Source organism: Macrosteles quadrilineatus, unplaced genomic scaffold (genome assembly GCF_028750875.1).
Source record: "Macrosteles quadrilineatus isolate MER2022 unplaced genomic scaffold, UCM_ALF_1.0 Scaffold_5__1_contigs__length_97177068, whole genome shotgun sequence".
NCBI lineage: Eukaryota > Metazoa > Arthropoda > Insecta > Hemiptera > Cicadellidae > Macrosteles > Macrosteles quadrilineatus.
The window spans coordinates 59,470,793-59,614,971 of record NW_026542598.1 but is presented as its reverse complement, the minus strand read 5'-3'; the positions used below and the strand labels follow the sequence as shown (position 1 = coordinate 59,614,971).

Here is a 144,179-nt window from a genome sequence, read left to right as displayed (position 1 = left end):
ACGTAACTTCTCATAGGTTTTTAAATTTTTATTTTCAGATAAGTCTTAATTTTTTTATGAATAAAAGTGTATAAAACCAAACAGACAAATAAAATAAATAAAAAATATTCTATAAAATTGTAATATTTTATTAGCAATAATATTTTTATATCGTTTTCTATTCCTTGTCTTGTTTGTTTAGAAAACAAGTTTACAATAATTAATTGCAATGCTAAAATACAAATTGTGTAATCTTAAAACCAACCTTTCCGATTTTAAAAATAAAAACGAAGTTATAGTAACCAACTACACCATAACAACATCAATCTACCCTTCAGCAAAATAACCTTTTATTTATACCTTCGTTACTTATTTTAAAATAGAAAATTTTAAACCTACTTTAAAATTTATAAGATATAAAATTACATTTTGAAAACAGTTTAAACATTGCTGGTTTCAAGGGTGTTTGTTAAAACAAACTTTCATATCCGAAATGTCGCCAGCAGATATTCTATAAGACACCTGCGTTTTGCATGAATGTCGTTCTTAAGAACAAAGACCCCCCGGAGAAGGACCCAATTTCCTCTACAAAATGGAACTGTAATACTTTACTGTTGGAGGAGAATACGGTATGGCTTAGCTTGATAAAACTGGAAATTTATTATGAGATTTAAACCAGCATCATTCTAAATTAATCAACGCACAGATTATAATGTCACGCAGGAAATCACGAATTTGTAGAAAAACTAATAGTTGGCTATAACTCTAACCCACGAATCAACAAATATACATCCAATCGTCTTTGATATTGTCAATTTGTAATTTTGTTAATGTGACAATTTATCAATTAAAAGGTTTCGTTACAGTCAAGCATTTACTAAGATTTCGGTTTATCTCAATGATAAATCCATCGACAAAAGAGACTTGTACACAATAAATAATCTTTTTAGTGAAGTTTTGACTATTATCATGGTACGAATCTTGCTTGGATTAAAAAGAAAATTGTTGTTATCTGGTACATGCGGGATTCATTCTGGACTCTAGTCATTGGCCTATCGATTAATGAAGGTATCCAACAAAAGATTAACTAGCATATTATGTTGTGTTCCCTTACAACGATACACAAAAATACCCAATGTTGAAAAATCGCACTAAATAAATGAAAATATTATATACTGTATATAACTTAATAAAGTGTTATAAACTCATTTCTAACAAAATATCAAAAACACATTCTTTTTTCGTTAAAAATGTCACAATCGTGTGTTACTTTTACCTTAGTTTGTTACAGCAAATTTAATTTTATCTGTAAAATTCTTCATACAGATGTGTTCCTCTCCCCTTCCTATCACCCCTTCCTAACTTACCTCGTCGTCCCTCGCAGTTAGGGAGCAACGCGGACGTGACCAAACTTGAAAGAGAAGAACAGCCACAAGTTGAATTGAGGTGACATTTCTATAAGAGACATGTTTCCCAAAGGTCCTGGGGTATACTGTAATACGAATTACAACATTTTTATGTAAAAGTTCTTTATTACGATTTTCAGGTAATGAGACTTAATTTGCTTGTAAATTTGTATTGATCATGTTCGACTCTCTGTATGTGTATCGCAAAACACATTGAGCTTATATTTAGCTACACTTTTTCTTGGTACATATTTGATAGAGGGTGGAATACACTTGTACATAAAACGTACACAAAAATGTAATAAATTTTATGCTTTATATATATATTCCAGCAGCGTATTCATAGGATACAATTTTCGGACCAGATAAAAGACACATTTTCGCTACGAACTATGTCACTCCAAGTTGACGTAACAATTTCACTAAACAAATAGTAATCGCAAAAAATATCCTTCTTTCCTTAAGGTTGTCAAGAATTATTTTCTTCCATATAATGATACACGTCTCTCATTAAATACAACCAATTAATTGTTAGCCCAAGTACATGGTATGTAATATGAGGAGTACAGTATCTAAAACCCAATCCAATAACATATTTCGAGTTCATAAACTTAAAAGTAGGCTTCTACGGTCAAAGTAAACTTTTAATGACCAAGTCAATTAACTGATAAAAAAATAACCGATTTTTCGGGTGCGTTGTAGCAATTCATCTTTGGGTCAAACTACAATCCAAACAACATTAACTAACATAACCATTTGGACGTTATCTAGAGTTCAGCTATCTTCCAGTTAACTATTCCGCTGCCCAGTTTCAAGCTTTCTTTTGTTGTTTCAGCCCGAGGACTGCCTGTCCAACTACACCTCACCTCACGCCTACTGCGTCGTCTACTCCACAGCTGACCGAGGCAGCTTCCAACAGGCAGAACAGATGCTGCAGACCCTGTGGAAGAACGACGCCATCAGGACCAAGGCTGTGATTTTGGTCGCCAACAAGACGGATCTTGTACGAAGCCGAGTCGTCTCCACGCAAGGTGAATTATAAAGAATATTGTTAAATTCTAAGTTCAGTACATGTATTAAGTTTCACTGTAGAAACTTACTGAACCTTATGTACAAACAGTTGAGTTGATCAGTTGACTTATCAGACCTAGAAGACTATCAAGGCGTAAAAATGAAATTTACTTACTAAACCTGAAATTATCGTACCTATCATTCATCAACCATATGAGGCCTGCAATTTAACCAATACGTTTGGTTGGTATAAGCATGGCTTTTGCACATGAACATGACTTGTTTAGGCTAAATTCTGAGGTTTTAAAGAACGAATTAGTTTTCCAGAACCTTGTAAGAAGTTTGCCCCTTTTTTAAGAATACGAATTGTAATAGATGCTTTATTTGGTAAACTGGTTAGTAAACGAGCTGGCAAGATGGTTCAATATTGCTGGGTTTTTCTCTAGCAGCCCGGGATCAAATCTCGACAATCATCTATGTATGACTTTAAGTTTTGATAATTGTGTGGCCTTGGGTTTTGGAAACTAGAAACTTCATATTAATACATAAACTTCACAACACAAGGCTTTTGGGCAAGGAGAACTGTCTCGAAATTTGAAATCTTCCTCCCCAAAAAGGCCATATGATAATCATTAACTTTTATCGAAAGTGCAGGGTACCTTTATTAAAGTATTACTATACTCTTATATGGAGTTTTCCTTTTCTTTCAAGCTGATAACAAATATTTGGTTTAACTTTGGTATTTACAGAAAAATACTCCGGACATATGTAGATGCTATAGCCTAATTAAATTGAATTCGCACTTAATGAAACTGGTTTGTAACAAGTGTGATATGTTCACTGGAGCTTGAGGCTCTGTAGCAGAATGTTTCCCCGAGTAAGTCTCATAAGTAAAGTCTCAACTCCTCTACTAATTACATGATTAACGATCCCTCTCTTCCCTCTTACGACATGCTCTTTACACATCGGATTCAGACGATGCTTCAGTATTATTTCGAGTCGTGTAAATAATGTGAATTATTTAGTCCACTTGAATACTAATTATTATCATTGATCTATTTATATAGGTTGGTGACCAATCTCGGAATGATAAAAATATTCCCTAATCAATAAATAATTTTAAAGAAAAATTTAACTTATTTTCAATTTCGTAAGCAGATTCTGCTACCAAGGCTACATGCCGTTTTATTAGTATGTGTACAAATTGCTTTGAAAGAGTATTAAATGCTACTTTTCATAATCTAATTGCTCATTGAAAATGTGTGATAAATTATGTGTCATTCTAAATTTATTTGTGATAAAATTGATCCCAAATGGGGTATTTCCTGAAGAAATGTTCCAGGATTTGAAAACGGAAATCACCTGTTACATGCGTCGTAGTTTGATTGAATGGCAAACTACAAACTACTTAAACGTTTTAGGTACCTGGAAGGAATGAAAATTCTGTTTTTAAAGAGCTAGAACTTAAGAGGTGGTTTATCATAAAAACCCTTTTTTCCTGATAACTAGACCATTGCATCAGTTAATTTTCCAGATGGGAAGCTGATGGCGACAGCTTACGACTGTAAGTTTATCGAGACCTCGGTCGGCATCAACCACAACGTCGACGAACTCCTGGTCGGGATTCTAACACAGATCCGTCTCAAGCTGGACAACCCTCCGGAGACTCACTACGCGAGGCGAAGGAGTCGCTCCCCCATGAGCGGCGGCCCTGGGTTCAGGAAGTACCGGGGTCAACGAACCTCAGCCTCGCTCAAGGTCAAGGGGTTGCTCAGCAAAGTGTGGGCGAGGGACTCGAAGAGCAAGAGCTGCGAAAACCTACACGTTTTGTAGGGGTTGAGGCTAAAGCCAGAAAATACCTTGGTAGTAGGACTTTCAAAACGTCATCAAACAAATAGAGTGATGCTGTTGAAGGTCCCACAACAAAACCATAGTTGAGCGAATATTGTATTTGATCGTTTATATTTCTCAAATGGGCTACTCAAAAGTTGCATCAAAGAGTTAAAGGTATACAAATACTAGAGGTTGTATTTTTGTTGTCCACATCCTCCACTTTAGAACTTTCTATCGATATTCTACTGTATAAGTTACAATAACTACCTAAAACCATTATTTTGCCCCGATCAGACATTCAAGTTCTGTTACCTAATAAGTTAAGACATAAATACTGCTCTTTTACTAAGTTACATGTACTAACCTTTAAAAAATATGTCTATTATGAATATTTTACAAAGTATATCTTTAAATAAATTTTAGTTATGAGTTTTGAGAAGTAGGGATGTTTGTGCATTTAACAACAATTGGAGTATTTAAATTTCTTTTATTAAATATAATCCACAAAAACATCATAATATCAAATTTGCATCCTTTATATTGCAGCTCAGTATTTCCAACAATGCAAAGTTAGGCATTCGCACGTATGAACATTGAGAACATCAATAACCGACTCAACGTAGCAGGTACCGAAGCAATACACTATTAATTATTTGCACTCACTCTCAGCTGACACGGACCATTATTTTAACTCAAAGCGGGTTATTAACACGTTCACTGCTAATGACGCACTTGTGCGTCATAAGTATATTAGCAGATATATAATACATGATGTATATAATTACATAATATATTTTAATCCACAATTTATATTATAAAATTTATTTAATTAAAGATATATTGTCACTCAATTAACATGATCATGTTAATGTTTATGTTTTTTAGCCATTTATAAAAGTATTACATATCATTAGCAGTGAATGTGTTAATCAGCTGTTTACAATAGCGGCGACGTTCGCAGGTGGGAGATTTTCACTTTAACATCCATTACACACTCACACTGTGTAGCCTGCGTCGTATTTTTCAAGTTTCACTAAATGACTTTGCAATAACCTGGTGCTATTACGACACAACATTTTGTATCGTAAAAGTTAATATCAAGTCACAATGTGTATAGTTAACTGAATTACAAGTCACATATTGTATAGTAAACTGAATGAGTCGCATTTTGTACAGTAAACTGAATATCGAGTCACATTTCGCATAGTACTGAATATCGGGTCGAAAGATCCACGGATAGGGTGTAAATATTAGATCAGTGGTGCAAGCTTTATCTAGCATTGAGCCCCTTTAGGACGATTCAGAACATATTTGACACATTTTACCAATGAGGCACGAAGTCGTAGCCAATCATCGTGTTTTAGGAACATGCACTGATTAAACAGTACAAAACAGCATGTGTGCGGTTTTGGAGAATCGAAGTCAGTTCCTAACCGTCAGCTACTGTTGATTTTTCATACATTAATTCCAGATTAAGTGTCAATTTGACAACAGCTTCGGTTTTTTTTATCCATCGGCCAGTAAGCTGGCCTGCAATAATTTAAGTAGAAAGTTTTTGATTTTCAGTGATCTTTTTCTGGTGCCATTTTCTGTATTTATTTCTTGCATCCAGGAATTTTTATCTTACATCATAAAAAACGGGTGGAAAGTTACCTCTTTGTGTATGTGGATTTACTTCACCAGTGATCCAAAGAGAGACACAAGTTCACTGTGACGGTCGATTAAAACAGTGCATGTTCCTAGAACTCGTCCAAAGTAAATCTCCTAGAGAGTTTATTAAAATTGAATGATGAGGGAGTAGTGTTAAATAGTTTTATTGTCTTGTTTGTTATGACTGCAGTTAATTATAGATTATATTAGTTTAGATAAGATTATTTTATAACTCAATTCTGTACCAAAATAGCTTAACTTTCTCTTTTATTGGTAGACTAAAAGAATATAACTTGAAATATTAACTGCAGAATCAGTTAGCTTAGTAATGTGACCACTTGTAAAAACTATATTTCTGGTTCAATTACAGTAGTATAGTGAAATAAAATACTAAAAGTGTTTATGTACGCAAAGAGAGTAGAACGTTAGATCAATTCTTTTTCCAATTATTAAATGTGTGGTATATGATATATGAGTGTTTCATTTTAGAAAGATTTTCTGTTTAGAAATCGGAAGAAGTATACACGATACTAGCTGAGTTCATCCGCTTTCAATTTGATCTTATAGCATCAAAAATAAGAACTAATACTACAAACCATATTCATTTGAAATGCTATCCTCAGCGCATATATTATTCCATATTAAAAATTACATTACTAAAATAACTGGTACATTACTAAGGGGTGAACATATATACTTTCCATCAAAATCCACAAGGAAAATATAGCAGTATCATAAATTAATATCATTATAATAATATTTTTGCTGTTTCAATATTTGAACACATTTTACTTAGATCTATGCATGATACAAATAAATTCACTTATGAAAAAATTTTTGTATCCTAGAAAGAGGTGGACTTCAATCCAAGGCTGACTGTTTGATAGCTTCCTGCTATTGGACTGTTTTCGACCAGATGGCTCAGAATCTTCCTCAATCGATCAAAACTATGCCAGGACGCTAGACAAAAACAATAAGATTTTGAACGATGGATGCTATATAACTATACATATATACTATATATATATACTATATATATTATATATAAACTATATATATATACTATATATACTATGTATATACTAAATATCACTCTGCAAAAATGGTTGTTTTTTGATGGATAACCAAGCAATTCGTGTAAACTTCTTCCCCTTGGTTCGCACATAGAGGTAATCGCAACAGTAACTCCAATTTACGCTAAATCCACCGTGCCTTTAGAATGTCGCTTTTAGATTAATTAGTGATCGTATGTACGTTTGAATCGTTCTATAGGGAGAGTTAACCTCAATGTACACTCATTGTAATATTGTGTGTACAGATTATGTGTTTAAGCGTTTTGTGAAGTGTGCAAGATGTATGTGTTTTTTATGTTCTCGGGCTGCTGTTGGGAACACAATCCTTACTTATTGGTTACAAGAGAAGGATGGTATCACTTATTTGTGGAAATAATAAAATGCAATTGATTTCTCTAAACTCAATTTGCCAATTAATTCTTACAGATTGAACTAACAAAAGAATTACAGTTTTAGGATTTTTGTTCCCATAAATTATTGTATCGCATGAATTACGATAACATTTACAATAACAATGTCACACTAACAAATAATGTTTACAAGGAGTATATTTCATATAAGGTATTGAAGGGGTTTATTTTGAATAGAAAAATTTTTCACTCTCGAATTTTTTATTGGTACAGAATCGACTAAAATATAAAACTCGTACAAAAACTATAAATCATAAAAGAGATTTTTGAGGACGTGTGAATTGCAGTAGTATTGATTTTAATACTCTTTGTGTTAATTTATATGAACGTTTTGATGTTTACAACTAGTAACCAATGATTGTATTATACAACTGAGTGAAGGCATGTTTACGTACACTAAGCTACTGACCGATAGAGCAAAAGTAATCGAGAAATTGAAATTACTGGACATGTCTTCATTCAATAGTGTACTATAGTAATCGTTCAGTGTATAACGTAAGAACCGCTGAAGTACTGAATGTAATAAATACTAGATGGTTTTCATTAGATTCGTAGCCGATTCTATTGCTGCACATATAGAATTGATGCTCTGAAATATCGACCTGGACGCATGCTCTCATGTACCTTAGATATACAAAGCACTAGATGGGATTTGTTTAATGTGCCTTTTGTAATCCAAACCTTGAGTTCGACCAACGTTCAAGGGCGTCAACCATCCAATGTAAATTTGTATCGATGTAAATTACACCCATCAAATTCAACGGTGCAAAGTAGCTCTTTTAGTGCAATATGCTATGTTTTATACACTGTAAGAAAACAATGTGAATGGGGTTTAGTTTTGGAACAGAACATAAATACAAATAAAATTCAGATTTTTTAATGTGAAAGTAGTATATAGTTTGCCTTTTCGTACCCAGTAGTTTTGTTGGGGTCCTTTGCACCTAAATAATTAGTAGTTGGAGATAAATATAACGATTATGACCAATTTTGTAATCAATGTAGTTTACTATGTTTGGTGTCATATCAGTATTTATAAAATATATTTGTGGAAATTTTGATAAATTTACCTACTCCAAATATTGATTGTTGGGACAATCATTGTCTATCTTAAATGTAATAATTTGTGTAGATATTTACAAAGTTGTCTAGACACACGATGTTTTAAATAATTGAGTAAATTAATAATTCTGCTAATATGTAGCCCGAAAAAAAAATTTACACGCTAAAGCATTCTTTAGAACTTATACTCTAAATTTAGTAAAACAAGAAATTGAAATCCTTACACATGTATTACTGTCATAATAAAGCAGATAACACGTGTGTCTAGATTATTAGTTAAATTTAGTGAAGAAAATATCTAATTATGAAAAGTATATCATACAAGAGCACATACAATAATAATACAAAAGTTTCGGGAATGACAAAATAATACAATAGTACATTTATTGCTTTATGAATTTCTGAATTCTAACGTTCGGCATTAACATGAATATAGCCTGGTAAACAAATGCATTTTTATCGAGATATTTTCTTAACTGCTAAAGCCAGAGTTTGAAGGATCATAGAAGAAAAGTAGCGTCAGGAAACGTTTAGGTACAAGAATAGTATATTTCATTACCAGAATATTATGTTCATTGTGCAGTAAACCCGCACTACAGGCTACACACGCAGTAAAAACTAGCTTATGCATATTTCTGTACTGTTAAGCAGTAAAGCCTATTGATTTAAATAATACAATCAACTGATTTCAATAATTGAAATATATTGCAAACAAACGCTAGCATACAGTGGACAAATGAACTAATTGAGAGCCATGGAAAGTAAATTAAGATCAAGGTTTAATCAGGTAATCTTTTTTGTTAAAGCTTGAGAAACAATTATTTTTTCTTTGATAGCAGCGGTTTTAAAATAGCCACTTTCCTTACGAAGTGATGTTATTTTATTTTTTAGTTTATTCTCATTTGATGCGTATTTGATCTAAGGAAGCGTAAATTCCGGTTTCTCTTCTGTCATATTGTTTTACATTTTTCTTCTTTGATCCGTTCGTACAATGTACATAATCTGTGATGTACATAGCTCCGCAGCTTACACGCTGCAGACTAGAGAGGAGTGCTTGGAAAGGGAGCTTTAATTTTCACGATCGTTTCGGCCATATTTGAATTTCCCTTTGAACTCTCAGTTGACCCTCACTTTATTTAGCATAAATCTTTCAAATTAATTAGCAAACAAATTAGATATTTTTTGGGGTTTCTTGAGGTTCTTGAAAATTTGTTGGGATAAGCATTTTTATTCAATTTACATAAATTTGAAGTGAATCCCACCTAATAGCCTCATCTAATACATGGCCGTGGCGTTGATGTATGGCAACGTCGCACCAACCAGCCTATAATGTGGTAATACCAGTCCCAACAAACGAGTAAAGATAACCACTCCGCAAACGCTCTATTGTGTGCAACAGCTGTCTTAGTAGGCCTATACTGCGGCGTTGCCACTTTTATCTCGCCGTGTATCGTATTAGTTGAGGCTTATATCAAACCCGATTTAATACAAGCAAACAATATTAAAGTCTTCTAATTGTCACTTTCCCAATCCTGACAGTTCTGAGGTGAATTCAAAGGCCAAACTTGAACAACCCTCATTGGCGCACAAGTGTCAGTAAAGTGTGTGAAGTGTAGAAGTGTAGTGTGACTACATTTAGCAATAGTGTAGAGTAGCAATAGTCATAGTGACTAAGGACATAGCTAGTTCTGGACCAAACTAGTCAAGTAGTTGTAATATAAAGTATATACTTCCAGGTCTCGGCTGTTGGCACATCACTGTATGACTGTCATAGTTTAAGACGTAAACTTTCGTTTTGAAATTTGCACTTTTCTCCATAATTAAATATTGTATAGGTTGATTAGAACATTTAATAATTTTTGTGCTGAATTATCTACTTTATGATCGTCTCCCACACTTTAACTCCGATGAAACATATCCGTGTATATGTAAATTTAAATTTTACGACTAGTTAGATGTATTATAAGCTTCACTCAAGTTCCATTCATCCTTTTATTCATACATATTTCATGACTGGCAAAATAGTGTTTTAAACACAGTTACTCAATGAATTTATACTTCTGCAATAGTTAAATTATATTGTTTATTTAATTTTAATAACATGTTATATATTTCCTTTTTTACCAGTACCCCAGACTTTTTTTAGAAGTGGTACCAGATGTTTTGATTTTACTTCTTGTAAAATTATATCCTTTTGACATCGATCTCTATTATTACTATAGAGATCGATGCCTTTCGATTATACAACGTATACGTTATAAAACTTCTTTCGGTTATAAGTAATTTGTTCATCTCTTGCTGAGCTCATCCAAGTACACAAACATACAGTTTAATAAATGACAAACAACATTCTATGCGTATAAAAACACATTTAACAATGATTGGTAGATTTGATGCGCACACAATTTTCAACCACTTACAAGACATTTAATAGGGAACCATGAAGCAAGAAGTTTTTTTTATCTATCTAAAGTCGAACGTTGGTACCAATTCTGTACTCAAACTTCCTGTCCAATAAACTGATGTCTATTAGGTTGTCTAGTACATGTACCATGTTAGATTAGCACCAATTGTTCGGGTTATCGGGTACGCATTATGTTTTTTACCATGAGTATTATATGTTTATATGTTGATGTCTGCCCACCCTAATACTGCACTTTGTAAACTCTGTGTATATAAATGTATCCTTTTGTATTTTTGAATGTTTGTATAAATGTATGATTAAATATGTTTACGTATCAAAAAGTGTTTTATTGATAATCAAATTCCTTTATAAAGGTTTTTTATCCTTACATCGAATATCTAGAATGTATTTTTTTAAGATACACTCTGCTTTAGTTTATCAAATGATTTATGGTATTGACAAGTTCTATAGACTAATTGGTGTTGAGTCGGTGGCTCAGTTTGTAGCGTCGCGGACTTCGGGCCCAAGGCAGTGATGTCGTGGGTTCGGATCCTGGTCACTACCACTAAAATTTATCGGTACAGTTCACCTTCGGACTGTACCGGCTCACCCCTTGCTTTGCTGAATACGTTCCACGCACAGATCTGTAGTCTATGTGGACGGGCAAATGCAAGGTTAAAAGAGGCCGCCGACCTGTATTATAAAAGAAAATACTCAAAACAAATTCAATAACTTTTACTTTGCTTCAGAAAACTTACCTGCAGTGTGATGCTACCTACTACTTAAGTAGTAGTGGTAAGCGGCTTGGACGTCACGTCACTGCAAGAAGAACAGTTCGATCCCGGCATATCGACAAAGATTTCAATGCTTATTCTCTTAAAAGCATTTGTGATTTTTTTATGTCACTGTTAGCTGTAAAAGTCCAGTTTTCTATATAGGGTAAACGTACGGTATCCACAAATTCAGGTATACTGTATTTAAAAACTACGATTCTTTGTTGAGAGTTAAATCATTGGTCAAATATGAAAATATAAAGAAAAATATGTATTCGCATTGAAAAAATCGTTGCACGAGATAAAAGCTAAAACATAAGCATCAGGATATTAGCATTAGGATAGTACTGTAGTCTGTAGAGGCGTAAATGTGTGTATTCGTGGTAAAGAGAGCGAAATGACACCCAATGCCTGAGTGACTCCAACTGCAGGGATGTTTCGTTTGGAAGTGAAACGAAGCTGAACAAAAGGAAATGGCTGACTACTCTGATATTAATACAGGGTGTTTCGTAACTCTCTAAGAACTTTTTAATTACAGATCCGCCATTTTGTATTATTCATACATTGCCTTTTATTCTCAATCACAAAGATATTAATTTTGCATGAATACTAGTGTCATTTATATATAATCATTTGAAAAAATATATATAAATTTTCGAAAAACATCCAAAAAAGGTAATTTAATTGTTTTACAAGAATAGCTATAAGACCAAAGAATCTATTAAAACCCCTAATAATATTGTTTTTCTTGGAACTTTGAAAAGCTGAATGACACCTCAACAAGCCTATGTTTCCATCATATCGGTTTTTGTTGCAGACGATACAGACAGCGTACTCGGAGCGCACCATAAAAAATGTCATATCTCGGTCATTATTAATTGGATTTTCAATGTTGAGGCTTTGTTACGTTTATCTTAAAATTCCAAATGAAACTGTATTTTTGTGTTCAATTACCAAATCAGTATAAACTAGCTGTTTAAAAATGTTGATTTGGGATTCTATTTACATTAAAGTATAGAAATGTGTGTGCTATTTAATATGAGTTGTGTGTTATTGATCGTGTTTCAACGAAAGCTAGGCTAGTAAAAGTTTTGTAGAAGTTCACTTGTTGTTCTCTGTTTAATTTGAATAATTACCTCGATTAGAATCTAAGAATTTAAGTACCGTATGAAATCTTAATGTTATGTAACATCAATATTAAATTATATTTTTCATGACAAATAAATTAACTATTTGACACACTTTTAAACATATAAATTCTATATTTCGGCTAAAGCCTACTTCAGGAACAATAACAAAAACAAATATTTAAAAAAATAAAAATTAATTTTGTTGCCTTACTCATTTTGCTAGATTCTTTTGATTCTATAATTGACTTCAACTAAATACTGTTAAAGTAAGTATACTTTTAAAAGTCTATTTTAAATGAATTAGGTATATTAAACATAAGATTTTTAATATATTGTAAGTATTACAGTTTTTTAAACACACATTAGCTTCACTAATGAAACTAGGTAGTTCTGGAAATATGAGCCCCTTGTCTGAATATAAATCAAATAATAATAAAAATAAGTTGAAATTGAAGTTAAAGAACCAGATTATTCTCTTCCATGTCTTCTTCCTGTTGCCAAGCAAGGAGGCTAGTAGGCCCATAAAGCAAAGGGTGGAATGACTATCGCATTTTATACAGGGTGAATAAAAAGTCAAGACCCCCCCTCTAATATTTTTCCAAGTAAATATACAGAGATATCCTTTTAATGGTCGAGCAATCTTAGCAGGAAGTTTCATTTTATCATTTTGAAATTTTTGAGTGTCCCCCCAAAAGGGGGGATTTGGGGGGCAACTCATTTTTTTAAAATGTAAACCCCCTTCAAGTGACACCTCATTTTGAAGTGTTTACAAAAACTTAAAGAATGGTGAAAACTAGAGGTCGCTATCTCTTCTCTATCCAAAATGGTAGCCCGTCAAATGTTGTGGAAAATCAATGGTAAAATTGTTAATATTGGCTGCCATTTTGGATAGAGAAGAGATAGCGAGCTCTGGTTTTCACCATTCTTTAAGTTTTTGTAAACACTTCAAAATGAGGTGTCACTTGATAGGGGTTTCTATTGAAACATTTTTAGTTGTCCCCCGAATCCCCCCTTTTGGGGGACACTCAAACATTTTAAATGTAAACCCCCTTCAATTGACGCCTCATTTTGAAGTGTTTACAAAAACTTAAAGAATGGTGAAAACCAGAGCTCGCTATCTCTTCTCTATCCAAAATGGCAGCCAATATTAACAATTTTACCATTGATTTTCCACAACATTTGACGGGCTACCATTTTGTATAGAGAAGAGATAGCGACCTCTAGTTTTCACCATTCTTTAAGTTTTTGTAAACACTTCAAAATGAGGTGTCACTTGAAGGGGGTTTACATTTTAAAAAAATGAGTTGCCCCCCAAATCCCCCCTTTTGGGGGGACACTCAAAAATTTCAAAATGATAAAATGAAACTTCCTGCTAAGAATTGCTCGACCACCAAAAGGATATCTCTGTATATTTACTTGGAAAAATATTAGAGGGGGGGGTCTTGACTTTTTATTCACCCTGTATTGATAAAAACCTATTAGAGCATTATTAAAGATCAAACTTTGCCTGGGTTGTAATTAATTTGGGCTCAGTATGTTGACTTACCCAGTTAATTCTCATCAAACGATGATTAACACTATTATATACAAGTGCAATTACCGTAATGCTGTATGCAATAAAGTGATAACCATTTTTTTAGTTGGAACTGTAGTGCCTGTGGAACCGTTGAATTTTTGAAAGACTGTAAACCTGAATATTGTTGTCAATTCATATACTAACAAATTTGGTTTTACCATTGACTATATATACTTTACATAATATTCTAAACACATTTACAAATTAACACTAACCGTTAGCTTTTGCGGTAACTTAAAGCTAAAAATTGCATTGGATATTTTTTTATACATTTGTATCTCATAAGAGGACGTATATACTATTGTGTTTCCTGTCAAAGTAACACCTCTATCAATTACAAAAAACGTCAGATGGACGCAAAATGCAACTTTTACTTTATAATGAAATTGACTCTCATCTACATAGAAAACAACAGAACAAAACAAACAAACCAAATCAACTACAAAGTTTACAAAACTCGTTGACGTACGGTGAAACACGAAAGCTTAGAGAACAGAAAAAGTTTAAATTGTTTGGCAAACTAACTTTTGTCCGCATGTTTAGAAAATGACGGAAAGGAAAACAACTATTTTTAAACATAATGAGTTACAGCTACATAATGGTTTGCTTGTTTAGAGCATATTTTCATGTCTCTTTACTGTTTTGATTAAGGTTTGTATCCATAAAATAATTTTTGTGTAGTAAAATTACTTTTTTACTCCTGATAAAGAGATGAGTTTTAAAGAAAATACATCGACATGGAATCTAGATTATTGGACGTTTGTAAGGTATTTGACATCACTTGTGTCTATATAAAAAAAGTCTATTTTACTTGCGTAGGAGCAAAAGTCCTAATTTTCGAAAATAGAAGATCAGTTACTCAATTGAAAATATTAGTATCTTTGAAAAGCAGACAAAAGAAACAAGGTTATAAGCCAACTTTTTTAATGTAATGTTTCAACCAAATGGTTATGAGTTTCTATGGTACGTGCACGATCCATGTACTCGTCTCTCGGTCTAAAGTTTCTTAACTTCGTATTGCAATTCTACCTCACAAGAATAGTATCGTGAAGATTCGAGAGAAGGATATATGTCTTACACAAAACACAATTGCGGCCCGCTCAAGGAGAAAGAAGGGGTTTATTTCTGTTCAGTGACGTCTTTTCTGAGATATTCTACATTCAGTTGTTCCTTTTGAGACATAAATTTGAGACGACGTTTGTTAGTTTGTACGCAGCTAGAAACGCAAGCAATAAGCTTTTTTAATTCCCCAGAGTATTAATTAATTTTAATAAATAAATTATACAACTTTATGTTCGGTTTATTTTAAGTCTATCGATACAATCCTTTTCTGTATTTCTTTTGTGTAAAAAAAATTAAAACTGTGTATTCAAACAAAACCGAAAATCTGTATGTTTTCCAGCTAAAATATTTCAATGTCATTCATTTTTAGGTATGATCATAATTCAGTCCGAAATTGGTCATTAGGCCTACATAGCTTATCTAATTTGTATATTCACAGTGTTGTCTGTAACACTATAGATGTAAACATATAACATTAAAATGATTTTAACACATTTTCATTTACATTCCGTAAATTTAAAAACGTCAATATAAGTTATTTAATTAAAATACATATTAACAAATTTGTACCGGTATACGGAGTTGCAGCTTGTAAAGTTATATTTTTATAAAAAACAATAAACTTCTCATTTATGGTCATGGTTTTACTAGTAATACATTTCTTCTAAAAAAAATATAAGTTTTTGACCTAGACATTAGTTTAGAAAATTATTATTTTTTTCATTTCATCTTTCAAACTAAATATAGGGTGCCCAAATAATTAAAAAACTATATAACAACTAGTAATAATATAATAAACGCGACCACTATTTACAACGAGCTGCAAAACCATGTTGCTCTAACTTTGCCTGAAAAAATAAATAACTTAATTTCATTTCAAATTCCGACATGTCTGGTGTTATTTCTGCGAAACCCAAAAGCGTTTTCAATTACTTGTTGGTTTCACAAGGAATGCAGACTCAGCTCAAAAAACAAATACAACTCTTTCAAACCCTCATTCTATGTTTTTTTAGAAAATATTTTGACTTGGTGGTTTTATTTTTTTAGGTATTTTTACAAAATCTAATATTTAATTGCATTATTCACATGTTGTGTTGATTGCCGTTTCATGTAAGCTCAATATTGTAAGCTCATCCAGGTATGGTTTAAGAAATAAGTGTCATCAACACTTTTTTATATATGTCCATTACAAACAATAAATTTTAACTTGTAGTATTCTTGTACAATATATCCTTTGAACAAGCAACTAAGGTAAATTTCTACTAATAATCTTATGGTTGTTGCTTGGTTAGCTTCTAAGCGAAGTATGATCCTTATCTGCACTTTACAAACTACATTTTATATTAATGTAGTATGGAGATATTACATTAATGATTATAATTAAAAGTCTGTCCCAATAGACTATCGCTGGTTTTCCAAAATAAATATTTACACTGAAATATAGTTACTAATGTTTTATTGAAAGTAAATTAATTATGTTTAAATGCAATATTGTATCGCTTAGCTGGGAATTTTCACAATATTTCCCAAAGGTCATTTCCCTGTTATTGTTACTAAACAATTTATTACGATTGTTAGTGTAGGATACGAAATCAATAATACTTAAGGTTTTATTAGTTTGTTACATAAATAATCTTTAGTATACATATTTTTAGTAATTTATTTTGTTTTCTATTTCAAAACTAAAAGAGTACGTAACTCCCACCCAGTAACCAATCCTTTTTGTTATCTAAGTAACAGCAGCAAATTAAGTTTCACTTGAATCAACCAAGCGTTGTCTTCAAACAACCCTGAAACTCCTCGACTTCGTTGAAATACGATAGCAAAACTTCAACTCAGTTAAAAAACGTTATCTTCTGGTTTAAACTAATTCGAATCAACGTGAATTCAGTTTGTAACTGATTTGAATAGCCTAATTATTAAAAAAAAGATATAAATTGTGTATGTGATGAATGTATAGTATAATTCGTTACGTTTTAATATAGCGATTCATATAACTTACCTATCAATTTAGGCTTCAACCTTTTCCCTGGTATTTTATTTACTTTTCCCACCGAAATAATTAATATTACTTTCAACGCGAGCAAACAACTATTTTGTATGTTAATGAGTATCACATGATTAGAAAGTATAACTTATAATTTTGGTATTGCACGTGTAAAGATTTATTAAAATTCTATGTTTTTAGATCAACAAATAAATTTTAAAGAATATATTAAATACAAGTTTAGATGAGTTGTACAAATACACCCGCCACGCAAACCTACAGCCTTTTTAAGCTGGGTTTTCCTAGGCGCGGAGTCGGCGAGCGGAGAGAGGAACGCGGAGAGCGGAATTGAAATTAACATGGCATTCCTCTCCGCTTCTAGGAAAACAGTAACATTAAATTGCCTAAAGCCGGGTTTTCCTAGGCGCGGAGTCGGCGAGCGGAGAGAGGAACGCGGAGAGCGGACTCCACTTGTCTTAGGCAATTTAATGTTACTGTTTTCCTAGAAGCGGAGCGGAATGCCATGTTAATTTCAATTCCGCTCTCCGCGTTCCTCTCTCCGCTCTCCGCTTCCGCGCCTAGGAAAACCCAGCTTTAGACAAGTGGAGTCCGCTCTCCGCGTTCCTCTCTCCGCTCGCCGATTCCGCGCCTAGGAAAACCCGGCTTAAGCCAATTTCCATTTGCCTGGTTGGATTTTCACTAAAATACATGATTAAAAATGTCAGGTTTCTCCATATTAAATAACAGTACCTGAGGACCAAGCCTTGTTCGGAGACAAAATATTAGTATCTAACTCACGGAAAATGCATCAGCCTGGATAAAAATCGTTGTGATGGAACACTTTTTTCCTAAGAAGGGTGGTGAGTTCCACATTAAATTATATAAATGCTACCCTTCATTGTGATCTATTTGTAATGGACGGACCAATAGTTTGTAAAGTTTAAAACTAATAAGTCTTTGATAACAATACGTAAGCAAAACAATAGTACAATACAGTGAACGTACAAGATCATCCTAAATCTTTGTTGTTGTTGTAGGCTTGTCCTAAATTTTTAACGTTCTCGTTCCCACCAAGATAAAATTGATTACAACTGGATAAAAATTTTTCACGAATTATTCTTAGAAATGCAATATTCGGTATTTCAATGCTCAGCCCTAATTATGTTCTCATATAAGCATAATAGTAGAACCAAAAACAATATCTTGCTAAAATTAATTGTTGATCAAGTGCGTGTTAACGCATAACCTTGATACCATTTTACACTTTCTTTGTGTACAAATTCAATTAAAAGCCTAAAAACTTTAAAAAAAAAATTTAATTTATTTTACTGTATTTTGAATCTTTTTGCTTTTTCCCGATCTAGGTCAATACAGAACAGTTGTTGAGTAATTGTATGCAAACTTACTGAGTCAATACTATAGTCAGTAGTTGGTGGCGACTGTCAATAGTTGACAATGGCTCAACATTGTGTAGTTCTGCTGATTGATGATGTCCACGTGGTTTATATAGCTCATAGCCCTGCTTTGTACTTTAGTCCAATACACTGTCTGATTGGCTGACTTTTAATTATGTTTATCGTTCGACTCTATATTAGTTACTATTTATATTGGTTTTGCTTGGAATTGATTTGGATATGCAGTTTCGGCCAGTTTTTAGAACTATTTCTACCAGTAAATGCTTCATGTTTTATACAACCAAATCAAAAATAAATAATTATAGGGAGACTCCAATTCTGTAGCTTGCGACGAATTAGTTGTAAAATCTTACTTAGTGTTTGGTGCAGTCTTAGAGGTCTTCTGGCTGGGACTGCTGGAATCAAAACCTGCTAATGAAATAGTAATTTTCCACGTGGTAACACACCATGGCCTGGATGTTCTGTGTCTCCTTAAAATGTTGGTAATTTTGCCAAAAAAAAGGTAGGTCTATTGTGAGAGTAGAACTTTCTATAAATGTAAAAACCCTAGTCCGTTAAAAGAAATTGTTGAAAATGAGGATTTTGTGTAGTCAAAAACATTAACAGTAAAAAGAATCATTTTGCATTTTGTCTAAGTTATTGACAATTTTTTTAACAAACCAATGCGCAGTTTTAACACTAAAGAACATTTCATAACGTTTCTTTGTTTTGTGGTATACTAGTTTACACGTAGCTCAGACCCACGTAACGTCCATTATTGCACATAGTTTTCAGGTAAAAGTTTTATCAAAACCAAAATTTTACATACTTTTTTAATATAATTATTGTTCCTACAGTTACGAATTTGACTTCTGCAAGTTTAACTTATTAATAATAGTTAATTTTTTTTCTCCACCCACTGCAAGCTATGATATGTCAAAAGCACAACAAGCACAAAATCATTGGAAACAAATTAAGTTTTAGAATGTTGAGAGCTTGTACCGTAGAGGCATGTTCAGGAACATTAGCATTATTAGTTGCCATCTTGAATTGACCAGGTAGAACCCTCTTAACCTGTTGTTTCGTGTTAACATTCTATCTTTCTTCAACACTTGGATTTAACCTAACCTAAAAGGTGTTGTTTAGTGTTCGAAAGACTAATTATTTATTATTTATATGCTTTGTAGTAACTCTAGGATAAATATAATGTATAACGCAAGCGCAAAGTGCCAATTCGCGCACTAGTTACACAAATAACTAGTGCAAGTTAGGATTTATTTTCTTAGCTATATGAAATACAGAACTAGAGATTCGTATGAAACTGTTCAAACCTATTTTCGGTCAACATAAAACCTAATTGTGAAAGCAATATCCTGCTTACGAGGGCTGCTTTTGAATCGGATCCTTTATCCGGGAAAGGTCAAAGCTGTTCGAATCGGTAATGATTCCTTACAGAACAGACTTGGTCTGATTTTAAAAGCTATTCACAAATATATTATACTGCTGTAGATCATCAGTAAACTATATAACCTAAATGTTTTAAAATCTGTTTAATTTTTTAAGAAGCATATCATAGGTCATAAGTAAATATTATAATATTATGTATGTGGGGTAAGAAATTAAGGGTTACCCTTGGGTGTCTCTCCGCACCAAAGTATTTTTAAAAGTTATGTGTCCTTTATTTCCGAATCTGAGGAGCTCGAGGATAAATGATTTAGTTCATCTAGCAAATACAAGTTATAAATATCGTTAGAAAATACTCGTTTCACTTAGTCACTTTTACCGCCAAAACTCGCTCGGCTGATGCATAAAACATCAGCTGTCACAACCACTTAAGCGGCTGCTCCCGCCATCACTCATCTTTTGTTTCCAAGATGCTTGTACCGCTCGCAGTAGTTGATGCACAGTCAGCGACTTTTCTTGCAAATCCACACCCTCTGTCTTTGTTAAGGATGATTTCATAAATTTCCTGCCTTCTACGAAACACCATTTATCATGAGAAAAGTTGATGTAAAACATTCAACATGATTGCGTAAGATGGAGTGTGGTGCTATGTTTACCAAAAGGTAACAATCACAACAATGTCATAGTAGAAAAGCGCCAGGGTTCTTCGAGGACTTTTATCATTATTCTTCAAACTCTTTTTTTATCACATACTTTGTGTTATATTTTGTTGTTTGTGTTATATTATTTTGCTAATCATTATACTACAAATTTTCTTTATAAAGAGTTTACCTATTTCAAAATGCCGAATATTCTTAAGAATTTCTCAGCAATAAGTAGAATTTGTTTACTAAACCAAGACAATAAAGGTAAGTGCTATCTCCTGATACAATGGTTTTAAAATTACTAAGAAGACAGTACAAAGTCCAGACAGTACATAGTCAGATAATTATTAGATTTCTAGGCTCAACATTTGCTCACCAAGTATATTCATTGTAAATTTGAAAAAAAAATTATAAGAGTAAAAAAAATACATTTCTTATTTAACTGTGTTATAGAAGCTCAATTTGTGTTATTTGTTTTCCAAATCAAACTTTGGATTAGTATGTTTTGTTCTGCTCGATATAACCTTTGGTATCAATTGAGAATTTATATAACATAAAAACATTCACACACACAAATTAAAAAATCATAGATGGACGAAAACGGTGTAGTAAACTAAACCCTTTTAAATTTGTCAATATTACTAGCAAAACTAAACCGCTACATCAGATAACACTGCGTCACCGGGTTTTGCCACAATTGACAGCAGCTTGCAATTGAAACTGACCAGTTGACCGCTGCTGCATTGTTTGTTGATATTAAAAACTTTCAATCAAACCATGATGGTTGGGTAGCTCTGTATTCTACCTTAAAACAAATAACATCGAGAAAAATAACGCAAGGTATAAATTTTATGGGACTTAAGCGAATAAACTGATTTACAACTTCAAACATAATACGGTGTGATTGGAAAGTCCCGGAACGGTGTAATATATTTTATACTAGTATAGACAAAGGAATGAAACTTGGTAAATCATCTATAGCCATAAATGTTTACCGGTAGTCTTTTGAGATATTATTACTTTTTTATCCCTCAAGGGAGACGAAATTCTTAAATGGCAGCATAGGTCGAGCTTGGTATTAAATCGAAGGTTTTCGTTAGACACACACAATGCCACAAACCCGAACTCAAACGGACAATGGAGTAAAAAATGACAGATGTTCAAAGATTCCTTGCATTTGCAATGGTTATTATATTCTGTGGGGCGCCCGCTAGAAATCGGAAGAAAATCATAAACCTAAGCATAGGTCGATATGCACATCACAGTGGTCTTTATTAGTATATAATAAAATGCCGCAAATTTGAGCTCAACATAACAGCTGGGTAAAAAATGGTAGCTGTCCAAAGATTCAAAATGGCAGATTAAAGAAATACTAGTGTCCCTGTTGCTCGAATTCGAGCAATTGCTAAGTATTATATGCGTTATTTTAAAACTAATAACAGCCATAATTTCTGGGGACTTAAAAAGGTATGACTCAAAGATTATGGAAATACTCAAGATGCACATAACAATTATATCATTTTACCGAGGCTCTCCGCTTTTTTCCATTGTAATATTTACGCCAACACAAATTCAAATAGTAAATAGGTATTTCATTTCAACCAAGTCAGTAAATGTTTGTAGTAAACTTATTGACTGTTTACAATTAACATGTGTTCTTCTCACTTTTAATTTCTGTCAACAGCTGGAGTTTCATAACAATTTTTGTTTTCCATGTTAATCTTATGGAGAAATACAAAACTTTAAAGGGCTCCAGGGTCTCACTCTCTAATTATTTCCATAAAAAGAAAGTTTCCTGCATAACTTCACGTTACGCTCTTTACAATGACACCAAAATTATGTCAATCGGTTGAGTAGTTTCGGAGGAGTAATTGTCACAAAAAACCTGCTTGCGTATTAAATAAGTACTAGTGTCCCTGTTGCTCGAATTCGAGCAATTGCTAAGTAAATATTTGTAGCAAACTGTTATAATACTATATTAGCAAACTTATTGACTGTTTAGGATTAACCTATGCTCTTCTTCTCACTTTTGATTTCTGACAACAGCTGGAGTTTCATAACAATTTTTGTTTCCAATGTTAATATTATGGAGAAATACGAAACTTTAAAGGGCTCCAGGGCCTCACTCTCTCATTATCTCCATAAAAAGAAAGTTTCCTGCACAACTTCACGCTACGCTCTTTCCAATGACACCAAAAACATGACAATCGGTTCAGTATTTTCGGAGGAGTAATTGTCACACAAATCCTGCTTGCGTATTAAATAAGTATATATAGATTTTATCGGCTGCCACTTTTGACTTGGTTGTCCGTTTGAGCTCGGGTTTACGACATTGTGTTTTACCAAATAAGAACTTTAGTTTGATACCAAACTTTACCATTACTGCTGATTGAGAATTTCGTCTTACTCCTTGTGGGCCATCCCCCTTAGGAGGGAAAAATGTAATAGTAGTTTGAAAAAGTAGACATTTATGGTTGTTATTGATATACCAAATTTTATTACTTTATCTAGAAAGGGAAAAATATATTACACCATTCCGGGAGTTTCAATCACACGACATATTACAAGTACAGTAATTATAATACTCAATATCGTTTGGTCTCAAGTATAAAATATTTTTTTAATTTTGTAAAACTGTGTTAGTTTATTATTTGGATAGCTAAAGTTTTTTAATACACAGTCAGGATACACAATATTATTTTTCTGCAAAATTGAAAGCTTACCAAAACCAACAAATACTATAATCTAAAATAAGCATTTAAAACATATTTACACTTACTAGCCACGCCTCAAAACAAAAGAAACCAATAGTAGTACCAATATTTGTTAGAAACACGTATGGAGATTTTATGAAAATGCTGACTTGTGGAAGCTCTAGAAGCTGACGATCTGCACAATCTGTTTGTCTTCTCTAAACAAAACCACATCAGAAAACCACCAAGGGTAGTCAGCGAAAAAAAACTAAACAAAATATAAACCTGAGATCTTCAACTGTTGAACAGTTCTATGTTATATATGTATATAGGTATTTCTAAAACATGATTTACAAATTTATTTGTATTATTTCAAAATGTATACATACAGTGTTGAAAAAAGTATTTTTATTTTGCATAAAAAAGTATTCTAAACCCAAACTGTATACTATGAATAATCAAATTGTATACATCTTTTGAATAATTCAACAAGGCACATGAGTAATATTCTCTAAATTCATTTGTAATAATCAATATGTTTTGTTAAAAACCTCCATGGGCATAACTGCTAAGCTGGATTACTAAAGATGTTCTGCCGCTTTAAAGTGAAAAAATCTTCAAATTGAATGCGGTTGTAGATATCTAAAACTTATCAAATGTTTATTAATTGAATTAAGCATCTAAAGAGTTACAAAATGCAAAAGAGGGTAACATTTTGTATACGAGGTACACCATGCATTTGTTTAGGTAGGTATAAGATAATCTTTAAGTTTCAGCAACAAAGTCAAAATAATATTTTAGCCATGGATTAGTTAGTTAACACAATCTTCATCCTATGCTTCACTTTCAGCGCAAAACACTGACGGGTTGAAAAGTTATATTTTAACAAAGTTTTTGACAGCTTTGAAACTCATCTCTATCTGAGCTTCTTGTTCTGAAGCTAAAAGTTACAGAAAGTAATTTAGTTTCATAATAATATCCCTAGGTTTGAAATTTGACAGGAAAACAGTGTTTAATTTTTTCCTAACCCCTTAGCCTAACTGTTTGTATTTATACATTACATTAAACGCTGTATTGTTGAACATAAAGTTATTTGTCCTCAGAAGTTACTAGTCCAATGAACCTGATGAACACACACAGTATGGCGATAATATCCTCCAAAGTAAATTTTCTCTTGGTTGTCTTTTTTTATCTCTGTTGAGCTCCACCCAGTCAAAAAGCAGACAATTGAGTATTGAATTACCTACAAAATTGTGCAGTTGCCTTACAGAACCCCCTCAATTCACATCTAAGGGTCAACCCCTTGTTGAGAAACCCACAACCATTTTGTCAAGATTTATGGGTTTAGGTGTCTAACTTTGTTGCATTAACAACCTGCATTAAGGTGCCTATATCAGGTATATGTATCTTGGTTTATCATGTTTGTAGTGTCCCATTATGCCCAACACGATTGCCCTGACCATCACCTTAAGGGCCTACACATTGTTAACAGTCTAATTGCAAGCAAGCAAGTTCTAGATTATTTTGTTTTCACCCCTGTCATATAGCATTGAATAACGTAATTAATTGTTATAAAGAAATTATGCATTTGATAAAAATACATATTACTTATAAATGAGATTCAAAGTGATTGTTATTGTGAACATACTATTGAAATACACGCACATTGTAAATTATATCTATTTATTGTAACACCATAGATGTACTAGCGTTTCAGTTTCCTGGTCAGGAACCGATGAGAACTTCTTCTGCGAAGGAGTGGGGGATTGTAGGAGAGCCCCTCACGTCAATTTTTAAAAAAATTATAAAATTAATTTGATAATTTTTTAAATACAAAATTAAATTGTCATAACCTAACCTAACCAACCAAACTTGCTGATGGTATAAAAAAGATACAAGATAAAAATCTAATAAAGGTTTACTAATTTAAAAAATGTTCTGTTCATAAAATAAAATTATAAATGCTTCAAATTCTAACAAACGATGTACAGTTAAGAAGTAATCACATTCTAAGCAAAACCTTGGTTACGTCCCGCGACCTCCGAGTCCCGCCACCTCCGAATTTCAGAGTGACCCTTATAATTCTCGGTTACTACTTGCGTTAAGACTTTCCGCGAGGGTGAAGCCCCGCCTTTCTTAAATCCTGCCCACCACCATCCCTTCTTAGCCATGGGTATTCACTACCTGATACCATTATCATACACCCCTTCATTCATAAGTTAACCCATACATAAAACATACTCCTTTAGTAGATTTCCCATCCTTATGGAACAGCTCAAGCCAATTTTAACGTTAGTTCTGTCCGGTGCACTGTAGATGTTGTGTTTTGAAATGGAACTTGAAGATAAGTTGCAGCAAAGAGAAGTTGACATAAGAACAATGACTTCAACTCACAATGAGAGAATAGAGGAAAAAATGCACTGATTAAAACTCTTGAGAGTAAGCTAAGAGCCGAGCTTCAGCTTAGGGAAGAGCTTATAATACATGATGAATCAAGCAAATGTACTAAAACTAAACCTATATCTAAAGACTATCAAACACAAATTATTCTACAAGAATTAAATCTAAAAAACAGGAAGTAAAAAATCTTAATGCTATTATTAAAGTGTTAGAGAAAGATAAAAATACCCTAGAAAGTGAGGTATCAAATCTCCGTTCCCAGAACTCTAATCTGTGTTTGCACTATTACCCAGTTTTAAAAAATGTTCAGAGTAATGATAGTAATGATAGGAGTGTATTACAAAGGCCAAGTGTAACTCAAAATGAAAGTCTATCATTTAATATTCCATGTAGCAATCGTTTTGATATTCTTACAGCACCTGATGCTGTTGTAGCAGAAAACGATGACAGGAGCAATATTTGTGCTATTGGACCTGACTCTTCATCTGCACCTGAAGTCACCAATAAGTTTAGTAGTAAGCCTGTGAAGAAAAAGATTTCTGGAAGGAAAACATCATCTAAACTGACAGCTTTTAAAGATTCCCATTCAAATCAGCCCTACAAAAAAGCAGAAGACAATCCAAAAAAAGGCAGATTATAGGATGTTGGTGTGCGCTGATAGTCATGGACGTGAGCTATCTCGGAACATAAATAATATTCTTCAGTCCCACGAAACGGTCGCCTTTGTAGCTCCTGGTGGGGGGGCGAAGCTTGTTCTTAACCCAGCAAACCTGAGGGGTGAGAAGCTGACAGAGTAAGATGTATTAGTAGTTTTGTGCGGGACTAATGATGTTTCACGTAATGAAGCACATGAAGCTATAAGTACAATAAAGGATGCTCTTGACGAACACGTTAATAAACATATAATTCTGGTGAATATTCCTCATAGATATGATCTTGCAGAGTGGTCGTGTGTTAATGAGGAAATTCTGAAAACAAATAGAATCCTGAGTGAACTGAGCTGTAATTACTCCAACGTAAAAATGGTAAATGCATATGAAGCGGGGAGGCACCTTCATACCCACCATGGCTTGCACCTGAACAACAGAGGTAAACTATGGTTATCCCAAAAATCTGTGGGGTAGCAAAGTCTTTTTACGCCCCCATCGATCTTCAGACCCATAATCCATTGTCAGAAGTTCCTAACATGGCTGCTGTACATGTTCCTGAGCCCAACCATACACTGGAGGAAACACTGCTGGAACCATTAGTAAGAAAATCTAACACAGAAGTGCCTGGTGTGTCTGTACCAGTGATGTCAAGATGCCCTCAGAGACCAGGTGAGTCAACCACCTCCTCCAGGAACAGAGTTGCTGTCGGGAAACTCCACCCCACTGGCTTCAACGGTTCATCGACAGCAACCAGACCCTCTGACCCACCCATAGATGTAATAAATTTTACTAGTTGTGATGATATTAGCTTAAGTAAGTCCAGTAAATGTAAGAATGTTTTAATTAATGGTAGAACTATAAACAAGAAAAAAATAAATAGTTTTACAGGTAATAAAAATCATAATAATGTTCACACAAAAAACACTGTAACAATTTATCACCAAAATTGTCAAAGCCTTCTGAATAAAGTCAATACATTGGAATTGATTGCAAAAGAAATGAATTTAGATTTTCTCTGCGTAACTGAACACTGGTTAAAAGTTAATGAAATCAACATATGTTCAATTAGCGACCTTCATCATGTCACTAGCTATTGCCGAACTTCTAGAATTCATGGGGGCACAGCAATTTTTTCTCGCTATGACCCATCATGTATCAAAGTGATGGATGATATGAATAAATTATCAGTTGATTTAGACTGTGAAATAGCAGCTGTTGAAATAATAAACATGAATTCATTGCTAGTAACCATATATCGTAGTCCTAATGGAAATGTCCAAAATATTTTTAGCATCTTAGAAAAGTTACTAAGCCAAATCAATCGGCAGAAAAAACAGCCAATTGTATGTGGTGACTTTAACATTAATTTTCTTAGTAATGATAGTGACTCTGTAAACCTTTTAAACCTTTTTAGTATGTATGGGTTGCATATGACAATTTATGAGCCTACGCGAGGTAATAATTGTTTGGACAACATATTCACCTCATTAGAAAATAATTATACAGCCTCTGTGGTTAATAAACATGTTAGTGATCACCTTGCTCAAGTTTTTACTTATAATTATAGGGTGGAAGAGAAGGATTACTTTCCTGTATATAAAGGTAAAACAGTCACAAAAATATCTGAGGCTGGTATAAGAGAATTCAAGTATTATTTAAGAAAAGAAAATTGGAAAGAGGTATTTTATATTAACGACGTTAACTTAGCATTTAGTAGTTTTGTAAATATTTTGTGTTTTGATTTTAACCTTTGTTTTGTAAAACATGTAAAAAAATGTAAAAGGAAAAAGAAGACTTCCAACAATTGTTCTTGGTATAACTCAGAGTTACAAAAACTTAAAGAAAGATTGGATTCTCTCTACCATTTATATAAAGACACAAATGTTGTTTGGTATAAAAATGAGTATAGAAAACTTAAAAATGTGTATAGATGTAAGATTAAAAACGCCAAAAAAAAGGGAAAATGCTAATGCCATAGAAAACGCCAAAAATAAAACAAAAGCTTTATGGAATATCGTAAATAAACATAAAAATAAGTCAAGCAAATGTAGAGTAGATAACTATTTTAAGTCAGATGAATTTAATGAATATTTTGTGAATACTGCCTGTGATAATATAAATTCTAGTCAAAATGTAGGAATAAGCAATTGTTGTAACTTTACTAATTATTTAAGGAAAAAAATAGTACCTGTTAGTGTTAGAGATTTAGTTTTTAAATATGTGACGGAAAATGATGTTTTAGATGTAAGTAAAACAGTTAGCTCCAAAAAAAAGCATGGATCATTTTGGAATGACAAATGCTCTCATTAAGGAGACCATACCTTACTTAGTAACCCCATTAACAAATTTGATTAACAACTGTATGGCTCAAGGTGTTTTTCCTGATATAATTAAAATAAGTAAAGTTCATCCTATTTACAAAAAAGGAAAAAAAGATGAAATAGGTAACTATAGGCCTGTTGCAATTGTTCCTGTTCTGTCTAAAGTTATTGAAATAGTTATTGGTAAACAGTTAATGCAATACTTAGAATCAAATCAACTCCTTTGTACAGAACAGTTTGGATTTCGTAAAGGGCTTTCAACGACACATGCCATTACTTCCTTGGTTGATGAAATTCTCGACTGTTATGAAAATAAGGATTTTGCTGCAATTACATTCTGTGATCTTAGTAAAGCATTCGATCGAGTATCCCTTGAAATTTTGGTAAAAAAATTAGAATATTATAACATTAGAGGTAAAGTGTTAGATTTATTTAGATCTTATTTGTCAAACAGAACACAATATGTAGTTTTGGGAAATGATGCATCATCTCTTAAGCCTGTATTTTGTGGAGTTCCCCAAGGATCTGTGCTTGGGCCTCCGTTGTTTTTGGTAGTAGCACAGAAAACGTACTACTATAACCCAGAATGCCAACCGCATGGTAAAAAGCATTAAGCGGTTTGAGAGAGCTTTGCCTGTCAATCCGTAGGCAGCGCCACCAGCGTTGCCATGCAATAGCATAGCAACGCTGGTGGCGCTGCCTACGGATTGACAGGCAAAGCTCTCTTAAAACACTTAATGCTTTTTACCATGCGGTTGGCATTCTGGGTTATAGTAGTACGTTTTCTGTGGTAGTAGTTAATGATTTAAGTGTTAATATCCCTGCAAATATTGTTTTATATGCCGACGACACAACTATCATTACTAGACATGCAGATCATGAACAACTTTTGGTAGACTCTATGCATAATCTAAAGCTGGCTGAAAATTGGTTAATTTCTAATAATCTTGTTCTGAATAATGATAAGACAAAAACTGTTTTATTTAACCTTCGTGAATTACATAGTACGCCAATGGATGAGAGAAATTCAAAATTTTTAGGATTAAATTTTGATTCTACTTTGACCTGGCATGGCTTGACCATGTTATAGTTTTAAAAAATAAACTGAGTTCAAGTATATTTGCTCTTAAACAATTATGTGGCGAACTAGAACGGCCTTCTCTCATACAGGCATACTATGGACTTTTTCATAGCCATTTATGGGTTACTTGTTTGGGGGTCTTCTGCTCATGCAAAAAAGAAATTTTCAATTTGCAGCAAAGGGCAATTAGGGTAATAGCTGCTGTAGATAGGCACCATGATTGCACTGAATTTTTTAAAGAATACCAAATATTAACACTGTTTTCTCTATTTATTAAGCAATGCCTGTTATATTTAAGACCACAATTAGATAAGTTAGATTGTAGGAGGGATATACACTGCCATAATACTCGTCATAAATTAAATATAAATCTTCCTTATGTTAGACTTGCTAAAACTGATAAAAAAACCATTAATTTTAAGCAGTAAATTTTATAACAAGTTACCAATAGCCATAAGATTACTTAGTGATAAAGATTTCAAGATTAAAATAAATAACTTTCTTTGTAATCAGCCATTATACTCTATAGAAGATTATGTCAAGAACACTGACTCCACTAGATTTTAATTAATGTTATGACTAATTTGACGTGCCAATGTATTTGTATGGAATATTAACTGGCAAATAAATCTCATTCTCATTTTGTTTACAATTAGTTTCTTGTTATTTCAGTCACTTAAAACCCCGTTTAACCGTTTAACAATAACCCATCCTCTAGTTATATAACAGTAAAGCACAAACCATGAAATGAACTCTAAAGTAATAGAAACACAGTTTCGTCGGCACTAGCCACCAGTGTCACCGGACATGAACTAGACATGGAAAACGAGCTTCAAAATTTACAATGGGATGGGAAGTCTACTTGTGTTGGTTAGTATAGTCTATGGTTAAACATTTAAGAAGTGTATAAGTAATCAATTCCTTGACCCAATATTGGTATTTTTATAAGTATAAAAGAGGATGTTGGTTTGTTTGTATATTTGTTTGGCAGTTATAAACTCAGACACCAGATGAGACTAGGTACATACATGAGAATTATTACTAAAAGACTTTTAAGGCTTGTAGACACAACTCTGTAGCAAAATATTCAAGCTTATTAAAATGCTCAATCCACATTCATTTATCATTTTGGTTTGATTACAAATATTATTGTTTAACTATGTTACAATATACCAGAAAAGTTTGATCACTGTATTTTCGTGCATGGAGTATGTTTATCTTAGCTTGCGGTATTTATCGAGCGGCACACGGAATTATAATATTTCAAATTAGTTGAATCATGTATAGTCCGTCAAACAAATAGATTGAAGGGAGGTAATAAGGAGGCGGGGCTTCGCAGTCGTGGATGCAATGACAGCTATCAACGCAGGCAGTGAAAGGGGATTATAAGGGTCACTCAAGAATTCGGAGGTGGCAGGACGCGGAGATAGCGGGAGCACACGAAAATCTTAAGACATATTTATAATGGTTTAAATACCTGCATTCAGTAATCCAATATGCTGCTTGTGGCAACTATAGTTTCGGTTCACAGGGAACCATCTTCAGGCCGTACAAGGCGTCGTTATTCACTTCCATATATGAAACTTAAGACATAAGTTAAGTACCGGTGGGATTCGATCAGGATACCTCATGGTCATCAGTCGAGTACGCTAACCACTACAACACGAACACCGATGGCTTCATTTCGTATCGTTGCGGAGAGAAGAGTATCTCACGCCCCCCACCCCTTTGCTAAAGAGGTTCTCATCGGTTCCTGACTAGGAAAACGAGACGCTATACCATAGATGTTTATAATTTTATGTTTTTAAAAGTAACAATAAGTGTCAACTAATTATTATTTACTTAACAGCTGACTATTTAGAATAGAGTAATATAACAAGATTATGACAGTGATAAATTATTGTGATCTCATAATCACACAAACACAACCATTTATTGAAGTAGGAAACTGTTTACGAACCTTTCTACTTCGTACCGCTTTCTACCGCTTCGCAGTTCATTTAAATCTTAAATCACTTCAACTTACCAAGATTAGAAAAATGCTAACATAATATTTAAACTTTAATGATAATTGTTAATTATAAAGCATGTTTTGTTCGGCAAGATTGCAGAGACGCGGTCACAGCCTTTGTACCCCTGACTCTGGAGCCGACATTTTAATTAATTTTGCAAAGAATTACTCCACATACATTTACCTACAATTTTCATTTACGATAAACAACTTTTATGGTAACAATTCATATCACAAATTTTACAGCTAAACATAAGTTTCTATTTGTAGCCAGCTTTTGGCTGCCTTTATTAAGCATTTACAAGTAATGCATAGTAGTTGTTTGTAGTAAATTTTATTCTCTTTCAGAATATCCCATCCACGTTGGTCGATTTCCCCACCATTTAAAAGTTATTGGCAATAATCTAAGTGATCTCCAAATTTATAGTAGTGAGAAAATACTGAATTAGATATATTTTTGTTAAACTTTGTACAACTAAATCTAGACTTCTACTGGACCGATTTTGTTACTTAATGGGTCGTTGGAAGGCCTAATTTGTGTAGATTTACAAATAATTATGAAAGTTTGATTTTATTAGATATTTGAGGTGAAAAAATAAAAATAAACAATAATACATTTAAAACTCATTTTTTTCAAGTTTATATTTGTAGCCAACTTTAGGCTGCCTTTATTGAGTATTTTCAAAAAACACATAATAGTAATTTGTAGGAAATTTTATTCTTTCAGAATATCACCTTCCACTTTGGTCGATTTCCTCACCGTTTCAAAGTTATTTGCAAAAACTTTAAGCAACCTCCTAATTTATAGTGGTGAGAAAATACTGAATTAGAGATGTTGTTGTTAAACTTGGTACAATTAAATCTACAGTTCTACTGAACCGATTTTATTAAATAATAGGTCATTGGAAAGCCTAATTTGTGTAGATTTGCAAATAATCATAAAATTTTGATTTTTTTTTTAAGATTTACTAGGCTAAACCCGTCATAGTCGACAGTTACTGTTGAGGTTGCAAGCAAGATCGTTTGACTATAAATCAATGATAAATAACTACATTTTTTTAACAATTTGTGTTGTACGTCATTTAGCTGAGTGCTTTAGGTACGTCCGATTTTGATAATCTATAAATCAAATGGATGCTGGTATTTCACAGAAGGTTCATAGGTCAAAACAAATAGAATAACGTTATTAGAATTAAGTAAACACATCTAAAGCTGGGTTTTCCTAGACGCGGAGTCGGCCAGCGGAGAGAGGAACGCGGAGAGCGGAATTGAAATTAACATGGCATTCCGCTCCGCTGCTAGGAAAACAGTAACATTAAATTGCCTAAGACAAGCTGAGTCCGCTCTCCGCGTTCCTCTCTCCGCTGGCCGACTCCGCGCCTAGGAAAACCCGGCTTAAAACTAAATTCCATATCCAAGATATAATCAAATTTATATTTTCTGATTGAGCGATACAGTATCTTAAATTTAACTGTTTAAAACTATCAATATCTCAAGTGAAAGCCTATGAAGTATTTTAAGACCAAGACATATTAAAATAACTTGAATAAAAATAGTTACGTATCATTGATTGCAGATAAGTACTAAAATGATTGTAATTATTGTTGATTTGTGATTCAGCAGTGTGTTTTAGGTAGTCCGATCTTAATAATCAATAGCTCAAATGAAAGCTGGTATTTCACTAAAGGTTTTTAGACCAAAACATATAGGGGTAACATATAGAACTGCTGGAATACAACTTTAATTGAAGTGAAAAATAAAAATAATAAAATTTAAATTCTTTCAAAATATACATCAAAATGAATGCTGATGCTTTATGGCAAATCTGTGGTACGTCCATACCTTTAGTTTAAGGCCAAAATTATGAAAATCGGTTGGGTAAAAGAGCTAACCCGACTCGGAAAAGAAAAACCAATAATTTTTATAGATGGCAATAATTGGTTTACCAGTATGCATAATATAATTATCTAATGTTATGTGCTTAATCTGTACCATTAATATTAGTGAGTAAAGTGGTGTATGGATTTCATAACCATTATATTACTAGAGACCGGGCACTGTTGCTAGTCAATAATAATGCTGCAACTGAGAGCATCTGAAATTGGTTGTATGTAGACAACACCTAGAAAGGTTTTACAACCTTTTAAATTAAAAAAGTAGAAAAGTGTTTTTAAGTTGTTAAAAGACATTGGTGTGAAATATCAGTTTCATCATAAAATGTACACTGTTTTATTTGTTTTTACTGAAAGTATTAAGTGCAAAAGCACTATGTTTTCTGATGTTAAATCACTTGCTTTTAGGCGAGGTATTATTCATTTGTAGGCTTAACTCACCTTCATTTTTGTCTAGTGATAACCAGGACCAGAGGCTTGTCAGACTTTAACCCTTACCGCGCTACAAATATGTCGGGTGGCCTTGACTGTAATGCTACATATGCCTAAAAATATATTTTCCCAAAAGTCAAAGCTGAATATTATTTTATAATTTTAACAGTATAACTAACGTAATAAGCCAATATAATAGCGAACGTAGCAGAGAACAAAGTTTTCTGTGGAGTCTGCGAGTTAACCAAACACTTGCGAGTTAGTTCGTCCACAGCGCTGGCGTCTCTCATAGCAGAGACCGGCAAGTGTAGGGCGCCGCCATTTTTGAACAATCAGAGGGCGGGGAACGTTGTTATTGTGATTTTCCATCACGTGATATGTTCTCCAATAGCTGCTGCACTCTCAGCAAAACTGGGAACTACAAGGACCAGCCAATGCACTCTGTATTAAAGGCGAGTATAGTGGTCTATAGCGTTTTGAGCAAAGGGAATTTCGGCGAGTATATTCGTGTACAGCGCGGTAAGGGTTAATTTCAATTCAGATACAAACACAAAAATTACACAATCGTCCTCTTAATTATTAAATTAGGTATACAACATTTAATCAATAATCTTGTTTATGTGGATTTAAAATAAATATTAATTTAATTTCTGTTCTGTTATATTTTTTAGTGATGATAAGAAATTCATTACTCATCAAAGATAATTCACATGTAAAATACAGGACATTTCTAATGTAAGTTGGACCAAGGAAACTTTTTCTGACAATTCAATTTAACTTTTGTCTCCCAAACACTGGACAGATTGTTTTAATTTTTTCTGTGAAATTACTAAATTTGGTTATATGAACTTGACATTGTTTTCAGTTCGATTTTATAGGACACACTGAACAGTGAACAGTAGTTTTATGCAAAAAAATTCACCAATGTGGACATTGAGATACAAGCATTTGAATGGGTCAGTGGTGAAATAACAAGTCGTTTTGATATAACGGATCCTTTATACACATCTTTTATCTTACAATTGCAAAAAACCAGTTGTTGCTGAATTTTCAAACCTGTCTGAAGAGGAACAAATTTATGAAACACACAAACTATACCGTATATACATTGAACATAAGTAGAATTATCTACAAACACAAATATTTACACACAATTAAGCAGTCTAACTCCTTTCATACACACACAAGAACGCTTTCGACCGACCAGGAACTGTTAAGGAGTGAGTCTGCCTGTCAAACCTGGCCCACGGGAATATCACAGATGCTTCGGTTTAACGACTCACTTAACGCCGTTATCTTTTCTTTAATACAAAATACGAATTGATTTACAAAGTTATAAAATGCATCGATCGATAATAATTAATATAAATTCTAAACACGCACACGGATTTCTATGGGCCAGGCCATGCGTGTGCCTTTTGCCTATTCTAGGATATCCCATAGTGACTAAGTTATACATACCTATGGCTAGATCTTAGACATAACGTGAACACTCTCTTGATATAAGGCCTTCAAAGTACTAGAATAGTTTTTGACAAGAATTTATACATTATCATCGACATGGTAGTCCAATTGGTAAAAATCGCGCACAATTAAACCTAACAGAGAATGTTCACTAGTAAGGTACTCGGTAAATACATTTACATGTTCGATAGGAAAATAATTACAGTCAGTAAATTGTGAAAAAACACACCCTGATGATGACTGATAGTACAAAAATAACAAGTGTTTATGGTAGACTTAAAACCAACAGTTCAAAGAAGTGAATTGTTAAGTACCATTAATGAAAATATAGTTAATTATTCTAACAGAAAACCTAAACAATAACTTTCTTAGCAAACCTTAAAGAAAACTAAATGTTTTAATTTGCTCAAGTAATATTTGTTAAACAAAACAATACTTCTTTTTAAAGATTTATTCTGAAATATGAGTAAAAATAACTTGAATACTTTAAAAAAATCTGCTTAGTTTTACTATAGTTGCCTTTTTAGGTAGGTACTGTATTCTTGGTGATATTTTAGAAGTGTTTGAATTGGCAAAAGAGATATTTCAGTGCAGTATTATGATACCAGATAAGAGTTTCATTTTGTGTGGTCAATTGTTGGTTTAATGATTTGAGTGTATATTGGTAACGAAAAAAGACTAATTAATCTTTTAAGATCTTGGCCATAAATTGAACAAGTGTTACCAGTCTGTGTTCTTTTTGTGATTAACACTTTATAAAACACTTTAAACTATTTATTTCTTTTGCAAAATTGACACATGTAGCAAGTTTATACAGTATCAATATATCCTATTATTTATAAACCTAATAATAACGAGCTAAATGCTTTTTTGTTTAAAATAGTATAGTTTTTATAGACAATGTATGTCTCATCAATACAAACCAATCTCAAAAGAAAATTTGTTTTCAATTTATTAGTAATCAAGTATATTTTTCCGTAAGTGTTCAGATATAAGAATTATTTAACTTACGCTAATTAAAACATTAAATGCAAACACATTTCAGTTTGGAGAAATTACATGAACAATATTTAAATACTATAACATCACATTTATGTTCATATGAGAGTAGAATTTAAAATAGCACCATATACTGTTCCAGTAGCAGTATTTTATTTACATCAAAATATTTAACAAATAATTTTATTTCAGATACAATGAAGGTTTAACACCATGAATAAAATCATCGTGAACACAATATATTATTTTAACAATGATGCAGTATCGAACCTCCTTAAAAATTAACCTAGAAACAAAATTTAGTCTTAAAAAAAAAATCTAACTAAATTCAATTTAAATGGAATGTTTTTATTTCTCTTCATAAGACATAATCACATTTTGATTGTCTACAATACCTATTTACGGTGTGTAACTAAATGTCCGTGTTTATTTAAAAATAAAATAACACATAATACCCTAAAACGGAAAAAAATGAATATTTAACTTTGTTTTTATTTTCTTAGTTAATTATATTATTTGAATTCCATACTTTTCTCCCAGTAGGTAATTAAGTAAAGCTAGCTTTCTCTTTGTTTTTAATGTACGGTAGCTTAAAATTTGTCAAATTATTTTATTATGTCATAGAGTGGTTATTATTTTTTTTACTAAATAAATTGTTAACATGGTTTTATAACTTATATTATTAATGTAAAATCACATTCTAACTATTGAGCAACTTATTTTTAAGGATAGATTTCAAGTTGGTCCTACAGTAGCATATATGAAGACTGTCTACATGTACACAGAATTGTTAGTCAATTTATGTGTTGCTTAAGAAGCATACATTTAACTGAAAACGATCTGTTTGAATTTATAAATACCCCCGCCGCAGCAAATCTGCAGACTTGGCAGATTCCCATTTACCTGATTGGATTTTCACTAAAATATTTTCATAATATGTCAAGATTTATTCCCTACTTAAATAACATTAGGTAGTTTTATCGATTTTTTTTCTACGCCAGTGGCATTTTAAAGAAATCAACAGGTCTGTGGAAGTGTAAGGTAATAGAACCCATCCCTCCCGCACGGAAGTCCGAGACACTAACCAGTATGCTAGCAACACATCCAAGGTTTAACGAGTACTTAGGTTTGCTGCTACAGGGAGAGTAATAAAGTGTGTTGTTTGGTAAAATATAAATAACTTAGTATAAAATAGATAAATATGCAAAGTTTGATCAAAGTTTATCCATAAACTAGCAAAATATTACATTTTACTTACTATGCATAAAAATAAAACAGCAAATTTAAAATTTACAATTTTTTAAATTTTTTTCGCTATTTGTTTGTTTTTTTAAGCTCAATAAAGTTGTTTGGAGGGAAACAACAAAATACAACAAATTGGGAAATTTCTTTGATCAAATTTCTTTGATAAACAAGAAAACCCAATTTTTACTCCATAAAACCCTGTATCTTTGATCCAATCAAGCTGGTTTGCGAACTCGTTTGAATAAACGTAGGCTTACACGTTTGTAACAAATTTCATTAAAGTTGGATTCATTTTGCTCAAGTTATCGTGCTAACAAACACTATATAAATGAATTAGAATGGATGGAGTTTTTTTCACAGAATCTTTGTAATTTTTTACCATACTCTATAGTGAGAGAATTTCATCGTCAAACATTGTAAAGCATTCACACAACCCCCCCTTTTTTTCTATCTGTATATTATGGTTTGCTAATTTTCCAGCTATTTGATGATATTATCACTGATAGTTCTTCTGTTTTTTATAGTTTTGTCATAGGATTAAAAAACTCAAAAGGGCTGGTCATCGTTTTATAAGATTCACTTTAAATCTTGCTATCAACTAGTATGTGAGAAATGATAGCTCTTTTTTAAGTACAAGACAAATATAACTACTAACATGCCGCTAACATGTATTATCTTCATTGAATTTTATTTTAGAAAGTGAATGGAAAAAGATATGGAGACATGTTTTATGGATTGTATTGCAGTTATATAAAAGTTACCACAGAAGGTGGTGTTTTTAAAAAAGGTTAGAAATTATTTACAAATTGTAAAAAAAACAAATAAATTTGTATTTACAGTTTGTATTGTACAGATACATATTTGTAACTAGATACATAATGTTTGGTATTCTATTTTTTCAATTCAAATTCTAATAACGTAGCTAATGCTTAACATATCTTGCCTACTCACAATCCTTGTTTATTTAAACACATTTTTTTTTACAATCTCGATTATATCTAAATCAACTTTTAAAAAACATTTTTGTCGATAAATATATTTCATAGAACTTGAGATGCCTCCTAATGGGTCTCACAAACACAAACCACAAAAAATTTGTCATGTGGAGAAATAGGTTAAACAATTTTTTTGAGTAAAATAATAAATATACAATCAACAGAGAATATCCTGTACTTAACTAGTACTTTTATACAAAAGAAATTCTCGTATGCAACAATTTGTACAACGAAAAAACTGCTTTAAGATTTGTTATCAATCTATATTGTTAACTAATGAACAATTTTATGATGGCAAAATTTTACTTTGTTTACTTTTTAGTCATTAGTGTAAAATTTATCTGTGTAAAGTTTGCTTACTACATGAAACAAGAGGATTTTAATTTAATTCAATTATTCAGACAATTTCTAACAACCTTTAAAAACTTTACATGTTGTAAAAAAAACATATTTTTTAAATGGTTAGAGTTGTTGTGCAATTAGTAGGAAGATTTTCAACCAAAAATGTTTACACAATACATTGATTCCAACTTTTTGGACTCAAAGTTCCTTTCATGGTGAAATGTTTAGACTTTTAATGGAAATTTAAATTACAAAAAGCTCTCAACAAGATGAATTTCATGACACAATGGTAAAAACAAATTAATTGAAAGCTAAAACAAAAATGTGAAACACATACCAAACTGAAATGTGTATGTAGGTACTTATTTTGTCTGTTCACAATGTAATTATATTTTAGACCACTTAAGAAAAAAGTTGAAAAAAGACCTGCAGTAATGTAGAAAGCAGTAATGTAGAAAGTTGTAAATAAAACAAAAAATATATTTTTTTTTACAATATCTTGTTTACTTGAGATGTTTTAACCTAACCGGTCCCCGATATATTTTAAAATTATTGTTTGGTGGAAAGAGATCTCCAAGACAACAATACAGATATGATTGTGTACGATTTGTACAACGGTTGACGACACAATAGCTTGGGTATTTCAAGTTAATTTACTTTTTGTCTGAGGAATTATCTTTTCCACCCCATGGTGATCGGTGGGGTTTGTACCTCAACTCCCATGTCAGAAGTCTCTCCCTCTAACCATCTATTTTGTTATCATGTTCCTATTCAAAATGCAATAGATTTCCCGATGATCTGAAGATAAAACAAAATATTATTCAAAATAAATTTCAAAGTTTAATTGTTTACGAGTAGTGTAGACATAAGACTTCTTTGTCTCCCTTTTTAATATTGCTACTTAGTTAAATCAAAATACAAACTGTGTGTATAGATATAGTGTATGTCTTTTGTATACTTTGTTCTTACTGTCAATATAGTCTAAGTATATACAGTACATTAAGTTTTCAATCAAATTTAACGAAACAAACACTAACTTTCTCACCAATTATTTGGATGATCGGAGGTGGAGTTTTACTCCATCATCAATATTATTAACACCATATTTTTCCTGGTTCAGACCAATTTTTTCTTTACTTTTGGCAGCAATAAGGTGTAAATTTTACACAGGCCTACCAACAAAGACTGTCTATCGTTATACAGATACCACCAATGAGGTAAATAATAGTTTGAATGATAAAACATTCATACAAAGGCGTCTACTGTAAGTTCCTTTGATAGTAAAATGTTTACACATTTAATGGAAATAGAAGTTACAAAAAGCTCTCAACAAGATGAATTTTATAACATACAATGGTAAAAACAAGTTAATTGAAAGCTAAAACAAAAATATAAAACACATACCAAACTGAAATGTGAATGACTTATTCCGTCTGTACACAATGATCTTATATTTTAGACCACTTAAGTAAGAAAAAAGTTGTATGTATATATTTTACACCCTTCAAGTTATATCGACACGTAACAATAAGTTTTAGAAAACCTTATAAAAATATATAAATAAATTACAGAACATTAAGATCAGTTGCAAACCAACTCTTTGGTAATAACTTTTTAATGTGACAAAAAAGTGTCTGGAATTTTTTTAAGAGATCTGACTAGGGTCACTTTTACAATGGATATAAAAACATTCAACTTTTTACTTTATGTTATATAACAATATTCAACAAAATGTGAATATCATTGTACGAGCTTGTTAATTCTTAGAGATTATACTCCCTTAACTAGTGTATAAACATTTTTAAATGAAATTAAATAACATAAAACACGTTTGTAATTAGAGGTATATAAGTCTATAAAAAAATAACAAGATTTTAAAACAGCCAACACAACCATTATACTCATTCTCCATTAAGATGTCGTTTTCTTCTCTCATCAGCATATATGTTAGAATATAAGCTGTTTAAAATAAATTATATTATGTAAAACTAATCACTCTGTGTTCAATTGCGAACAGATGATATGTTTGTCCTCCGCACTGCCTTCCTGATCTTTCTGTTCGTAGGCTGTGGCGGCCCTGTTGCGTTGACTGTTGGTATTGCTCTATAAACAATTCAAAATGGAAATATCTATAAATTCATTGGTCAACCTTAGGCAACATGTTATCTAGAACAATAAAATTAAAGTTCCCTAGGTATTGGGACTAACAAACTAATAAAAAGGGGTTTAATTGGAACATATACAAATTAATAATCAACAGGACCGATTACATAGGCCCATTTGTAAAAACTTTTTTATCAGAAGGGTAATGGCAAGGACAATAAAAAGTTCAATGCAGGACATTGTTCATCAGACAGGTAAAATTGTACCTGTTACATTATATATTGAATTTTAGCCTCCTTGATCATATGTGTTTAGGTGTTAAAATTTTTTATTGTCTATTAGTTAGTAATCATGTATTAATTCTTGCATTGTTCAATTGTGGTTAAGTGTAGTTTTAGGACAGACTAGTCAAACTTAGAGAAGTTACTCTCTAGACATAACTTTCGCCCGATCACGTCGTGTCGTGTCCCGTAGGCCTACCGTTCTCAGTATTTTACAGCTTTAAATGTTCTTTTTTATGTCCGTGTACGTGTTTGTGTTTTGTTTATGTATTTATTATCCACTGACGACCTTCCAATGAAGCGATATGACATCTTATAACTGCCTGAAGATGACTCCAATGTGAGTTGAAACCGGTAGCAACTCAGCTACAACACAAGATCGCATAAATGCAGGTATTTTACACCAATTTATGTACCTGTTACTTAATAATTATAACACATTATAACACTAGTGGTTCAGGGAAGAAGCAAGCAACATGGAGAACCTAATGTATGTTCAAAGCTAAGCATGAAATGAGGAGAATATTTTAGAAGCATTTTAGTATTTACCTGTGCCTTGATATATGCATCATAAACATCATACTGTGCATATATCAAGGCTCTATACGATGTTTATCAATCAATATTAATATATAAAAAATGCTGCAGCAAAGTTTTGAGTTCCAGTCCAATTAGAACTCCCAATTTTAAATTAGTATCAAATAAAAAAAAACGTTAAAAGAATATTTTGGTTACCCATTATGCAATTTCTTTGGACAAGTTATCTAAAATCAACTATCAAAATCAACTATCTAATCTAAATCAACTATGGGTCGGAAAATGAATTCAAAATTATATCGAGCAATTTGTCAACAGCAGTACTTAAAGCATTTATAGAACTACTAGCTGGCCTGACAGACGTCGTCCTGTCCTAATGTGGTTTTATGTCAAATGCTCGTTCATTTTGAAGATGAGCTCGTTCGCATGGCTCAATCAAGTCCTGGTTGAAGTTCGTTTGCTAAGTAACTCGCCTCCAGGTTGAACATCATTCGCTAAGCTCACTCACCTTTTGGCTGCAAATTAGCTGTTGTCATTAATAAACAAAAAAATAATAGTGCTGCACCCTGTTGTTAAACCTATTAACGCTAAACAGGAAACAAAAACCCAATTTGATTAAAAATCTCAACATATGTAAATTACGTAGTACTTACGAAAACACAGGAGTTGAAGTGCCTTGTGTAAAGTTGAAGGTCGGCTTCATGTTAGGGTCAAAGGCAGGAGGGTTGGTAGGGGCTGCTGCAGGAGCTGCGGAGGCTGCTCCAAACATGAATGTCGGGGCTGGCTGCGGAGCCGCTACATTCTGCTGCTTCAAAACCAAAAATATTACTTTTAAAATTTACAATAATACAAATACTACATTACATTCAATTTGGGGATTTTGTATTTAAGAAAGTGGTACATTTTGTAAACTCTTATAACTTTCTCTACACTTGACAAAATTCCCAGGGAACAAAATATTGTGTGTACAGTGTCTCTTCTATATGTTCCATGGACTACCTACCTACAATTCTTCAAGGTAAGCCAGCTGCTATTCTCCTTATTCTACATTTAATTTAAAATCAGGCCCAGAGCCTTCCCTTGAATAAAACTTACATTTACCTATTTACTTACACTTACTTACATTAACTTACTTACATTTACTTACATTTTGGTACATGTTTGGTTTAAAACATTAACCTTATTTTAGATTCATACATTGTAGATAAATGTATTAGGTACGGACTTTGACATGGACTCATTACATATCTTTAAGTGAATATTATTTTATTAATCATTCATAAACTTTTAATTTTAATTTTTTGGTCCCTCATATGAACACATTTGTTTATAGGTATGCCAGCTATGTCCTCTGGCATAACTATCAACCTCTTTCATAAGAAGCGTTTCTACCTCATAACCTTAAAATACAAATATATTAATATTTCTTAAGTCGTTACCTGGTTGGATCCGAACTCAAACACGGGGTTGGCTGGAGCTTGGGGCTGTTGTGCTGACTGAGACCCAAAATTGAACATTGGAGCTGTCGTCGCTTGTTCTCCAAAAGACTGAACTTGCTGAGCCGAAGTTGCCCCGAAAACTGGAGCTGGTGTACTTCCTGAGGCATTGAAGAGAGAACCACCCGAAGCTGCTGACCCAAACTTGGGCTGGAAATTGAATGCCGGTGAAGGAGCTGGGTTGGAGGCTGGTGTGTTGTTGAACCCAAACAGTGGTTGACTTTGAGTGTCATGTTGAGTTTGGTTAGAGGGAAATACGGGATTGAAAACAAAACCACCACTAGGGGCAGATTCATTCTGTGGAGCAGATGTACCAAAAGTAAACACTGGTGACGGTTTAGTGTCTTGTTGTGCATTCTGGAAAGCATTTGTTTGTCCAAATGATGGAAATGTACTAGAAGATGTATTAGCAGTTGTTGTGCCGAAAGTGCTATTAGTGGTTTGAGTTGCAAAGGGAGTTGCTTGTTGTTCATTAGTAACCAAAGTAGGCCTACTACTTCCAAATGTATTTGTACTTCCAAATGTTGAAGTCATGTTAGGTTTTCCAAAACCGAATGTTGGTTTAGCTTCTGTGGTGGGGGTAGGTACTGATGTTGCTGTCTCCTTTGGCTGCGTTGTTCCAAAGGTGATAGTTTTCTTCTCAGAGTTTGCGTTCAAACTAAACATATTATTGGTTGTGGGAGTCATCACACTTGCTTGAGTACTAACTGAAGATATTGATGTCGCCCCACTTCCTGAAGATACAGTCTTAGTGTCTCCAAACTTGAAAACATTCGACGGTGAACTTGATGACAATGTATTGGTGGTAGATGATGGTAAATTGCTTCCGTACCCTTCTTGTTTTGCACCAAACATGAAAGCTGCCTGGGCAGGTTTAGGAGTAGAACTTGAATCTGATGTCTTAACTTCATTTTGGACTGCTTTGCCAGTTCCAAATGCAAAGAGGTTTGGTGTGTTGGCAGTCTTAGTCTCTTCAGACGTTGACTTTTCCGTGTTTACACCAAAGACGGGAGTTGCAGGCTTGATGCTGACACTAGTACTAAGAGTAGTCGGGATGCTGAATGTTGGTTTTTCTGATTCCACTGGTTTCTTAGCTTCTGGTGTTGGTGTTGAGTTCTTTGATAAGTTACCAAACAGATTAGTAGGTGTTTCTGCTGATGAATTTGTTTCTTGAGCTTTTGCTAGAACAGAACCTGACCCAAATTGAAAAGTCGGTTTTGAAGGAATGGTACTACTTGTAACAGAATTTAAACTGGTATCTTCTGTTTTGGGAATTCCAAATGAAAATGTTGGAGCAGGAGTCTGAGCACTTTCTGAGCTAGTTGTTGTCTTAAGCATAAATGAAGAAGAGTTCAAATTTGAACTTGTTTGGTCCCCTTTTGGAATTCCAAAATTGAAGGTAGGTTCAACCTTAGTACTGGCAGAAACAGCTGATGGTATCCCAAAAGAAAATTTTGGACCTGAAGTTTCAGCGGCTGTTGAAATTGTCGCTCCTGGTTTTGGTGTTTCACAAGCAGCACATTTGACTTTGTCCACATCATTGTTAATCATGCAAACATCACAAGTCCACGTACCAGAGGGTTTCTTAAACAGATTTCCAAAACCACTACCAGTTTGTTTTGCCTCAGAAGAGGAAGTCTCAGAAACTTTTGGTGCTGATGCTCCCGGTTTCGGTGTTTCACAAGCAGCACATTTGACTTTGTCCGCATCATTGTTAATCATACAAACGTCACAAGTCCACACACCAGAGGGTTTTTTGAATAGATTCCCAAATCCACTACTGACCACTTTAGGCTCTGAATTAGCTTGTACTGTTGACAGCTTGTCTGTACCAGTGGCAACTTTTTCGACAGATTTCTCTTTTGCCACAGGTTTTGAAGATTCACAAGCAACACACTTACTAGCCTCACCTTTGTTTAGTATTAAACAAGTAGAACATTCCCAACTGCCAACAGGTTTTTTTAACCAGTTATCAAAACCACTCGGTGTAGAAGACTTGATGTTGTTTTTGCTGCTACTGAGTGTTTTTGAACTTTTGTTTGTCTTACACGATGTGCAGATTTCTAAGCTAGATGAATTATTATTTTTACAATTGGAACACACCCACTTTTGTGTTGTACTAACAGTCTTGTCATCTGCTACAACTACTTTATATTTTGTATTCATCGGGGAAGCATTAGTACTAGTGCCGGAGCCTGCAAAGGTCGATTTCATAGCAGAGGCCATGCCAGTATCAATTAAGGCATTCTTCTTACTGTCCCCCTCCTGTTTTGTTAAGTTACTTGATAGCTCGTCAGAAGGTATCTTCGACTTTTGAGTCTCACTACTGGGAACATGTTTATTACTGCTGTTGTCGGCTAGTGGCTCACTAAACATGAAGGTAGATGTGGGGACATGCACTGGCACCACAACACTGGTCACTATGGTTGGTTGAGAGAACACAAACTTGCTACCAGCTGTTGTAAGAGGCTGCGAGGACACTGCTACTGGTTTAGGGGGAGGGGGAATGGCAATATCTATTTTAGGAAGATTTCTCACTTCCAAAACTGCAGCAGGTAAATTCAATTCCGTCACAGTTTCTTCTTTTTCTAGGGTATTTTTTGTTTTCACCTTCCCTGTATGTTTCTTTCTATCTGTGTCCTCATTTCTGAAAAAAAAGAGAACGTATATTAAAAATATTTAATTAAAACCTCAGGAATACGTACATACATTAACATATATTCCCCGGTTATTATTGTTGTATAACAGTTAAGCCACTATTTACTTAGTACCTCATATTTTTGGCCAAGAGTTTTCAACGTTATGTAACAATAAAATTAAACAGTTGCAATGCTTATCTTATGAATAGCTTTACCTCCAGCCACCACTTAAAACGGGAAAAATAGCTTTACACTTTATTGCCAGAATTAGACAAAAGCCTTATTAAATAGACTACACTAATGGCTGTGTGGTCATAGATAACCAGAATGGGAGAGAATATGTATGTATGTACTAACGACTTCAAAATTAGTAGGAAGTTGGCTTTCATTTTACTAAAAAATCATGGTGTATTGAAAAAGCAAGTTTGCATACATTAGGTACCGTACCCACATCCACATTATGATTTGAAGCATAAGAATAGCAAAAGCGAAACATAAATAGCCATTTAAGTATGTTTGTGAGGAAAATAGATGTAAGAAGAAAAGTGGGGGATATCAGTTGACAACAAGAACCTGGTAACCAATATCCCAGTATATGAGGAAACTCTAAATAGTATACATCATGAATGTAACACAGAGTTTACCTTTTCATCATTTTTTATTAATTTAAGGTGATTATTTGATGCCCTACATTCTATTGTAGATCATGTAATATCCGTATGTGGAACGAGGTTCGTTCATAAATTAAAGTCCCCATAGAGCTCCCATCGCGGCTAAGTTAGCTAGTTTAAATCTGAGACCAACAAACATTGTTTACTATTCTGTGATTAGCTTACTATGAATTCGGCATTAGCCCTTACTGAAATCCATTGCCAGTGGACGGATGTGTATGTAGTAGACAAGTGTTTAAATTCAGTAAAACGTGCACTAGCCTAGTGGCTTTGGGATTTGCAGAAGGCCATAGACAATTGCACAAAGAAGCCAGCAGCGGATGTACACCAGTTCCCATTGGGACAGTGATTAAATTTGAGGTGTTTTATTTGCTGATTGATGAGTTTTTTAAACGGTTAGGGTATGTGCAATCTCTTGTTCAGTCAAACCCCTATCTGCTTGCAGAATTCCCCTAATCTAATCACTACCACATACTCAACTGATAACTACTGCAACCAGCCTACACTGAGCAAAACATCGTAATATTATACAAATGTTTACAACCATCTATGAACTACTTCTAACCCTTACGCACTTGTTCAAACACTTTACTTAACTCATGTTCTAACAGGCAACGAACTTTAATAGCAGTTGATGGGCATTGCCATTTTATGACAGGTCTTCTCACAGATACTATTTACCCTTAGCATTTGATTTTCGTCCAATAAAGGAGTAATACCAACAAAAATTTTCTAAATTCTTGTAATTTCAAAAAGTTGTTCAGTTGAAACTGTTACAGTAAACCTTTGATTGGGTAGTTCGACACTCGATACTTCGACACGGCTGAACTATTTTGTCAAGTATTGGTTACTATTGTGATGTAAGCAGACTTGAACATTAATTTGTCATTTATTGTTGACTTAACTAATGAACAGTGAAATTGTTAAGATTTTTTAGTATTTTATAAATTTACGTGATTTCTACATAAGACTTGTGTTTTTTTTTTACTTTCCTGTATACTAAACTCCATTATAGTTTGACATTTCCATAGTTTGACATCCCCTAAGTCCACAAGTGTCGAACTATCGAGTACTACTGTATTATTTTTATCTTTGTTTAAAACGGTTAATTTAAAATTTATTCATCCTATTGTTTGTTTGTCTTACCTGATGGTATACTCAGGCACAGGTGCAGCAGGTACAGGTGTAGTCTGAGCTGCAGTCTGTCTAGCGTCTAAAGTGCTCTGTTGTAGTCTCTCCCTCCGCTTGACCCGCAGCAGGTCTGGTGTGGAAGGGATGTTGAGCTCTGTGTACCTCTGTTGTGGAGCCCTTATCAAAGACTCTAACTTGCGTTTTGTGCCTACCACTGGCATCTTCTTGGCATCAATCATCTACAAACAAATAATGTTCAACTAACTTTGACAACATATCTGAAGAAAATGCAGATAATATGTTAAGAGAGATCTAGTCAGCACCCAGATATGCAATACAACTGCAAGGCCAGATAAGCTAGGCCTAATACAATTGTATAAATTGAATTGTCGTACATTTTGTAAAAAATCCTGAAAATTCTACAATAAACGCCAACTAGAGCATTGAAAGGTCTCCTCAAATCAATCCATCATTGGGGATTTCCATGACTTTAAGCCTATTTCCGTGACTTTCAAATGACTATCCCTGACTTTCCAGAATGTGGACACCCTGCACTAGTGTGAACATAAAAAGGTTTTAACAGAGCTATTATTGATTTTAGCTAATCTGTGTCAAGGGCATCAATGGATCAGGGTGGATACTGAAATAAAATTTAAATTAAATTAAATTAAAAATGAAATGAAATGAAAAATTATTAAGGTATTTACACAGACAAAGTTAGAGCCGCATGGTCATTTCTTTAACTTAACCTGCAACTACTACTACCTGATACTAGGCATAAAATGAAGGAAATCTGATGAAGGTTTTCATTCAAAATGATCACTGGCATAGGCTACACTTAAAAAACACTCACTGGTGTAGAGAAATGTTCCAACGCGTCTAATATCCGTTTAGCTGTGGAACTAAGTGGCAGGCTGGACTGCTGCGATGGCACAGGCCGCATTGTTGGTTCTACGCGACGCACAAACGTTCCCTGCCTAGACGGAGACGATTCCACCAGACGCGCGTAGTTGTACGCCTGTGATGAGCCTCCGTACATTGTGCGGCCCGAGTAGAACGGAGAACTGCCCATTCTGGCTCTCATACTCGCCTAACAACATTGACAAAACAGTAATAATGTATCATCATTCACACTTGAAATGGTTTTAAATCAGGTGGCTTTAATCGCTTCAGTATTAAATTCTAGTAATGTAATAAAATTAGAATACAAATGTTTTACCTTTATTGTCCTACTTGAATATGCTAAATTGTCAAGTCTGTGAACAACAATTTTAACCTTCGAAGAACAGCTATGGAAACGTGATTGTCTGGTGACAACACTCTCAAAGTTTATAACATAAGAAGTCACTATGGAATAAGCCCTATTTTAAGTTGCATGTCTGATTAAGATTAAAATTAACATAGTTAAACTAAGCCACCGACAATGGCGATTATTTTTTTTTATTGCATAATGCACACAAAAATGTTTAAAGCATGAAAACTAAAAGGACAACTTATTGTAAACTATAGCATCAATTTATCAACAAAAAAAACTAAGAAAATACAAGAACAAAGAAAATAGAATTTTTTTACTCTGGCACACTCTTTTGTGGTTCATTCCATTGTCTTTAAATAAGAAAATTGGCTATAAGCTTAATAATAACAACACATATTTTCAGTAAGTTAACATTTCTTAGACAGTTTTAAGATATCTTTACCCTCAGTGGTGAATGGAAAGTGGTGGTATTGAATGAGGGTCTTCTTCTGTCCAGGGCATCAAGAGTTGAGCCTCCAGGTATAGATCTGCCATATCTGCTACCACCTACAGCAAAAGACTGGTCAATGAGAGACTACGAATGGTCAGGAAAATTGTTGGTAAAGATAAATATAATCACAGCATAGATAACTATAGTAGAACCCCTCATAACAACTCATGGTCATATCTGACCTAGTGTTCAACCGACTACTTGTTTCCTGTCTGGGGTGATAATCTCAAGCGAAATATAACTTAATAGATAAAACTCACCAGCACTAGCGCTTTGTTTACGATTACGAGTAAGTGGCTGATGTGTCATATTGAACCTATCAATATAAAGAAATATAATGTATTTTTTAAAATTAATACATTTTTAAAATCACTGTCTTCCACAACACCGGTAGATTATTGAAAGCTGTCATCACTATCTTCCGAAATTGCTGCTAGTTACCGAATATCTTCCTCATTAATGGAAACATCTTCACCATCTTCCACTTTTGAGACCAAATCCTGAATATCGTTTGGTTGTATAGACATTATCGTCGTCTGACAAGATTGCGGAAAAATCATTAACTTCTCTCATGGTCGTTTTGATAATACCATCATCTTCTACAATTGTGGAAAAATTTTATAATGTGATAATCTACTGAAGCTGTATGGATCATTATCATCATCTCCCGCAGTCAGGCGAACGTTATCTTCATTATCCCTGATCGCAAAGAAGGGGGGGACTTTTTGATTGTGTGTGATCTTCTCAGACCAATGTGAAGACGGTTGACAATCGATTTTTGATATCAATACTGATGACTAAGAATCATTGGTATAGAGTATTCACAAATCCCTAATTATTTTTAATAATACTGTATATGTATTAATTGTTATTAATTATGTCTATTGTTTTTTTTTTTTTTTTTTTTTTTTAGTTTTTATGGTTTTTTTTTATTCTCTCGATATACGACCTTTTGGCTGTTCCAACCATGGACAGACATAGTCAGATATGAGGGGTTCTACTAACTTAGTAGTACTTAAATCAAAAATGCAACTTCTTACAATGTAGAATAGTAAACCTTTTTCCAAAAGGACAAACCAAATCACACTTCATAAAAATCAACGGACATATTCTAATATTTTCTTCACATTAATTAAATATTTAAATTGCTAGACTGAACAATACATTTACATGAATTTTTATTTTAATATGTGATGAAACAGAAGCATCACATATGGGAATCAATATTACTCACCCAAACTACGGGTCGAAGATTGTGCTTGCGGAACTAGCGAAGAACAACCACTTGTAGATTCACTAGTTTCTGAACAGTCATCACCTACGAACCGTCATTTGCTCTTACTTAGCGATTAAGTGTTTGGAAGACTGTGGGAAACAGGAGGAAATCTTAGGAGTTCTAGGATATGAACGGTTAAGGGCTGAAGTTTAGACTTTAGATAGAAGACATGTAACCTATGAACTGGACATAGCTTGGATGTAGCGAACGTGTAGGTTGTACAATGAACCTATGTAACTAACAGTTTTTGGAACTGCAAATATTAACGAGTGCATTCTATGAGGACAGGAAATAGTAATTGTACATAATAATGTTCAACAAGACATACAAATGGTACTCTACAGACAACAATGGAGAAAACTCCAACGGATTAGGATAAAAACTATAATATACACATAGAACAAATTCGACAAAGTCACAAACTTAAATATATCCCTTCATCAATTCAGCACTAATCAAAATGGATAGGAATCAGTATATATTTTATGATAAGATTAGGCTACCTAAATCCTGTTAATGTAACAACAACAATGGAACTTAATCAATCCTTGGATTTAAAGTAGGGAAACTCGACACTAGAATTACTATGAAATGGAAATATGACAAGTTTGGTAGGCCTAGTAGCAAAGGCTTGTTAGGTATCCACATAAATTGGAGTTAACGTTTTAAAAGGCTTTGTAAATCCTCTCAATATAACCAATATAACTCAATATAACTCAATATGCCACCTAATATTTTTTCACGTAGCCATTCATTTCACAATTTAAATTTTTTTTTCTTGTAACTCCATCACATCATTTTTTCACCTCATCATTTCTCCTGTAATTTATTTATTTATTGCATTTGATAAATAATGTATGTTTGGAAGCAACTGCAGTCGACGCACAGGCTCGCTGCCCATGTCGGCTTATTCCCTATTAACATGTACGTTTTTTTTACCATAGATGTAATGTAAAGGTTTATTTAATTTTATTCTTTTAAATTCACTTATGTTTTTGTTCTTCCTTTAAATATTTGTGTACATATTTTGTAAATACCGTAATTTGTTGGAATAAAGAAATAATTCATTCATTCATTCATTCATAATAAAACAGAAGCATTATAACAGATATATTGTACAATAATACTTTAGGTGGGAAGTGGTAACAGCCCACCTAAAGTGATTGTATAGTTTTTAAGAGGTTTATCCTCTCACTTTAACTAAAAAGAACCTTTGTAAAAGGTACAATGGTCAGAAAAAGTTATCTTTAAGGATCTACAAAATATTCAAAATACATGGAATTCAATACTACTGTTTGAAGCCGAAGCAGCTTTTACATTGTTAGATTGTATGAGTATTAGTAGCCTAAATAAATAGAACATCAGCTCGTAGTTTATGTACAAACCATTTTAGTAAACTTACAACTGTACTGTTAGGAGTGTTGAATATTTTCTGTTAAATAAGGTTACTCAAATGAGGCTTATAGTTTCACAACTAAGAAGGTAGGAATGTTTTGCCACACTCACCATTGACTTTAGCTGTCATCTGCTGTGGCATAGCTGGAGTGGAAGCTATCAGTTCTGGCCGAGTTTCACGCGTGCTCGGACCAGCTACTGGCTCCCCTCCTCCCCTCACTGCGATCGGACTTATGTCTTCTGCGCCTGTTGAAAAGAGCAATCATCAGTCCTTTCAATCAAGTGAAGCTTGCAATCATCCATAAACCTTCACATTACCTGTTATTATAGCATTGAGTCCTAAATAGTTGATGAATTTGGATGCATTCCATCTAAATTGGCATGGGACGTGAAGATGATTATGACAATGACTGGAATGTGGTTTAAAAGACCAAGGGCCTTCCTACCTTGGAACTACCACGTTCAAAGGGCCTTCCTTATCACAGCTTCATCAGTTTGTAAATTTAATGAGAGTCTATGGAAGTAGATGGCAGCATCATATTGTACATCTCCAGCAGTTGCGAAAATATCATCATAGTCTTCAGCTAGGTCTATCATTGAAACTTAATTGTCGTCATTCGGGTTAACGATGAAAGCGTTAATTTTTCAACCTACAGATTTTGGTAAACGAGTCCACCAATTGTAATTTACTTTGGGATGGTAAAACCTAGGCTTGAGCTTAATTTCTAACATTCAATCTCTCGAGTTTTCAGCCTTGGCTCGGCTTGAACATCGAGCCGCTTGCTTAGAAAAACACATTATTATGAGTGATGGTGAGAGAAGCAAAAAGTATAGAATAAAACACAGGGAAGAGGTAAAAAATGTAAAAAGGAATTCAGAATAAACAAGAAAAGAATGAGGAAAGCAAGGATTCAATAATTAAAAGCTACCTTACTCTTGATGCTAATGAACAATTAAAAGAAGATTTAATTAATAAAGAACATGAAAGGAAGCGTAAGTACAGAAAAAAGTAGAAAATTGAGACAAACTGAACACCGTTACTCCAAAAAAGGTAAGCCTACCATATAAATCCCCTCAGGGGCTTGGAAAAGCAAAAAAGAAAGTTTTTTCTGGCCTACCTAAGTCTCTTAACAAAAAAAAGACTTTATTTAACCAACTGATTAGTAATTGTAGAACAGATTTAACATAAAAAGTTCAAAAGGAACTTTTCAGTAGCAGGTCCCTATGAACTGGCTGAGAAAGTTTTAAGATTTGATTGACAATTTAGACTTTGTTTACATATATCCCGGTATTAAAGATGAAGTTATAGTTCAAGATGAACAAGGAAATAAATACTAAACTAAGGAAGACATACTTAATAATGTTTTTAAATGGAGCATACAAACTGTTTACGAGTTCTAATCTTGGCGTAATCATTGGATTCTAGCTACGGTTTGTAAAATGAGACCAAAAGATTTTCTCCTTTTAAAAAATACACAAAAATAGTATTAAATTTGTATCGAGGTTCTTATTTTATCTGGCATATCTTAAGTACACTGTATTGATAAATAAATTTTTGATCATCAATCTTGACTATGTAGGATAACTGCCCTAGATTGCCTTTTTCCAACTATAGGCTACCGTGTGTGACGTGATGTATGGGACAGACTTTTAAGTCTTCAAAAACAATCTGTATTGGAAATAAAAATTCAGCTAGGCCTACCTATATTTTTTTTAATACTATCTCTAAATACGAGCTATGTCTGTTTGTCTGTCTGTCTTTCTGTATTTCAAAATCCAGCGGAAAGTTCAATTAGCAACTCAATTAAATAATTCAATAATTTCAATTAAATAATTTAATTATTTCAATTAATAATTAAATAAATTATTTATTTATTTCAAGGAATTTAGTGAGTCGGTGGCTCAGTCGGTAGCGTCGCGGACTTCGGGCCCAAGGCAGCGATGTCGTGGGTTCGGATCCTGGTCACTGCCGATAACATTTTATCAGTACAGTTCACCTTTGTACTGTACCGGCTCACTCCTTGCTTTGCTGTAAACGATCCACGCACAGGCGCTTAGTCTATGTGGACGGGCAAATGCAAGGTTAAAAGAGGCCGCCAACCTCTTTTTTTAAAAGAAAAAGAAAGAAAAGAATTAGATTTTGGAATCAGGGACTTAGGGCCTAAAAAAGTGATTGGCCACAGCCACTAGCTCAGGAAAATTTGTATTTCGCTACACTTCTCATTTAAAAATTAAAATAATTAACATTGGCCTTATGGGTAGCTTTAACTATGTTGGCTGAACAAAATAACAAGGAAAAAAAACATAAGATTTGTCACATCTGTTTAGCCATCCACAGTATACTAACAAATTACACAATACAGCAAAAAGGGGGGAAAAACAGTTGTAACTATTGAGAGAAGATTACTCTGAAGATTACTCGATATAGGGTAAAATAGTTCCGATCAAATACTGATTATTTTACTAATCCTTATCTCACCAAAACTAAAAAACGTCATATGCCATGTTGAAACTAATATTACTTTGCTTAAAATATATATCATGAGTGAAAAAGTTTAAATGATAAGTATTTAAAGCAGTTTTTATAGGTCAGTAGAGATAGCTTTCTCCAGAATGTAAACCGGAAAATGTTTTATTATCATTAAAAACTATTCTATTTATTCTACTAAGAAAATATACAGTAGAACTCTAATCGTCCAAACTCCAACTATCCAAATCGCTGATTATCCTAATTGCTTACGGAAAAAATTTAAAACTAGGCCTACAGTTATAAGAGTTATTAAAGAAGGTAGAAGATGTTATGGCAGCAAAATCCAAACCCTGGCTCAACGATTGCTGTGTGGACACCATCATCGAATCCCGCGGTCACGGAAACATTGCCATCATATTTCGCGATTGCAGCAAAATGATAAACATATGCCACAGTCGTGTAGGTCTAGACACCATCATCGTCTCCAGCGGCACAGAAACATCGTCATAGTTTTTCGCGATTGGGACTCCACGATCACGGGAAGAGCGTAAATTTTCCAAATTCCAAAAAATCGCAAATGTTTTTTGTGTCTGCAATAACAATAGTAAAAGCTCGGCATGACTCTACCAATTTTTTTTTTTTTTTTTTTTTAAGTCTTGAATTTCGGTAAAAATCCAATGAGGCCTTTGCGAATGTTTGATTATCCAAATGGCGTCCAGTCCCAATTGTTTTGAAAATTGGTGTGTCGTACTACTGTACTCATAAAATTAACAACAACACATTTTTTTTTTTTTTTTACATGTCAGTTTCACTTTATGGAGAATCACCCTGTTTCTAAATAAAATGGAAAATTGACTTGTGGATCAAACTTACCATATTGATCATTCTTTAGAAACTTTTGGTTCACTGGTGAGTTGTAACGGTTGGTTCTCGGCTTTTTGGCAACCGGTGCATGGTCAACATTGTCTACAATGTTCAGTTCTGCTCTAGACGTGGCAGGCGGACGAGAAGTTATTGTCGAAGACAGTGAATGTCCGACAAAGTCACTAGTGTTTGGTACTTCGGAGGGAGACATCCAACGAGATAACCACGAAGTCGGCTGAGGTAGCAGTTCTGTCACTCGTGAAGCCACCCTCTTGACAAAAGACTGTGGAAACAGCAAAAACATTGATATAACTTAACTGACAAATTACAAAGAAAATTGGATCCAGAAATGTAATCGACTTTGGGAAACAATAACAAAAAGGTTTTAAAAAACATAGATTAGGCCCACATTCCTCTCACTTTTAAAACTTTTAAAACCTAAATCAGTTTGTCACAAGATTTTATGAACACATAAGGCGATAAAATACAAAAATAGAGAATATTTTGGTGCCTTGTTCAACTTATACACTGCTTTCTCATTATCTTCATAATAGACCTAAACTCGTTTAACTCTTGCTCTTGCTAAGCCTTTCTAAAATTACAAAAAAATCCATGCATGTGCAAACTAGTTATTAGTGCCTTGCAGGATTTAAACCCATAACCTCAGGGACTGAGACCTTACCATCAGACCAGCTTGCTTCCCACAATTTGTCGGTTTGGATTACCCGTTCCATTTTTAAATGTAGGTACTTACTATCAATCCCTGAGTTATCAGTTCTGGTTTCAACTGCTTTAATGTGTGTAAGTTACAGCATGATGTAGGATTGTTAACCCTTTCCTACCACTGATTAGGCCTACCGTAGTAATCACGACTTCCACACCCTTATGTTATGTACTAAACAGTTTGATTGACTCCTGTAATACTCATGAAATCCTGGTAAATTTTGTTCTGAATCGTTGACAGCACTGGGAAATAGTTTCTTGCCCCCATTTTAATTTTACAAAAAATTCTGCAGTGAGGGGTCACAGTTTGCTCCGCTCTCAACGTTTCCATATCTTGGAATTTTTTTAAGTGAGTAGCCCTACATATTACTTAGGCTTTAGGCCTAACACTAACCTAACAAATTACATATGATAACATACAGTGTTTTCTTTCATATTCAATTTAATTCAAGGCCAAATAGGCCTATGTTGCCAGGCGATTACTAGGTTAGGTTTTTGTCGTGAGTTTAACCTAAATGCCTAAAATCCAATTTTATATTTTTTTAATTATGAAATTAACCCTCTGAGCGTCACTTGTCGAAAAATCGACTCACGACACTCTTTGTGTAGTGTCACTTGTCAATTTTTCGACACACGAACATCGTTTACGGCGAAGGCTCTATGACTGACTGAATCGGATTGAACTGGATCGAGTTAGGTATCGTTCTTTTTGTTATATTCAGAGCTTTCTCCGGAGGTCTGTCTCTAAGCGCTATTCATTTTAGTTCCGAAAATATTGTAGCAGACAGCTGACGTGCGTATTTGTAAACAGCTTGGTTAACCTCGGACCGATGACTGATGTGTTTTATTACGTTTATCATTGTTTTAGTGTTAAAAATCAAAAGTAGTGATATACGTGGTGCATTATAAGAACATTTAAGTTATTTTAAAGGGCTGGTTGATGATCCTGAAGAAGTAGGTAGTGATATTGATGTACCTAAATTATCAGCCAGATTCCTAGCTATGGTTAGGCTATGCATTCTTAGCTAAACGCTATGTACCGTACTGAAATCTGTTTTTTGCCCATAACTTATTTATTTGCAAATCTACTTCCTTATATTATTATATAGGCCTATTTGTAATCCTCATAAAATTTACAACAAAGTGGCTATTTTCAAATATTTATAGGACTATAATTTATACAATTTCATTGAGCGCGAACTTATTTTTTTTTCCAAAATATTTTTTTTTTACCTAAAAATTTTTTTTGAAACAAATGTTCCTTATGTTTTATGTAGGTATAATATTGAAGCCCATGATTTTCCAAACAAAATGGTATATAGAACAGTAGAATTAACATTGTTTTTTTAGCTTCTCAGATCCGTTTTAATGAAACCTTGCAAATGCGCCAAAAATAGGTGGACATTAAGGCCTAAACTATGGACACTCGGAGGGTTAAACTGTCATAACCTAACCAAACCAACCAAACTTGCTGATATGAACAAATTGTTGACAAAAAGTTAGTGCTACCAGCGGTGTTCAAACACGGTACATTCGGATTATCAGCCCGAAACGCTATCCATTACACACCACCAAAGCCGATGGCTCAAAACCGTATCGATGCGGTAATGGTGTTCCCTCAAAGTGACGTCAGCAGATAGTGACGTCAAACGGCACCTGAGAAATCTTCCGTGTGCCGTTTTGCTCATTGGGCACTTCTACTCATTGCTCACTCACTTTTACTCATTGCCTACCACATGTAGGCAATCCTGGCAAACCTCAAATACAATTTCCTTGAAACCCTCCCCAAGGCACTCAACCCCAAGAGGGTTGTGAAACAAGTATATGCCTAAATTGGGTATATCAGAGGAAGTAGGGCTAAAATTTAAGCAATGGGTCACAAATTAAGGCTTTAGGGCCTACCTAGTAATTTAATAACGTGGCCAAACGAACCTATAAGTAAGGATTTACTAAGTTAAGTATACCTAAGTCACAAATTATATAAATTAGGCTAGGCCTACCTATCCTAACCTTAGTTTTCTTAACCCTCCGAGTGTCTGTAGTAAAGGTCTTAATGTTTGTCCATTTATTGCGCAATCGCAGGGTTTAATTAAGATGTTTACCAGTATGAGAATACTTTAAGCAAAACAACTGGATTTAAAGCATTTTACATCAGGTATTGGTAGGCCCTATATTACAGAAGGGTAAGTTACAAGTTATTAATATTTTAGCCTCGTGTTATTTTATGGAACCATTTCAGTTAACCCGGGTTTCGGCCTGAATTCGGCTAAGTTAATGGGTTTCTACTGAAAGTTTATTTATTTTTTATCACTAAAAACAATGATTAAACGTAATAAAACACATCAGTTATCGATGTTAGGTCAACCAAGTTGTCTACAAATAAGCATATCATCTGTCTGCTACAATATGATCGGCACGAAAATGATAAGCATCTAAGTTAAGTTAAAGACACATAGGCCTAGGTACATCGGGAGAAAGCTTGGAATCGGACAAAAACTAATATAGCCTACCTAACTTAGCCTATCTTGATCCCAGTAAGTTAAGTTACTTACAATCCGGGTATTTATTCCGTATAGGTGCCTCCAAACGAAATTTTAATTTTGATATCTTACCCTACTTTATAGTTTTTTACCTCCTGAATCCAAATATACCATTATTTTTCACCGCTGATGAATATTTCTCAAGATAACGCCGTAAAAACATACAACATTACAATAAACAAGGTAGGATGGATAACATTTACAAGTGGAATGAACTGTGGTTAACTAAGCCTACAGCTGACTGTTTTCAACCACACGACAAGAAAGGTTAGCCTAAGTGAAGAAAGTAACATGGTTGATGAGAAGAAGAATACCGTTGATTAAACATGATAACATCGTTGTAGAAACATTTCAAGTGATTCTATAGTCAATACCTAATGCTTTCTATAATATAGGCCTAGTAATCTCGTCACATTATGGAGATATAGATGGACTGGTGGACTAATTACATACTGTATTTCTTATTTAGGTAGCCTATGTCAGGGTGGTGGTCGTGCTGTATGTGAATTGGTGACTGCAAGTGTTTTGAAGTTAGGTTAGATTAGGAAGGTAAAGTTTAGGTTATTAATGTATCGAGTTGTTAGTTTATGTCGCCAGCAGACTGTTTTTGTAAAATTAAAATCCTGAGAAAAACACTTCAACTTTCTGAATTTTAATTTTACAAAAACAGTCTGCTGGCGACATAAACTAACAACTCGATACATTAGGGAACCTAAACTTGAACTTACCTAATCTAACCTACCTTCAAAGGACTTAATGCAGTCACCAATTCACAAAGCACGACCTACCACCCTGACATACCTTTTCTTACATTAAAAGGAGTTTGCTTACATTCTAGAGGTTAGGTTATGTTAGAATAGCACCATTTTATTATGTAATTTCTAAACGGCAAAATATAAATCAATAAATCATTAAAAAGGATAAAATGCTGGTAACAATATTTAGGTACATTTTATTAAATGTATTAACTTATTGGTCTTAGAAAGTAAAAAGTGTAACTAAAGTTAATCAGGTGATTTTTATATTGCAGAATCAGAGGTCTAGCTAATTAAAGTTGTCACTTCCATTTGCTTGACTACATTATGATTGAAAACAATCAGCTGTTGCCTTACTTAACCCATAGTTCAATCCACTTGTAAATGTCATCCATCCTACCTTGTTTATTGTACGGTAATGTTCTTATATTATTACGGCGATATCTTGAAAAATATCCATCAGCTGTGAAAAGTAATGGTATACTTATTTGGATTCAGGAGGTAAAAAACTATAAAGTAGGCCTAAGATATCAAAATTAAAAATTCGTTTGGAGGCACCTAAATAGAATAATTACCACAGTCCGATTCAGTCAGTCCCAGAGCCTTCGTCGAAAATTATGTTTGTTAGGTGTCGCGGCAACATAACACTCGGAGGGTTAAATTAAGATTTTTGTAGGATAACTTAAATTTGTAAAAACAAAACAACTAAGTTAAGTCACCTATTTATTTTGTTCCAGCTTAAGATTGCAATATAGCATAGAAGTCTGTTCAATTACCGAGTCATTTCTGTATCACCAGGAAATAAACAACCGAACAAGTTATGAGTTTGCGTAAGTAGCCTAGTAGGCCCTAGTAGTAAGTTACCTAGAGGCTAAGTTAGTCAGTCTAACTTAGATGTATTTAGAGCTGCTCCAATCTGTGACCTTAAAACACTATTAGTAATTTTTCACTGGACCTTGCTAAAATCTTTGCCCAACTTAGGGCCAATTGCCTATCTAACTTAAATTACAGTTAGCTTACATTAAGGCCTATATTGGCACTGAGATAACCTATTCTAAGCTATTGTGGGGATAAGAGGAGACCATTTGTACATTATTGATATCTACCTGTTGAATAAACAATAACTAGGATTCCTTCTGTCTCGCAAAAGCTCAAGCTGTCAATAGGAAGCATCAAACTTTGAGAACATCAGCACTGTCATGGTCATATAATAGGTTAGGCATAAAACACCACATTGCAAGGACCTAAGAGTTGTATTAGGTCTGGGCCAAAGATTTTTAAGCCAATTCAAGTATAAGGAGCAAACCAGAACGAATTATGAAATAAGTATCTCTCTCCGCAAAAACTGGGAATAAACCGTTTTCTCAGTTAGAGGTCGACTAAACGGCAGAACACCACGAGCAAACCACACTTTGGCGCCGATATTACTGATAATAAAAGTACTTACGTTGGAAACGTCGTACGGCTTGGAAGCATCAGAGGATCTACCTCTAATATTGCCACTTCCCTTGGCCATGATAAGTCACTAAAATAACCGCACATTAATTGTAACTACATCACAGAAAATTTTAACATTACAATTTAACTGACTTGCTGAAACGAAACGAAAATGGCGGCGATCCAAGACAAGCAAGTTGTAGTGGTCTGGTCGGGCCTTTTGGGCTGCACGGGTACAGGATAGCCAACATGACCTACAAACTAGCAGCCTAAAAATAATTCCCTTATGTTTAAATTTCCACCAAGTTTCATTTAATGTTTATATGTATGTAGTATGTAATATGTATGTTGTTTAGTTAAGACGGCTACGCGGCTACTAATCACGGCGGGTTGGTTCCATATTATCGACCATCGATCGTAGAAATTGATCGAAACTGTATTATTCCCATTTTGTCGACACTTTGGCCGCCTTTGTAGTTAAAGGTGGCCGTGCTACTATGAATTAATATAAATAGCCGAATTAAGATATAAAGTAAAGTGTTCTAAACTTAAGTGGTGGAACTTATGTTTATTAACGTAAAGACCTTGCCTTCATAGTGTCCTCAATACAGTAGTTTAAGGGTTTGAAAAGTTTTGCATGAGGAAAATTTATTGAATAATCATAAACTAACCAACACCAAGTAGACTACAACTATACTATACATCCAATTGTTAATTTTGAGGTTCGTTTTTGGTGTCTAGTTTGTGTCCGGTAAAACTGATCACTAGTATCGACAAAATTTATTTTCTAAATACAGGCAAAGTGCCTACCCGGCAACCCACCATCAATTGTTATGAGGTGGAGGGTTTTGGTTTTCGTGCAATCTCCTCTCAAGGTTTTTTCCCGGACAACGTGCCTTCACGACAATTCACCACCACACAATTTGTATGAGGTGAATGTTTTGTCGTGCGCGCTCCCATCTAGGTGCCACCCTGACAAAGCACCACCATGCAAACCACCAAAGTAACACACCTCTTGTTAGGTGGTGGGTTTCAAGTTCACACAGACGACTAGCTGGCGGGTATTTCTACACGACCGTCTGTTTTACAAACAAGGACCTTAGTCAATGTTTTAATGTAGCGTTTGTGAGAAGACACAATATTTGTAGGAGGTGGCTGTTTTTAAAACGTTTTTATTAGCTTGGTTTTTCTTGCCCGGTACAAATTTTGCAATCAATTTTACACCTACTAACTTCCCGGTGAGCTAGAAACTTGAAACTTGAAACATAGCTCACAAATGGAAGACAATGCAATATTATATAATTTAATTTTATAAATAATCGAAAACGTTATAAAAACATTAGTAGCCTACCCTTTTAAATTCATTTTAATTAACAAACGAAATGTTTCAACACTTAGGTCATATAGTCATGTTTACATTTAATTTAATATTTCTCTTAGGCTATACCCCCATGGGCTTGTTTTTATTAACTCGCTTTCTTGCAAATGTTGATACTTTCCGATGAGCTAGAGACTTGAAACTTAAAGCATAGCTCACTAACGGATGACAATGAAATATTATATCATTTAATTTTCATATTTCCCTTGGGCTACACCCCATATGGGCTTGTTTTTATTAGCTTGCTTTCCTACAAATTTTGATATCAATTTTACACGAAGATCCCGATGAGCTAGAGACTTGAAATTTAAAACATAGGTCACAAATGGATGACAATGCAATATTATATCATTTAATTTTCATATTTCTCTTTAGCTACGCCCTATGGGCTTCCAAATGTTTCATGTTTACATTTTGAAAGAATGTAAATATATAAATTAATTTAAGTCAGCTGTAAATACTTAAATTTGACAGTTCGAACAGCAGATGTTAAGGTATAAACTCAAGGGCCGTACAGAAGAGCCTTCGATGACGTCAGCTGTCAGATCTCCTCTTGAGGGAACACCATTACCGCAACGATACGGAATTCATTCATCGACCTCGGTGGTGAAGTGGAAAGCGTGTCGGGCTGATAATCCAAAGATGCCGGGTCCGAATCCCGCTGGCAGCACTAACTTTTGTCAAACATGTGTTTTTCATATCAGCAAGTTTGGTTGGTTTGGTTAGGTTATGACAGTTTAATTTTATAATTAAAAATTATAAAATTTAATTTTAGGCATTTACAATTTTATTTTATAAACAAACCTATTTTTTGGATCAGTAAACCTTCATTCTATTTTTTCATTATCAGCATGTTTTGTTAGTTTGGTTAGGTTATGACATTTTAATTTAATAATTGAAATATTTTTAGTTTAATTTGATAATTTTTCTTAATTTTTAATAATTAACTAGGCCTAATAGTGAAGTAACAATTACGCGCTGTGCTCTCTACTGCAACGCTGTTACCTGAGGAATTTTGAACTAAACTATGATGTCATCGTTGCCTCTTGTGTACCTCCTTTAAGACAGACCCGAGGTTAAGAGGTACAGGTTATGCTCCCAAGAGATTCTTTATACAAACAAGCATCTATTATATAATTCAGTTTTAAAAATCTTTGTACAACTAAATCTAGAGTTCTACTAGACCGATTTTATTAATTAATGCGTCGTTGGAGAGCTTAATTCGTGTAGATTTGCAAATAATTATGAAAGTTTGTTTTTATTATGATTTATAGGCTAATGAAAAATTATAAAAAAACATGTTTTCCATGAGAAATACATTGAAATCGGTGTTTTTCACACTTTTTATTTGGGTGCGACTTTTGGCTGCCTTTTTTGGGTATTTCCAAGAAGTCCATGGTATCAATTTGTAGGAAATTCTATTCTCCTTCAGAATATCACCTTCCACTTTGGTCGATTTTCTCACAATTTAAAATTTATTTGCAAAAAAGCTAAGCAACCTCCGAATTTATAGAAAAGAGAAAATACTGAGTTAGGGATATTTTTGTTAAACTATGTACAACTAAATGTAGACTTATACTGGACCGATTTTGTTAATTACTGGGTCATTGCAAAGCCTAATTCATGTAGATTTGCAAATAATTATGAAAGTGTGATTTTATTAAATATTTGTGATGAAAAAGTACAAATAACAAAACTACATTAAAAACTGCTTATTTCAAGTTTCTGTTTCAAGTTTCTATTTGTAGTTCTTTTGGCTGTCTTTATTAAGTATTTTCAAGAAATGCATAGTAGTTATTTGATTTGTAGTAAATTTTGTTCTCTTTCAGAATATTAGCCTACATCCACTTTGGTCGATTTCCTCTCCATTTAACAGTTATTGGCAATAAGCTAATTGACCTCCAAATTTATAGTGTCGAGAAAATACTGAATTAGATGGTATATTTTTGTTAAATTTTGTACAACTAAATCTAGACTTCAACCTGTCCGATTTTGTTACTTAATAGGTCGTGTTTACAAAAACTTAAAGAATGGTGAAAACTAGAGGTCGCTATCTATTCTCTATCTAAAATGGTAGCCCGTCAAATGTTGTGGAAAATCAATGGTAAAATTGTTAATATTGGCTGCCATTTTGGATAGAGAAGAGATAGCGAGCTATGGTTGTCACCATTTTTAAAGTTTTTAAAACACTTCAAAATGAGGTGTCACTTGAAGGGGGTTTACATTTAAAATATTTGAGTTGCCCCCCAAATCCCTCCTTTTGAGGGGACACTCAAAAATTTCAAAATAATAAAATGAAACTTCCTGCTAAGATTGCTCGACCACCAAAAGGATATCTCTGTATATTACTTGGAAACATATTAGAGCGGGGGGGGTCTTGACTTTTTATTCACCCTGTAGATGCTTGAAATAGATTTAACATCAACACATATTAAAAACTAAAAAGTAGCAAATAATTTATAAATCTAAATTTTTTCCAAACAAAACGTTTTTAAACGCACTAAAAAGTAGAAAATAATTTATAAATATGTGGAGAGTATAAATACTTGTAAGATTTAAAACGAAAAACGTGGGGTGCATGCAATAGATAATTTACAATTACCTTCACCTATTGAACTAATGTATAATTATCAATTGCATATGCACCCCACGTTGGGAGCATATGCACCGCGACAGCGACAAACTGTCGCGTGAGTGAATCGGAGATCTCTAAATACCCGCGACATTTTTTAGAATCGCAGCTTCAAAAAATGTGTCACGCGCGGTTCAAGTTCTATTGGATCAAATGGGTACGTTTATGCACCGCGACAGTAGTATTTTTCATACTCCACGTGGGAAATTCTCCATATTATTTATATTGATTAATGTTAATAATTAACTAGTGTACCTGTTGCTCGAATTCGAGCAATTGCGAAGCATATTACAGGCGACTCGCGAAGATTATGGAAAAACTCACGATCTACACAACAGTTAGATATAATCAAAATCTTTTGTAAATATCTTATCTTTTCTCAAAAAGCTGATCTTGTTTTTTAGTGTTTCTACAAATTTTTCCCTCTCATAACCGCATAACTGTCTATAATAACAATTAAAAATGAAAAAAAAAACATTATTTCTTTTCTTCTACTTGGTTGTGTTCTATGACTTTTTCTATGTTTACATTGTTTGCAAATCGGTTATTTCAATGATTGCTCAAGAAATGTAGCATATTGTTAATTCAGTTTTATTTTTAGCCTATATCAAATTGTCCAGGATTTCTCGCTTTTTTCTACTGTAATAATTTCACCAACCCAAGTTTCGTCTACAGATGCAATACGCCAAAGAATATCAAGAGTTACTGTGATATTAGGATTTTCCACTGATTTCGTAGAACATTATATTGCAAAACATGACACGATGCAGAAGAAAATCCAATTTAAAATCAGAAAAACCCATTACAAATACTGTAGGCTACTTCATTTTGACAAATTCAATAAATCACAATTTAAATATTAACAGCTGTTTCATTAAAAAGTAGGGTAGAATTATGCATATGGTCGTAATGTAAACAAATCTGAAGAGGCAACTTTAAAGGCTTCTGGGGCAGAGCCCCATGGGAATTTACCTCGTTCCTCTTTTGATGGCTCATCTACAGACCAAGACCTTTCTTTAGAGACCCCTACCAAGTTTCTACGCCCAGCCGTTCTCTCAAATTAGCTGTGACAAAAACCCCGTTTTCCTCCATAAGAATAACATGGGATGGGAATTTAAAGGCCACTGGGGCAGAGCCCTAAGGGAATTCACCATGTTTCTCTTTTGATGGCTCATCTACAGACCAAGACCTTTCTTTAGACACCTCTACTGAGTTTCTACACCCAGCCGTTCTCTCAAAATAGCTATGACAAAGAAAAACAGTTTCAAATTAATATATAGATATATAAATGAGTTCTTTACCTTTTATTTGTAATTTAAATTACATAATTTTCTTATGTAATGGTATTTTTAAGAGGGATAACCCAATTCCAGCTGTAAATTTTACCTCTTGTTTATATAAATGGGGGTTTTGTCGTTAACGTGTACAACACTACAGGGTCTATATTTAAACAACACTTAATAATCACTCCTAAATCACAACAACAACACTCTACATTGGATAGAAAACTCACTGAGCAACACATGTCGCGACTGTCGCGGTGCATAAAAGTATACCCATTTGATTCAATAGAACTTGAGTGTCACGGTGCATAAAACCGGCCTTAATGTGAGCATAGGATGATGATAAGCACATCAAAATTAAATGCAAATCAAATTAAAAGTATTTACTAGTGTAATATTCAAAGATACCTCAGATTCAAAATCGCAGATTCAAGATATCTTTGAATGGCTGCCATTTATGACAGCCGTTCAAAAAGAACGTACAATTTAGTATATATCACCAAATAAAAAACTATATTGACACAGTACTGTTTTTCTGAAACAATATTGAATGAACCGATTCTCAAACTATGGAAACATAGAATAGTCATAGAACGCCACGAAGAAGAGGAAACAGAGATAATGTTTTTTTTAGAGAATTTACTATCGTTATATTAGTTCACACAACGAATAATACAACAGTGATTCCTACAATTAGTGGACGAGAAGTGCTGAAGTGCTGCCATTTTTAGTGGGAAATATAGACTTGCTTTCTGATCATAGGTTTTAGTAGTCATTGGTCCCAGTCCTTTTATGCCATGGTCCTGGCCCAAATGGCCCATTTATGAAATCAGCTCTGTCCAAATACAAAGGTTTTTTTTTTTTTTAAAACAAAGTAATATGGTAATATAAATTTGTTTTAAGTGAGAAGAGTATTAAGACCCGGAGCTACTTGAAGCTGCGTTCTCGTCACTGGGTGGAGATCCCAATGATCCCAATGCTTGTTTAGTGACGAGTAACTTTCTTCTTGACAGGAAGACAGGTCAACGCTCGGACCAACATCCTTGTCCACAGAGTAATGTCGGGTGAGGCGGCCTTGGCCGAGTATTACTCTTTGGAGGCCAACATCCTGTTTTATCTACAGGTGGAGTTTGTCCGAGTGATCAAAATCAATGAGTCAAGTGTTCCTAGGCTTGTTGATGATTGTAATGTACACTACACAGTCTATATACTTTTTAACGATACATTAGAAAATATATAAATGAAATTTTGGGGTTAATTGATAGTTCTTGTTGAAATGTGTGTGTAAATTGTAATTGAATTATTGAACTGCTATAAAAGTGTTAGCTGCATCCTAGTAATAGCTTTAAATTATTATTTAAATAATGTATTGAATATATATAAATACACTGACTGCAGAAGGTCGTGGTCTAATTAATGCGTTATTTATTAAAAATCCGTATAGTATTAATAATTTAACTCGAAATAGTCAACCATAAGAAATGTGCTTAAAAGGTTATAATGAGAATCAACATACCACGAAATCTCCCATAAATACATCTTACATTGGGTTTATGTTGTAATGCAGGAGTTGAATTTTGAAATTTTCAAAAACAACTTCCAGTATTCTTGCAATGCGAACCAACTACAGTATTGTGCGTAGCAACGCATCCGGCATCATCATATTGCAATTAAGTAGTCTCATAACATCGATTAGAAACCAAACATGTGACAAAATAAAATATAATTGGCCTACCTACATAAACCTTTGTAGTGGGGCAATTTAGAAAAATGCCTTTATTGTAAAATATAATCAATACTAAACTTAATTATACTGAGTTTCCATGAGTATTAACGGTAGATTTATTGATACCATATTAATTATACCTAGTCGATGTTGTCAGTCATTCTTAAGACATGTAATTTGTTTGCAAAATTTTGAATATTGCACTGTCCCAAGGTTAAATATCCGATTGTTGTCAAATGTTTTTAATGAATTAAAATGTTTTATCCCAATAGTGTGTACGTCCCTACTGTAAATAGCCAGTAGCAAACATGTTTTAAGATATAATAGTACAGTACCGAAACATGCACATACTTATTAAACAGGTCATACTTTAGGTCACATTGAATCGAACAATCAAAACCACATAACGGAAACGAGGCATGAAGGTATGCGCCCTGATGATGATGACTTGCCGCAAAAATGCCGCGCAAAAAGGGCAACTCGGTGTGGCACGCCGCATGCAAACTACAGGTAGGATATGTGTCAGTAGGCAGTACGCCGGCGCTGTACTTTAGTGCTTAGTGCTGAGGGAGGGGGTATCGTAGTGCTGCGCAAGGTGGAAGGGGCAAAACTCCCGGCGCACCGCGCACGGCTCAAGCGCGCATTTCCCCGCCAGTACGAAGCAAACCCGCGATCAGTTCGGTCGTGTGCGCACCACCATGTTACCGCTTTCAGCAACGCTGTGCTTCTTGCTTGGGATTATATGTGCCCCTTTTATTCATGGTATGTTAAGAATTTTGGATTACCTATATTAAATTTTTAAATACGTGTAATGTAACTTGAGATACCAATTAGTGCAAAATACAGAAGTGGTTTCAATATCGTGGTTAGTAATCTCTTCAAAATTTTATGATAAAATTACTCCACTAAGTAAAATAAGATACAGAACTTAGATAGTCAATTGTTGTATTATTGACTTTCATTTTATGACTTAACCAAAGAAGATAATAATATCACAAATTTGCCGCAACTGTCGAATACAGCAAAATGATACCAGAAAGGCCGACAGGGTTTGATGTAAAAAAATGTTCTTACGTTTTTCGAATGCTAAATATTTTATGGTTGACAAATTGACTAGTTAGTTTTATATGATTCGTTGCTACCGCGCGTTTTAAATACTTTCGACAGGCTGCAAAAAATAATAATAATAATAATTCATTTGATTTTTTTGAGTGTGCTATAAATATTTAAAGCACTCAATAAAACAAATAATATCAAAATTAATATAACCAATACTATTTAGAACGAAATTTAATTTGTTTTTTTTTTAAGCTTCTGTTGTTATATTTGGTTAAAGCTACTGTTCCATTATTGTTGGATATTTTATAATGCTGATTAGTTAATTATGATATTCAATTGATTTTATTATTATACGTTTTAAAATTATTTTGTTTAATTACTGAATCTGTTTCCTTCAAATCAAATAGCCGGTTAGTTGTTATAGACATTGATATTATCGCGTTAAGCATTAAGTTTCACTTTTTCTTTATACAACACACATTGTTTTTGTAATCTTGTCGACTTTCTTTAGATTTCATAACTTTTATACCTCCTAGAATCCCTGAATTTACATAAATGATCTCTGAAGCCAATTAGTATGAGTGTTTACACTAGGATTACAGTTTTCTGTGCCAGTGTTTGCTAAGTGTCTTGTCTATGCTAGAATGTAGCGTCCTAGGAATTGTCTAGTTATGCGGTTTATGGATGTTTGTCTGTGTTACACACAAGTTAAGTTTTGTGTTTGGAATAAATATTTCCTATTTATTTACAGAAGCTTGCGATAATCTATCACTGTATATAATTGCTACTTTGTCTTTGGCACTCATTGTAAAACGAAAACGGAATATTTAGGAATGGCCTGTAATTTGGTAGGATCTGAACTAATTTAGTTTTCAATGTATTTAATGAATTCATGATCCGCCCTTCAGGCTCATAATTGGTCAAATTATTAAAAACTCAGCAAGCCATTCTAGAGCAACAAAACACAAAAAGATTAAATAATTAAATCAACAAAACTCCAAGTTAACCTAACTTATAATGGGTTTTTCATTTTATTTTCTTGGAAAATCCACCTCTTCTGTAATGATGCTACAATGTTGATTTGCAAATTTGTGCGATTCCTTCGCCGAAGTGAAAGTGCGGACCTGTGCCGGATTCAAAATAAATCCTGTACGCAGATCCAGGATACTGACGCAGGGAGAAAGTACAAGAGGTTGAGAACCTCCAACTTGTGACTCACGGACACGGTAGTTCTCGGATTTGGATGGTCGGGGCGGATACATGGCGTAATGAAGGGGGTTGTAAAATTACAAGATAATTTTGTCCTATAAAACCAATTTTTAACGAGTCCATGACCGATGCCCCAATGTAACGGGATTGTAGTAAAGTTTTTGTCCTGGACTTCAGTGTCTTCAGTTTGAAAATTTCAGTTGCTTTTCAAACCACCAAAGGGCGGTTGTAAAAAAATTCATAGTTGGAAAATACAAAACGTTTGAGAAGATTTTGATTTTATCGTGGGAATTTCAGCCAACCTGAGTGAATCGATTAAATTACATGTATACGCTAGACAGCGGTATAATGTTGCACTATACTTGATTGCAGGTAAACTGTATGAGCTATCAGACTAAATTACATAATTCATTAGTCCAGTGTCATGTAGCTGTATGTTTTTTGCGATACATTTGAAAGGAAATGTGACTCCTTTATTTTATGTAAAACCATTCATAAATCCCCAAGCTGCACAATCGCTGTGTGCAAAACCAGCATTGTATGTTCTATTTACTTGCTGTATCTCACAAACAATCATTTTTATTGTATTCAACCATAATATAGTATTCATTAACTTTTTTAATGCTCATACATTCAAAACATTCCCAATCTGTATTTAACATCCAAAACTAATTTAATGGTTTGTTTCTGGCTGTGTATGCATGTTTATGTTTTGATGTTTAATAATTATTTTGTTTCATCCAACCATTTTAAAACCACGTCCCTGACCAAATACTACCACCCATTCATACACCACCCCTTCACCTCTGGTATTATAATCTTAAATTTACCCTAAAATAATAGAAAAACTGAAAGCTAGGTACATCAGCGCACTCCAACATTACCGGATGTAACCTACGCAAATACATCCTGATTTTACAACCCGATCACATCTACAACTTGTCACAGTACAAGTTGTCTCGGTGTATGTAAACAATATGTAGGTTGTGTGGTTGTAGGACGAGTTTACGCTCCATATCCGACGTTCCGGTATCTAACCGCCATTATCTCACACCTGTTTCTGGCCCGGCGTTCCGTCTGTCAACCACTGTTGTGATGAAGACGACTGCGTAGCGGCGTGGTACCGAAAGTAAAACAAAAACTTCGATGTGATGATAGCGTTATAAACATTTATTTACGAGGGGACCCTTGCACACATTGTACATCTTTATAGTTTAATAGGGGTCGAAACTCGATATCAAATATTGCAATATTATTTTACCTTTCAAAGATTATTTTTTTAGGTGAATAAATAACCTGCACATTTATAAAAAAATGAATCTCTTCAATTAATTGTAGATTCATACCATAGAGAGTGATGTACCTACCTCAATTAGTTTACAACTATCAATGAGAGTAGTCTACTTAAAATCTATGTTCTTTTATTAAACTTGTCTATTTCGACTCTTGTTAATAATCTGACTGTGGTTGAAGATTTAACTAGGTCCTACAGGATCATTCCTATTATATTTCTATCCTTCGCTTTAACAGATTCAGTGACGCTGTCCAACTCTCTTAGCAATTAATTTACATTATCACTGAATCTGTTAAAAGCGAATGATAGAAATAAATGAAACGCTGGGAATGCGAAGCCCTTAGTTGAATCACTTTAGTTCAACGTTTTGTTAGGTGGCATCGTTAATACTGATACCCAATGATCAATGTCGTTTGGGTCAAGAATTGACATCCATCCTGTTCGAGTACGAACCAGCAACCTTCAGAAGATTTTAAGGCGAGCTCTACGACCATTCGGCGTCTCAGACATTAACACATAAAAGTACTATTTTGTCTTCAGTGTCAGTTGCAACTAAAATTCACGCCCTACCCACTCTGGTTTGTCTAAGTGAGTTAATTATAAAATCTATCGAAGTTGGATGAGCAACAGCACCGTTATATGCACACCACATGCAATATTCAAATATTCTATGTTCTGACACTTAGATCGGACAACACACTACGACACAAATGCATCTTACACCGTAAACAAATCCAGCTGAAGACCAAGTAGCCTATACAATAACATAACAAGAACTTATTTTAGTTGACCAGAAATTAGTTCCGTATCCGGCGCTTGGCTCGTTTCCGGTAATTACGTCACCGGTACCGACGCAGTTTAATTACCCGAGGAGTAGAATCCATGACCGCGGACGGTAACCATCATCAGTGACCACCCAAGTGTGGTTCTGCGAGGCTAGCATCTATTACTGTAAAGTGCATTTGTGCAACACTGTATGGAAGAAATCTGGTGGATGGTACAGAAGTGTGGTTAAATGCGTGGCTAGCGAGCGACAATTAGTGTAAATTACATGTACGTTGTAGCTATGACGCTGTAAATTTTATCTACCACGAAGAAGCAGTTCTTTTCGTGTGTACTTGATGTTCCCGAGAGCATCTAGAGATCTTTAGATTCATCGACCTTATAACCACCGTAAGGAACCCCTAACGTTTGTTTGGATGCCATTTTACGATGGAAATTGAGCAGCAACAAGATGCTGTTACAGCCGTGTTGGTTGTTAAATTAATGTTATGGGGTTCAACGAGATTAACCGTGAGGTGGTAGGGCGTACTATGTTTTTTAGAACGATCTGCCAATCTAAAGTCTAATGCATCCTTTTTGGGTTTGTCGAAACGAGATATAAAAGATTTATGACGATCGCAATTTTCCTGATTGAAATTCGATTTCGTGAAGACGTTCCGATAGGGATGATAATTATCGCTCTGGGTAAAGAATAAAGAAACCCCTCCGTGGCACCCTGAGTCCGATTATGAGTCATCGGAAAATAAAAATCATCGAAAATATTCCAGTTAACCAATTTCCAACACTACATGCCAGCAATCTCTTGGTATCGATATTTGGTATCGTCGTATTTGGTGACGAACGAGTAATGTCTTCGGCGCAGTAGTTGGACAAGAGACAGTTCTGAGGCCAAGCTTTCTCCCTTCACACGGTGACTCTTGAACCGACCTCTGGGAAAGTCCAATCCTGATATGCGCGCATAATATATAAGCGTGCCATCCTCCAAGCGTCATTTGCCGATGGAAGTCACTTTCATAGCTGTCAACACAAGACTCAAAGCATTTGTCATTACGTAAATTCTTTATGTGTTAAGCAACTGATGATCAAAAGACATTTTCTACGTTTAAATTGCTTGCCATACTTGAGGGATTTTAGGAATAAGTTTTTATCAGTTTTCTTGTTACACCTAAACAAATAGTTAGCACGCTTATTTTCTCTAATCGCAACCACTACGTGGATCATTTGACGTTCCTCGCTATAGCGGTGCAAGTGAGTGGTTGACTAAATGAGTGGAAAGTTGGTATCGATCTTTGGTAATTGGTATCGTCGTATTTGGTGAACATTTTTGGTATTGACAAAATCAGTTTTGAATATAAATTTGATTTTAAAATCCTTGTTGGTACGATGGGTGAACCATTCTTTTGAATTCATTTGTATTGTTCACACATTTACATTACGACTCCCCTAAACCTTCTCAATAGACAATAATTACACATTATCAACATCAACTTTTGTCATAGTAGGTTATAGGAAAGACTGAACTGAAGCTGATAATTACTGGAACTGAAGCTGTTCCAACTGAATTCGGCCTTCTTCGGCGTGTCTCATATTTTTCATTATATCAATTCACTGTATCCATGATAAGTTTATAGAAACACAACTGATTGAATTCCATTCTAGTTTGTCTTGGTAAAACTAGCAACATCTGTCTGCAGTCACGGACAATCCAGTCGTGGCCAACTGTTTTGCGATGTGTTTGATAAGGAAAGGACCAGAAAACATCTGTTTTCGGTCGGAAGTTTGATGATAAATCTACAGAGAAAGTGACGTCGTGACGTCTCCCACACTTTCCGACCATTGATCCATCGGTGTACCGGAAGTCAGCTGATGTAGAAGTCAGCTGATAAGGGTCCGGAAGTTATCATGGGTCCAGCCGCCAACAACTAAATGACCCATGATGAGAACTGACATTTGTAACTTCAACACTTACTTTTTGTGCTGTAGACATTCTCCATTACTTTTGTTTTAGTTTTTGTCCGATGTTCATTTCCTGTCTTAATGGCTGAGAAGGGTGCATTGCTCTTGCAAGGCTTCCTAGCAGACCAAGCTTTATCGTTGGGGGCGAAGAGCTTTTTCTCGGGAGGTTTTTAGCTTTTGGACGTCTTTGGTTAATGGCTTACAGTTTCTTTTAACGATAACTATATTACTGTTTATCATCGCCTACTTATTTATCAATCTAGATCAGCTTCTATTGTAGCTTTTACATCTCTGGGTTACGAGGCTATATCTATTGTGTTGTGACTCATCTTCTATTCTGGGTTTCTTTTGTGTTTGGCTTTCAAATCAGTTCGTGGCTTGAGGCGGAGACTGTGAATAGCATCTCTAAAATGTACTGTAGTTCGTTGTTCGTTGCCCTGCTATTCTGACGGACTTCTTTAATCATGCAGTCAAAATTATCATATAGTAAAGAAGAATTTTGTCCAAGGCTATGAAAATATGTATTTGTTTTTGGCTTAAGCGGTCGCACGATCTACATTAAATTTGTTCTTCATGAATACACAAGCTCCGAGCCTGTAAGGGAGTTTTACATTTAAATATAAATCTTTCTTCAACCTCGCAAGAATGTACTATTCCTACTTCAAAATAAAATACATTACGTACTGATGTAAAAAGTTCCGTAATTGTCTAAGTTCGAAGATTATGATAAAATTCATCAACTAGCACTAGCATCGACTTCAAATAGCCGTATATTGTTAATTCCAGCCGGTTTAAAACTATCAAAAACACCATTCCAATAGCTAGGGCAAAGAAGCTCATAATCGCATAAGGTTCTCTTGCCGCACATCGCAGCTGCATGATAACAACTAATGAGAGCGAGGGAGAGAGTCATGGTGTGACGTCACGGATGTACAGTGACAAGTCGTGCAGACAACGATGACGTTGCAGACTCATCCACCCACATTGTCGCTTCTAGGTCATTGTCATCACTTTCCATCAAAATTTCACTTAAACTACCATTGCATATCCAAACAACTCTTCCGACGAACCTTGTAAGGTACAGAGATTGATGAATAAGGAGTAATTTTACAATCATTAAGTACAGAATATCTTTGATGCTGATGATGTATATGAACACTGATATAAGAGGCGCGACTTTTGAAGATGTAATACGTACATGGTTTTAAAATATACCCCGTACTTCGTAGCCTTGTGAATAAAGTTACAACGAGGAGTTGACGGATACTAGCTTTTATGCTAGTCAAATAAAATGATTACCAGCACCTGAGAACGCCCAACAAGTGTATGTCATTGATCATAGTTGATTATCAAATTAATTATTTTTAACATTTCTATGGGATAAGTGATTTACGGTACTATCTTCTTACATTGGAAATCCTCCGGGAGTGCTCTTAGTTCTTAGCTGTGTCACGTAGGATTAATATTATGTTTGTTAACCAGAGCTTAGTTCATCAATCTCCTTCCTTATACCCTCTAGTAGTAGGGACATAACAGCTATGTAATAATGCATTCTGTATAACCAAAGGACTAGTGCTTGTTGCGTCCTGATCACTGCTGAGACTGTTCAGCTGCCCTAGTGGTTTTATCGTCTTGGCCAGAGGTTAATGAAGGCAATTCTCCAGATCAATTACTGGAGCAAGACTACGACCGCTGGGATGATGGAACAGTGGAGCTTGATGTTCCATGTCGAAGAACTACGGGTCTTCCTGATATCCACGAGCAAATGGCCGCGTTCATGCAACGCAGAATTCGACTTCAGTTATGTAATTGCTTCCGTGATTGCGGTATTTGGATGATTATTTCCTAAAATTACTAACTGTTAATGCGTACGGGAAACAGATGCTACGTCCAAACGTTCAAACAGATACGTTGCAAAGTAGTTGTACAGTTGTACTGAAATGTTTTCTGGGATTGCCAGGTATTACCGTGGCCAGGGACATCGTTTCCTCTTCAGTATGATGTATGCATAGTAAATAGTAAATCATCAACATATTTTAGGGTGTTTGAGTCGAAATAGTGCACCGCGTAGAACAATCTTGGGAACTTAAACGCCGCGGAAGACAGATTCCGCATTTTCCTTCAGTTCTGAACTGAGCTCTGGTTTTCACATCACATCAATGTGGTTAAGGTTAGTTGGGTCGTTATACTTTCTCAAGTACACTGTACAGCAAAATTACGCCTGACCATACTTAGAGCTGCTCGATTTGTTAAACGATCTGCAAACCTATTGGCTCTCCAAGTCCTTTTCCTACTGCTAGTAGACATTTCATATAGGATACATTATTGATTGTTGTAAATTTTAAACATTTTATCTGGAGGAAATACTTTGTTGTTTAACACAACACAATATATCCCTTTAGTTAGGGAAGTGTAGTAAAAACCAGGATTAGGAATAACACAGCTGTTCCTCATCTTTCTTCCCCTTGAATTCAAGCTACGCGAGGAATGAGGTGTTACCTCCTCGGCTGGTATTACCTCTGACATCTTGCATACAAATCTCGAGATATTAATGAAGGGTCTCGCCTCCCGCAGATTTATCCGTTTGACTTTTGACTCGCGAATTCCCGCAGAGAGTATAATGAAGCCACTCCCACAGTTATCCATGCTGCATTTTTCGGAGTGAACTGATGATGGATTATACATCGGGCTCTGTCGAATGTCTATGATTCAACATTGCCTGCAACATCTACATGCAGCATGTATTTTCAAAGGGGTGAGGTTCATAATGTCCAAATTTCACAAACTCCAACGTCTAAAATATTAAATAAACAGTGCGTTTTATAACCTCCAAACTTCATAAACTCCAAAACTATAACTTTCAAATAAGCACAGTTTCACAATGTCCAAATTTCACAAACTCCAACGTTAATATATTAAATAAACAGTGCGTTTCATAACCTCCAAATTTCATAAACTCCAAAACTATAATTTTCAAATAATCACCGATTCACAAGGTCCAAATTTCACAAACTCCAACTTTTAAATATCAAATAAACAGAGCGGTTCATAACCTCCAAGTTTCATAAGCTCCAACGGTACAGTCTCTGCCAGAAGTCGCTGCAGAGGTTGCCGACGTTCGGTATGTAGGCGCTACACGTTCTACTGTTGTAGCGGCGCGACACGAAGCATCATTGTTGCTCCATAATTACTTTCTTAAGAGTGTAAAGTATTGGTATTAATACCCCTTCCACAGCAAACCTGCAGACTAATCGAATTTCCATTTTCCCTATTTGATTAATTCAATTATCAATTGATTTACACTATCAATAAAGTTAAGTACAAGGTTTTCGGCACTTTTCTAACAAAGGGCTATTTTTACACATAACAAAAAAACTACTGATGTAATCATCATGAAATTTTAACAGCTATTAGAAAGTATACTTATAAAACATATTTATACGTTTTAAAATTTTTCATCGGTAAAAAAATCTCTTACGATATTTGTAATGGCTTTTTAATTGAGAGACGGAACAGTTAAGAAACTCAGCTGAAAGCTTAAATTAAAGCTATTAAAAATATAAAAATGTAAATTTGATTTGCACATTGTGTGCTAACACATATTTGAGTCACACAGCTGAGTGTTCTTCAATCATTAAAATGCACGTATAATCAGTAGTTGAGCGCTGGCGAACGGTGCCTGCTATCTGACTGTAGCAACCACTGTAGAGACTTCTGGCTCAGACTGTACCGTTGGAGGTTATGAAATTTGGACATTATGAACCGCACTGTTTATTTGGTATCTTAACGTTGGAGTTTGTGAAATTTGGACATTGTGAAACAATGATTATTTGAATGTTATAGTTTTGGAGCTTATGAAATTTGGAGGTTATGAACCGCTCTGTTCATTTAATATTTTAAGCGTTGGAGTTTGTGAAACTTGGACATTGTGAAACAGTGATTATTTGAATGTTATAGATTTGGAGCTTATGAAATTTGGAGGTTATGAACCGCTCTGTTCATTTAATATTTTAAGCGTTGGAGTTTGTGAAATTTGGAGTTTATGAAACGCTCCCTTTCAAAGTCAAATAATTTAACTTTGGTTTGTCTTTATTTAATTTTTCAACATCTAGTAGTGTATTCATACGTTTATATTTCCAAACGAGGTCTGCACATAGAAAAGTGAAACCAACCAAATATCCCTATAACATATCACATGGAAAACGATTGTCTGGGAACCCCTTGGAATTAATATAGGACAACATAATATGTCTTATCTGGCAAATTTTGCAGCGGTTATGTGGCTATTGTCCTATATAACATGTGATGAAGACCTATAGGTTCACTTCGTTGTGTATGGTACCCAGAAGCCAAAGGCATCGTTCCTTCGAATTGTTTCTTTTTACACTTTAATTTTCACTAATTGATTAAAGGGGCGTTTAAAGCCAATTAATTGTCTGGGTAGCCGAGTGGTTATAGTTCAGATGTGAAGGTTGCTAGTTTGATCCCGATCGAGATCGAGATCGTTCCAATCGAGTGACCAGACCCAGATGCCATTGGGCTATTAATTAATGATGCTTTCCAACAACAGGTTGACGAAGTCGAAAGATAGCAGCAAGGCCAGGATTTTGACCGTTCCCCAACAAAAAACATTAATGAATAATGCCACTGGCGTAGATAGACACGATAAAATGACAATTTGGATAATATTGCTATGCATATCAAAATCTATTAGAAACGTTGCTGACGAACGAAATCTAAATGGTCAGAACACATGCTTTTAATGCCCAAACTCTAATTCCACTTCGCTAATCATTATTTTATTTCAAATATGAAATTGTCCCGCGACTTTATTGTTTGGTGAAGTTATGCTAACTCAATCTCTGCATGGTTTAGAACCCACCTGAAATTATTGTACGTGCATCTAGGAAATAAAAAAAGTTGTTTTCTTAGGAAGGAATAACTTTCTCTTGCGGAGAACTCCACTTATAGCCACACGATAATATATAAATCTAATAACATATACGTCTAAGCTACATTATATTGACTAAAACAATATGTTACATATGACGGGCAGGTCTATTACAGCTGCAGACGGTAGAGAAAGCAATACAAATGGTCTTGATCTGCAATTCACCGCAAATCAGTTCTGTTTCCATCCTAGAAAGGAAAGTCTGATTCGGAATCTAGTTTTGTAATTAGTTCTGACCTGGAGCTTGTATTGGCGCTTGATACAAACCTAGTGTTTACAGCGGAGTTATTTTATCTTTAACACATAAGGTACAACATTAAAATGGATTTTGTAAAATTAAATGAGTTATTATAAATCTACCTAAAAAGTTTAGTGAATGTGCATTATGTATTTTTGGGCTATTTTTATTATTAGTATATTATATGCAATATTGATATATATATCTACTAATAATTAATTTTAATTTCATGGAACGGTTAGAAACTGGGTTATAAATCTTCGAGCACTTAGAAATTAGAAGGATCTACTTCTAGTCAAATCTGTAATCAACAAATCAAAGCTAACTGCGCCAAAATTACTAATCTAAAAATATATTTACAAGCCGTATTGAAATATTTATTATGACGTTTCTTAACGTAGTTTACGCAAAGCTAACCCATTCTCAGAACCACTCTATAGTCCCCCATTATCATTAGGCAAACTTCCTGCATTTGCCGTCGCACTTAGGTAATCGCTTGTGTTTACTATCAAAAACGTCCTCATTTTGCCTCCCGAGGCGTTAACGGTTCTTTCACAATGTGATAAAGTGGACAGAAAAAGTACGTGAACAGTACAGGGTTTGACCATAGTTCGTTAGTAAAGCAGATACTGTTTGTCTATATTAACATTGAAATCAAAATTTAACTTATAGCTGTGTATTATGCTTAGTTTATGATATCTAGCGTTATACCACTGACAAGGGAATACGTGTTCATTCCCTTGTCTTTGCTTTATACTAAACGGTAGGAGAAAAATACGAAATTATACATGAAAATATAATATCACCGAGTAAAATGGTTTTGAACAAACGATGATGATACGTGCTGTGCTGTCTTTCGGTTATACTTACTTAACAGAACTATATTCCGCAGTTTCAGCATAGTACGTTTCTTTCTTTCATTTAAAATGTTTTACATTTTTGTAACATTTCAGGTAAAAACTAAGGTTTTTGAGAAGTGACACAATATATGGATTAACTTTTAGGTCTACCAAATTTCCATCCAAATCCAATACATTATTTACTAAAATTGTGTTTATCTTTTGGAAACTAACATTGCACCTCAGTGGGAAATAAGTAACAATACATGGTACAGCAATGTTTATATCGTCTTGATTTTACTTAATATTTTAAGATTGTTGAATTTACAAAACTAATATTTATAAAACCGCTTCAAATTTTGTCGTGTGTTTTACAATAAAGCCTCTTAAGAAACGTAAATGTGAAATAGGTATTTAAGTATGGCTTACTTTTAAAATAATCTGCATCTTTAGTTCACGTCTAGAAAAAGCCACTAATATATATCCTAACTATATAAATACCACTAATATATTCTTGTACTGTACCTCCACTCTCCCATATTTGTTTGGTACAATCCACCATCAACATACACTAATTCATGTGTGTAGTCAATGGTCCTCCTCTCTGGTCAAATATAGGTTTTAAAACCACCACCGTCTTTTATGCAATGAAATACAGGGTGGCGCAGAGAAACGGGAAATTTTGAAACAATCATAATATGCCAAGAAATTTTTACAAAATAATCTTTAATGCTGAAAATGTATTGGTCAAGTGTGGAAAATACATAAGAAATGTTTTAAATAGGAATAAAAGTTAAAAATTGCATTTTAAAAATCACATCAGTTAAGGGCTGTCTTTTGGGCGTATTCGTTCAATCGATTTTGAAGACTTAGCATTGTGAGACGCAATTGTGTCCTCTGGGATGTTGGAAACGTGTTCTTCAATCTCAGTCTTGAGCTCAATAAGATTTCTTGGCCTAGTCAGGTACACAACGCTCATTAGATGTCCACATAAAAAGAAGTCGCGCACTGAGATGTCTGGAGACTATGAGGCCAATGGACGTTAGCGTTCTTTGAAACGATGCGCTCCCCAAACAAACGTCCCAATGCAGCCATTGACAGATTAGCAGTGTGTGAGGGTTTTGTGTGTGGTCGTGTTGAAACCATGTTTGCTGAATTTCAATATCTGGAAAAGCATGAAGCCGTGGAGAAAAAAAATGTCTCCAGCATATGAATGTAACGTTGTGACAGTTACAGTGGAACCATCTTCATCCTCAAAAAGTAAGGTCCAATCACACCAAGACAAGACATTGACATTGCATACCATACAGTAACTTTGGGACTGTGTAACGGATGTTGATGAAGTTCAGTGGGATTTCGTTGAGCGCAGTAAATCATGTTCTTCTTATTGACATGTCCATTTAAATGAAAATGATAGATATCCAAACATTTGCAGCTGTTGCACTTTCACCATTTTTGTAGCACGCTCTCACGGCGACTGCACGCTCCGCACCACTCCACTGTTCCATCTCAACTAAATGTCCATTACTACTTGGCGTCATGGCTTTAGTTTCTCATTCCTACAAGACATACAGGTGTACCAACAACGACTTCAAAATTTCCCGTTTCTCTGCGCCACCCGTTATATAAACAACTTCAAAATTTCCCATTGAAACACGTTTCCATCAATCATGACAAACATCAAACTTGACCCCGGACCTGTGTATACATCACTAATTAGCCTACTTCCACCTTATTAATGATATTCACCGATCAATAGCACTCCCACCTGTCAAAGTGTTATCAATCCTCGCTTCTCTTCTTGGATGACTCAGCACTCTGGAAGGGATTTTATCCCGTTTTAGGGATTATTTTGGTGGTGTACACCAGTGATGCATTTCCCAGTGATGTTTTTGTATGATTTTAGTTACGGGTTGTCCAAACCCAGGTGTTGTAGCACAATGTATACTTTTATAGAGGTGGTATTTTTAAAGATAGCACCATCAATTTACTAGGGTTTGTCGTGCAGTAGTTGGATGAGTAATGGTTTGTTAGAGAAACTCCCAGTTTATAAGCTGCAATAGTTTAGGGGTTTATCTTGTAGATAAAGAAGAGTTGTACTCTGAAGTTGGAGTTGTGGGATTTTATCCCGGATTGGTTTATTTGAGGGAGTGAGTAACGATTTATTGGAGAGAAGCGTACGGTGTTTCAAGTGGGGTTGTACACAAAATAACATTTGACTGGAATTAAGTTATATTTATAACGTGGGATACTTCTGGACAATGTGCAAGACATCAAGTGTTGCTGAGAATAGACGCTTATTTATGATTCTGCAACTCTGATGTTGTTAAACTTTGTTTTTATTCAAAGTAAACGATAATCAGTAGAATAATATTTTTTTTAAAGTTTCAAGCAGTTTTTTATCAACGAATAAGGGTTCGAAGTGACGCAATAAGAAAATAACAGGCGTCTTTTAGATGATGATGGATAAATACCATATAACATATAGAAAAGTGTAGAAGAGGTTTTTTGAAACAAATTGAGTGATGCTTTGTCCTGTTTATAGGAAACGCAAACCTGAGTCCGGATTAGGATTAAATATGATTTTGCAATCCCGATTGTGTGAAGTATTTGTGTATTAACGTATTTTTATTAGTGGGTCGATTTCAACACATGCATAAGAAATCGTATTTACATAGGTCATTGCGTTATGTAAAGTTCTATTACTGTTAAGTCAAACGAATTACGGGTAAGTTATTGGTTTAGATGCAAACGCTGTCAAAAATAGAAGTGGATTTAGCTTTACTTTGGTTACATCATTTTGATAACTTATTCTTGGTTAAGGATTGAATAATAGTAGTAGTAGTTGTTATTTTCAAATGTTTTCAAGAAATAAATGATGCGATAATATAGTAAACATTTTAAAAGGGCAAGTTCCAATTATGTGTTACGGACTCTAAAATATAGCTTAAAGCATCCAAGCCCGCTCTTCCTCTTTATTAGTGAGTCTTAGGTCGGGTTTCAAATGAATATACACACGAACTAACTTCAATTATAGATACAAATTTGAATCGTAATTACAACAGTTTTCAATAAGGCCCATTACTATAATTTTTCTGAAGAAGATTTATTCGTCCAACATCAAGTTAAAGATTGACTGCTTTGCATCGAAATTAATTTACCCGGATGAATCGAATCGAGTGAATTCTCGCTGAATTGTTATAACAATGAGCCCAATTACAGGTTTGATCTGATCGTCGAACATCAGTCTCATTTGCAGACGCCTACTTGGCCACACGCCGTGTCCAGAGGTTCCTTTCACTGACTTTTGCACCGGGATGCGGTTCACTTGGATCCTCAACATCTGCATCTCAACATTCATCAGCATTTGATCATAGAGAAAAGAAAGAAGTAACATATAGATTCAGAGATTCAGAGATGGATTCATTTCTCTGCATTTTCTGGCCTGCCACAGAATAATTCCTGACTTTTGGATACCGATTCAACACCTGTACCTTGACATTCGTCAGTATTCAATCACACAGACCACAGAGCACCCCCACCCCTGGCTGGTCTACTTTAGAGGATATACATATTTATCATCAGTATCTCATAATTCTGCCAAGTATTTCGATCAATTGCTAACAATGAAATTATTAAATCTTTTGTATCGTTTGATGGGAAAGAAACTAGGTTCAAATTTTTCTTGATTTTAAAGCTAATACGTATGATGAAATCACTGTAGCACCATAGTTCCAAATCGTATCAAAATCACCTACCTCTAACGTGGAGGCTTTTCAACAACAGCAGTAATTAAATAGGAAGGAAAGTGAGGACTTTCAAATGATAATCTGCCAACAACGGCTGGGAGCGAAAACCGTGGGAGACGTCACTCAGCTGAAGAGGCCGTTTTGAATCTAATAAACGTACCTTGTTCCTGTGAATAGGCGTATTTCACTGACGGTTTGGGGGGTCTTCAGCACTAATTAGTCTATTTGTCATTTATTTCCTCCGAGAAGTGTTTTAGAAGTTTGGTACGAAGTGCTGTCAAATAGTGTAGATCCCAACGACATTGTTTGGGTCAATCTATTTTCTGCATGTTTTTTTTTATTAGCAATGACATTTAATACATTAGATTTGCAACCAATAGATATACAGTAATTTTTCCTCGCGGTTTGGGATGGTTAGTAATCCACTGGCATAATAAAGAAACCGAAGATCCACTATGCTAAAGGATTCATAACTTTTAATTTGTACCCCTGCTGATGATCTCTTGATGTGACTGCAATCACTAACAATATTAGTTGTAAAAATATACATTTCCTATTCACTATCAAAGGCCTTTTCGATATAACTAAGACGGAACTCTTCCTAAGATACCAAAATTCCTAAGATTCTTCAAAAACAGTTGCAGATGAATGTGGGCTTATCACTTTCATGCCCACACAACCCCCTTCCCCCCTTGAACACCAATTTCCTCCGACAACAATGCTTCCTAAACCGTATCACTTGTCACATCGTCTCGTCTTACAAGCGCAGCGCAGCGTAAACCAACAGTGAGGAAACGACACTTTTATGTGTAACAATTAGAGTTTCTCGTGTACAGATAAGTGAATGCTTTCCCCGGCCGATGGTCTGAAACAGAACAAATCGTCTACTAAGTAAACACTTTCTCGTGTTGTGTGCCTTTGCGCTGCAGTTGATTTCATATTCGATGCGCTTTTCACGCCCAATAATCAGAGCATCTAGTTATTGTGTTTGCTCAAAGACTTTCTGTAATGATTCATTACGGTAGGATGCCGGTTTTCATTACAGTTCGTGAAGGTTTGTCATTTGTATCTGTTTTGTGTTTATGAGAATTGATTATTTGTAATGCATTTTCATGTTTTATTCGTCTCTAGCTGTTGCCGTGTTTTATTACTATACTTTGGAATATCAAACGTCTATCTAAAAATGGATTTCACACATACTTAGATAACTATATGTTTCTACTCTGCTCACTACTCTCTATACGGCGATCGCCACATTTCAAAATAAAAGACGCAGAAAGGTTGAGAACCTACGGTCACTAGAACCTTCTTTATACAAAAAAATGTTCCCTTGTGAGCTTACTTTGGTACTTGTAATTGTAAAAAAAGTGTGTACAATTTTCTAATTTGTTTCTTTATTAGGATTTGAAACGCAAATGGGCTTTAAACAGTAAAACTCTTTGGCCAGCCTTTCACGAACAAGCCGTCCTGCGTCGCACGAGCCAAGTATGAAGGCCGTGCTTTGAATATAGATTGTTACTTTCATCCTGTGTCAATACCCGAATTAATAGGGAACGTTCTTTGGGCACGGGACCGATCCCAGGAAAGTGAGGAGAAACCCTGTACGTGCATAGGTGTGACTCTGTTCAAAGAGTGAAAGCCTTTGGCAGAAAATTAACAGGATGTTGTTATTTTGAATAACTGGTAAATTATGTCAATATTACTTAAATTATATGTTATAAATCTTCAGAAAGTTTATACTTCATGCATTTTAGAGCTGGTATCCTGTATGGAAGAAGTACTCTTCGGCTACATAACCTGTTACTTTTACTATTAACTTTTCAATACCAAATGAGGTATCCAACTATATGGACTAACTAAAGCCAATATTTTAATCAAATACAATATACTAGGTGTACGCTCATTCTTCCCGTATTGGGACGAAACGAAGATAGTGTCACAGTGAATACCAGAATACACATTGTACTCTAGTTGTTGCCACACATAGAAATAATTATAGTGGATCTAGCAGGCATGGATCGGATCAGCATGGATGCTCAGTGTCTTGCAGAGCAGATCATTTTGAGAATGCCAGAGGTTTTGGCGCGGATTTGGTTAATGTCAGGCCCAAACTCATATGACGAGTCATAATAAGAATGTAGTAAATATTCAATATCCAGAGAATTTTGTTTGATGCTAAAATTTTCATCTTATTCTTAGTGGGATTCACCATTATCTTTGGTCATGTCTTAGCTGAGCTGAGACATCATTAAGAGCCTTCAGCAAGGACTCAAAATCATGGAGGGAAGCAACCTTCCACAAACAGTTTTATATAATCAGCAAACTAAAGAAAATGGGTCTTGATAACTCTCTTGGTGTAGTTTTTGGTACTAGGTATGTTGTATTAATAGTCAAAGGTACTACTATATTAATTTGATATGACATAAAAGATGCTACAGATTATTATAACAAGTTGTAATGCTTGTTAAAAAAGTTTACATGTTTAAAAGAAATGTGTATTTCACATCAATGCACTCTATTGGTGTTTTAATTCAACCACACAACTTCAATTCTAAAACTGACTTCAGATTTAACATGGCAAAGGGACGTAGCCTATACTTCAAGATGAATAGTGTTCTTTCGGAAACTTACTCAAATGCTCATAAAGGGAGGGAAACTTCTATGAGTTACCTTGGTTGAGACCTTGAAGATCACCAGTTATTAATAGTCCTATCAATAATCAAAGTTTTTTTTATATATTTTTTAATACATCGTGATTAAATTATCAATACTGATATAGTAACTGATATCAGTAATTCAGTTGTTGAAGCAAAACGCTGTAAAACACTTTTGGAGTCTCTGCAGGCAATTTGATACAGATCAAACCTCAATGGAGGTGACTGACCGCAGATCAGTGAAATGGTCTCGTTTAATCTTGTCTTCCACACGAGTACTTCTTCATGATCTTCACATCTTCCACTCGCCACATGTTGATGATCACGTGACATTACCTGCGGATCACTCAGGGCAGCGGCCGTGTGAGCGACATTTTATGGCGGGTAATCCTCCGGCCATCTGCTGGGTTAGAGGCGGTATCGCTCTAAGAACAGCTGACTTTGGTAAGCTTACGAAGATAAAATGCAAGAATGTCAACTTTGAAATGAGACGAAGGGGTTAGGAAATCTGAGAAAATTTAATGTTTGTTGGATTGATACAATTTCTCCCTACGTTCCAATCCTTGATTCATGTGAAAAGGACTCTAAGTCCAAGCACGTCAGCTCAATTTGTGCATTTCCACGCGAAAGATGTTCAATGTAATAGCTTACTTGGAGTAGTTCTTTTAGTGTAATTGCTCAACTGAATAAATATAGTGCTGAACAATATAATATAATCACGGCATTTCTTAGCATTTTCTGCTGAGTGGTTCTCCATAATTTGTTAATAATAAGTTTTCCATAATTTGTTTGTGCTCATTAATTAAGACTACCCATGGTTTTCCCTCTCGTATTTGTCACCAAATTATCCATATATATGTACCAGGGTGTCCCACGAAGGGGTTTAAACGTTTGATTTTATATTACGTGCCCATTAATGCACCGAACTTGTTTAAACTTTACACAGTTTACAAAGTAGGTTTTAAAAATATTCTGGAAAAATGTCAACTCCCTAACCTTAGTAGAAACAAAATGGCGGCATATTGACAAATTTACCAATGTGCTTTCTATAAAAACTACTTTAATGATTTACTATTAGTTATTTATTTATTATTATTATTTATTAGTTATTTGATTTATTTTTAGTTTTCCATTAGGCTATGTTCTAGTTTTTTTTTATTTAAAAGTCATATTGCCCTGGAAAGTAACAATAAAAATATTTTATAAAACCAAAAATAGCTTTTTTAATGTTTTTAAAGTAACGTTTTTCAATATGCCGCCATTTTGTTTCTACTAAGGTTAGGGAGTTGACATTTTTCCAGAATATTTTTAGAACCTACTTTGTAAACTGTGTAAAGTTTCAAAAAGTTCGGTGCATGAATGGGCGCGTAATATAAAATCAAACGTTTAAACCCCTTCGTGGGACACCCTATATATGCTATATGCAAGACTCTGAAGGTATATTTAGTAACTATTTGCAGACTTGGTAACTTTGGTAACTTGGTTACTTTGGTAACTTTGGTGTGCAGTGTAAACTAGAAACGTGAGCTTTAATTTAGCTTTACATTGCAATCAAAATAGTTTTTTTTTTATAAATTAAACACGCCCATTTGTTTAATTATCACCGTTGATTCACCAATCTCAAAGCCAAACTTGACTTAAAACAACATGGGAGAAAAATAACAATTTATAACTCATTGAATTGGAGTTCTACAACTCTTACCTCTTCATTTTTTTCCCAAGTACTTGGCCAGATATAAATACACTAAGAGGCAGGATGCTGCTAATAGCTCGGGTACTTTCTTCCACAGGTTCGCAATCAGTCCTTGACCCACCTCAAGTTCAAAGTCACGATCTTCGTGCCTCTCCCATCGATACTGCAGTTATATTGGTTTATAGAGGTGCGATTGAATATGCGATTTGTTAGCTAGTAGTTGTTGACCCCCAACCTGGAAAGTTTAATTTCTGTTTGTTTAGCTGCGTTTGTTCTAAGAGACTCGCCATGAGTCTGGGATGAGAGTGTATAACAGAAAGTTTCCTTTAGAAGATTTTTCAGTGCTGTTCTAGGACATTGCCCTTTTCAGCTGTAATACCGTAATACTCTCTCGTTCGAAGACTTCCTAGGATTGAATTGCGTGAGTTCTTCAACTGTTAGAAAATCTTCCGGTGGGCGAATTTCATATTTAATACACACATTTGTTAACTAGCGTTTTTTGACATTACGAGTCTAAAATGCATAAAAACTAAAGGCCGGGTTACACACCACGACAAAACATATCGGTCTAATCGTTGCGAACAATATGGAGTGTGTAATTAGATATCACTACCAATTGTTGGAGTAGGAGTAAGTAAGCTTAAAAGTTTATTTACTTATGAATAAATGGAAGCAATAACTTTCTAAATTCTTAAACGATTTAAAAAAAACTTACGTAGTTTCTTTAACCTTTACCACGGATTAAAACATCCCAAGCACATGGAAGATTCATACTTTCTCTCGTCCTGACATAGTTTAAAACATGACGGATGTTGATGTTAATGTTCTGAACACCTCCACAACAATTAACACACAAACGTCTCCCCCGCGCCTTTTCACATTTAGGAGAGCGAGAATCAAATATTAATTTCAAACTGACATTTCGCCCAGATTCATTCTGTCTGCCAGCATTACTCGGCAAAACCTCTTGGCATTCTGAGGTTATTCCGTTTCTAAAAGAATTGAGGTTACAATCGGTTCCGGCCTGACAAATAGTTTGGCGCTTGTGTGACCATGTGAGGCGAATAATAGTGTTATTTGGTCCCGATTGAATAAAGATTCCTAGGGATTGGATGTGGTGCCATCAATTTCTCATTAGACTTAAATTTACTGGACGTCTATTGAAAGCGTTGGGTATATTGTTATCAAATACTGACTTTGAAATGTTAATTCTATCCCTACACTTGACTCAGTCTTTAACTTTTTGTAAAGCTTAGTGTGCAACATTAACTGTAGCTGTAATATCAAACAAATTGAAAGGTATTCTAATTTGAAATAGCAAAACAGAATGTATTTTTGTAGTATTTTTGTAAGGGAAATTTTTCAATACATGATTCTACATAAAACAAACTTTAAAAATTAGGTGTAACGGTATTTTCTAGCTAATACGAAATGAGAGATGTAAATGGTACCTGTATTTTGCCCATTTCTGTATTTAACCCTCCTTGTCAATTTTGTCCGTATTTTATTCAGTCATGTCGTTGTCACAAACTGCGATTAAATTTGAAGGCAGTTTAAAAGACAATTTAAAAGACTTTTTGAAGAAAGATCACGTTAGATAAGAAATTAACATCCTGTCTTTCTTAGCTTTCTTGTTTGTTGATGAAAAAGACATAATGAATATTTGAAAGCCCTAATTTAGATTATGCATTGAATGACGTGCATAGATGAGAGAAAGTGCAGACTTTCTTGTGACTCTAGGGGACATCCCACAACTAAGGACCTTCATGCGGAACTTCGCCGGTGACCACCGTCCACTTTCGTTGCTTTCTTTTCCACCCGACCAAACACAGATATTCGATTATAGTTTTTATCAAGAGCTATTAACGATGACAATCCCTCTAAAATTATAACACACGCTTTCATGGCTAGCGTTTAAAACTACAAAATAACGGAGAGTCCTCTATATTATGTAGCTTTAGGTCACTGGTTTGGTTTAAGAAACATTTGCTGCAAATTAGGTATGCAGAACCTTCTGATAAAATTCTTGACACAACAGAATAAAACCACCAAAACGAAGCGAACCTGTGTGATAGGTGGATTTGTAATGTTCTTAATTGTCATACAAACGTATTCACAAAAAAAAACCACTTACACATAGGCCCTACGCATTATGTAATATAAACACCATGTTCAATAAGTATTTAGGTTGACAGCCACAAGGAGCACAAAAATGCATTTATCGCCTAATTTAAAAACCTTACTATCAAATTGGAGTATCGGAGAATCGTTCTCAAAACATCACAGTGTCACTTTAAGGCACTTTCAACCTGTAATAGTAGTTAATAGGTACTGTAGATTCTCAATTTGTACGATTTACAAATTTTACCTCTGTAACAATTTGACTCCTTTCGATGTTTAGTGATGGATGTGTGCAAAGTTATATTGTTGTATTATGAAATGACTCGGGTTGGCAATGGTCATTAGATTAGGCCAGACTTGTACGACGCCGATTCAACAAGATGTGTGTTTCTAGGCAAGGACGAAGGGTGTGTTGATTGAATGAGATGATACCTTTCTTACTGACTGACCAATGTCCTTTAGTCGGAACGATTTATAAAATCCCAATGACCAAAGGCAGGTTGGTCCAGTTTTAAAACATGAAAAGTGTCATCTAAAAGGTACTGGTATCTTCTGATGACTCAGTAACCCAGCAAGTCTAATAGTTTAAATTGCTTGTTGCAGGAGCGATAACCTGTGGGTTCCCCGGAGCTCCGGCTCACTCCTCAGTGTTCTTCAGCAACACAACGCTGACCCCCGGGACTGTGGCCACCTACACGTGCGAGAGAGGGTTCGAGCTGCTAGGTCCTTCCAGGAGGGTCTGCGGTAATGATGGCCAGTGGACACCAGAGGGGATTCCCTTCTGTGGTGAGTACCTGCAAGACGTTGGATACTGGAGTGGACATTTCATCTTTGTGTTCCAGCTTTGTTTTAAAAGGAGGCTCGTAGAATCGCTTGATGTAAAATGTATCTAAGGATAGCTTTTATAGTTTACATCAGTACACTCAAACAAAACCGGGAATCAAAATAGGGCTCAAATGTTAGGCCTGCCTACTATAAAATATGATGAAAAGTATACTTTAAGCATCCAAATTCAACGGGTTACATTTCAGATTAGCATATTAACTATTTCCCATCTGTAGGTATATAACTGCATTTGATAACAGTACACTCTGTAGGGGTCTCAATTCAATGTTGCGTTCCTTTTTCCCCCAAAGTAGTAACATAAATTAATGAAACATATACTCCTTATTCAAATTCAATCAATTGATCAAGAAACTGGCAATACTTAATGCTTGAATAAATTAAGAATAGCGGTGAAGTCAGTTTATCTATGTTAGGAAGTGATTGTTCATTTTTCAAGATGCAACTGATATGAGGATTGGCTACGGAATAACCAAGATACGGAATAGCCAGTTGATAGCTTTTTACGTGTCAGCTCTGTTTTTGGAGGTTGACGTGATCTGCTAACCACGCAGATTGTAGAGAGTGCGGACTGTTTCAATTCATTCATGTTTCGTCGTAATTTGTTTGGCTAAGATAGTTTCGAGGAAATGTAATAAATCTGCTTTCATTGAAAATGTGTGCATTTCAAGTCGTATACCTTATCAAATTTGGTAATTTCTTGAATTAGAAAGTACGCTTCTCAGAAGATTACTGTGTCTTTGAACTGGTGAAAATACAGGCTGATGTTTTGGCAACAATTCATCTGACTTGTGTTGCGTTCGAGATGAATTGCTACAACACATCTTAAACTTGGGCCAGTATTTTCACCAACTCAAAGACATAAACATCTGAAGACCAAGAGTTGACAATTTTAAGTTTCAAAACTAAAAGTAGGCATTCCAAACAGTTTCGGACTGTCAAAACAAATAACACTGTGCCGTAAATCTTTGTTCGACGAGTCCATAAATGTCCCAATACCGTCAGGCGTCCAAATTTAATATATTTATAGCTCCTGACCGATATTCAAAGTCCGAGTCATAACTATAAATGGAATCCCTATAATCGGATCACGTCTAAAGTGCCGAAAGTGAAAATCTAACGGACGGATTCTGCTGACAATTACGGACGTGCCTACAGCCCAGACCGTCTGGACATCCGACACTATAGTGTGTATGGGAATGCAAGGTTCGTGCAGTCGAGTTAGCCACGCATGACTACGGCATTCACAATTTCCGTAAAAACCGTGCAATAGATTTGTCCGGTCAGCCGTAGTTTGGCGTTCGGGCGGATAATCCCGGCTGACGACCGTACCGGTATTTGGTCGACGCTATCTGCGCGGTACCGCAAGGTTTACGCTTGGGAACGACATTGTTTTTGGCTGTTTCTGCCCGGCCGCATCGGAGTGGGAGTTAGCGACTTCTGACAGGCTGTATATTGTTACAACGTAATGAAAATTTAGAGTAGCTAATGGAATTACTGTTTAGTTTTAGTGACTTTTGCCCTGTACCTTTTTGTATTTATGGCAATACAAATTTCTGATTCTGATTAGTAGGAAAGAATATGTCAATTCTTAACATGACTTTATTACAATAATTTATTCTGAAAGGTTTAGATTGTTTTTTACTCGTAAATCTAGGGAAATATATTATGAAATTAATTTGACGGTTAATAAGCACGGGTTTTAATCAATAATGATATCGGAATTACTTAGCTTTATAACTTAGCATTTTTTTAAATATCAATCAATAGTGATCGATATTTAAGAAAAAGATATTCATAGGAATATCCACATCTTCTGACTTAAATAAATTCCAAAATTACTTTGAATTTGAATTTTACTACTTCTATCAAACTGAGAGTAATAGTATCTGAAATGACCTTGGCATTTAAAATAAAATGTCTCGATGTCATCAAATTTCACTTTCCGTTTCACCAGCCTTTTTAGGAATGCACATTTCTCTCTATAAATTGGCCGTCATCGATGTGGTTTGACGTAGTTCGTTGCGGCTAGAGAAATCAAACTGTTATGTCCTTCACGTGATACCGCCGAAGAAAGTGACGTCAAATAACGTACAAAACTACCGTCAGATTGAGCATTACTCAATTCGGTGCAGATTGCCGTGTGTTGGCCAAAACTCAGGACAAGTGAAAGAAAGGAACTTGCTTTAGAGAAAGGTAATTTCACACACCGCTGAGGCCAAAGTGCACGGTGACATAAGTAACTCCATGTCCAGAATATGTTTCTTCCCTCGTAACGGGAAGTTGTGCAAATGCAAGGTTAACTACGTGAGGAAAGGTTTTGGCAAAGATAACAACTGGATGGTCTGCAGTCTGCACGTAGCTCTACGTGGAGGGGTTTGTTTCTTCTTATGTAACTAGACGTGTCTTCCGCGTACACTTTTGTGGTTTTATCCAGTTGATAGCAGTTTAATTATGTTCATTATATTCACCTGTGTCTTTGTGGCTTCCTTATCTGCTGTGAATACGATCTTTTTGTTAGTGTGTTGCGGTGGTGGACGCTTTCCGGCCATGAGATGAGGCAAGGTTTTTACAAACGTAATCTGTTCTTTGACATTCCATATACGTTAGCTACTAAAATATTAGTAAATACATTCTTAACTTTTGCAATAGCTGATTTAAAGCAAAATAGACTTTCATCATTGACTACCATTATAGGTTGTTTGTCTCCTTGAGCTGAATGATTTTGTAAACTTTAATCAGGATTAATTCCTTAAATTCAGGAAGCTGGAAATGGGTAGGAACTCATTTCCTATAACTGCGTCCATTGCCTGTCTCCATTGCCTTTGTTGGATTTTCAATTTCTTAGCGAATTAATGAAACATGAATTGCAATATAAATCTTAAATACTACTATATATTTACGTTATTTACTACGTAAATACGTCAGAAGTAAACTTCGATGTTTACAGATCAGAGGGTCAAAATTAAAGTGTAGTGACTTCATTCATGTAGTTGTCCTCTTATAATACATTAACTTACTAATTCAAATTCGAATAACAGAATTCAACAGAAACAGAAACTATCATTAAGATCGAATGAATATTGCAATAGTAATTTGATAACACACCCACCCTGCTGCCCATTCATTCATTTCTACCAACAACTCTTAATTTCCAGGTTTGTTTTGTGCGTTTGATCAAAATTGGCATTGTTTTCATTTTTTATGGGAACGTTCCAAACTGAAGTCTTGAATCTTGATACTATCTAGATTATGTCTAGATTATGATTATGACGTTATCTTGATTACCTAGATTATTGTGGACCCTGTCTCCAAAAGTCCGATTTTAACCTTTCGTCTCAGATTTGACAGGCCCGGTCCTTAACCATTGGTCAGTACTCAGGTAGACGAAGGCTCAGGAGACAAGTTCCATCATACAGACACACAGACAGCACAGTTGCACAGTTGCAGAACTGCTCCCTTTTAGGATCGAACCGGCGATTTCTGATATGAAGGCAAGCACTACACCTCTCAGAACGTGGTACGTGGTATGAATGGCGTATGACATGACGAGCGTGTAAGGAAGGTAAGGGAACTAGGCTGGGTGGTTAGTTATGTGGGCCACTAGTGTAACGGACGCGCCACGCACTGAATGTGGGAATATGTAACTCTTACTGCCAAAACAGGCGCCTACTGTTGTGTCTGGCCTAGTTATAGGTGTCAAGGTGGTCGCAGCTCGCAAATAGCGCGGGAATGGTCTCCGATCGCAAATGGCGGGAATGTTCAGAGTGGGTTGCAACCACCTTGAGGTGTGCGAGTAAATTGATTGGAATATTGGTAATTATTATCATCTCAGTTAATTAGAATACTTTAGGATAATTTTTGGAATAATTTTTCTGTACAAGAATTGCCCAATGGTCTTGACGGGGTTGGTCTGGTAGACCACAGGAGTGGTCCTAGAATCACGGTTCAAATGCATAAGTCATCCCGATAAAGTGATTCGGAGCCCATCTTAAGCTGAAGGTTCAGTCCACCTATAGAACCGGGTCCTCTTGCTCACCCGTTTTTAATATAGTAAAATAATAATTTTAATGTTTTCTTTTATAAACATATCAATCAATTAGATTAACAGGAACAAATGGTTTAAAATGAACAAAAATACCATATTTGGGGTGCTTATCAAGTGAACCACTGACTAATTTTTTATAGATGCTTAATTTTGTTAACTGTATAGTTTTTGATAAAATTATGATTTATTTATAAATTTAAGAAATGTGCCACTGTACTCGTATATCGCAGTTTTCCAAACAAGCTAAAGGCTAAAGAAAATAACATTTTTGGCATAGCGACACCATTCACTGCTGTTCATTTATAAATTTACTGCTTATTTGTTTCATGTTCAACTCTAAAAAAGTATTGTTATTTTAACCTTTGCTTTGAGTATTTTTGGTTTGTTATTTACAATATTTTGAATCATCAAAGAGTGTTTACGAAAATGATAATATTAGCGAAACTGCACTACATTCGATTTGTCCTTGACATAGCATTTGTTGCTACAAACCTCAGAGTACACAATTCAATAACGGTAGACTAATAATTTACAAATCAAATGGCATAAGCAATCAGTTTAAATACAATCAATTGACTAGAAATTCATTAAAAATCTTGAATGTTGTAACTTCACTTCACAGTATTGTTGCACCACCCCCCCTCCCTCGCGAGAATGTTATAACTTCACAGTATTATTGCAACCCTTCCCTCCCTCGCGGGAATATTATAACTTCACAGTATTATTGCACCCCCTCCCACCCTCGCGGGAATGTTATAACTTCACAATATTATTGCACCCTCTCCCTCCCTCGCGGGAATGTCATAACTTTACAGTATTATTGCACCCCCACTCTCCCTCGCGCGAATGTTATAGCTTCTCAGTATTATTGCACCCCCACTCTCCCTCGCGCGAATGTTCTAACTTCACAGTGTTATTGCACCACCCCCCTCCCTCACGCGAACGTTATAACTTCACAGTATTATTGCACCGCCTCCCTCCCTCACGCGAACGTTATAACTTCACAGTATTATTGCACCCCCCCCTTTCCCTCGCGAGAATGTTATAACTTCACAGTATTATTGTACTCCCTCCCTCCCCCACGTGAATATTATAACTTCACAGTACTATTGCACCCCCTCTCTGGCTCTCTCCGTCACGGGAATGTTATAACTTCACAGTATTATTGCACCCCCCCCCCTCCCTCGCGAGAATGTTATAACTTCACAGTATTATTGTACTCCCTCCCTCCCCCGCGTGAATATTATAGCTTCACAGCATTATTGCACCCCCTCTTTCCCTTTGCGGGAATGATATAACTTGATATAACTTCACAGTATGTATTATTGCAACCCCTACCTCCCTCGCGGGAATGTTATAACTTTACAGTATTATTGCACCGCCTCCCTCCATCGCGGGAAGTTATAACTTCACAGTATTATTGCACCCCCTCGACTTTTATCCTCCATGATTGGCGAGGATGGGTTGTGGCGCATTATTAATGCAAACATATCCTAGATTCCAATTCCGATGTCCCCACGCCCTTGTTGACCTTGCACTTGACCCGCGGAACGTTGGACTGCGGACTGCGGCACCCTCCTCCTCCTCCACACTCCACAGACACGGTGGATCTGGGCCACACATGGGCGGCTAACGGACACCTGTAGACTAACGGAAGAGCAAGGTCACTCGGAGTCCTTCGCATTCACAACTGTGGTTGAATGCGGAATGCAATCTTCGATCGAGATTCACGATTGTTCTGTAGTAATATGTCATAGATCAAGCTATAAGTATGCTACTTATTATTTGTTTACTATAGTTCTCATTTCGGGCATTTCATTAATATATCTGCAATGATCTTTTAAAATGAAATTAAAATTTTCTCTTGGGCTTGTGAGAAAAATGCACAACGATGTAGGATAAATTGAAGAACCTATTTTAAATACTGTAATTAAATAATTGAAAGTAAAAATCTTTTACTAGGACTTGGCCTACTCCAAATTTGTGATCTTAATAGCAATCACTATAAATAAAACTCAGCTAAAAGCCTTTTAATTTTCAAGCAATCGCTTAACAATTTATTATTATTAATTCTTCTTACTAAGTAGCTAATAACATAAAGAAATTAGTTAGCTTTCAACTAAACATAGAGTATTTAAAAAATCCATATTGTTACAATTTCAGCATATATATGGTCCTAGGAAGTACCTGGGTCTCGGACAAAAGCTCCTATGGATATTTTTTTATAACAGGAAAAATGCTTAGAGATTATTGTGAGACAGTTTCTTTTATATTGAACCGAGATTGTTGAGAGTGTTTTAACACAACAAACAAGGGAATACATGTTTCCTATCACTGTGGTCTAAATAGATCGTGGACGAAATTTGCAAATAGTTTAAAAATATCTAAATCCATCGTGTATCATTATACTAGATACAGTATTATTTATGCAATTGATTAGCCTTCTGTTATTTTAGATCATATTCATGTGAAAAAATTTATATGATTTTTTCCAATTTTAATGATTGTATGTGTACTAGTATTTTTATTTTAGTATTGATATTATCCTGATAAGGGATCAAAAACAATGCATAACTGAATATTCCAATCTGATTTTATGAGGATCTACATGAGAAAAAATGATAAAATACGTTTTAATCGTCGGCGTCACTAAAATAAGGGAAGTTGTCCAGTAGTCAGCCTGTGAGCATGGCGTTGGCGTCCCGAAGATCGCGTACAACCATAGACGCGGCCGTGCGGAGCAGGTGGAGGTTTTAACCACAACAAACAACCGTGGTACCAATTGGTCTGCGTCGTGGTAAACAACGTAACGTAACGGAGCAGATATTGAAATGTAAGCGATGCGCGAGGTTTGGTTGGCGACCGGCAAATTGGCCACTTGACATAACGGTGAACACCGCGGGCGAAGATCGCCCGGTCTGGCATGTGCCTCATACACATACACGCTCTCTCTCTCTACATCCCTCCCCTCTAACCGTCTCTCTACTTCTCTGTGTTAACACACACACACACAAAAACGCTGGACACTCAGCAGATCCATATGACACTCCAGAGTCTGTCCTTCAGGTGAAGATGAGTACTGTAAAGGATGACTCGTGAGTTTTGGGTGAAAGAGACGGCCGATTTGTTACTGGAAGGTGAACTGTTTGCTTGGTCAAGAACATATACTAAAAGCCCTAAGACCAGGGACAGCTGGGTTCAGCTTTGAACTATCAAAAAGCTACTGACTTCGCGAGATTGCTTTATTGCTGGCTAAGGTGAGCTAAACCAGAACCATTTACCAACAACCCCCCCCCAAAAAAAAAAAAAAAAAAAAAAAAAAAAAAAAAAAAAAAAACTGGGTTCATTCGTCAACCATAAAAGCCTTTGACTTTTCTCAGGATCAATCCAACCACTTTCTGATTACAAGCAGCTACCCAACTACATAGAAAATGTGCATGTTCGTCTGCAATCTTTCTATTCAACTATTACGACTCTTCCCGAAAGTTATCTTTTCCTGAAGGATAGAATGGTAACTGTCTTTGACTTGTATAAGTACCATCCTAAACACTCTCTTGAAAACACCTAAACTACATTTTCCCGTTTCTGCATCACACTTTGTCCACTAAAGTACTGAACCGTTCGTCGTCACCCAGTCATATCTCCGTGGGAAAGTTGGCACGAAAGAACCTCCAACCACTCGACCGTTTCGAAACAAGGACACTTGTCCAGAGTGACTTAAACCGCAAGTTTTATCTGGTCAAAAGAATCTACCAAACCCATGAATACTTAACCTTTGGAATCCACACAATCCAATATAACTTGTAGTAAATATATCAATTGCAACTATTCTTTTCATGAAAAAATCTCTAAATCTTCAAACATTATATTTTTACGCCTTTAGTCATTTACTGACGCAAATTTTGTTTTATAGCTTGTCAGTATGTGTATGTTCGAAAGTGTGAAGTCAAATAGGTGGTATAAAGCCGCTTTTTACACCAGATTTTGCAAAACATGTTTCGGACTAAAGTTTATAACAGTCCTAAGAAAGCCAGTATTTATGAACACTGTCCATGTTTTCAAAAGTGTTAAGTGTTTACAACAAAAAGTGTGTTTTCCAGCAGGAGTCAGTAGCATTTACAACAGTTGTTTTAGGCGGCGTTTATACTGGAATTTGGCTGAAAAAATACAGTATTCTGTTGTATAAAAAGTAAAGTTGTTATCAGCCATGGGAATGTTTTTACGACTGGCTGTATGGATCGGTTGGAGGTATTTCTTTGAGGTAGACAGTGCAGACGTAGCAGGCCGGAGTCCTCACCTTTATACGTAAAACCTTGTAATGAAAAGGTTTGGGCGGATTAAGGGCAACAATCTTTTTCCTCAGAGCCTTGCTAAACCTTCTGTCATCAACAAAACTTACAGTTTTGGGCATCAGCATCATTGCTTCTTACTTCTTAATAACTTCTTGGTTATATCGACTCTATAGCAAACATTCCGCTCGACGTTTCAGCGCCGCCAAACACACCTCTAGAACAATTGAACTTTCACTGATGTACCCTCACCGAGAGGGCGTTGTTGATTGATAACTCCTTATCTGTACAGGTTCACCGACTCTCGAGGGGCGAGGCCCGTTTTCACTCGGGCTCAAGGTTATGGTTAGCAATGGGGTTTGGAGGTTAGGCTTCCCGGCCACTTTCACAACTGCAGGTGCCTGCCTTCCGTGGCATTTCTTTCCTCTTTCACCGACTTCGATCGTTCACACCTTCTTGTCTGATTAAGCATCCATCAGATTAAATCTTGGGAACGGCTCGGGATTACACAGGTTTGTTGTCATTCTTGAGGAAAGGTGTCTGATGTATTGTGAAGAGGGTCAAGTGGATTAGGGCTATGTGTTCATCCGGCATAGGGGCATAGCCAACCTATACCCAATTCAATTCAATTTAATTCAATTCAATTATTTAAGATGGGGACGCCACTATGTGCGTATTTTAACCCAAATATGAGTGAAGGATGAGTGTAGGATGAGTGGCGCGATCTTGTAGTCTTGTTAGTGACTAAGGCCGACATGTTCCTTAGACACAGCTGTTAATTAATAGCCCATACAGCTAATGGCAACTAAGGGACCTACAGTTTATAGTGGAATCCGAACCACATTTTTCCTTGTAATTTACGAATTGGTCTAATTATCAGGATAATACTGCGGATAGTCGTAGTACTCACTAGTGCGGACGTTAATCCACACCAGGGAGCATCGCATCCACAGTGCATCCCTATAAATATCCACAATTCGTGACCTCCCAGTAGCTGGATTAGACGACGCCACCCGTCCCAGTCAATGGTTACCCTTTCAAAATATTGTCCGTATTTGACCCTCTCTGTTCAGGTTTCAAGGGGTATAAAACAACCACCCTATTTTCTTGGATTTCACCAGATTTACCGATAGCATTACTGTATGATAAAGGCTGCAACATTATTTTCTAACAATGACAATTTCACCAGTTAAAATGGGGTTGGGATTGGGCATATGGTATTACGTCATAGGTTGGAAAAGTGGTTAACCATCACAAAATAAGTTATCATGAATTATTGGCTTTTAATTGATACCTGAAGTAGCCTAAATCAGTAATTAATAGAACAGAACAGCCTGAATCCGGTGTAAGTCCTAATGATTACCTCATTGATCTCGTAATTTCATTGCTACTATGTAGCATTCCGTGTTATGTCATTTAGGTTGTACTATCAAATAGTGTATTCAACAGTGCTAGTCAATTTGGATAGTACCTTTGACTATTAATACAACAATATTAATTCTGTGTCCAATAGTCAATGATAGTACCTAAAGTTAAATACCATTAGATGGAAGAAAAAAATAATTAAATTATATCATATTAAATACATGACCTGGTACCTCCGTAATCAAGTGCATTGTTCGTTAAGTGAGCCTATTTAACACAATAGGCTTCTAAGAACATGCGATTCATCGCACTTATGTTCTTTACCGCTTTGAGACCCGACGATGTTTGTACTGGTCATGGGACTATGCTGCTAGTCATCTCGAGATAAATCAACTGCAATACTATGTTCCGTTCTTCCAACCAGATGCCCTTTAGTGCACTAGAAACATTTCCTCTTGCTATGTTCCTTCCGAGGAATTTCACTATTTATTTCTAGCCGTAGTATTCTACTTACAGATTAGTTTTGATGAGTACTTATGAGACAAAAATTGGACTTTTCATCTCAGAACATTTTGGAGGGGATATTTATCTCCAAGTTACAATACCATTAAGTGGTTTGCGGATTCATTAGCAAGTATTTGCGGGGTAGTTTTGCTACTTGTGAGGTATTAGAATGTTTATTTATATATAAAGCTGATACATCAGGGTGCGTATTTTAACGCGAAGATAATTTATAAGTGATGGATGGGTGTAAAGTTAGTGATATGAACAGGCGGTCCTTTAGCCAGGACCATTTGTCAAAAGCCCATCAAAAAGTACAGATATAGGTCCAGTTTCTAGTAGTCAAAAAGACGATGACTTTTCTCAGTATCAACCCGGTTTTGCTACTTGCGGGTCAGGTGAAATGTAACTATGATTTGTGTTGATCTAAGGGATCGGAAACTACCGGTTTGGATAATTGTCTAAATGTATAGTACTGTTGGTTGAAATGTTGAGTAAAAAACCATTATTCTAAAAGATATGTGAGATCGATCTATGGCTATTAATACATTACTCAATGTACATTAATCAATGAAAATGGTCACAACAACTGGGAGAAACATTTTATAAGCAACACTGCAGTAACTGAAATTCATTTACTAATAAATTTATTGTAATCCATTACAAAACAATGACTTGTTCCTACAGCTAACCTATATTATCCAAACCGTTCCAGGAACTTGCAAAATTATTCCCAAGCTCAACCTCGATTCCGATCCAACGAGAACTACATCGCTGTGAGAAAACTAACTAGAGTTTGTTATTACCATTAGAGTTATCGCGATTGCATCTAAGCCTCATTCTCACCGCCCATGTTGTGTTCGTTGCACTTTGTTCAGGATTGGACAAGGAACGTGGTTCTGATATAATGGTTTATCATATTTAGTGTCACAGTGGCTATATTGTGAGATGATTAGCCAGGTGTTGTACAAAGATGCTTTGGGACTATTGTTTTATTTTTTCACAGGTATATGACGTTTAGATATCGCATTTACAAAAAATAAGTCGGAGGCTTAAGGGGTGAGAGGTGAGAGATGGGTTCATTTTGCATATCCTACTCAACAAATCCTTTCTAGTCAACAGATTTTCTTTGGCCAGTTCACACTTTCTAAACAACCTCACAAAATAAACATGCCTAAAGCTATATAAAAGAAAGAATAAAATTGTTGTCGTCCATCCTTTCTTTATGAAAATAGTGACATTTTCTCAATGGCTCACAGTAGATTCGTCAAAAACGTATATCTCTTTCTTGAATACACTGCACATAACTGCACGCACGTTACTGCACATTCCCCGTAAGCAAAACTGGGATGAATAAAAGTCGTAAAACCGCTGAACTATGTGTTTCTTTGCGTTTAACGCCGATTAACTACAATTAGTTATCAAATTATAAAAACAACAATAACGAGGGAGAAAGGATGCGGCACGCCCAGCACTCTCACGTGTATCTACAGTAAATCCCACAGTTTCTCTAGTTTCCATCATGCAATATTATTCATCCTTTGTCTTAAAGGCACAGTTTACCTTCATCTCACAAACCATAACAAAACATAGATTATTCGCTGTGCGAATGCTCAGATTTTTACCGATTTTCACGTGCTTCTGATGTTACAATATGATGGGTGTGCCTATAGCATTGACAGTGATTACGGTTTTTGTGAGTGATCGGTCCAGAATCTAGTTTTCCAGCTTTAGGAAAGTACTTTATTTAATCCTCCGTCCAATACCATTGATAGCTAAAGTTAATTATTGTGGTTTATGACTACAGCTACATAACTATTAACCACACTTAGACTAGCCACTTGTATTACATAAATGATTGAGATGAGGATCAGGGTCAACGATTACAAGCACGATAAAAAACTGCAGCTCGGCCCTGTTTAGAACTATCAAAAATGTCTGACTTTTCTCAGGATAGAACCGATGTAAACCAAACTAATACAGTATATCTAATAGTCTACAAATATGCTACCAGCAACCATGTGAAACACATAAAATCGTTCTGGATACTGAACTATAATCATGTGTCATTTTCAGCGTTTACAATAATTGTTACAATGTGTCATTACAAATTAATTGTTTCCGCGAGGTTGGCAGAAACGCCGCTAACAGCTGAATGGCTGTGTTCTTCTTCCTTACATTCTCGTACGGTGCAGTCTGCATTGTTGCATTACTGCAGGTCTGCTGGACGATGAACTGCAGTGACATTGGCCGGTTTTGCAGTCTCACCCTGAACTCTCTGTTTACCTGCAGTAATTGGTCTTGACTAAAGGCGGTCTTCCTTTGTTGTGAGATTGTTCCAAATTTTATTTCCTCTAAACTATTGCTGTGTAATTTAGAGGACTTGGTAATTTCATAGGGTGCGATTTCAGAGCCGTGTTGGAGTGAGGACACAACCTAATGGAACCCAGTTTGTTTTTCTTTGTCAGATAGGGTACTCTATAACGAACTGAAATGAGGAAGATTTTGCAAATTTGTTTTGAGTCTTTCATTTATCCGATTTTTTTATGGATGGAAAGAGGTTAATCGAAAGCTTGTGAAAAATATTTACTTGTAGCTTTCTATTGACCAGTAAAAGATTATTGCTAGACAATCCCAGTGCTAATTTTTTTATATTTAAACTACAGTACCTATATTGACCATAAAATATGACAGGTTTTATTCAGTTTGATTAGTTTTAATGAAAAAAAAAAAACATTTCTATTCAACCTCTTCTATTTAATTTATAATTGATTGGATATGGTTGTCTCAATTAGATTTTTTCAGTTGGATCATTGTATTTGCGTATTAACCTAGAGTAAATATGCGGATGGAAATGAAAGAAATCACACCATGTACTCCAAAGGAACTTTTGATAAGTCTCCACATGATGATCGTGGACGAACGGTATCGTAGAAAACAAATATGCCTCGCCAAATAACTCCAACGGTTTCTGACCATTCGACCGTGGAACCGCCAGTTCAATTTGGAATGTCCAAATCCGCTAATAGAAAATCTCTACATCATTAGAGGATTGGATTTCTTCGGCCATTAGTTGCTTGATCCACGGAATAACCTAACAGTAGTCGCAACGTCCAGTTAGAAGCTAGAGGCGAACCGTTAGGAAAGCTCGGGCGAAGCTGTTAAACTGTTTAATTGGTGGACATTTGCAAGTCTCCTAGTACTCGTTGGCCCGGGGGCGTGTGAATGCAGGCGAATTTGCAGTTAAATAGCAACTCGTCAGCACCAATGACCATTCTTGTTGCATGTAAACCAAAATATGGGATACTTTCCCTTTACGTATAATTAAAATGGAATATTTCAGATATCAAGAATAGAAATAAGAGTCTTATGAAATTTTTCCTTAGGAAAGAAAATATCGCCGTAGTTTTCATGATGAGACATAAGGCCTGGGTCCAATGTACGTTTTTCGTTTTTGAGTTACAGGTTAGAATATTTTACGTCAGCTGACTTAGCTAGGAGTCCGTAGGTGCGACAGCCTAGTTACTTAAACAAACGCATGATGTTGAATGAAAGTTAAATACTTTTCTCCTTGACCACTGAAACCTAGACAACTTTTTGGGCTCACCAAGGTGGCAACCCACTCTTCTTCTCCGCCCTCGGCTCCTTAACGTGTTGACCCTTGTATTTAAATATATTTTAGCATTCAGCTCTTCCATCTCAGTCTGCCTTCTCCTACAGTGTTAATTATATATTTCAAGATTTTTAATAATGAAGATATATAGATCTCTGGATCTGTAAATTATCTGCCTTCTCTTATCCTCAAGCTTTCTTCATCTTGTATTGAAGCACTTAAGTACTTAATTTTCCAGAATCGCCAAGTTTCTTCTCGTGAATTACCCACTACTAGAATCACCAATAGCATCCTCCAGATCTCCTTACACAACGAAAAGTTAACAAGCAAACCGAGGAACATAATTTACAAAATCATCGATAACTCACCAAAACCCACAACTGATGTAGTTAGCTACTTGTTACCCAAGTGAAAGTCAAATCAGTTGCCTAATCCGGACATCCTTAACGTGTTCTAACCAAAACTGAAAGTTTGGCGTGTTCTAATCCCACGGATGGGTTTAGGTTTCAACCACAGCATCGAGAAACCGATCCCGGTTCCTCTTCCCTGTCGATGCCGAGATTAAACCAACAAGCATCTGTTTACTTTCGCACGTAACCAACAATTAGACTTGCGGTGGACGAAAGTTTGACAGATTTGCCGAAAACAAACGTAGTTCGTGGGGAAAGTATGTGGTATAGACAGCCGGTGTTTGAGGCGTAGAACTGTAGAAGTGTGGCATTGTAGCAGGTCTGTTGAATTGTCCCGTATAGGATTGTAAGACCGGTCCAGCAGGTATTGGACATAGTGTGAGACCGCTACTTCCTCTCCTTCACCTTGCCACACGAATATTTTAAATAGTTGTCTAATTTCTGATACATCCTCCAACGTTCAGATTTTCTGTTAGATTAGATCATATGCCAATTTTGTGACGCCGACACACTAGGGTACATATTTTAAAACAAAGATGAGTTGAATGCATGAGGTTATAGCTTTGTTACTGAATAAGATCAGGTGCCAGAACAACATCGAATCCGAATTTCAGAAGCCTCCAACACACCATGGTGTTCTTTTGGGTTCATGGTTCTTTTAATTTCAGTATTATGTTTACATAAAACTGTATTACGTTTGTTAGACCAATAGTTTAAGTACCCTAGTATTTAATTATTAATAATATTTGCTACTGGTGTTGTTGAAACTAAATAAACATCTCTACATAACCACGTAAACATGGTTCTACAAAAAAAGAACCTCTTGGCATTTAAGTGTTTATTGAACTTAAATAAACGGGAAAATAATCACAAAGATACAAACTATGCCCTGGATGAACTGAAACTTCGTAATTGTTTCTTATATTTATAAACAACTAGCTGTACCCGCTGTACCGGCTTTGCCCCGTTTAACTTCACAAGTGAGCTCGTTCGCATGGCTCAATCACGTCCTGGTTGAAGTTCGTTCGCTACGCTCACTCACCTTTAGGTTGGAGCTCGTTCGCTCCGCTCACTTGCCTTCAGGTTAGCTCGTTCGCTACGCTAACTCGCTTCCAGGTTGAAGTTCGTTCGCTACGATCACTCACCTTTTGGTTGCAAATTGGCTGTAGTCATTAATTTAAAAAAAATAATAGTGCTGCACCCTTTTGGTAATCCTTGTAACTTTAATGCTATTGAACATCATAGAACAGAACCAACTTGTTTAATTGAATAGCTGTTAAGAAATTCCTTTTAAATATGAAAAATCATAAGGTTAACATGGAAAACTCCAGAGCCACTGGGGTGGAGCCCGAAAGCCCGATCAGAATAAAAACTACTTAGTTTTCCTATTTAATGCCCAAAGAATCGGTGTACCGAATTTCAGCGTCCTAGTTAAATGGGAAGTGGGAGAATTAGTGATGAGTGAGTGAGTGAGTCAGTCAGTGAGGGCTTTGCCTTTTATATATTTAGATTTTCAAAATCTGTACATAATTCTTTTTTCACATGTGATTTTAGCCTCTAAATTAATTTATCCCCATCCATTGCAAGCTCTGATAAGTTAAGAGCACAAAAAGCACACAATCGTTGGAAACAAATTAGTTTTAGAGTGTTGAGAGCTTTTACCGTAGAGGCATGTTTAGAAACATTAGCATGTTTAGCCGCCATCTTGAAGTGACCGGGTAGAACCTCTTAAACGTGAAACCTTGCAGAGTATGATGTGAGATGACTATGTGGTGATTTTGATGCTAAAGTATCAACATGTGTATCAAACGGCATATTTCTACCATACGAATTTTGAAATTTTAAAGAATGCCAAAAGAAAATCAGGACGTCATCTGGATCAAAAGCACATGCAGTAAAACTTCAACAATAACAAATTCTAATTATTTGGCTTATTCAACTGTTGTATGCAAAATGTCATACTTGTTCCATTATATATGACCTATCTCTGTTTTTCTTGTCATCTACTACTAAGAAATACACTTGGAAAAACACAAAAAATTACTGATACAGTAACAGTACATAATGTTTTAGTATGCAGTTAAGTACAACTCTCATCCCTGAAGATATTATCCTTACATAAATTATACTTACAGCACCTTATCCTTGTAAAGATGCTGAGCATAGAATCACCATTAACTAGATTATTTGTCAAGTCAACAACAAGACCAGCGCAATAAAGAAGAATAGTCACCACTTTCCAAGACAACAGGTTTAGGACTCCAAAGCAGCCGCTATTGCCTACGTGTACTATTTATCTTACTCTGCCTCTATCACGTATTTATGGTTATGATTTCAGGTTTTCTAAAGAACTTAAGGTCTATTCCGGTTGACGGAATAACTTATCTAATATTTTAAAATATTAGATAAGTTATGTCGTTAAATAACGACATTAGTAATATTTGTAAATTTTGAAAAATATATTTCCAAAAGTATTTCAAACTACTTATTGCTCAATGCAAATCAAATATTGAAACATCATTTAATTCAAATAACTTAAGGCTACATCTTCTGACGATGTGGTATATAACATTTGACTTCAGAATACAATGAGAACGTGAAAGCTGGGTGTTACTTACATTGCGAAAATTATCTTGAGGAAATATTACTAATTTGATTAAATATAAATGTCACAAGAAATGATCAGCTCTACAGGATATGTACAATAATTACGTATGCCATTAATTGATGAAACTCCAGGAATTCACATTCCTTGTAAATTAGTTTTCAACAACCAAATTGTTACCACTCTAATGGGATACACATCCATTTAGTAACGGTTCAGTTGAAAATCCACAAAAATCCAAGCGAGCAAATAATTTATGCGTTCCGTGCTTACATTGTATGGTAACTAATTGAAAGTGTTGATTAATACATTATCTTCGAATTAACTGCAGGATTTTTGATGCCTGTTCCATATCAACTGTCTATAGGTAAAGCTTCGTCTCTTCCAACTTAAAGTAAATACTTTCCTTTCAGCATAAAGTCAACTTTATGAAGTGTTGGCGTTTCTTTTGGACTCTTACAACTCTAATCTTCAGAATCTCTCTCTGGATCTGGCACCATGCTTATCCACTCTCAGCCCCGTACCACGCTCGGTAATACACTCTTAGTAGTGTACAAAGTATACGGTAATACACTCTTTACTTTTGCTTTGCAACAAAGTTGTAGTTCTTTAAAACCATTGTGGTTGGCTCAATCATTGTTCTATCACATGCTGTATGTATAATAGCATTGTTTCAAATGAAGATAAATATGTAGTAAATAGATAAAAAATCATTTAAAGCGCATTTTTGGATCAAAGAAATGTTTTTGGTTCAAGAAACAATTTAACATTTTTGTAATCACAACCATTGCAACAATTAAAATCTTTATCATATCATACATCTTGTAGGTAATCCGTGTGAACCGAGATTGTTTTCTAAATATGTACTCCAGACAAAATTAAGAATATAAAATGTAAATGAAAGGAAAAGGTCCAATCAAGTGGCATTACCGTAAAACTGTTTTTACAGCATGTGGATATTGCAGTCACAAAATTGAACCTAGGTTTATGAAATAGATGTATACATGATAAATTTGCAGCTGTATTGTTTATGATAGTACTCTTTTGTTTGAGGAAATCATCAGTCTCAACATAATATTTAAAACAAAGTGATTGTGTAAAACACCTCAAACAAATTAGTTATCTTCGTTTGAATTTGTATTACAACTATACATGAGATTGATTACTTTAAAGGTTAACCCCGTAGGAGTCTTTCATTGATATTTTTAAATCCAAATCATAGTTTGAAAGGAGAAAATCGATCGCTGAAAGCTCGCATGGGGCAGACGCTGGTATCAAAGACCAGTCTCAGGATCATCGCTCCAGATTCCTTGAACTAGTTCCTCATGCTGAAGGAAGAACCGATTCATTAGTTCTATTTCTTTCTATCGAATTTTGACCAAACATGCTAAAATCGTGTTATGCACTATTTTCAATTTTATTTTTAACGCTTTATCCTTGTTTTGCACACAGTTAATTAGTTATGAGCATAATGTGTTATACTATGTTAGTACTATTACTACTCCTTTAAAATTAGTAATTTTCCAAGATTTTACTGATGTAATTACATATTTGTTATTAGATTTTCCTAATTAAATTTTACTTTACTTTACTTACTTCTTCTTTTTTTAAGCCCTCCATTTGAAATATTTGAGTATTATGATAGAAAAATAGTGAACAATTATCAACACTACTTGCTTCGTAGTTAGCAGCGACTAAAACTAATTTAAATGGTTATGTAATATTTATTTTCATGTATTATAATTTTGTTTCTAGTTTGGTGTAGTATTTTTACAAGAAGATTCACATGAAACAAATATATTTTAATTCATTAGTTTTCTATATTCATATTGATCGTTTACAGTTTAACAGTTTTAAAACGGTTGTGGGACTATTAAAACAGAATCACTTTTACCATCGAAGCTGCATGACAAGCGCTTATTTTACTTATCTTCTTCTAGCGTCATCCATTACAAAACCAACAATTGCCAGAGATTCGATACACCAGGGCCAACGTTGCCATGGTTACACAATAATCACAACAATGCCTTGACGGCTGATACAGACTCTTTTGGAGAGAACTTTCTTCTTCTTCAGTCCGAATGTCATTATCGAATCTATTCTCAAGTGACTTTCCAGCTATCAATGTAAACTGGACAGGTTTTTTGCAAATCGGGGCATTGACTCTGAGAGTTTAGAAAGAGTTTGGTCGTTCAGTATGTACAAAGTGCAAAGCACCAACATTTTACCTGTACCATATTCAATTATATTATTACACCATTTAATAGGTTAATTGCTAGTGAAGATGCTACAATAAATATTTTAGTCAAAGAAAATCTCCAAATAAAAAAAGTCAAGTTCATTTAAAGAGTTTGCATGCAAAGAGGTTCATTGTAAAATTATATTCAGTCTTGATATCTTGTAATAATGTGCCAATGATTACTTTGATTTGTTGCTGCGAGAAACACAGCTCTGTTTTCCTTTGATTAAATTAAAAATCAAAAAGTGAAATAAAGATAATATTAGAAAATATTTACGAAGTTAGTTTATGACATTGATTTACATTTGATTTACATTTTTTTCAACATATTTCCGTCAGTTCAAAAAATGTTAGACTAGTATCTTAAACATTAAATTAATTTGTATGTCCAATACGATAGTACTTTTCAAATTTTTGTTTTTAAATTCAATTTGGGACCTCAACAAGATTTTACTTACATACAACAAAATGTTTTGAGAACCATTAATTAACAGTTGTTTAAATGCAAAATAGGTACTCTAATTGATTTAAGTTCTCTGTACATGAGATTCTGAAACAACCAATCTTCGAAAACAAAAGTTCAACTATGACAGGCCTTCATTTTGAATTTGGAAGCAGGAACACAACTTAATTTGTACTTCCTACTACTAAGTTTCAACACGTTTTCTACCTATGTCCACTTCCCCAGCTGTGTCTCCTGTGGTCTAATCCACGATTGTCACACTACAATGCCGCCAAGACAATGTTGAATGGAAAGTGTTCGAGCGAATCTGGTGTGAGTTAAGAGTCTTTTGTTTACTAAATCACTTTGATTAGAATTACTCTCTCTTTCTATCGCATCGGGGAAAGTGCTTCAATGTTTTCTGAAGACGGCTTGAAAAAATACTATCTTGATTGAAGAACTTACAGGAAATATATACTGGAAACCTTTTAACCAGTGTTAAAAGGTTTCCTGAAATTACAGTTTTAAAAATATAACTCGCGTAAAATATTGTTTTTACACATGGAAAATGTGTATTCATTGAAAGGAAAACTGTAAATATACGTTGGTCAGTGATAATTCCAATTTAGCCAAAACTTTTTAGACTCTTGTAAACTTTTGTGAGGTTATTGGCATTTATTTATAGCAGGACCTCCCACCATTCATCTCAATATATAATGGATTTCCATTTATAGATTGGTAACAATGTTTGTCGTACGTTAAAACTTGGGATTTAAACTCAACATATAATTTCACGAAAAAAGTGTCAAAATACGAAGAAATTACATCCCTGGGTGTTAGATAGTCTGTTAATAATTTAACCTCTTTTCGAGTATATTCACGCCTGTGGTTTTTGTTTTATTTATTTGTAAGAGAACTGTCCAAACCCTGGTCTTATTACAATCTAACGTCGACCTTTTTGTTCGGTAGCATTATCATTCCAATGACAAAAGACATCTGGGTCTGGAAACTATCTCGCTTGGGATCGAACCAGCGACTTTCAGATTCGAAGGCAAGACCTATCCAACTCTGCTACTCAGACAAAAAAGCTTCGTCCTGATAACATTCAGAATTTCTTCATATTTGCGATTCCTTTTATGGATGAATATGCTTACATCGGAAATAATAATAACAATATTATGTTCAGAATACCACAAACGAGTTAGCTAACGGAGGTAAATATGTGACTTAGAAAGCCAAAGCCAGGATCGAATTTAAAATAGGTAATCAAGTAAATCTCAGTAATGCCCAAATCCTACCCAATAACCATTACTATTAGCTGCGAGAACCCTGACTGGACACTGCGACTGGAAACATGCAAGACTCTGTCATAACCAGGATCAATTTCCAGTATTGTACAGTTATCTGATGACTCACTGATCGCAGGGTCGGATTACCGAGGGTGTCGGACTATCAAGTGTCGAAATATCAAGGGTATACTGTAGTCAACAGTACAATTAGCGATCACAACGTTAACAGTCAAAGCTTGACACAGCAGTCAAGTCAGTAGGCTAGGCGGAGACTACAACGCTAGGTCACACAGGTTGCCACCAGTTAACACCAAGTTTGTCGCGGTCGAAAGTTGAACGAGAAAGTCGTGGAAAGGAGGACGCCACTAATTTACCCCCTCTTCCCCTTTCTCTTTCTCTTCCACTCCCCACCCGCCAACCCTATGCAAATTCGCACCACCATGTCTCGATTGTGGTGTGTAAACATGTACGATAGCGATCGGATAATTTGGTAATTGCCATTTTGGCAAATTACAGGCTGTGAGTTTGTTTGCATTTTAAATCGCATTATCTCGGCTTATTATTGATACCTTACAGTCGCTCCTACAAAAATCTGCTATATTCGCAAACATGTAATTTTTATTCTAACAAATTCTACAGCAGATACTGAAGCTAAAGTATTTTATTCGTTAGTTTCAACGATACATCTGTATACACTTATTTTTACGAATTAAAAATAAAGAATAATAGGAGAGATACCATCATATTACCTTGTTAACAGTCCAGTAAATTGTATATCAATTTATATCAACACTTAAAGAGTTAATGTACATAAATATCAGAAACATTTCAATTATAAAATGGTCGCGGATCTTGTACGGATCTTTAAGAGTCTTCCGTAGTGGAAGTCATGTTGGATTTCTTCCCCATAAGAACAATGTTAACTTTGGGTCCAAATATCTCATCAGCAAATTGTCATATAATTATGGATAAGGAGTTAAATTTAAGGAATTGCGGTCCTCTAGAGATTGACGTTTTTTATTTCACAATTTTTAATTTTTATAATGAATAATTGATTATTAATTAGCTTAAAATTAAGCTAATTATTGAAAGGAAATGAAAATGGATTTTCGAAATTCAAAAACCTCAGTCACGAGTCTATTATGTTAAAAATACAAATTATAAATTTCAAAGCTATATCTTAACAAATAACGCCGTTACGTGTCCACAAATGATGCAATTCTAACATTGTTCTTATGGGGAAGAAATCCAACATGGCTTCCACTACGGAAGACTCTTAAGTGTATAAATGATGACTATTAATAATTTTGGTACTTTATATATATTTATATTAATGTTTTTTTTTTACATATATTAATACTGACTATGGGGGTGCTTGGTTTTTATTGTGTTTTCAAGCTTCGGCTGGGTTTGTGTATAATTATTGTAATTTTCCATGTCCTTTCTCGCCTGAGGACGGGGGACAGGTTCCGGATCAAAACGTCGTAAAACCTTTTATTATACTAATACTTTGATAGGAAATGTCCACGTATTTTTTGTTCTTAGATAACAAACTAATAGATAACTTGATATTTTCCGTTACATCTTAAAACCAATAAAAATTCATTGTTTTGCAATTTTTCAATATTTTGACCACCAGATTTGGACCACTCTAGGAATCACTACTCTAAAACCCGAGATTACGAAATATGGCTACTTTCAAATTTATTATATTAAAATACTACAAATCGACATAGGATGCAGGCTAAAGGTTTTCGACAAAAATCTTAGTTTATAATTTGCCATATTTCTGTCAGGTGTTTCACCATGCATACTGCCACGTACAGGACGAGGCAGGTTTATCATGGAGAATCTAAAGATTCCGTGATAAAATCTAATTGAGAACGCGGTGGCCCGGTGCCCTTTGGCGGGTAATGATGGAGGTACATTTGACGCGTCATCTAACTGTCCTTTTCACCAAACCCAGAATCCCGAGGGATTTTATGTAATTTAAATATTTCGTGTATTTGTGAGTAGTAACTGAGTGCAACTTTTAATGAATGCGTTTCAATGGCTAAAGATTTAGATTCCTGCAATAGCTCATGAATTTACTCAGAGTTGTAATAGTTACATCACATTTCCTCAGGCGTTTCCACAACTTAACGGTCCGATGACTTCCACATCGATCAGTTGTCACTATAACCCTGAGTAATGTTTCGAGTAAGTCTGTTTGTCATGTTGCATCTCTGACGACCGATATATGAAAGGGAACAACGAATTGACTGCTTTAAAACAATGTGGTCATATATGAAGCAATCTTTCTCATAGAACAAATTGATTAGGATATATTTTGACGGAATACGTCAGCAAACCAAATTTACGTTTAGATTTGCTTAAACTAGAGTTTCAAGGTAAAGTAGTGATGATCAGTGATGGGTTCCGACCGTGGCCTACTCCAACAGTGCATATCGCACGCAACTAGCGCCTTTCCGACTCAGCTCCTTTGCCATTTCCTCTGCATACAGAGATACCATCAGAATCCCTTGATATAAGGATAATTTTTGCATAACACGTTAATCAGCTAACCTTCTCGTGCAGTTGTTTATTAGAGTTTTGTTTCATCATTACACAACTAAGATTTAACTAAGATTTAGGAAGATCTTATATAGAAAGGATTTAGTACAGAGTAAGTCTTATAGACTAATGAGTCTTTATTTTAATGCACTTCCTGAACCCCCAAACACTGTTTTACATATCGAAAAGTAAACCGGATTTTGAACCAGGCCTCCAGGATAGAAGCCCTACGACTTTGGTACTATACCAACCGAAACCCTCTCCAAAATTAAAGGCATAATACCCCCGCCGCAGCAAACCTGCAGACTAAGCGAATTTCCATTTGATTTACACTGAAATGTCTACTTAAAAATATAACATTTATTCCCGATTTAAATAGAATTAGTTTAACAAGTACTTAGGTTTGCTGCATCAGGGAGGTAAAACTGTTTTTTTATGTTAATAGTTAGTAAGAAAAAAAAAATTTGATCAAAATATGTTCATAAACAAGCAAACTACAACAGTTTACTTATTCTCCATAAGAATAACATGGGAATTTTAAATTTACAATTTTTTGGAATTTTCTCCGTAACCATTAGGCGCATAATAACGCTTCAATATACTAAATTATTTGTTTTTTTAAGCTCTACAAAATGGTTTGGAAAGAAATTGCTAAATTTTATGTTTTTTGGGTCAAAAATGCGAAAACCCTATTTTTACCCCATAAAACCCCCCGTAAACCCCCGTTCCCATGGTCCGATCATGCTGGATCGCGAACTCGTTCGAATAAACGTAGGTTTACACGTTTGTACCGAATTTCATCAAAATCGGATCATTTTTGCTCGAGTTATCGTGCTAACGGACACACACACACACACATATATATATATATATATATATATATATATATGAATTTGAACGGATGGTGTTTTTGGTCTCTAGGGACCTCGAAACGAAACAAAAATCGGTCCCGCGTCCAGGTCTTACCATGAGTACTACGGTAATAGCTTATTCCCTATATGGGAAATTCGCTAAAAACAACTTTGAAATATTTTACAAATCTTACACTTTCAATCTAAATTTGGCTTCTATTGATAATAAGTTAGGAAGGTAGACAGTACCTCTCTGCAAGGGAGGGCCCTAAAGTGTTAAATTGGTCAAATTTAAATTTACATTGATAAAATATCACATATCCTGTATTATCCCTATCGCAAGCGTGTTCAAGATCTAGTCGAGCAGATTACGAGCATTACTAGCAGCCGAAACGGCCGTTGGCGCCAAAACGAGATCAGCGGTAGGAATGGCGGGAAAGGAGGGGGCGGTAATCATGAGAACGTGGGAGATGAAGATGAAGGATAAGTCTTGGGTCAGAGCGGGATCAGCTGGATGGAAAGGAATGTGGAATTCGATTGCTAGACCTGTAACCTAGCTAGAGCGTATAGCTATCATAGGATCATAGGTTCCCAATGCCTTGATTTAAAATGAGACGTGTCAATCTTGCGGTTTTTGAATTGTGTCATTAGTCATACGGTGCACAATCTTTTGTCTTGGAAATACAGAACGATAATAATGATTGAATATAAACTGATACTCTACATTATTTGGGCCGAATATTTATGACAAGAATATTGATAATCAACATTTGTGTTTACCACCTCGTGAGAAGAGTGTTTAACAGATAACAACAATGTATGTACTACAATTTTAATTTTGTATTATTTGGTTATTTTGATGAAGATCCCACCATTAGCGAAACCCCTTTTAAGTAGTGCGATGTTAGTTATTTCAAGAGATAAGAATTAAATTACATTGAATCTTCATACCAAGGAATATCACACAGTTCTCCAACCACAGTCATGTTTACCTCCAAACTTTACAGTTAACTCGCATCAAAAAGTGATAAACCCTGGGTTCTCACGCGCGGACAATTTCGAAAACAAAGTAGAAAGTTCACAGTTCTTCTTGACCATTGAGGCTTGGAACATGGAAGAGCTGCATTACATTGTCAGAAGACGAGGCCGAAAGAACACGAATTTATGTAAAGGGCGAATAGTTAAGAAAATATGCCGCATTGTCTGGAGACTAGGCTGAAAGAACAAGAATTGACGAAAAGGATGAATAGTTAAATGATGTAACTCAGAGGCCTACTGGCCCACTTGGTACGGTGTAAGTGGGGCTGATTGAGTGAAAGCCGAAGACGTCGCAGGTCGCAGGACTTGTTCTTGTGAGACCTGCAGACGCCACCGCGGCGGATATGCACTTGCCATTTCACTATCAACGTTATCAGCCAAGCGGTTCCTATCATGTTGCTCTGCTTCCTCGTATCATGACCTCCTGGAACCGTCGTCTGCAGGCTTGTTAAACTCTGCAGAAACACTGAGAACAGATACGCTCTAGAAATAATAGATTATGGTATTATATGAATTAGCATGCGTGTATGGATTTACTACCTATGCTTACTTTCGAATATTCAACTCCCCGACACGATACAGGTTAGGTTCTTTTAGGCATGTAACATCGAAATTCCAATTCATGTATTCAACTGTGATAATTATTTTTTGACATTTCGTACTCCAATTGTATAGCCAGTAGCTCAGTGGATAAAATTGTAATTGTTTATAGTCAGAAGGTCATCGGTTCGATCTTGAGAAAAGTCAGTAGCTCCATGATAGTTAAAAACTGAACATACCTGTTCTCGATCTTTGAGCAATCGTGGTCTTGACTACGGAGCAGCTGATCATAATCAGCCAAAAAGCTAAATTTACACAGATTATTTCGCTCCATTCCAAGTGGCGAGTTATTTTACTCTACATAGCAACAGACACTACAATTTTTTTCTCTAAACATAAAAATACATTAATATTTTATGTCTTTGTTTTTCATTAAGGCCTATATCTTATGTTTTACGTACCCTTAGTCCTGGTTTGTATCGTTCTCCCTTCGTTTGTTCTCTGTTCGTTGTGAATACTCACTCTCTAAACAGTTCAAATTTCAGTGTATTTATCTGAATAAATCAGGATTATGTCATAGAAGAATGTGGTTTATTATTCGAGGAAATGGCAATTCATTTAGTGATGAAATGTTTCCAGCTATGGAAACTGTCAATGTTTTGATGAATTATTGTATTTTATCCTGAACCGATCCAGAGTCAAGATAACAATGTGGACAAAAGACGGCGTAAGTGCGACGTCTCGATTATAGAGGGGAAGGGCATGATGCAGGTGTTTCGTTGCAGGGTGCTGTTTTTGTGAAGCAGCGAAGCGTAAAGTCAGGTGGGAGGAGAAGGGCTCTTCACTGATACCTGACCCAACCCTCAACTGTTTCTGTTACACAAATATTTGAATGACCATCTTTTGATTGATATCATTTAAGGGTTTTCTACAGTCAGGAATAGCTCGTAAACTTTGTGATTCGTTTAATTTATGATCGCATATACATGGTTAGAGGAAAACCAACGAAAATATAGTTTTTTGTTACAAGGAAGATAAGTTGAATGCGATTTTCATAATTTCAACGTTTACCAATTTCGCACCGGGTCCATTCCGAACGAATCCAAAGGTAACCGTAATGTTAGTTCACTGTCCTGTCCCAAGCCACTACCCTCAGCTAGTATCCGGCTGCCAGCTGATACCGAGTGTTGAGTGTGAAGGCAGACAACGGTGTTATCATGAAGCCTAAGTGCACTTTATAGTATCGACGTTCCTGTTGGGGTCGTTATTCAACATCCTTCCTCCCGTTACTTCCTTGATAACATATTGCTCCATGGCATCTGGTAATGTTTCTGATGGACAACTCTTTGTTACTTATCAACGTCTTTATGATGGATGGGAGTGTTTGGTATGGTGCATATGATCGGACGTTGTATTTCATTCGTGAGTTCTTGGTATTTAAAACTATTGATCAAATATACTCCCCTGTATGTATTCCATCCTATTGTATAATCAGTCTGTCTTTGTGCGTGATTTACACTAATGAATTGTGCCTATGTACCTCTGCCATTTTAGGATGGATTTACGGTTTATGCTTTAAGGTATTGTTATAACACCAGGGTGAAATAAATTACAAAATTGATTGTTATATTTCGTTGATAGTTTAAAAAATGTTAAGTAACAAGAAACAAATCTCAAACTACAAAACGCCCTCTTTTAAATCTGAGGAAAACAATATTCAAACTGACTTCGGCTGATTCATAAATGATAGTAAATTTAATTGGGTATGTTTTATGTTCAAACCTTCTATAACCTACAGCTTAATCTGGTAATGGCAATATAATTCGCTGGAGATATCATTGCGATTGAAATTCATGATCGGTAGACCCATTGATAGTATATTTCCATCTTGACACAACGGTGTTTTAACAACGCCATTATTTCATCAAATAATTAATTACCTGTGTGTATAGCCGGGTTAAAAACGTGAGCAAGTCAATCTAGAATGATTAGTAACGCAACGTTGTTAGTTAAATTAAGAATTCGGGAACATTCCAGCTCTTCCTTGCCGGAGCGGGTCCAATCGCTAATCCACCGGGAGGAACTTTCGAACCTGTATCCTCCCTTCATGCCCTCATCAATGACACTTTCCCTTAAAATAATCGGGAAAGTGTTGAATATGTCAGGATAATAACCGTAGCCAAAACACACATGTCGCATTGGCCGATCTTACTTTCTAAAGATACTGTATAGTGTATAGGATATACGGTAGAGGAAAATTTCGAATTTAAGAGAGATTTTAGATAAAGAAGCCTATGGATTCTTCGAAGACCATTGACATTTGAATTCAACTTATGATTTAACTGAAAGATATCTGTAAAGTTTAAGACCTACATTGGTATTTTGTAAATCCCCGTTAGCTCTGTAAGCCCCGTTTTATTTTATGCGAAGTCTGAAATCACATAATTGTAGCTTAGCCAACATCCGATAAGTCATACTATTACGATCCATTTCTGAGAAGTTATAAGTGTAGCTTCATGGTTAAAAACTGAGCCCAACAGTCCCTGGTCATTTTGCTTTTGATCAAATGGTTCTGGCCTTTGTAGCAAAACTACACTGGGCATCTCATTCATTCTTTGTTGATATTTAGGTTAAAACACGCCTATAGTTGCGTTTCCCCGCCTTAATTGGCAATTTGGTATGAACCTCTCAATATTATGTGTGGGTGTCGAATGTCAATTAGAAAGCTCCTATCAATTTAAAGATTTTCTCTCATTTAGTAGTATCAGCAATGCCAACATGACTCATTTATAGTTTCCATTTAGCAGAAAGTCTGCCATGCGTGTACGGCACCGATTCTTTGAGGTTGGCAATCCTTTGCTCGTCGCATACTAAGTGCCTCTCTCTCCTCTTGACACGGCTATCTACTGGATTTGCCATCTAAGTCAGCTTCGTTAGGGTTTTTATGAAGAGAAATCACTTCACTCTCCAACTTTGCAAATCTAACACAGGAAATGATCAAACATTCACGTGCGATGAGAATGCTTTATGGCAGGAGAAGCAAACGATTGTCTCAGTTAACCGAGGGAAGAACTTTTTTAAGAAGAGATACTAGAGAGCTCTTTTATACTCATACTATGAGGGGTTTCTTAAGACTTCATTTTGGCTCTGAAGCACTTCACTTTTGGGGGCAAGACTCAAGGCTTGGATGGTCTGTTATATTGTTGGTTTATAGTTACATCTTTTCCAAGATTCACCTACCTTAATTACCTCATTGACGTCGATGACCAGCTTGCTGGATTGACAGAGACAAACATACTAAAATTATATGTAAATATTTAACTCCCATTATAACAAAACAAATAACTAGCTACACATAAAACGTATGTGAAAATACACAATCTCCACTTTTAACTTAATAACGAAGCAAATGTTGTATGCAGTACTTTTTCTGATAGACATAAGTTCATGCAAGTAGCATATTAATGACAATTTATTAGGATCTTAAGTAATCACTTTTGATAGACGAAGTTTATTATCTTTCAATAACTATCCTGTTTTCCTGTAATTCTCTGTCAGAATAAAAGATAACACTTTTCGTATCCATTCGTAGGCCTGGATTTGTTATCTTACCATCTCCCTCCATTGATTGAATCCATCTACTCGACAGACTCGATCAATGTTTTAAACCCATTAACAATCTATGGCTTTTAAAGCAACAACCCTCCTCTAGAAATACGATTGAGAACGAGTGACCTCAAAGCTGGGTCTACTACATGACGACTCCATCTGTAGATAAACTATTCTGAACGCTGAACGAAGTGACAACATCGACAGAGTGAATGAGTAGACTCGTGAGTTAACGTCCTTTGTGGTCTCGTCAATAGAAAGCCATACACATATACAACACAACACAACACAGTACAATGGCGGACACTCCCAGTGAAAGTAACATTAACACCGAGGTCTTAGAAAAGGCTTTTTACGTTTACGCAAACGGATGTCATATCAAGTCTATCGTAGCGGATAGAACAGCTTCCTCCAGTGTTGACTAAGTATGGGTTTTCTAGAATGAAAATGGTTCCCTCCCTTTACGTGCGATCTGCCACTCAAAGCACTGTAATTTTGTAATGTAGAATTTGCCGTTCAAAACGAAGAATGCAGATTGTGTCGCATATTTTGTGACTGGCGCAGACTTATTGAACTCCCGTTTTGCATTTTATCGTGCTAGGAGGAGTTCCCTTACCTTATAGTGCTAAATACTTTAACACAAAGAAATTAATAAAGAAAAGAATTCTTAAAAACAGAAAGAAATATGTTTCATGCATTATTATCTGTAGTTCGCTCTAGATGTTGATCTTCTTTGTGAATATTATTTATCTAAATCGATTAGGCCTACTACTTCAGTCACTGATATGATCTTGGGCAACTTATATTTCCCTTATCCAACCCCTATGTGTTACACAACCATACCAATAGAAACCCACCTAATCCACACCCACCAACTTACCTAATCTGATAATCATCCTAAGCCACAATATCTTCTTTATATTGCAATCTACGAGAATTCTTATCGATTGTGATTTTCTTCTCTTTAATGTACATCTCAATTAACCAATATCTTTCAATGTTCTTTGAACCCAGTGACAAGACCTGTATTATACAGTAATTATTTACCTATTTTGCCTGAAGGTCTTGTCCGATTAGTGATTGGAAAATATATTGTAAATATGTACATAGTAACAGTAGTGTTTAAGAAGATACTCTATGAAGATGCCGCACTGAGCGGCGAAATGCGCATCGTGTTAATCACAAGACCTTCAGGCAAAATAGGTAAATAATTACTGTACAATATCTTTCCTTTGCATAGATCCTCAAACATTGTGTTTTGTTGCAGTTCTGAACGTGGCAGCTGGAAAAGCTCCCATGCAGATCAGTTCTGAGCAAGGAGGAGTTCCCCAGAAGGCCATAGATGGCAGCACCAGCTCCTTCTTCAACGCAGAGACCTGTACCCTCACTAGGCCTGAGAGAGTACCTTGGTGGTATGTCAACCTGTTGGAGCCCTACATGGTACAGCTCGTCAGGCTGGACTTTGGGAAAGCTTGTTGTGGTGAGTAATCTAGAGAAACTGCATTGTCACTAAAAAAGTTCCTTAAGGTTGATTCATTGGAGTCCTCATATGCCATGAAATAAGGGCACTTGAAATTGCAAGAAAAATGCTACTACTTCCTACTTACAGAACCACCTTCAACTACAATGGTGAGTAGCTTATGGAGAAGATGAATGGAAGATATTACATAGATAAATCCTTATTCCTAATGTGAATTAAGGTGTTCATACTGTCCCTTAGTTTCTTTTACTACAGTTAGCTACAGAGTGTTCAATAAGGGTGGGGACATGGTTTAGTAGTGATTCCTTGAGTCAAAATATGCAACAAAGTTTATGTAAACATTTTAATGTGCTATCTTAGTTTTTTTAGTGTCTGTATGTGTTTTGTTTACAAAAACTTTTATAACTCCTTAGCGGTTTGAACCACAGTATTTGAGATTATGCAAAAAATGTCCACCTTATTAGCCGCTACCTTTGTGAAAAATGTGAACAAAACTCGTACACTGTTTTAACATGGTGGCTATTTTTAATATTTCATGCCAAATTTCAATTAAACCGTTAATTTTACCAAAAAATCTCAAGATAAACATTTTATAAATTTTATTGAGGTATCAATGATATCTTGTTAAGCTTAGTTTGAGTTATGAATAACATAGAAGTTAATCTCTCCATATACAGTTTTCTCCATTTATACCCTATAAAACTTCATTCCCATAGTCCGGTCATGCTGGTTCGTGAACTCATTAGAATAAATGTTTAGATCCACTCTCAATTATAATAGTTCTAAATTTTTTTGCATTTACAATATTTTATAGCCACCATCGTATATTCGTATGACACACATGTGGAGGGTAGGCCTACCGTACAGTTTAAAATTATATAGAATATGCATACAGAACAAGTGTAGTTAAGTTTAACAATAGACGAATAGAATTTCAATATAGACCAACAGCAGTGCTGCAGTTAGCATAAGATCTGGCGTCCACTCCTTGCGCCTTAAGCACGTGTTACGTAACTACACGGTACTCCTAGCGGTGGACGCTAAAACTTATTTGAAAAAGACAAAAATAAATATGTCTAATGACACTTGTAATAATATATTTACACTAACTTATATTGTTGACTTACAAGACAGTAAATACATATAAAAGTACATGTACAATACTGTTCAAGAAGTTATTCAAAACTTGTGCTAACTGCAGTACTGCATTCGGTCTATATTTAATTCTATTTGTCTATGCTTTAACAAACAAGTAAACCAATCACAAAAGTCAGTAAATATTTGTTTCTATGGAAACAATTAAGTCTCCAATTAAATCTCCGACCAGAAAATAAATGGATGCTGTTAAATTTTGCAGTCGAATTTGGGAAAATTCATGTGGTTGGAGAGAGTTTGGAACAGTAAGAACAAATAAAGCAGTTCTGTGAAATACATGATGGAGTTTGTCCATTGGCATCACATTACTCCAATCTGAAATCTTGCAGAGGACAACAATAAAAAGGAACCATACCGCCTTCGGAGAAAGATGGTGACCATGCAGGGAAAGATGGGATTTTATGGGACCATGCAGGGATTTGATGTTGTAGCTGCAAGGTGTTGTTCTTCAGGTACTAATGTATGGAGAGGACTCTCTTTAGAGGAGTTTCCAAATGCCGAAGTGTTTTTGTTGGCCGCAAAATATGTGGAGAATCACATACTATGGAAAGGTGATCATCTGAGAACTTCAAGAGGAAGGCGCTGAAAAGATCAACAACTGAATGTTCTGCCTGAAGCTGAATTGCTGCAGAGAACAAAGGAAAAAATTAAGGCTTTCAAGGATATGGAAGAAAGGAAGAAACACAACTCAAGATTAGTATTAAGGTTTTTTATTTTATGTATCTAAGTATTTAGTAACTTATGTTTTAACCTATGTATTAACTAGTATTAAGTATCTTTGTAGTAGTATTAATCTGACCGAGTGAGGTAGCATCCTGCTATTTCACATTCGGGAGGTCTGACTAACAGGCCGACCATTCTGAAGAGAGTTTGTACGGTTTCTTTCCTCACTAAGGCGAATGCCGGAATGGTTCCCTCAAGGGCCGTACCCCACCAGGCAGAATGGAAGAATGGACTCTGTCCTAATTCTGTTTGGTTGAAAAAAAACCTTAAGTAGGTGACCCTCAAATAAACATATTATTATTCCCTATTACTGTTTTGTATTTATTATGTCTCTTAATTATAGTACTTTGAAAAAAAACTTGCTTTCTTGCAGGCAGATGATGGCAGATATGATGGCAGGACTTGGTCTTAATTATTCTGCTTGAATAAAACCCCAAGAAGGTGATAGACGGTTTGGGTTTAAAATAAAAACAGAAAACCTTTAACTTTACTTAACATTCTAGTTTTATATTTATGTACTAGTTTACAAGGATGCGGCCTCATGTCTGCTAATAAAGCATCGAAGTAAACAAATAACCTTCTTTACAAATAAAAATGTTATTAAAAATAGGGAGATTACAACAAAGAACAAAACTAAATTCTATCGATCAATACAAACCCCTATTATTTTAACCTGTCGTTATAAGCCGTTTTCTTGAGTCTTTCCAGCTCTTTTCTCTTTCCTTGCCATTTACTGCTCTTATTTATGAGTTTGACTTTTTCTATAGAAAATGACTCAATCAGCAAGCCATCGATGGTTATAACTCTTCAATGCTCGATCAATGCTAAATCTCAATGCTGTAGTTCAAATCGTTAAGGAGTTATGAATGTTTTTGTAAAAATCATACAGATACAGACATATAACAACTTCTTAACTTATTTTTTTTCAAGGAATCACTACATAAACTATGTCTCTACACCTTTTTTTGAACACTTGTATTTTGTATATTGCTTCTGCAACCACAGAGAACATGAACAAAGCATTCACTCAGTGTAGTATCTTCTAATTACATCGGAATTAACTACATAACAATCTTTCCTTGGTAAAAGGTGTACTTTTCTGACCAGGGTACCAAATAAAAAAACAATTATGGTTTTGTTCTAGGTAAAAACAAGCCAGCCACGATAGTAGTGCGAGTGGGGAACAACAGACCAGACCTGGGAACCAACCCTATCTGCAACAGATTCACAGGGTTCCTAGAGGAAGGCAAGCCACTCTTCCTACCATGCAACCCTCCAATGCCTGGTGCCTTTGTGTCTGTTCATCTGGAGGGAACCACAGGCACCAACCAGCTTAGTATTTGTGAAGCCTTTGTATACACTGACCAGGTAATACAACTTGTGGAAACTAAAATATAGATGTTATGTTATTTCCTATTTTGGGTATCACAAGATTGAGTAAAATGTATATTTGACTTTTTTTCCTGTAAGCAGTAGACAGTATATTCTCATCATTAGGACCAAGAAATGTCCAGATGATCAAGTTCAAGTAATTGAGCTTGAAATATTATTTGAAAGAAATATATTCCTATATGGAGGAATTTGGATGAAATGTAGATAAATGAGACTCACTTTGTTTTTGATCCCGTTTGTTTATCAAATATCAATTATCAATTATTATTATCAAATACAAAGAAAAAGAATCATGCGAGAGAGCATTCTCAAAATTTTGAACAATGTTATTCATTAAAAGGAATAAGAAAATTGGCAAAAGACGCACCAGACTTGAAATTAAGACAGCTTGAGCAAGCTCATCAATTAATACTTAAATCTAAAACACCTTCCGGTCTAAATTTGAGATAGTATATATATACACATATATATATATATATATAAAATTTTTTCTTTCTTTCTATCAAAACATTTTCTTTTTTACTTCTTCATAAATTATATGTATTTTGGATTTTTGCTAAAACCATATGATTCAGAGTGGTAAACACTTCTATTTGTTATTGTGTTTGTTCCTGAAGAAGGCTAATGCCGAAATATAGAAATTTCTATAAAAGTGTGTGATAAGTTTATTTTGAAAAAGAAAAAGAATAGTACAGGTTGACCACTAATGCCATTGCTTTCATACTGAGGGAGGATAAAAATAAATTCTTGATGCTAGTTAACTTTTGGGTGGTTGTAATTTTGTTTTATTAATGCCATCATTAGTACACCCAAAATGTATAACAAATATTTGAAATTCAGTTGATTTTGACCTCACATTAACAAAAGTGTTGAATCAAGAAAAACCTTCAGGGACTAATCAGTTATTTTTTCTCAATCACATCATTTATCTATCATTTTGCTATTGTAGGCGCTTCCCATTGAGAGATGTCCGCAGTTCAGAGACCAGCCACCAGGCAGCACTGCTACCTATAATGGCAAGTGCTATATCTTCTACAACCGCCAGCCCCTGAACCTACGGGAGGCATTGGCATTCTGCCGCAGCCGAGGCGGGTCTTTGGTGGACGAGAGTAACCCAGCTCTACAAGGCTTTATCAGTTGGGAACTGTGGAGGCGACACAGGTAGAGATACTGTCAATCAGTTCTAATAATTACTATGGGATAAGGGAGAGCTCCTGTATAGGTGGTGTAACAGGGCATTGGATAAGTAATTTGCTACACCAACATGAAAGCTACATACAATCAGGAGGGACTCAAAAAGAATTAGCAGCAGGCTTTTCACGAGTCCTTGAGTTGATTGTGTGCTCTCTACATAAAAACCGTTTAGAGCCATAACTAATATTTTACTCAAGCCAAAATATTATGAAACTCATCTATTTCAATAAATTAACCACTATCCTCTAAACCAAAACTAATTACCAAAATCAAAAACCTATAAGAACTTCTGTGTTGTTTAACCATTATCATCTCGGATATTCTCCCCATTGACATGAATATCAAATAAATTAATTGTTTAAATTGTACAGGTAAAATAATACAAAAACACTCCATATAAACAACAAAATTTGTACATTCATGAAATTTCAACCGTAAGTTACTAATACTATGAGAAATGAAGATCCGATGAGTCCCCAAAATTTTGGGCGTCCTAAGGCCCTTTTTGGGGCCCTTTTTGTTCCGAAAGGCCCTTGTTTCTGAATAATTTTGTTTTTCCTTTTACGTTTAAGGTCGAGTGAGGTGTGGTTTTCGATGGTTTTAGTTATTTTAAATCGATTGGGACTAGTTTTAAGTGTATTAAACCACTCCATACAGGGTGTTTCAAAATATAAATACTTTTTACGTTATTTAAATATTTATTCATAAAGTAATAAAATTAGTTACCTCCATGCTCTATATAAAAGGGGATTATTGAAAATAACTTGAATTCTTTACTATATAAGAGGAAAGGATCACAAGGAGTAAGAGAAACTATTAAATACCCCCGTCACAGCAAACCTGCAGACTAAGGGAATTTTCATTTGCCCGATTTTCAATTAAATCTAAAATAGCATTGAGTTTAATGAATACTTAGGTTTCCTGCTACAAGGAGGCTAATAAAGTGTGTTTATAGTAAAATATTAATAGCCTAGTATAAAACAAATAAATTTGACAAGTTTTATTAAGACATATCTATAAACAAACAAACAAAATCATTTTACACTATTCTCCCTAAGAATAACATGGAATTTTAAATTTACAATTTTTGAATTTAATTCATAACTAATACACTTACAAAACACGTTAATATACTAAATTATTTGTTTTCTTTAAGCTCTTTAAAATGCTCTGGAGAAAAATTGGGAAACGTTGTGTTTTGAGGGTCAAAGATTACAAATTTTTATCACATAAAACCCTGTTCCAAGGACCAATAATGCCGGTTTTGTTAAAATTGAACCAAAATTACTCGAGTTATCATGTTTGGTTTCGGGTCTATGTTTTACCATAAGACCTTCGGTATTAGATTATTTCCTATATGGGAAGTTAAAGGGGGATAAGTTATCACCCGTAAGGGGGGGGGGGTTAGGTTATATGGTGGGTAAAAGGGTATGGATTAAGTTTTACACTATAACATAATAACATAGGTTACTATGCAAAAATTTCAACTTTTAAGGTGGTGTGAATAATCTGTCAATGTGTTTTTTATGCAAATCTATTAAGACCAATTTCAAATTGATATGTATTATTCTTAGGTAGTTATTTAAGTTATTTTTTTACATTTATTAAAAATTAAAACAATTGTATTTGTATAAAACCTTACATTACATATTAACATGACTTAAACTAAAAATTTACTTAAACTAAATCTATTTTTCTACAATTTCCATAGTATCTCTGTTTAAAATTTCATCATCACAATAATTATTCTCAGACGACTCATAAACAATTTTATTATTCTTAGCAACTTGTCCATCTTTACTGATTTTGTCCAAGTTGGTGTTCAAGCGGGATTCCCCCTTTACAAACCTTGCATATTGCAGAACAGGCAACACCAATCTTAAAGCACAAACAATGTGGTGCAAAAACACCTTTCATACATACTGACGTTTGCAACTTGTATCATAAATTCCTCAAAATTATTTTAAATCAATACAAGTACGGTTATCTTTTGTGGTTATGACGACCAGGACAGCACTAAGACATCAGAGCAGCATTGTCGGTACAAGCATTTTTGTCCTGAACAATGGGAACGAGGTTTATGGGGCAAAAATTGAGTTTTCCCATTTACTTTACCCTCGAAACACAAAGTTTCCCAATTTTTCTCTAGAACATTTTAAATAGCTTAAAAACAAATAATTTAGTATATTAACATGTTTTTGTATGGTTATTAGCTACGGATAAAAATACTAAAATTGTAAATTTAAGATTCCCATGTTATTCTTATGTAGAATAGTGTAAAATGATTTTGTTTGTTTGTTAATAGATATATCTTGATCAAACTTGTCAAATTTATTTGTTTTATACTAGGCTATTATTAGCCTCCTTGTAGCTGCAAAAATAGGTAATCGTTAAACCAATGGTGGTTAAACGCAATGCTATTTTAGATTTAATTCAAAATCAAGTAAGTAAAACGGAAATTCGCTAGGTCTGCAGGTTTGCTGTGACGGGAATAATTAATATTTTCACTTACTCCTTGTGATCCTTTTCCCTTACGTAGTAAAGAATTACAATTATTTTCAATAATCCCCTTTTATATAGATCATGGAGGTAACTAATTTTATTACTTTATGAATAAATGTTTAAATATCGTAAAAAGTAATAATATTTCGAAACACCCTGTATGGAGTGGCTTGATACACTTAAAACTAGTCCCAATTGATTTAAAATAACTAGAACCATCGAAAACACACCTCACTCGAGTTTAAACGTAAAAACAAAATTATTCAGGAACAAAGGACCCTTCGGAACAAAAAGGACCCCAAAAAGGGCCTTGGGACGCCCAAAATTTTGGGGACTCGTCGGATCTTCATTTCTCATTTTATTAGTAACTCACAGGTGAAATTTCATGAATGTACAAATTTTGTTGTTTATAAAACCCTATTTTACCTGTACTTGGCAGGAGTGACACCAGCAGCCAGTACTGGATGGGAGCCGTGAGAGATCCACAAGACCGCAACAACTGGAAGTGGCTCGGTGGAGACGATGTCACTGTCAGCTTCTGGTCACTGCCCGGTGGAGACGAGGACTGTGCGAGGTACGACGGAGCCAAGGGGTGGCTGTGGAGCGACACCAACTGTAACGTCAAGATCAACTACATCTGCCAACACCGTTAGTATACAGTACATTATATTGTAATGCGTGAAGTCAGTCTTGATTGCACTTTTTCATGTCCATGCTAGTTACATTTTCAATACATGAATTACAAACAATTTAAAGAATAAGTATCTTTTAATCTTTTAATCTCTATTCTTACCTGGCTTAAATACCTACATTCCTATGGCCGCCATTTCTAAGTAAAGTATTAAAATACCTACCAAAGTGTGATGTTAAAAAATAACTAGATTAGGGATTGGGCCGTTCCCTTTAAAATAGACTCCATTACATATGTTCAATAACAACTCCATAAAGGTTCAATACTTTAAATCATACGAGGTACATGGAGTTTGAATATTTGAAAGCATGAGTTAACATGTTTTATGCTAATAGTCATTAAAGATGAGACTTAACCAACCATTACTGAAAATCAACAGTTGACATATTCAGACTTAACCTAGACTATCACCATAAATTATGCTTAGTAACTGATGGAGATGTCAGGATGAAGAAAGTCATCCAGTGTCCAAAAAACTCAAAAAGAGGAGTTTCTATAACATGCTTTAGTTTCAAAATTTAATCTATATTCTATCACAAACTACAAAGTATAGTTTTAAGTACTGAAAACCAATTAAATCAAGAGACACCCCTCTAATTTGATTTATTATGGGAATCTGTTTAAAGTTTGTTAATGTTTTAAACACTATCTCCCATCTTTTCCACAGAACCAAAGGCTTGTGGTAAACCAGAGCAACCTCCCAACTCCACGATGGTCGCCAAGAACTTCAATGTTGGAGCCACAATCGAGTACAGTTGTGACGAGGGGCATCTTCTGGTCGGGCCCAGCTCTCGAGTTTGTCTCCCCACCGGCTTCTACAATGAGTTCCCTCCAGTCTGCAAACGTAAGTTGAGAAGAAATTGCTAGACAAATACTCCAAGTTAGCAAATTACTAGGTGTTTTATTGAGTTAATCCTCAAATAGGTTTGAGGGGAAAGGAGTTGTATACCTACTTAATTTCCACTTACATTTTTTCCATAATCGGATCAGGAACTTTATCTCATTGTATTGAATGAGCTGGATACTTTGATCCAGCTTTAATCAAAAGGATAACTTACTGTGTTTAACAGCTGGTCATAGCTTTGACTATTGGTAGATTTAGACATTCCATCCTATGCCAGTTTTAAAATAAAATACCCCCGCCGCAGCAAACCTGCAAACTAAGCGAATTATAACTTGTCTGAGTACATATTTACCAAAATATTTCCATAAATAAGACATATTTATTCCCAATTTAAATAACATTAGATTTAACGAGTGCTTAGGTTTGCTGCTACAGGGAAGGTCAACAGTTTTTTTTGACCAAACTAAATAAATAACTAAGTAAATCGGTCCCTGGTCCAGGTCTTACCATGAGACTTACGGTAATATAAATTCACTAAAAAACGTTTTAAAATGACGTAGTTTATATGAGGCACTGACATATTACGCTGATCTAAGTTACTGATTTATGTCAAATATGTAGACTTTCAAGACAATTCAAGCTGATAGGAAGACTTATTATAAGCTAGGAGCTTTTTAGTCACGTCAACTGCCTCAATAACAAAAAATGTGGTAGGAAATGGAATTTTAGACACTAGCCCAATCTGTGTCTGGCTTACAGAACTAAGATTGTTTTTAATAAAAAACTTGGTCCGATATAGATGGGATGTACTTCAGTATCCAAAAGTCAATGATCTTATTAAAAGGAATTCTTGGGGTATTTCACTATCTCACGCTGATATTTTTTTGTTGGAACACATATAGTTACGTCTGCCTCTTATACATAGTGGAGTGAAAATTTAAAAACGTACGTTTTCAGGAAAAGCACTTTGCAAATTTTTTTCCCCTTTTTTCAAAACTTTTATTATTATTTTTATTTCATTAACATTTGAAGTTTCATAAAATGTCCATGGTAACGCAATATCTTTGGTATTTTTTTTTAAAAAGAGCATCTTTAGTGGAGAAACACAAAATCCTGTCACGACCATAACAGACGTTTAAATGAATATTAAAAATAGTTAATATTATTTTTATAACTATGTTTTGTTATAAACTAATTTACTTTTATGACCATTATACAATAAAAAGGTCACTGAGCTTTTGGTACATTTGGTCTTTCTAGAAAAAAATAAATAAACTCAAAAAATTGAAAAAAGCCAATAAAATCTTTTTAAATTTGTATAACTCCAAAAAAACTTACCTGAGACCCGAAAAATCGTTATGTTTGTATAGAGCTGTGCTGCTTTTGTGTAAAAAACATGGAAATATGACGATATTTTAATTTTCAAAATTTTTATGATAGAAATCATAAACGTGATGGTCAGGGACAAGCGGTACGGTCGTGAAATTTCTGAAATAATCTAAATCTTTCTAAACAATCCTTCAATTATACTGTTAGTTATAATAAAAATAAGTGTTTCAATTGAACTAAGCTGTTCAAATGACAATTATATTAAAGTTATTGTCACGACCAAACACACTATAATCCATAAGGCTGGATTGGTCGTGAAAAAACCCGCGATGGTCGTGAAACTTTGGTCGTGAAATTACGTGTTATTTGGCTCTGTTCTGGCGGTAGCCCTGCACCTCATGTTCGAGGATACAAAGTGAACTTCTAGGTTAATCTAGCAATTGAAATATCTTATAAACAAAAATTAACACCATGTCTACTTCATCGAATGACTACGTACGGTCATGGACACACCAAAATTACAAAAAACACAATCTTTCCTTTATTAATCTTGTAATTCCTCCTTTCAACTCGAAACGACCGGCACTACGATCCTGACGTACACCCCGAACTCTCTAAAACCAACTGACTCCATCGACGCCAGGCTTGCCACTGTCGTGCTCCAAAGTTGAAAATTTTTCCCAAATGGTCGTGACGCCAAATCGAGGGACAGACTTATTTTTTCATGGTAGTCAGTTTGCAATGACAATAAAATTATAATATGCTCCTTTTTTGTAAGTTTAATAACCATTGATGACATAAAAATATGGCTTTATATATTTCGGCATGAATAATTAGTCTAAAAACAGCGTGAAAGTTGGAAAATGTACCCTGGGGACACGTCATGGTCGTGAATTTCGAGACTTTAAAAATACAAAAAAAATACCTAGAATCTATTTAAAACCAAATAAATGTGTGTAACATGTTGCCCCCGTCCCAAAAAATATTAAAACACATAATAATAAACTACAAATCCAGTATCTACGAAGTAAAAGGCCAGGGACATGAAAACGTACGTTTTTAAATTTTCACTCAGTGATATAATATACGGTACTTACTAAATTAAAAATCTTGTAGGAGTACAATGCGGCTACCCTGCAGACATAGCCAATGGAGACTACCAGCTGTTGAATGACAGTGTAGGCTACATGAGTCAGGTGCTATACAGCTGTGAGGAAGGGTACAAGCTGCTGGGCCGTGCTCAGCTGACGTGTGACTTAGACGAGAGATGGGACGGCCCACCTCCCAGGTGTCAACGTAAGTATCTTGCTGGCTAGCCACAATTTGATAACATAGTTATGGGCATAACCAATTGGTATTTGAATGAGAACTTGATACATTAACTTAGGTTTTGTTTTAGGAGAAAAGTCTTAACACATCTAAAATAAAACTACATTAACTAAAAAATGGTTTAAAAGGTGTGTGAATGTCTGCAGCAATGGAGTTGGAAATCGATAGTGAGGATTTTGATCATTTGTAACAAATTATCTGGGTAGCCATGTAGTTATAGTGCTCACCTTCAAATCTGTATGTCGCTGGTTCAATCCCGAGCACGATGGATCTTGGATCTAGATCTAGATGACATTATTGTCATTGGACTACCAATTAATTAATGATGCTTCTTAACAAAGGTTGACATAGGATGGTATCATACCAGGGTTTAAGGGTTTAGATTGTTCCCTTACAAACAACATAAACAGTTCCATTCACTTGATTGGTTTATTGATTGAATCGATGTATGTCAGCCACAGATGGGTTTTTTGTGCTCCTCATTTGGTACACCAGAGCCCGTCAACCCTGAGTTGCTTGATGAACTGCAGCACCTCCTGAGGAAGGTGTCTGCCCCTTATCATTGTTCCAAGAAAGCTTTTCCTTACCATTCATTCACGTAGAACACACAAAAAAGAATAAAGAGACATGTTTATTGACTCAATAGTCAACAACTACTAGGTAGTTTATTGGAGTTAAAAAAATCAACAGTGTGAGATCATAATGTGAATTATCAATGTAGCTTTAACTTAAACTTTAAATAACATTAAATTTTTTATCCTTCCTGAAATATAAATTATAACAATATGTTTTTTTTATAACTTTGTATAGGTTAATCATAGCTTAAAGTAAAAAGTGTATTGAGAGTTAGCTCAAAAATATCATAGTTGTTATAAAATGGTAAGTAGTGGCTACAAGGCACACTTCTTTCAAATGACACTATTTTCTCGATTCCTAGCACAATGAATTATAGACAATATAATATTTCCGCCCTTCTCAGTTTCCGAACTATGCACCAAATCTGAACTTGGCTGAATATTGTCAACTAGCAATATTAACTTTGTTTTAGTATTTTCTTTCATTGATCTATTAAACTTTTAACTTCAATACAAATTATGTAAACATAAAAATACCATACGATAAAGTGTTATGAATACTTCCTTTCTTTGTTAGCATAACTTATAAAGGAGTATGGAGCTATACAAAGTACATGCTGTAACTTTTGGATTTTAAAACCCCTTAAATGAATCAATGTAATCGATTTACAGCAATCAAATGCAGTGATCCACCTGAAATAGAGAACGGGGAAGTTTTCATAGACAGCAATGTAACAGTTGTTGGGACAGTTGTTGAATACACCTGCATTTCTCGCAAGTATCGGCTAGTTGGGGCTAAACAAATTATTTGTCTGCCTTCGGGCCAATATGACAAACCTGCTCCCGAATGCAAAGGTAAACTGAAAGCACTGTTCAAGATTTATAATTCTTCTTCTTCTCTGCTGCTGTCAACCGTTCTTCAATTTCATCCCTGTTATTCAGCGTTTTCTGATCCTATATGATCTCTCTCCATCCTTTGTGGTTAATTTTGAAAACCTATAAAATTGAATAAATAGTCTATCTTAAGTACTGTATGAAAGTTTATCAGTTTCAGGAAGTAGACCGTTTGCGTTGTTTAAAATCACGATTTAATATATATTGAAAAAGCTTCAGAAAGAGTGGTTTTTAGTTTTTGGAACTCCTCTTAGATTTAATCATTTAAACTATTTCACTCAGTTGCCATCAATTGGGCAGTAATTTTAATAATTCATGAACTTACTAACTTACTAACCAAAAATTCATAACTCTTATCTTACATTAACCAACCTAATGCTAATCCTTATCATTTACTAACATTTAGTAATTACTGAAAGCATGACTACTGTAGGCGAGAGTTAAGAAGTCCTCTGAGCCAAAGCGAACGCAGCAATGTTTGTATGTTGCCGCGCGGTATCTGCAGGTGTTCTTTTGGTTTTAACGCAGTGGATGTGAGCCCTGACTGCCGCGTGGAACCCGCTCGACCCGCCTAGATCTCAAGTAGCAAGCGCCTGCATTTTTAGAATAGGCCAGGACTCAGAGGACTTCTTAACTCTCGCGGACAGTAGTGGGTGCCTAAGTTTTTCTTGGGTAGCCATTTAATGTTTTGTTGCTAGGTCTATAAAAAAATGTGTGTATACATATTTTTGATCATGCATATAAAGAAAGACTTAAAATGTATTCTAAATTACAACAGTAGAATGACTTACAGCGTTTATTATTTAAATTGTGTTTTGATGGCTAATTTTGACTTAACTAAGACAATTCCTATGTTCAAAAAGATTAGAGTACCATTCTTCATAATGCAGCACTTTTCCCTGGCGTTAGTGGCGTTTGTAGTAAAATTATATAAAGTTTCCTGTATCTATTACAGTATTCTAAAAAAATCCTTTAAGACACTAACAAGACCACAACGAAAGGAAAAACTTCGTGGCATATTAACACTAAAACTTTTTTTAGAAGTGAAGCAGACACCTGTCGTGCCACTAGTGACAGCGCCCAAGCCTCAGACGACGACTCGCCTACCACCCACACGTGAACGTCCCCGGCCGTTCTCCCCTCGCCCTACCACACCTCCCACCACTCCAACTGATGAGGACAATGAGGCGGAGGACAGCAAGCAGAGCGAGTCCGGACGAGTGCCTCAGATTGTTGTGGCTTCTGCTCATCCCCAGGACAACGAGATCCCAGACTCCGTCCATGTTCACAACAATCTGCTTCACAACGGAGCCGATCTGCCAACTCATTCAACAGACGACAGGCGGGAGACTCTCGGAGCTAAGTTGAACCTTGGTATGTGTCTCTTTGGTTACTGTTGATACTGTTGATGTGTTTTATCCTCCATTAAGTTTGTTAAAGTCCAAATGTTTGCCAGTCAAAAATCCTGCTTATTACATTCAAAGCTAAAACTAAGCAATTTAGTCCTTAATTCACTAAACAAGTGTTTAAAATATTACCTACTAACAATCTAAATTAAAACCCAAAAAAGTTGTGAACTCCCCACTGTCTTTATTGTGTCAGTATTTTGTAAGTTATTATGAACTATGAGCTCAGACAGGGCCCCTATTATAAATAAGTCCAGTGGGCACGGACCCAGGGGCGCAAGAGGTTTTAGGATTGTTGGGGGTGCAAGGAAAATAAAAACTGCTACACAATGTAGGTGGAGAGGGGTGTAGTTATCTCTTGGCGCATTGCACGTATCACATGCAAACAGAGGGTCCGAGGCCAGGAAGTATACTTTTGAGTTTTAAGTAACAAAGCAAGATGTTTTTTTCAGACTCAGGTGCCATTTGTCATAGGGGTATGAATTAATGTTGCTATCTAACAAAAAGGTGCTATCTGACGTTAGATAGTAACAAGACCAGGGTTTGGACCGTTCCCTTTAGTAACGTAAAAACTATTAGTGTACAAAACACACCAAACAAAACACAAAAATACACAATTTTGAGAGTTTTAGATCTATACAGAAGTTTTAAAATGTTGAATTTATAGACTACAGCCCCTTTTTTTAGTATTGTAACTAATCAATAATGCCTTATTTTTTGTTTTCACAGCACGTGGATAAAATACTTTGCAGGAAAATTTACTAGTGATGCTTTTATGTCATAGAATAGATTTGATTTATCTTTGCGTAAGGTACAGATTTTTAAGACGAAGATTTAAGTGGAAAGCTTTGTTCGTTACTTAGCTAGCTTGTTCTGTAGCCGGTGCCATTCATTATAAATCCAATGATCAGGTATGGGTCTAGTTTCAAAATCTTTTAAGATTTCTCAGGATCAAACTTTGTTTCCAAATCGATTACCATTTAAGCGCCATATCAACTCTACATCCCGCTAGCCAAGCATTCGTTTGGGATTCAGAAAATGCTTCCAGGAGTTCTTTAAGATTTATTTTTTGTTACCGGTAGTTAATTTTTGTAATGTTTGCAGGTGCCATCATCGCTCTTGGAGTATTCGGAGCGTTTGTGTTCCTAGCAGCAGTGGTCACCACAGTTGTAATTCTAATCAGGAGGTAATGAATATTAATTTAATTTTTATCACAATCAAAAAAACAGACAATTTTATACAATTTGTTCCAATTTACAAGCATAAAGTTAATATTTAGTCATACAAATTTAATTATAACGTTTTTAAAAGGTACATTGTTATGTTTAGGTCATATATCATATTAAAATATCATCATCCATAAACTCTATTAGATTGTATGAAAATGTTAAGTAAATAAAAAGTGAATTAAAAGATGGGGGAAAGATGGGGAAAGCATAGAAATTGTACTGTAACAAAGAGCTAGTTCAACAGTTATGCTTGATACAACGCTCAACAGTTACCAATATTCTTACAAAAAGGACGAAAACCTTTATAACTGTAAGGTTAGTCCCTACATTTAATTGTGTCAACAATTAATCAAATCATTCATATTAATTTTATTCTAAAATTTTTTTACTGTATCCATCCATTTTGGAGTGTAAGGGGCAGGTGCCTGATCTGTACTCCCGCCAGGGATTCTTTGTAAGTTATAAACTGTGTAATAATTTTTGATAATACAATTTTTAACTATTTGGAAGTACGCCTTACAAAGCCACAACAAATTTATTTCATGTTACTACAGTCTGAATATAATAAATACACACGGTACAAAAATAATATCTATACAGAGTGTTCAAAAAAGATGGGGACATAATTTACATAGTGATTCCTTGGGTCAAAATAAAGAGAAAATCAAGAATAATTTTTTTCCAAAATAACTTCAGTAACCAGATATCTGCCATTATGTATTTTTTACATAAACATTTCTATCTTTAAATTTTGTCAACCGATCTTGATGAAACTTGGTATGTATGTTGAGGTAGAAGACACCCATGCTAGAAAAAAAATTCATCTTGATTCAACTAAAAATTTCAAAAGGGCGGCCATTGTAATTTTTTAATCGTAATTAATAAAAGTTGGCTGATTTTATGAAAAGATGTCAAGAACACTTTTACTTGGCATTTTTTAGCAATTTAATAAGTTTGAAAAATTAAAATTAAGTCCATTTTGAAACTTTAAGTTGAATCAAGATTTTTTTACATGGGTCTCTTATACCTTAACATAGGCTACATACCAAGTTTCATAAAGATTGGTTGTAAAAATTCAAACATACAAATGTTTATGTAAATACAAAATGACGGATATCTGGTTAACAAAGTGATTTTGGAAAAAAATGTTATTCCTTGATTTTCTCTTTGACCCAAGGAATAACTACGTAAATTATTTCCCCACCTTTTTGAACCCCCTGCCCTGTATAAAAAACAAGTGATTTAAAGAAGGTATCTCAAGCAGTTGCATTTAAAAACAGTTATTGCTAAACAATTACAAATTTGGTCAAATACATCTGAAACCTTTCTGCTCTGCACACAACACATTGCACTCTTTCCTCTCTCAGCTTTACTTTGGTGATTAGTTTTTATCTTCATTTTGCATGCTCTGTGCAAATCTTCTATAATTCATTCTCTTCAATGCATGCTTTCTGATATTTCACATGTCACTTTACTTTTCTTTATAGAGTAGAAAGAATGAGGTCAAAGATTATAAACTGTTTATCCTGGTAAAAAATAAAACTTTTATTGAATTATTCTTATGTAATCTAATGCAATGTGTAATATAAATCCACAGTTTCTTCAGTTCATCAAACGTTTATAGCCTAGTTTGTTGTTGTTGCTGGTGAATTTACGTAATTAAGGATATCATTTTCATTTGTAGCTTCAGCCAAACAAAATACCTTAAAGCAAAAGAATTTCTTTCACCATTACTCTCTTAAACTCTTATTTTCACTCAATAAGCTAACTCACACAACCCAAGCAAAGTATTTGGTTGTATTTTTTCAGTTGTAAATTCCATGAACCTTGGTCAGATCTCTAATTTCTAAACCAATATAGACTTATGACCGATCTAGACCTATGAAGTCTCACATTAATATCTCAGAACTTCTCTGCTTCTAAGATAACCTAACCTAAACTAAACTAGGTTACTGATGTGTTTTTAAATGTAAATTTTTTTGGTCAGAAAACTGATTTTTAAATAAACATTATAACCTATAAAATGATGTAGAGGACTTTCTCAATGATAACACCTAACCTAGCCCCGAACAAAATGAATAACTGAACAGTTTTGTTGGTAATTGTAACCTTCCTTAGTCCATATACAGACTTTTAAACCAATATCATAACCTATAAAGTTTCACACTAATATCGCAAGTCTTTTCCGCTTCTATGTTAACCTAACCTAACCTGACTAACGCTGATTGGTTGTGGGTGTGTGTGGTTGGTTGCAGTGGGAGGGATGCAAAACACAAGCTTCCCCCTGCCCGAGCCATGCCCTCGCGTTGGTACACTCTGCTCGCTTTGCCCTTCCCTGACCAGCAAGTTGGGAGACGGGAGTTCTCCCGAGCATATCGAAGTCGGGCAGGATATTTCTCTAACCCGATCTGATCCAGTGTGATCCACCCGACTTAAATGTCGTGAACTTAGTACAAAGTACAAGGTACAGTTTCACTGAGTTGACCCACTGTACAAATGGATGCACACTCGTAGACTCGCAAATGTTGAGGTTGAGACTGTATAAAGCTTTCATGATTTTGCAATTTGTTGTTTGGATGTATAATTTAATCAAGTTTGTTATTGTAAGTGTAAAAGGGCTCTTAGTGTATTGGAAACGGGACTGTTAGATTTACCTCTAATTCGTTACCTAATTGTAATTCCTACGGTGCATCAGTGTGTCTGGTTTAGGCTCTCATTTGTGTTTACTGGCTGAGATTAGCAAATCCAGGGTTATTTATTAGGAACAATAGACAAGGACAGAGAACCAAAGTGCTAAAAGATTTGGATACGTCCTAGTGACAAAAATAAACTGTATAACAGTACATACTGTAAGTAAATTTTGAAGAGTCCAATATATTTTAAGATCTAAGTATACATCTATCTTAACCTTTTGAATTTGTCCTAGCATATTAACCAGTTAACATATTTCAATAACAACATTGCGACCTAAAGAAAATTGAATAAAATAAATATGTGTATACAAGGAAATAAAGGCTCCCAAATGGGTCAAAATATACTTCTTATATTTGAAAATAATGATACCACATCTTATAGTCTTCAATCTTGAATGAGCAAGTGTTGATATGCATTTAATTGTTCTTTTCATTGTAACTGTGCATGGTTTTGGTGCTTTATTCAAAGTGTTTTTAACTTGTTATCTTCTTAAAACTTTCTTAATATTCCTTGTAGTTAGATTGCACATCACTTTTCACATTATTGGTAACCTTATACCTTATACTGAATGCTGTAAAAATTTCTCAACAGTTTTTACTTGGTACTGTATTCTAAATACCTCACTTTTGCATGCATAATACCTATTTTTAAATTCTGCAATGCATTATGTATAAAAAATGCACACATATTAACTGTTTACTTTAAATTGAACACTTGTAGTGAAGAAATAAAAATAAAATACCAAAACAATATTAGCGCATAAAATTCCACTAATTCAATATCTTAATGTCAAATACAAAAAACCCTATCAAAATGTAAATATGGGCGTTCTGAAACTGATGTTTACAGTGCAAAACCAATCTTCTAAATATTCAATAAAAAATATTAAAAAACAATAACTAATTGTTATCCTCAAATTTTACAAAGTTTGTATTTTTTATGATATTTGCTAGTAACAGTATGCTATTTACTAATTTCATTCCAGTTGATGGCTCATTGGTAGATTGTGCATGACTGTAGCTCCTTCATCTTATATTGTATTTTCATTGTGTAATTCATTGGCTAAAATTATCTATTTTCTTTCAGTAAATGGGGATTCAGGTATTCATGCAGCTAAAAAAAATTATTTATCGAATTACAACATTTTCTTATACAGGATATTGGCACATAAATGTCCATAGATGATAAGTAACTTTTTGACACAAAAAATACAATCCAAACTAACAATGTAGAACATTGGATTTATCGTAAAGTTTCAGTCTTAAAAATATTTGGAGAATCTATAAATTGTCATGAATTTTTTTTTCTGTTTCTGCTCCTAAATTCATTAATAACATTATAACCATTTATATTATAAAACAAATTACTACAAATATTTAACTTGACTATTTCAATTTGCAGGAATCGAAGTGCCAAACACTACCGCCACCGAGCATCACCTGACTGCAACACTGTCGCAAGTTTCGACTCGTCGAGCTCTGAGTCCCGCGGAGGGTTGAATCGCTACTACCGCCAAGCGTGGGAGAATCTCCACCAATCAGCGAGCAGTAAGGTGGCCAACCACCCTCCCCTACGGCGCAAGGAGACACTGGACCGCGAGGGGGTGAGGGATGGCAGTGAGTTGGTAGTGAGTGACGTTTACCCGCAGCAGCGCAGAGAGACGACAGAGAAGAAGCGACACCACCACCATCACCACCACCAGGGAGAGTGGAGGGGGCACCAGCACGCGCGATCTCCACACAAGGCTCGCTACTAGAAACTTTAGTCTTAAGTCTTCAATTTCAAACATTGTGACTCTAACCCTTTGCGATTGGCAATACTGTTTATGATGTCTCAAACAGTTAAGTGGTCAGTTTCATGACTTTTGTGCATAAACTGTGGTAGTTCACCTTAGTTGTCACTGCCACTTGGATGACTAGTATTAAAACTTGCTTACACTTTGAAGGTTAGCAACGTTAACAAAAATTACATTTTTTGTCAACAAACAACAAACAAAACTTTGTTTGTTATAATGTGTGTCATGTCTGAGTGGTAATATCTAGTGTGCAGCTTTGAAATTGAATTCCAAACTAGTGGGAAGAAGCTGCTATGATTGCTGCTGAGCTGAAACTTGTAATGCAAGCCGCAGAGACAAGAGCAAAGGGTTAAAAATTATAGGTCATTCATAAAAAAAGCTAAGAGCGGAAACAGTATTTTTTTTAATAAATTTTATATTCTACAAATTGGAATAAACTATAAATTTTATTTATAAGGTTTGAGAATATGTAAGCCATATAAGAATTTTTTTCAGTGTTAAAAATAGTAATTTCGAAATTTTAAAAACAAACAAAAAATTGTTTGCTCAATTCATTAATTTTGCTTACAAAGTCCCCTGGATCTTTAAAATTATGCACCCATTCAATAAGTATAATACTTAAATATATTTTGTAAAAACAGATTTGTTACCACCTTTTTTTTGCTTCAAAATATTTTACCGATTGGATAATATATTGTACATAGCCTACAAGAAAACTTACCAAAAAACTATATATTTTGGTTTTTTTTTTGTTTTTGCTGTATTTGCTATCATTATGGTTAACGTTTATACCAGTGGGTGCAAGCAAGATCAAATTTTATATTAACTTTTACAAATAAAGTTCTAATTCTTTATATAAATTTAGAATTACAGATTATTATTGTTAATATTTTCTTTATAAGCTTACTCATAATTAGTAGCAATATATTTTGATATTTGAAGATTTTTATGATATAAAGAACATCACAAGTAACTCTGAATGTTCAATGATGTTATGTGACATATTAGTTTAACAATTCTACTGTATGATGATTAATTTATTCATTAACAAACACTTTGATTATAACAGTAGTTTGATTTATAGTTGATGCCAAAGCAAGATTCTATAGTACATTTTGTGTTGACTGTTATAAGCTTTTTCTCTAATTTTATAAACGCTGTTTTTAATGTATATATTACCTTAAATGTTACGTTAGTGATCATAGTCTTAAGATATTCATATTGTGTTTAAAATACCCTGAGTGTAAACGTTTTGAAGCTATTTTTCTGCAAAATTAACAAGTTTTTCTTTGGTGGTAGAAAATACCGCTGGTGTATAAATTGGAAAGAAATTCACATTCAAGGAATGCCTTGGCCATACTTTGAGGTTATTGAATCAAAGTAAAGCTGATGCAAATCTTAATAAGGTCGCACTCTACCGCTTGTCCAGATGAGAATAGAGAACTAACAATTATTTAAAACAACGACTGATAAAGAAATATTTGTAAATAGTGAGCTGTAGTTGTAGAGAAAATGTTCACAAGTTTATTAAAATTTATTGAAATGTGTATATAATACTTATCTTTGAAACCTCTATCTTAATTGTTAAAATTTTTAGAATATTAGATGTAAGTTAATTTTATAAATCGTGCTTTTGTATGTATTTATTGTAAAATAAATGTTGAATATTTATTTCTCGACTTCTTGTACTTTCCTTGGTTGTATTCATTCAGTCAATGAATATTTTTAGCGACGCCACAGACTAAGCACTTACGGTACTCCTTT

At 34.9% G+C, this 144,179-nt stretch overlaps 3 protein-coding genes across 6 annotated transcripts in view; 2 read left to right on the top strand and 1 right to left on the bottom strand.

Moving 5' to 3' along the window:
• The window catches only part of LOC128994092 (uncharacterized), a 14,824-nt gene extending 9,972 nt beyond the window's left edge, over window positions 1-4,852 (top strand). For both annotated transcript variants that reach the window (XM_054418348.1, XM_054418347.1), the window contains exons 7-8: window positions 2,221-2,416; window positions 3,931-4,852. In XM_054418348.1, the coding sequence (XP_054274323.1) occupies window positions 2,221-2,416; window positions 3,931-4,229 (495 nt within the window). In that variant the 3' untranslated portion in view covers window positions 4,230-4,852. The remainder of the gene's footprint in view (window positions 1-2,220; window positions 2,417-3,930) is intronic.
• Window positions 4,853-38,152: 33,300 nt separating this feature from the next.
• Window positions 38,153-61,556, bottom strand: LOC128994541 (nuclear pore complex protein Nup153-like). 3 transcript variants are annotated; one of them, XM_054419160.1, is made up of 10 exons: window positions 61,394-61,556; window positions 55,938-56,211; window positions 52,706-52,840; window positions 51,158-51,241; window positions 49,876-49,979; window positions 49,032-49,268; window positions 48,194-48,417; window positions 43,681-46,384; window positions 42,895-43,049; window positions 38,153-41,423 (listed from the first exon to the last, which is right to left on the bottom strand). In XM_054419160.1, exons 1-10 carry the CDS (start codon window positions 61,460-61,462, stop codon window positions 41,324-41,326), a joined length of 4,086 nt encoding a protein of 1,361 aa, XP_054275135.1. In that variant the 5' UTR covers window positions 61,463-61,556; the 3' UTR covers window positions 38,153-41,323. The 3 variants fall into 3 exon arrangements, with proteins under 3 accessions (XP_054275135.1, XP_054275136.1, XP_054275137.1); XM_054419161.1 differs by having other exon boundaries at window positions 42,895-43,046; XM_054419162.1 differs by lacking the exon at window positions 51,158-51,241.
• A 7,511-nt stretch (window positions 61,557-69,067) lies between these two features.
• LOC128995841 (uncharacterized) lies at window positions 69,068-143,977 on the top strand. The gene is made up of 12 exons (XM_054420862.1): window positions 69,068-69,164; window positions 91,552-91,734; window positions 122,451-122,663; window positions 125,686-125,909; window positions 126,883-127,094; window positions 130,069-130,277; window positions 130,988-131,164; window positions 133,610-133,789; window positions 135,070-135,252; window positions 136,333-136,665; window positions 137,802-137,883; window positions 142,022-143,977. Exons 1-12 carry the CDS (start codon window positions 69,101-69,103, stop codon window positions 142,374-142,376), a joined length of 2,415 nt encoding a protein of 804 aa, XP_054276837.1. The 5' UTR covers window positions 69,068-69,100; the 3' UTR covers window positions 142,377-143,977.
• The last annotated feature ends 202 nt before the right edge of the window (window positions 143,978-144,179 follow it).

Excerpts from the sequence above, each read along its gene's own strand:
- LOC128994541 (XM_054419160.1), bottom strand. The coding sequence starts at position 61,462 with ATGGCCAAGGGAAGTGGCAATATTAGAGGTAGATCCTCTGATGCTTCC. Across the intron at positions 56,212-61,393 it reads AGCCGTACGACGTTTCCAAC|TCTTTTGTCAAGAGGGTGGC; the intron begins GTAAGTACTTTT and ends CTGTTTCCACAG. Across the intron at positions 41,424-42,894 it reads ACTTCAACTCCTGTGTTTTC|AGCAATACCAACAGTCAACG; the intron begins GTAAGTACTACG and ends AATTGTTTATAG.
- LOC128995841 (XM_054420862.1), top strand. The coding sequence starts at position 69,101 with ATGTTACCGCTTTCAGCAACGCTGTGCTTCTTGCTTGGGATTATATGT. Across the intron at positions 125,910-126,882 it reads CCTTTGTATACACTGACCAG|GCGCTTCCCATTGAGAGATG; the intron begins GTAATACAACTT and ends TTGCTATTGTAG. Across the intron at positions 136,666-137,801 it reads CGGAGCTAAGTTGAACCTTG|GTGCCATCATCGCTCTTGGA; the intron begins GTATGTGTCTCT and ends TAATGTTTGCAG.